Source organism: Tetrao urogallus (genome assembly GCF_951394365.1).
Source record: "Tetrao urogallus genome assembly, chromosome: 10".
Lineage (NCBI taxonomy): Eukaryota > Metazoa > Chordata > Aves > Galliformes > Phasianidae > Tetrao > Tetrao urogallus.
Genome location: NC_136823.1, coordinates 10,139,956 through 10,284,134, shown reverse-complemented (window position 1 = coordinate 10,284,134; position 144,179 = coordinate 10,139,956). Strand labels below are relative to the sequence as shown.

Genomic DNA, 144,179 nt, shown 5'->3' with positions numbered 1-144,179 from the left:
ATTGGCAATGCTAACAGGGAAGCAGATCCTCCTCTCACTTCCCAGAAGAGATCTCTTGACACTCAGTGTCTATTCAGTAGATCTGTGTTTAATTTAAACAGCCACTGGAGGCAACTGCCATCCCACACGTTATTACTGCAGCTGGAGGGTGGCTGATTGGTAGTTAAGAAAAAGACAAAAACCCAAAGCCATGCAGTCATGAGCAAGGCAGGCTAAAAGTGGCACTTTGTAAGAGATTTCAAGACAAAACTTCTCTGCTTTACTAATGCGGGGGTGAAAATGATCTCTGCATCCTCACTTTAGAAACTGGCTGGCAAAGAAAAGCAGTAGGACGAGGTTCTCCTCCATGTTTTTTCTGTGCCCTCTCTTGCTATAAGAGCAGTTTGGTGCATAGGCATCGACCATCAGGAGCACAAAATGATGGCATATTTGGCTCAGAGGAGCCCCACCAGGGTCATTTAGATGGAGTGAGATGCAACAGCTTGGCTTCTCCTTGCCCAACAGGCTTGCTGCTTATCACTCATATGCTGAGTACACGTAGCACTTAACAAGGAAGCTCTTTGAACTTTAAAAATAGAGTGCATCTAAAGATGCTGTCACACATAACTGCAAGCTTGTACCACTTTTGGAAAGTAGCTGGAGCTCACTGACAAAAAGAACAGTGGAACAGGTTAATGTCACCGTGCAGCTGGTCCCCAGTAGCTTTCAGAATAAAGAAGCAAGCAAGCACAGAAGCTCACTCATCCTTCCTATTTCTGCTGCCTCTGAAGAGGCAGTTCAGGAAACCAAGCCGCCTCAATTTACATGCAGCTGGCTTTCCTTCAGAAGGACTCAGAGATGCACGTTATAGGCTTACAGGTGGAAGTTTGTTCTCTGCAGAATGTGACATGATGCCCCACTGCTTGATGGCTCTATAGCTCAAGAGGAAAGCTTCTCCATGAACCTTGCATATAGCTGCATTTAGCCAGAAGAAGCAAAGGCCTGGTTCTGTGGGCACACAGGCAGGATTAAAAACCAATGGCCTCGTGAAGGATATTTACCCCAGAGGGAAAGCACATTTTCTTTGTTGATTAAGTTCCATGGCAGTAAGTGATAGCAAATAATGCATTACTTTCTCCTGTTCAGGAATGATCTTCCACCTGTTTGCTATTTTCCACAAGCTATCGTTATTTTAAATTACCCTCTCAGCATTTTCCAAAAATATCTTTTGGACAACAGATAGGATCTCTAAAATAAATTAATCTCGAGGACTCAAAACACTTCGGCTTCACATCATTGCTTCTTCTTTGGTTCTGAATGGGCTTCCATTGTAAATGTTGATGGTTTAGCATTTCAAAGCCATCACCTTCCTAGACTGTCATTCCAATACGTATTCTGGACAGGATGCTTGTGTAGCTCATCAAGGTTTTACCTTTATTTAGCCCAGACAAGATATTGAGAAAGAAACCATCACAGACTCATCTCTCCCTGTCACTGTTCCAAACATCATCAAATACAGCACAGAGAAATGAGTCACAGCTGTGCAGAAAAGAAAGCTCAAGAACACACTGAGGATCACAGGGATGTGAAATTGGTATCTCAGATGTTGGGTGCCCAAACCATGAAGACAAAAAGGGACCCAATGCAAATGAGACATTCAGTGCATATTCATCTAGTCTTGCCAAGTGCCATCTGCCAGACTTTTTCTACAGCCATTGCAGAGAGAAAAACATTCAAAGAGGGCTTCATCCCATCTAGGGCATCTAAAAGAGGGTGAAATTCATGCTTTCTGGAACAGAAGCAAAGGAACAAAGTTTATTTGATTAGTTTAAGCTAGACACCTGCTTGCAGGTAACAAGATTCAGGGGCTGTTGTATCTGCCTGTGGGAGAGGGCCCTACAACAGGCAGACCTGGATGCTAACCTTACTGTTTCTAGAGGTTGAACAACCAGCACCAGAGGCTTTTAACGAATTGGAAGCCTGGTTGGTTCTAGTTCAAGGCAGATGATCTCTGAAGATCCCTTAAAACTCCATACCTGCATTTCACCAGACACCTGTGAACCACATTCCGTTACGGACATTTTGAAATCATGCTGGAAAACGCTGTGCGTTCCATATTTTTGGCTGTCTTTTAGCACAACAAAGGAACATTCCATTGGAAACCAGAGAAGGCAATTTTTTTATGGGACATATTTAGGAAATGCTACAGTATGCTGCACAGAAGCAACCCGAAAAAGAAATGAAGCAATTAAGTTATCACATAGACAAACATCAGCAGAAGAGGCTTGCATGTGTCAGAGAAATCAGCTGCAATTACTTGTCTAGCTTGGACAAGGCGTTGGAACGAATGGCAAAACACCTGATGCTTCACCTGCAGCATCAGCACTGCCCACCACTGCTCACTGGCTCAGCAGGGAAACGCGCAGGCAACATATCACATCCCAGATGTCAAGGTGTGTCTGCATGACTTCCTAAAATGACATGTGTTCTTTAGCCTAGAGCTTGGCTCCAGGCTAAGAGCTAAATTCGATGTTCTCTGTGGCTAAAACTTCTTCAAAAACCATTCTGGGTTAATTAGAGAAGAGAAATTTTGGCTGCACAATCTGTAAAGGAAGATTGGCTTGGGAAATGGTATGAAAGTCGCGGTTTTTGCAAGAGCAAAGAGGAAGAACAGGCTCATTTCTAAAAGCGCTGCACCTAAGAACTTCAGAAAAGCACAGAACTTCACTGAAATATAATGAAAGGCACTGCCTGAAAGCAGAACATCTCCTTTGGCTCAGCACATCCTCTCCCAGAGGCACCACATCATTCCTGCTGCTCACAAAACAGCTTCTGTCTCCTTTTAATAGTTTTATTTTTAGACTTTTCTCATATTTAATTCTTTCCCTTTCCTTATGTAAGGTTCTTGGAAGGGCTGCGGTGTCAAACAATAATTGCATCAGAGAAAATTTAGAATCCACAGTGTTAAAACGAGTCTCTGCTCTTGACAAGTGAATGAATGTAGGAAGTGAGGGGATGAAGTTTTATCAAGGAGAGTACCCAGCTGGCACTGTAACAGCATCTCTCATGGGCTGGGGGCACCTGCCTTCAGATGGCAGCAATCTCAGCCTGGAGCACATCAGTACATGCCTGGGATTAGCACAGTCTGAGACCCAGATGCACAGTTACACGGTGCTATCTGCACATACATGTCCCTCCGCATGAACAACCTTGAAGAAGGCTTAAAATACAGTGTTGCCATCCTCTCACCACTCCTGGTTGAGCTGAAATGCCCATGCCTACAGCTGTAGCTGCACCTCAGCTGAGGATCAGACATTTCCCAGTGTCCAGCACTGAGCCTATCAGAGCAGAAGTGAAAGGAAAAAAAAAAGAGAGATCCACTTCCCTGTGTTTCTGAGGATATAAGTACCCCAAAAAACGGGGTTCTGAAACTTTTATAAATTATCCCCTTTCACCTGTATGTGCTGTATCTTTGCTGGCAATTAAATTGTGTTAAAGCTGCATCTCCGACCAACACAACGCTGAATCTTGGATTTGCTAATATTGCCACTGACCAAGGAAGCCCAAGGAAATAATCTCCAAGTACCTGGTTTGCCTTTTCCAACAAGAAAACAGAGAAGGGTGAATCTGATCCTCCACTCATAGCAAAAGTCAGCAATCACTGAAGCAGCTATGGGTGAAAAGACTTATGGAACAACCAGGGAAAAGTTTTCCTCTCCACGAGAGCACCAGCTACCTTGCAGAAAACTCCAAGTCAACTCCAAACAGAAATACTGACAGGTATCAGTGGGACTATCTGTCATGCAATGTCTAAAATCGGGCTATAGTGAAGAGTAGGTGTACAGAGTGAGCTCACACATAGTGTGTACAAGAGCTTTCTAGGGATAGTATGTTTATAGAATATATATATATATATATTTCTCCATATGGGTTACCAGCTGGACTTCTTTGATGTCTCAGAAGACCATCTTGCTAAAATCATCAATGACAAAACCCAGGATTCTCCCAATTAGATGTAACATGTGAAGGAAACTGTTGAAAGCTGAGCTCGCCTGCTCAGTGGGTTTACCACCACCTGACAGGAGGGCACATGGACCACGTGCATCTGTGCCTTCATTTATTTCCTTTATATCTCATGTTACCAAGTTAAAGGACAAAATCTCAAGAGAAGAAGAGTGAGGAGGAAGACAAACCTGTAGAGACTGTTCTAGTTGTTGACAGCTTCACTGTTCCAGCATAGGTCCTCTGCCCCACATTTGAGATGCTACAGTTTGCTCTTTCTCCTTCTCCCCATGTCCACCAGCTCAGCTTCTGTCCATGCAGTCCTTCAATCTCCTGTCCACAGTGGGTCCAGGCTGCATCAAGGTGGAGCTGGCTCCTACAAGACAGTACAGCACAAGCAAGTCTCTCATGCCGTGAGGTAGGTAGCTTCCTCGGAAAACAGAAAACAGACTCCCAAAGTAGAACTTTTTTCTTTCTTTCCTTCTTTCTTTCCTTCTTCCTTTCTTCCTTTTTTTTTTCAAAAAAATTTCTTCAATTTTCTTCTATTTCTCTGCAACTGATGTTAGTTGGTTGTTTTGTTTTGTTTGACATTCATTCTTCTACAGAGCCACAGTAAAATGGTGTGAAGCCCCTCTGAAGTCATGTGGTCTTCAAGCACTTACCTCCCATAGCTCCCTTCAAAACACCGGATGGTAAACAATAGAAGAATACCTCTAGCATATTCCACTCATTCATCTGCTTTCTTTAGTTATTTTTCCTTTTCGTGCCTTTTTTTTTTTTTTAATATAGCCTTTCTTCTCGAATTTAAAGCCTGACTTTTAATAATTAGGCAAAATAAGCCACGTGGGGGCTTTTTACAACCTGTTTTAAAAGTAGAGTTTTGAAAAGTAGACAATGAAATTATTATTATTTCATCGCGCAGCGATGCAAAGGCGCAGGGGAAAGAGAGAGGAGACGCCGGTATTTGCTTTTTGGCTTTAAATGACTGTGACAAACAAATAACAGCTCCACACTTGGTCCACAATTGAGCTAATTGGTAACACCTCAAACTGCATGTCCTAAAAGCTCCTAATTAGCAGCTAAGCGTAGGATAAATGAGGAAGCATTTGCTCCTTTGTGCTCCAGCAGACCTGTGAATGCATAATAGACAGCTAAATTTAAGACCCCAAAACATCCCATTTAGTGTGTAACCATGCAAGCAGCAATGTGTGCATGTGGGTGCATGGTTCTCGTTCTGTGCTTACAAAGCGCCTAGCACGATGGGTGTGTGGTTCTTAACGCATCCTTTAGGAAACTGGGATCTTACCTAAAAGCTGTAGATAACATTTTCAAGGAGACCTCTGCTGCCTCCAGCAAGCTCCAGCAAGGTCAGGGCCCGTGGGGAAATGCTCACTGCTGACTTCCCCATTTAATTTCAGAGAGCTCCCAAGGAACTTCCCTCTCTGTGCTCTTTCCTTTGCCACCAAATCCCTTCACACTGTGGGAAGGTGCTCAGAGCAGCATGGCAAGAAGCTAAAGGAATGGGAAAAAAGAAGGCAGAAGCCTTAGAAAACTTGTTTCTGCCAGTCTTTCATCACTGTGAGAGTGCTAAGAATTATATATCCAGGACAGCAATTCACACATTCAACATTCATGCTGGAAGATGTTGGCAATGGAGGCGTTGCAATGAGAATGGCTTACAATGTGATGAGGAAGTACAGCTGGAGTCCTCTAGCTTCTGTCTGTGATATGGGTCCAGAATCAGAGGTGAGCATCTCTTATCTCTGTTTGATGGCCCCCTGAAATGAGTTCATAGAATCATTAAGTTTGGAAAAGACCTCTAAGATCATCAAGTCCAGCCATCAACCCCATGACCACCATGCCTGTAGCACAAAGCAATGCAGGACAGGCATTTCTAGAGATCAGCATCTTTATCACAAAAGGAGAAGATGGATAACTCACGACGGCAGCAGCGGTGTTTCCCTCCCAAGTAGCACCCGGGATACCCAAGGCTGGTTGGTAAGAGCAGGAAGCACTGAGACTAATGCTTAAAAATTCAGGAAGGACTGCCAGGTGCAGAAGCAGAAGATGAGGCAGTGGCACCGCATTTTCCTGAAATGCAACATTAGTCCCCTTGTAGAGATGGATGAAGCTGAAGTTTTGCAGCAGCTGTCCCCACTGCACTCTTCTGTGATTAAATTCGGTCTCCTTTTCTGAAGCATTGACATGGGCAGAGACGCTTAGCTGCCTCCTCCTGTCTGTCTCTGGAGAGACGGAGGCACAGACCTTATGACAACACTGGTCCAGCTGCCATCAGTATCAAAATAGATGTGAGATGCAGGAAACTGGTGGCACACTACAGAGACTCTTGGTAATGGTGTAACTCCTCCCCAGGAATGGGAATGCATCAGTTCTGTACACAGACTGATGGAGAGGGACAGGACATGCCCCAAGTGAGCAAAAGCAATTGCCTTCCCTGCAGCTCCCTCCTGCAGCAGGTGAGCCACAGCTATTGCCATAAGGCCAACAAGTGTTTAACAAAAGCCTTCGGGCATGCTCTGCTCTGCTGTCTGCACGGCTGTGCAAGGCAGATTGCTGGCTCTTATTAGCTAAATAAACAAGCAGCAAAAGTTGAGCAGAGTGGAAGCACATACACAGCTTGTCTGCAAATAGAGACAAACGCCTCCATCGCATGGTTGCACCCAGCTGTCTGGCTGTTACCTGCTTAAATGGCTTTAATTTCACATTAAGGTCAGCGCAGGCAGAGCTTCTCCTCCAGGGTGGAAAACCTGCCTAATGAGACACTCAGGTTTGTACTGAGCCCACGCTGAGCGCTTCAGGGAGCTCGGTCTTTCCCTAGGACTAAAGGGGTCCCAGCTTGGGTGCTGGGCTCACCAGCCAGGCACTTCTCTGCCTTCTTGCTGAAATTATGGGCTATCTCCAAGTTCCAGGCAAGGCGTTCTCTATGCAGAGATCTGTCTCTGCCCCAGCCCCGCTGGGGATCTGCTCCTTAGGCAGGCTGCCCTGTGCTGGCTCCATTTCAGCAAAAGTTATTCATTCAGCTTGTGCATCCCTCCCTTGTACCATTTACACAGCCCTTGCTTTCCTCTGGGAGTAGAGTTGGGATGAGTAAACTATCTTTATATATAGTCTGAGGGGCTTGGCTTTAACTCTCATTTATTACTCTTCCATTTCCTTAACTTCTCCTTTCCAAAGATCAGAGTTCCTGGCCAAGTTCTGATGCAGTCTGTGAGGGTGACAGACAGGGTTTTACTATGATTGCTGGTGCGTGGGAAGCCATTCATCTCGAACCGCATTCTCCATGTTACTGAAGGCTAAATCGAAAAAGACCCCTGTCTTGCATGCCTTCGAAGGAACTATTCCGAGGATAGTTTAGAGTATTGAGACATTGATTCACTAAACATTGCTGCCCTCCTTATGTGTGGGCAGGCAAAGTCACCCATTATTGGTGATTTATTAGCTATAGGAGCCTCTTTGATCTTCTCCAACGTCGCACACTCAATATCCTCCTCCCAGGAGGCAGATGGGAGGAACAGCCCCATCAAAACACATGCATTATTATGACTTACTGTTTGTGTCCAAGGATTGTCTCCATGCAGGCACGGCACCGCGTCTCACTGGATTCAGGGGAAGCTTTCTGAGCCCTACAACATATGCAAAAATAGAAGTTCCTCTTGGAGTGAAAAATTACGATACCAGCACCTCTAAATTGCTTTTAACGGCTTTCTGTGCTGCCTCTGGCTCAGAAGTGCTTAGTTTGCTGACAAAAATCATAGACTCACACACACTTGAGATGGAAAAGCCCTGCTAGGTTCAGCTAGTCCATTTCTCCTAGCAGGAAAGAAACATTCCCAGCAATCTGTTTTCCCTACTACTTTATCTTGTCTATTTTTAAGTATTCCATGTAGCAAAAATACATTTAGATTGTCAGGATTTCAGAGCCAAGTTAGCTGTGGAAGTACCAGCTGTAGCCTAATCTGCTTTGTCTGGTGGCAGCAGCTGAATTGCTCTCTGCTGCCTTTGAAGTCAATGGAAAAAGTCTTATTGGCTTCTCTGGGAGCATTCTCGGGCCTTTGGTACGGATGATTAGAGCAAATAGCTACAGAGCACTGATAAGCCATTCTTACACTATCACTTTCTAGGCCATAACTGCATTTTAATAGGCAAGAAATTGTCTCAGAGGCAGTCAGGGTGCAATAATAGCAACACCATGTGGAGCACAGGGCAACCCGAGACTTCACAGAAGTGGCTTCTGCAACGACCATACAAAATGACATCCAAAAACCCAAACTGATTTGGTGGAGTACATGATCTGAGGGGTATGACCAGAGGCAGCCTCTTTTGTGCCTTGTCTCTCTACTAAACCTGCCAGAGCCAGTTCAGCTTGTAGGTAGGTTCAACACACTTTTCCTTCCCAACAGATTTTAACGTCTTGAATGAAGGGAGCCCATTGCATCAGAGTACCCCTCCACATACTTGGATACAATATGGCATAGGTGTGGCACTGCCTACTGTGTTGGCCAAACGAAGAAAAACAGGAGGGAATGGTTTCAAACTAAAGAGGATATAAGGAAAAAAGTTTTTTACAATATGGGCAGTAAGGCACTGGCACAGACTGCCCAGAGGTGGGTTGGATGCCCCATCCCTGCAGACAGCCAAGGTCAGGCTGGATGGGCTCTGAGCACCTGATGGAGATGCCCTGTGCATTGCAGGGGAGTTGGACCGGATGGCATTTAAAGATCCTTTCCAACTCAAGCCATTCTGTGATTCTAAATCTGGTTGTTCTATCACAGAGGTAGGAATGTACTGTGCAGCCCTCAGTTCACCCTCGGATGAAGCTGTCCTGTGAGATGGAGCAGTGACACAGCAGCCAGACCACAGCAAATCTTAGCCCTCTGCTTTCCCTTTCCACCTAAGTAACAATGGCAGGTAGTGGGAGCTGGGACTGGGTTTAATTTAGAAGTTGTGCTCAGCTGGGACAGCATTCTCTGCCTCCACATTTCCTGTCTGGAAGTTCTCCCAAAAGGATGAATTAACCAATATATGACCTGTATGGGAAATGCACTTTATTGAAGCTATTTTTCTAGGGTAGAGCTGAACAGCTGTTTGACAGTGCATAGCTGCACTACACGAGAGACAGTAAAAACACATGGAATGAACAGTATTCAGGTAAAACCGTGCTGTGAGGAGGCAGAAGGTAATTGCCTCACTGCAATTTTTGTCTGTACACAGAGGCTGATGCCTTTGTGTGTGCCATTGTGGGGTGCCACAGCATGATAGCAAGCAGTAGGATGGGGACCTCAGCTCTACCTTCTCCACAGCCCCTTCTCATGCCATAAATTCAGAGAGATTACCACCAGCCCTGCAAGGAGAGCCCATTTACATCAGGGCTGGAGAGATGAGGATCTGAACAGAAGCTCTAAAAGCCACTTTTTTTTTTTTTTTTAAAGCCTGACATAAAGCACTGGCTGGATTTACCACGGGTTTCCTACACACATCCATGAGTTACACACACAGTAAGTGTCCCGTCATCGTGAATTCTGCCAACGTGTTCTTTTTAATGGTGCTGATCATAGGGAATTCATTTGGTCTTCATATAGCTGTCACCTGTATTACCAGAGCGATTCCATTCTAATTTAGCATTACTTAATGGAGAAGATAAAGTTAAGTGTTAGCCATGTGGGTCCTTTCTTGGCTTCTCTCTCTCTCTCTGACACAGCAAGAGTGAGACTGCAGGGTGTTTTATGGCCAATAATTCAAAAGAGCAGGGAAAAGAAGGAGCAGCAAATATCAACTGCATGTCAATCATCCACAGTCTTTCAGCTCAAATGGTTATATCCAGACCTCTGATCTTTTCTTCCGCTGCCTCTGATCCCCCTGTTTGTTTGGAGTTCTTTAGGTACTGCAACCATCAGAAACGCATTTTTTTAAAGGCTCAGATCTAGGAAACCTGCTGCAGATCCCCATAATCACACAAAGATGTGGTATACAAAAACCTCTCCTAATGGCTGCAGTATAGCAGCCAAATTACAACCAGCCTGGCTGGATGGCAGTGATGGGGTACCCTACAAGCAGGCTGAATGCATGAGAGCAAGGTGGGGAAACGGATTATTTGTATAGCATCAGTTATACAGCAACAAGTGATTTGTTCTCACAAGCCCCTCTGCCCCCCCTCTTTTTACCCAGCTCAGAAAGGTAATCATTCTGCATATATCACCAGCTTGTTTAAAGTGGAGATGAAAAGCTACAAAAGTACAACTTAATTGAACCCTGTATTGTGTTATTACAAATGCTGCCGACCTCAGTTGCAGTCCATTATCAGAGGGTTCTGCTGAATGCTTTAATTAAAGACAATAAGGCTAATAAAAAGGCATCATTTTCCTGTCTCCAGCACTGCTGGAGAGTTGGGGCTGATGAGATTATTTTCCTCTAATGCTCTTCTGTTGTTGTTGTTTTTAAATCTTTTTCTCCCCATGGTTTGCAAATACTGTCTGAGCCTGAGTAGTACAAGATTCATTAAGAACCAAAAAATAAAAATAAAATCAGTTTTGGTTCTAAAATGCTCACTAATACTCGAGAAGCAGACCCCTCATCCAGATATCAGAATCACAGAGTCATTAAGGTTGGAAAAGACCTCTGAGATCACAAAGTCCAACCACCAACTCACCCCACCATGCCCACAACCACATCCCTCAGTGCCACATCTCCGCAGTTCTTGAACCCCTCCAGGGACGGTGACTCCATCACTCCCTGTGCAGCCTGTGCCAATGCATCACCCCTCTTTCTGAGAAGGAATTGTTCCTATTATCAACCTGAACCTCACCTAGCACAACTTAAAACCATTACCTCTTGTAACTATTTGGGTTGGAAGGGACCTCAAGGATTATTTAGTCCCAATTCTCCTGCCATGGCAGGAGATTGCCCTTGGCAGTCACTAGATCAGGTACCAGCTCAGGCTGCCCAGGGTCCCATCTAGCCTGGCCTCAAACACCTCCAGGGATGGGAGTTTCTTTGGGCAGATGATTCCTGGCAGCTTACGACAGTCTTCACCTCCCTTTGCTCTTAGGTTCAATCCCAGTAAAAGAGAAGGCTTCTCTGTGCAGGTTTGAGTGCACGCAGCTTTGTGTGTGGCCTCACCTCCCACCCTCCTGGTGCTACTTGCCAGAGGGCAGGATCACAGAGTGTGTAGTGCAGCACCTCCCCGTAGTTCACACGCTGCTTACTAGTAGATAGAAATGTCACATCTTTCATACTGTTATTAATAATACCTGCCAATTAAGGCAGCCTTATTGAGCAGCTTTATCTCTCCAGCTTCAGAATGAAGAGGCAAAAGAAGAAGGGACAATGCCTCACGCACACTTTGGTGTCTGAGCATCAGCATAAACGTGGAGAGAGGTGGTGCAAAACAGGGAGCAGGAAAGCAGCTGATGCTGACTGCACAGATATGTGCAGCCACTGGCCCAACAACTCATCACAGACCAGCCACAAAACAGTTAAAGTTTCATTAACAATCCAGGCCATATTTGAACAAGAGACATAATAGCAATCGGCTTTGCAGCCTTGCTGTGAATAAGCCAAACCATCCCATCCTACTGTGATTAAAAACTCCTTCTTGGGCAAAGGAACAGGCAGTCAGGCACTGAGCAGCTGAACTCTGCCCCTGCAAGGAGGAGAGCAAAGCACTAACCACTGAGCCAGCCCCGTTTGCCAGGAGTTTTATAGGGAAGGAACTTTTACAATTAAATACAGCAAAAGGTTTCTTCCACTGTGAGCCTCTGAACACAGGTTGAAAGAAGCAGAGTCGAACGTGGGAGCCAAGTTTAAAAGAAAAATCTTGATCTGAAGGTTGTAGGCTCAAAGTAGCTAGAAACCCCATCAAGTGACTGAATGGGAACAGCGAGAGGCGGGCAAAGACCACAGCTCCTCCCCGGGTAAAGGATGAAGCTGTAATGTGGAGCAGACTGACCTAGTTACATATTTCTTCTCTTCTCTTCCTCCCTGTCACTGCTGCAGTTTCCAGGCTGAGATGCTGCAAAGCGAACTGCAAATAAAGTTTCTGCCTTATGAGCAGAGCAAAGAGAAACGGGAAGCTCTGTAGGTATGGGCATCTCGAGCAGCACCATCTCAGCCCCAACTTGAGAAGCACAGATGTATCACATACTATGTGCTTCTGAGGTCCTAAATTCAGACAGAGCTGGGCACAGGGAAGGCAGGGGACAGTGTCATTCCCTCATGAAGAGCCCTCACCTTCTTTCCCAAGTATACTCATTGCAGAGAGGCAGCAAGAACAACATTCTAGCCACCACAGATCACTGCTCCTTTCTGCACTTACAGCCTCCTTGAAAACTCAGTCCCCAGCACACAACTGGATTTACCAGAGCTCATCTGAGTGTGGCATACAAGGCACAAGCTGGCCGAAAAAACACTGCGCTCCCACCACAGACATGGAAAATCCAGCAGGCTGCCAGGCAAGGTGGTTGTTGTGTGGTTTCTGGCCCCTTTTGTACCCTGGATTGCCAAGGATACACATGCATGCTGACCCAGAGAGTCTCTGGGGACCGGAAGGTTTGGGAAAACACCTGAAATTTGGATCTCTGCTCCAGCTCCTAACTCCAAAGCATCCACCATCACTGCATACATACAAAACTGACAACCTCAAACCATAACTCAACCAGCTGAGATGAGCAAAAGATGAGCAATTAGATAAAGGAGCAGCTGCCAGGAGAGGCAAGGGAAACTACCCAGGGAAACATTTCCAAAAGATGAGCAAACCGTTTGGGAAGCACCATATTTTGGAAGAACTGATGCTAAATGTAGGAGCTTTAATGACTTGTGGGGAGTCTCCAGTCTATAACTTCTAATTAGAAATGAAGGGAAAAGAACACTGAAACCTCCTGAACTTTCCACCACGAAAAACTGCTAATGCTTTTTTTGCTCAGGAGTATTTTTAAGATGTGCATCTCTCATCCTCGATGAAAAAATGTTTTGACAGGGGGAGAAATGGGGGGGATTGCAAGGAGATTCGCTGTCAGTCACAGCTGCCCCTCCGGCCAAAGTGAGTGATCTCCAGAAAAGGAGTGGTGCAGATGCAGAGGCAAATGCGAACCAAATAGAAAGCCAAGCAGAGTTTCTTTAGGAAGGAGTGGTTGTGACTCCGTTTTTCAGCATCACTCATGCACTTGGAGCCCTGCTCCTCCCTTGTCAGCATTTTCAGAAGAGGGTAAAAGAAGTGATTTACCAATATGTTGCGAGTTTATTTGTCTGGCCTAGCTGCGGTGATTCTGAGTACTGTAGGCATCATGATAGAGCATTTACTCTATTGCACCAGGAAAACATTCCTGTCTTGGATCTATTTTTCCCTATCTCAGCAGTTCTGAGGAGCCTGCACTTCCAAAGGACTTCCAAACCCAAAGTCCCAGCTCAACTCACTCTCCCTTCCCTTGCATTTCTCAGCTGTGTTTCACAACTCACAGAACTTATGCCAGTACTCACACTCTGCAGAAGAAGCAGGGCTTCAGAGTGACTCCAGGGGAAATGATGAACCTCAGCTTTGTACAAGCAAGGTGCGGGAGCTCCAGATTTCCTCATCCAGAAAAGCCTCTGTGTATCCAACTGTGTTTGCTCCTCCTAAACAAAAAGAGTGGTGATACATTGGAACAGGCTGCATGGGTGTGGGGGTAGAGTCACCACCCATGGAGGTGCTCAAGAACCTCAGAGATATGAGGCACATGGTTAGTGGGCATGGTGGGAATGGGTTGACAGTTGGATGGGATGACTTCAGTGGTCTTCTCCAGTCTTAATGATTCTATGAGTCTACAATCTGAAAAAGAAGCAAAACTGCCTATCAGTGACACATTCAGCACTAGGTTTTATAAGCCCTTGTTTGAGTGGCACGTTTCCTTCTGGGCATCCAAGAGCACGTACATGGTCAGTGCCCTGTGGAGCAGAAGGGGTTGCCAAAGGAGCGTGTGCTCCAGTGCCCATTTTGGATTGCAAGGGACATCAGGATACCAACAGCTGGCTGGGGCCAACACAATGGGCTGTCATGTTCGTCAAGCAAGAGTGTAATTAGAGAGCACTTCTTCAAACACAGCTGCTTGTACTATTCGGAAGCTGCCACGTGCTCACTCTGAATAGCAAACAACATGGCCCAACAACACAGAAGCTGTTGGTGAAAACCCCCCTTCTATCACCAATGCCCAAAATAAAAGCCATTTCAGAGCCATTTCAGAGAGGTTGGTGGTCTGTCATCGCTTTCCAGCCTTCCCAGTCTGCAGTTTGCTCCCCCAGCATCTTGAACAGAAAAAAGAGTGGGTCATTGTAGATATATGTCCTCAGGAAGAGAGAGACCCATCACCTATATTAATAACCTCAGCAGTCCTCACTGCATGAAACTAGGAGGTTATGAGAATGGGTTCTTTTGTAAGAGACACACAAACACAGTGCTGGGGGAATACAAGATGTGATAGGTGAACACAAGAGATATTGAGAGGCAAAACAGTATGACTCGTATGTTGAGATTCGAGGAGAATCTTGGTTTTGGGGAGAAACAAAATAAGATGACGTTTTAACTGGTACAGCTGCAAATAACTCATTCAACTATGGAAGAAATTTTGTTTGAACTGATTTAACACTTTTACCTTCTTCCAAAAATCAAGCCTTTTCTTACTCTAAGTGAGAAAAAATAGAAGATGAAGTTCCTACACACATACAAATACCATTCTTTTGCATCTAGTATGCCTGTGCAGTCTGATCAACTTCCTCAGTATCTTTTCAGATGTACAAACCCAATATATAATGCAAATGAGATGCCACTTAATTATTTCCCCAGCTCATAGCAGAAGGAGATGTTAGGACCAGGGGCAGTGCTCCCTCCTGATGACGGGTGCACACACTGCCTCTCCGCTGCCTCTCACAGACCCACCCTCCAGCTCTCCTGCAAAGACTCACTTCACAAAATTTAACTACTCTGCTAACATGTCCCATATGCTCCGTGGCAGGCAGGGAAGGCTTTAATTACATCTGCACTGGAAATGCCGTAGAGCCCTGAGTCCCCATCTCCCAGGGACCCAACTCAGCACCCAGGAGGATGCGGGCGCTCAGAACCATTGTGGTGCCGCAACATCTGGCATTCAGGACCAAAATATCCTCTTTGTCCTCCTCCCACAAACACACACACACAGCTAGTGGTGGGTCTGCAGCTGGGGAAGGGTTTTAGTTCTCAGAGAAGAACAAATCTTCCCTCTTAGACAATTCTGACCTGTATTACTAATGGACCGATTAACTGTCATTAATTATAGAATCATAGAATCCTTCAAGTTGGAAGAGAACTTTAAAGGTCACCTGATCCAACTCCCCTGCAATGAGTAGGGCTCCAGCAGGTACTCAGAGCCCATCCAGCCTGACCTTGAATCATAGAATCATTAAGGTTGGAAAAGACCACTAAAACCATCAAGTCCAACTGTCAACCCATCCTACCATACCCACTAACCCATGTTCCTCAGTCTCACATCCACTCTTTTCTTGAACACCTCCAGGGACAGTGATTCCACCACCTCCCTGAGCAGTTTGATTCAGTGCCTCACCACTCTTTTAATCAGAAAGCCCTTCCACACCACTGCCCTTCTATACAGCATTTGTGAGATGTTTCCCATCCAGAGAGGGGAGGACAGACCCAATTCCCATCTGCTCTTCCTCTTCCTTCACTCTCCCAGATTCAGCACTTGAACACTGGCTTTTCCCTTCCTTCTCCCACCCTATTTTAATTTTCATTTCACAGCTGCCTCTGCAATTGTTAATTTCATAGCCATCAGGTGGCAGGTAGTCAAAACTGTTTTGGGGCACAATACATCAGGCAGTAGACAAGGAGCAGGAGGGAATTTGTTTGACACGACATTGTTATGCAAAGATGCTCACAGTACCCAAGGTATTTCATGCAACAGGATTGCATTTCCTGGAGACAGAAATCCTTTTTTGGGGGAGAGAAGGGCTGGAGGCAAGGGAAATCCTTTCATTCAGGATCGTGTTGAAGTGTGAGAGCAGAATATCTATTGTAGTTCTTACACTTTTAATGTGGCTTGTGGCTTATGTGATCCAGCCTGTAATCTGTTCCACATCTCGTACTGCTTTGAATTTGATCAAGCCACATCTGATATTCTGTTCTGCTGATTGCCATGTGGCAAGCCACCTCCCACCAGCCATGGTTAATGAACTGGAAACAATATCAAAACCAGAACTGATGGCAGAGTTGATTGCAGAACAGATATCAACACTGGAGCCAGGGCCACTCACTATTGCTTGTAAGCTGTTGAGACGGCAGATTTCTGAGGATAATGCAGTTTGGAGGTACTCAATACAGGATGCATCTGAAAGGTGCTTTCCAAAGTGAAGTATGCATGCATACGTGCGCACAATTTGTTAGATGAACTGCTTGCTCTTCACCCATCAAGGATCCAGTTGTAGGGTCACAATTAGGAATTGCTTTCCCAAGGAGCATGAATTGTTCCACAGAGGAGCAATGTGAGCAGTGTGAGCAGGAGAAGACCCCACATCTTCCTCATGGCTGCATTCCTCATGGTACTGCATGAATTACTCTGCTTGAAGAAGAGCCACAATGTTACCCATGTCTCTGCAGAGCTTTTGTTCCTATGCTGACTCTTCAAGCACAGGGGGACTTGCTTTTCCCCTTACACTGCCCCACCAGCAGCCACTCGTGTCTGGAGATCCAGGTGCACATCTCATGGCTCACTGAGTGGCCTCTCTCTTCCTCCCCACCTTCCTCCACAATGAAGCTGCTACAGAGAAATGAAATGAGCACGTGCTTGATCTCCACACCACCAATTTCTCCTGTGAGGGGAAGATAATCCATAAAGCACTAGGCAGAATGAAGGCACAACACGTTCTCTGTCAATAGCTTCTAAGATCAATGCCCTTTTTTCTCCACTGTGGTCCTCCAGCAAGGTCCCCCACACACCCCAGTCCTCCAGGAGAGCCCTGCTCCAGACATCCCCTCCCTTCATAAGAGCATCTACACTGCATTACGTGCCCTGCTTACGTGCCAAGGAAAGGACGTGCAGCTGGGCCAGCTCTGCTCCAGGGTTTGTGTAGAAGCCAGTTCCCTTTTCAGGACCATCATTACATCTTTTTAGGCTAGAACCTAAAAATACCACCCAAGTTGTGGGAAAGCAGGGGGGGAGTAGGGAAATAAAAAGGAAATAAAGGAAGCAGACAGGGAGTCAAGTCAGTGTTTGGGACATTTTAGCTAGAAAAGGTCAGGCTGCACTTTTAAATGCCTCATCCCCCTACTTAGGTGTATGGTAATGGGAGATTCTGCCCTTCTCTTTTTTATGCATTTCAGTAGCAGCTCTGCCCTTTGGGTGAAACAAATTGATTTTGTCCAGTCCCCTAGTTCAATTTCTAGGGCTGCTCGGCCAGGACTCCCTAATCTGCGAGCAGGATTTCATTGTGGCTTGGTGCTTCTGATCCTTCAATTTACAGCTTGGCATTAAATTGGGCTCCAATGATGCAGGGCTGCTTAGATTATTGTGTCTGAAAGATCAGGCGAGCGCCACTCAAGCAGTGGGAAGATAGAGGTGTTCCTGGAGAAGCAGGGCCCCCTCCCTGAGCGAAGATAATCCCATGAAGCCTGCCAGTGAGATCCAAAGGCTGTGGTGCTGAGGGCAGGGCGAAATCTTGTTCAGGAGGAAAAAATGAATTATCATGGAAAGCTAGTTTGCAATTAAAAGAAGCGATTCTTCTGAAGCTTCCGTTCCTCACTCATGCAGGATGGAATTAAGTGAGCAACCAAAATTGTTTCAGCCCCCAAGTCTGTTTTTCCATTTTGGAGGGCAGGAACTTCTGCAACAATGTCCCTCCGTTGTGTTTTCCATTCCAGGGGAAGAGGCAGACAATACAACAGCACCCAATTGTAGGAGCGGTGCTGGGAAGTGCAGATCACAAACCCAACAACACGTCGTGATTTTAAACTGGGGATTATCACTGCCAAGCACAGCGATGCTGCAGCTAGAATGTAGACATCAGCCAAAAATATCCAATAAAGTTCTCAACCCAAAGTATCTGTGATGGTGTGAGCCCCTGCTGCCAGCCAGCCCTCGCCCTGGGAGCCTGACTCACCGCAGAGCAATGCCCAGGCAGCGTCCCATCCTTTGTGTCATTTCCTAGTCTCTGTAATGTTTAAAGGAAACACGTCTTTGGCAGACAATGCTTTCCGGCCCACCAGCTAGGATGGAAATAGCATTTTTTCCTATGAGTCTTTCTTGACTTCGTCACAGGATCAATCACTAGGGTGCGTTTCCTCATTCTTAACATGAAAAGGTGATGCATTCAGTGGTAATAGGAATGCCCAGTGAGGAAGGGACCTCAACAATCTGATACACAGCATAGGTAACACAGGCACAAGGGCACTGCAAGGTCCTCTAGCACTGTGCAGAGAGTGCAAAGAGCACAGGGCTTGCTTGCAATACCCAAAAAATCACAGATCCCCACTCTTACACCTCAATTCTCTGCTTGGGAAGCCATGGAGCACTGCAGGGCATAGGAATAAGCCATGGCACAGTGGGGACTGAGCCCCAGCATGAGCCAGCAGCTGTGCATTAGTTCATGTCCCATTCCTTCTCCCATTGACTGAGCAGCACTGCCCTGACTTCTAGGGTGAAACAACAAAAGACCAAGGCTGGCAACCCTGACCACAACAGCAGTGTTGGAGTTTGATGGCCTTTAGGGTCCCTTCCAACCTAAGCCATTTTATGATTCTATGATACCAATGTGGAGGCAAACAGGCACTGCTGTTAGATCTGACCTCCTGGTGATCTAATGGAGTCCCCAGCAAGGCCTTATTAAATTCCAAGCCAAACTGTGCCCATTATAGTAATTTCTGCATAGATAAGAAATAGCAATTGGCTATTTAGAGCACTCTAATGAACATCTCATGGACAATTTCATGTTCTTTAATTACTGTATAGTACCTGTCCCTTTGGTGGCACCTTCCAATCTGAATTTATGTGATAATTTGCATCTCTTCTTTTACATTGCAGCATATTCAAAAAGCAGAGAAATTAGAAATAAAATAAAAGCAGAATAGTTCTCATGCTGAGAATTAGGGCCTTCAGGTAGAGAAAACCTGAAGAAAAGCAGGTGCTATGCCAGCTTTTCCCATCTCTCCAAATGCTGCAGTGCCCAACCCAGCCCCAACCCCCCATGACTCCCACCTTAGGACTCAATCACTCAAAAAAAAAGCAACCCACAGAGCCAAGCAAACCATGCTGACCGCTGTGCATCGCCAGGAATTAGGGCAACACCTGCCTGGAGCTCATTTCCATGGACACGATGAGAGCTGCGGCCGAATCCAGCTCCGAGAGCCGTAACCCCAGCTGTGCTCTCCAGCTCACTGCCTGCCTTATTAGCTCTAAACAGCATCCTTATTTAACACACTTCAATTTAAAGTGGAATGGATATTTCTTCCTTCAGAAAGTCTCACCTGCCTCTCAAATGGCTCTTGGCATGCTGCCCATTCTCACTCTCATTTTGCCTTTAACAAGGCAAGCCTCGTTCCTCTCAAATGGGAAAGAGCTGACAGGGATTGATTGAAAGTTTGGAGTCCTTCCCCCTCCCTATCCACTTAGATACCACAAGAGCCCCCAGATCTGAATAGTCTCCTTGCTGCCAGGAATGCAAAGCTTTTGCCAGCACATCCCAGGACCCTCATCATGGAAACCTGAAGCTGAAACATCTAACAGAAGCACCAACAAAGATTGGTGCAAAAAAGAAAAGGGGGAAGATGTGCATTGTTCGCAGAGCTTGCCTGGCCCCCTGCTATTCCTGCCCCCATCTTTTCTTCTTCCAGTGCTGTCACCTCAGAACATCACAGCCCAACATAGAAATATCTGAAACACTGATTTTTTTCTCCTTCCCATCCCCAATGACACTCCTTCTACAGGTAGCTTGAAATGCAGACATCCAAGAGAAAAGAGCATCATTCACCACTCCCACTTTCCTAACAAGACCTCATTACAGTGCAGGGAAAACTTGACCCCATCAGAAGTGTCAAGCCAAGGACCCACATTTATTCCACACACGATCCTCTCCGCCTATAACTTAGCAGATGCTGCCAGGAGGTTATTCTTTCTCTCTTTGATTGCCATAGGGAATAAGCTTTTTTTTTTTTTTTTTTTTTTTTTTATTTTAACAAAGCTATTTTAAAACAGATGCTTAACTTTCTATGCTATTTTAAATGATGCACAGAAGGAAAAAAAGCCCACAGCAGTGCCAGGGTTTAGCACAAAGAGTGGGTGAGCTGAAGCCTGTGAGCTCCTGCAGAGAGGTCTTGGCCACAGGCATCCACAGGTGTCTAGTTAGAAGAAACAGCCCAATTGGACCAGAAGATGCCCATTTAGCTAGAAGTTTTCGCATTAAAAATATATTAAGAATTGCTTAGCAGATCAGCAAAAACCCACACTCACCTCCAACACTGCAAACTGTCTCAGTGAGGTGAGGTGAGGAGTGGAGTGGAGGAAGGCTCCCACCTTTTGGGTCCTGGTCAGGGCTGTGACCTTGGTGAGAGAACCTCCACAGCTATAGGAGGGAAGAATTAGAAATGCCCAGTAGTCACTGCGAACACAGTGCTCTATACCAGAGAACTGATTTCCACTTCCATCCTTGGTGGGAGCCCTGGACAGCCTGATCTAGTGAGTGGCAATCCTTCCTCTGGCAGGATGCTGGAGCTCAAAGATCTTAAAGGTCCCTTTCAACCTCAGCCTTTCTATGATTCTATGATCTCCAAAAGAGTGAGCTAGGAGCCACAAGACAGCAGCAGCTCCAGGGACTCCATTTGCATTTGCACAGTCATCTGGAGCGACTGCTGTATGCTTATTTATTATTTTGCTACGCAACAGATTATAAACCCAATCTCTGAAGTTACAAAGCCATATAGTCAGTGTTTATCTGGAGTGTTTGATTATTACAAAGTTGTTCATGCTCAGCAAATATGTTTTCTGATAATCAGCTGGCATTTGCTTTATAGGCATCTGTGTTATTAAACGCACGCGGAGAAGGGATTTAGGGATTGTGGTAGAAAATGGCCCTCACTCCATCTCTAAAGCATTTTTGTGGCTTCTCCATTGAGGTGTGCTACCATGGGGCAAACCTCCATCCAACCCAGAGAGGTGCTCTCAAACCTCAGGAAGACAAGACCACACTTCCAGGTAGGTGAAGGCATCCTCCTGCTCCACCTGCTGCATTGCTGCTGCTGTCTGGTTCTGCATTAACTTCCCCTCACTGTGAATGGAAATGATCCCCCGTTTAAATGGGATGAAGAGAAGTTTGCATCAAAGGCACCTTAACTCAGTCAAACACACCTTGGAGACTTCCCTGCCTGTGACTGTCAGGGGTAATAACCACAGCTCTGATCAAACAAAAGGCCCTTCAGACCCACTTAGTCCCTGCAATCCGCAGGTTCATGTCTCCTCTCCAGCTGTCAGGAAAGAAAGTATTTAAAGAGGTTGAGTCAGAGGGAGACAGGGATGCTGGGCTGTGCAAGGGGAAAGAATTTCCCATCAATGGGACGTTGATATGATGCACTTTATCAGTGCCCAAACACTCTGCTGTATGCTCTGGCAACACCCTCCATTTTTCTCCTGACCTGGCAGGAAAGGAGGGTCAGCAACAGCAGCACTGATGGTAGCTAATTCAGATGGAAGAGCAGGGCTGTCACAGCTGTCACTGGCACATCAAACGCTGGCTTTTCTATTCCATAACCCTCTCCCACCCGAGGCCCACAATCTCTGACCACCCCCACACCCAGCAGCAGTGCTGCTCTCCTCATGGCCGTGTCCTCCCACCCATAGGTGAATCCTTCCCCCTCAAGTTACCCTGTGAGCTTCTCCAGGTTAGGATCCCTCCCCTGGGGAATGCAGGGAGGGAGGCAGAGGGATGTGATGGCACCCTACCACAGCTCAGTTCCCCCTCCTCTGCTGCCCCCACCCTGAGTTGCAGCATTAAAAGGATTACTGAACAAAATGATGGAAGAGAAGGGATTACTGGGCATTATCAGCCTGATCCCCTCTTAATTAATTACTGGTCAGACATATGAAAGGATGGTTCTGGCACACTGCGCGACACAGAAATGAAATGGGCAACTGGAGGTAGCTAAGCAAGGCTTTGGTAAATGCCAACGCTTTTTTGCTGATGCAACTTTCTTCCCCAAAAGGGCTCTTTTAGAAAGCACTCCCTGGTGAGCCACTGGCACAGGCTGCCCAGGAGGTGGTGGAGTCACCGTCCCTGAAGTCACCTTCAAGAGAATGATAGATGTGGCACTGTGGGACAGGGTTTAGTGGACATGGGGGGTGGGTTGATGGTTGGACTTGATGATCTTGTGATAGGACAAGGGGAATAGTTTCATACTGAATGAGGGAGCTTTTGACTGGATATAAGGGAAATGCTTTTTGCAATAAGGGCATGAGGCACTGACTGCCCAGAGAGGTGGTGGTGCCCAATCCCTGGAGACAGCCAAGGTCAGGCTGGATGGGCTGTGAGCACCTGATGGAGCTGTGGGTGTCCCTGTTCATTGCAAGTAGTTGGACCACGCGACCTTTAAGAGTCCCTTCCAACTCAAATGATCCTATGATCTCATTTGCTGTGTTTCCTGGCCTGAAGGGAAGGGTTGTTCATATCCCTCCCAAACCATGTTTACTGGAACTGACCAACTGTTTTATTGTTGTTTTATTTTGTCAGTTCTCAGGGCTGCATCCCAATAAAACAGAACACAGCAAATGAACCTACAGCACCTTCAGATCAGTACAACAAAGGAAGGCAAAGCAAACTGCCACTAACCACTTCTTGTTTAAAAAAAGATCGGCTAAAATTATTTACAGGTCTTCAACAAAATTCTGCCTATTTAATCCCCTGGTCACTGTACTGTAAAACAACCAAGAAGGAGCAAGACACAGAACTGGAGGGACCAGCCAGCATCACAAGCCAACACTTGCACTCTGCTACAGCTGCATTTTGTACCACATGTTTGTGCAAGCAATGAAGTAGGGATGGTAACAGTCCTATGCTTGCTTCAGGAGTGATGAAACCCTAGTGGGGAACCCCAGGACCTTCTTTCTGCTTCCAACAGGGAGTTTTTCAATGGGCATCTCTGCAGCCCCTGGGACAGGCAGGCAGCTCCAGCATGTAAGCTCTACTTCTGCCTGACAGACAGATGTCCTTTACTGCTCTGCACAGAATAGGTTAAGGGAAAGGAAGAGCTGGTGAAATTTCTGAAAAATATCAGCATGCTGGTTTTGACAAATGCACACATTGGAGCCGATTTGGAATGCAGATGTATGTAAACACACATGAAATTATCCTGTCCCTCCTGCATAATGCCACCTCACAGCCACAAAGGCTCTGAGTGCTCTGGCAAAGCCAGGCTGGTTAGATCCATTCACATCAGGGAAAAGAGACTGGAAAGACAATGGGCAAAAGGGTGAGAGAAGGAGGGGAGATTTCAACATTAAGTCAAACAAAGCTCTCTCTGGCAACAGGGTTAAGGTTAAGGTTAGAGCTGGGGTTTGGCTCTGGGGCTGCAGCTGCTGGTTTGCAGCCCACAGGTTGAGTTTGTAAGGTACATGCACCCTTACCAAGGCAGGACACACCAATGTGCTACTCTGGGTGGCAAAGGAATAAAGAGGAGATGGAGGAGGCAGACCAGGAAGCAGCTGCACAACGAAGGGACATCACTAGCAGCATTTCTGGCCTTCACATGCACACACAGAGAGATGTCTCTCAAGTTCAGATGTACTACATAGGGCCTGAGGTGGTTTTATGGGAAAGGCAAAGGGAGTTTCAGCCCTCCTTCCTACCCATATGTCTAAGAATATCCTGAACTAAAACACACTCTGCATTCTCTGGGCCATGTAACAAGGGCTCCTCGGTCCATAACCTCTTCACAAAGGCACAGGACAATAAAGGTCAGGTTACAATCCTTTGCCCAGGGTCAGACTTTGACTCCTACTGGATAGAAACTCAAAGTCCCAACTCCTGTTGCCTTGTCTTAACCATTCCTTTGGTACCCTTCTTGGTTGCTGCCACGGCAATTAGTTTTGTGCCACTCTTTTCTCACCAGAAGCCATCTAGCAAAAGCAATGTGTAAGTTGTCATTGGGGGAAAGCCCCCAGGAAAGTCCCCTAGAGGCTCTACATAAAGGTAAACAAGCACCTACATACATAAATAAAGCATGGTAATAAATGTCTTAATAATTAGCAATGATACAGGTGCAGCTGAGCAAACAGCTCTGGATCCAAAATAACAAACAAGCTCTCTGCTTCCTGTCATAGCTCCAGTGATAATTGCTCATATGCCTTCATCACCCGATCCCAAAGCTCTTGGTAGATAGAGAGGGAATGCTATACAGAGTAGGGAAAGGTGGCAGAATGGCTCTCCTGTAAGGCCACCCCAGAGCCCAGCTTGGACCCAGCACAATCACAGCTGGTGCCCCAATACAGGTGTATGCCCATGCAGAACATCAGTGCAGAGCTGGACCACAGAGAAAGGTGGAAGTTCATAGAATCACAGAATCATTAAGCTTAGAAAAGATTTCTGAGATCACCATGTCCAACCACCAAACCATCACCACCATGCCCACTAACTGCATCCCCAGCTGCTACGTCTACCCTTTTATTGGGCACCTCCAGGGATGATGACTCCACTCACCACCTCTCTGGGCAGCCCATCCAATGCATTACCGCTCTTTCAGAGAAGAAATGTTTCCTAATATCCATCCTGACTCCCCCCCCAGTACAACTTAAAGCCATTGCCTCTCCACTCAGACCCCACCAACTTCTAGGCCCAAAACAGAGCATATTCCATCACATCAAATCAACTCCAGAGAGGAAGGGAAGGTTTTTCAAGATGAAAATAGAGAGGTACTCTTTGCAAAGCCAAAAATGAACTTTCCCAGCAACCTGCTGCTTGCTGGGAACTCTTCACTCGAAAAAGAAAAAAAAAAGAAAAAGAGAGGTGAGGAAATTTGGGTATATTTTACCCATCTGCTGTACAGCTCTGATCCCCAACATCCATGATAGTACAGTTGCTGGAGGGCTTCAAGGGACAGCCTCAAGCAGTGCTGGGCTGCGTCTGTCTGGGATGGTCAGCACTCACTCACGAACACCTCCACAAGACTCATTTTTTCCTCATCTGTACAAGAGAGAAATCACATTATGAGCACAATTGATAAGGAAAAGCAGAGCTGGGACAAAGAAGATGTCCAAGAACATGAGCACAAGCACTCTCTTCTGAGCTTCAACTGCAGTAAATAATAAATACATGGACAGATAAATAAACAAATAAAAAGCCTTTAAACTTCCCTTTGATTCCTGAGCTCTTCTAGCCTTTTTTTTTTTTCTTTTCTTTTTTTTCCTCCAGACTCATGGATGCATTTCTAACCTCAGAAATAAAATCCTCCTTTTGTAACAGGCAGTAATTGGCTTTTGAGGAGCAAGGCCACCAGACTTGTCCCTAATCCCATTCACTATTCCAGTCCCATGTTCAGAGCTGGGCTGCCTGGCACTTCTCTCCACAAAAGGCTTGTATGAGGGGAATCAGCTATTTCCTTCAGCCACTGCCTGTGTCTGGCTTGATATATTCTTAAATACGGAGGGGAAAAAAATGAAAAAGGCAGTTGACAGAACAGGTTTGTTGGGGAGACACTGATGTGAATTTGATTTCTCTAAGTGGTGCATTGCTCTATTATCAAGACACATAAAGCAATGTCAATCACCTTGTCCTAGCACAAAAGCTAAGAGCTTGGCAAAAGGTTGGCAGCAATAAGCACACCGGTGTGGGTGGCAGGGTGTTATGAGAGTGAGTTCCAGTTTGATCAGAGCTGCTTAGATTATGAGGGTGTTAGAGTGTGTTTGTCATGATTTTAAGTGTTAAACCTTGGAAGTGGTATAGAAAGGCTGACATGAAAGAGTCTGAACAACACATCCACAGATGCTTACATTGAAAGGTCTGGGGAGCCAAACACAGATCATAGCTGTGATTTCCCAGTTGTCCTTCGAAAGCCTTCAGCTCAAACACTTTCCAATGTAGGATCATTTATTGAGCAGGCACCAATTGCAATGTGGTTTTTCCCCAGGTCACCCTACCTTCAGAGAATGCTTGCACTGCACCTCACCAAGGACCAGTGGATGGAGGGCAGACTGAGAGGCAGTTATTCTCCTGCCCCAGCACTGGACACCAGAACTCCCTGCAGAGAGGAGAAATCAATTCCCCTAGGAGGCAATGCAGGTAGGAAGAACATTCAGGAGCCCTAAACCTGCCCCCACGCTTGTATCCAAACAGCATGTGCCAGTAAGTATCAGAATGAGATAGGAATTAAGCAGAACTACTACCTCCAACAAAATCAATCCAGACACATCTTAGTATCTTCTCCAGAAGGAAAAAAAGCACACACAGCATTTATTAAATTATTCTGACTTTTTCTTATTACTGTCTCTCCTGGTTCAGACTAAAGCATTAAAAAGCCATGATGCACATTGATCTTGTGCTATTTCCCATCTAATACTGAAGCACTTGAAGCTCATGGGAAAGGTCATTCTGATCACATCTCTACCTGAGCAGATTTGGAGTGCACAAATGAACATCCAGGCACACCTATCTCCTGCCCACTGTACACTGCTGTTTCCTTTGGGTCAAATACTGCCAGGCTACACTGAGCCTCCTGGTTGGCATTTGCTGAAAGATACAAAATGTCCTTTAAACGGAGACAAAGCCAACATAGAATGGAATCAAGAGGAACTCCAGCTGGACTGTTATCGTGGAAGCTGCCATAAACTGTAGAGGTGAACTCCAAATGAAAGATCACACAACAGGGATCTGGAGGTAAGCAGATGGCTTTTAAAACTGGGAGTCTCACACCAGCTACAAGCAAGTAATTACCAGCAAGTCACAGCTGTGCTGGACCACATGAGCAGGTGAAAATGTGACTATGCTATGGTGTGATCACACTGCCAGCATCCTCCAACACAACTCCTCTTCCCTAGCTAGCCTTAATGCTACCAGATGTAAGGGGTTATTTGATTCAGAGAGATCAGAGTAATTTCTCCTTAGGAGGCCTTTAAAAACAAGGGTGGGAAGGAAGTTAACAAGATGCTCTGAAGAGGTGGATGAGTGTAGCTATCATTGCAAGAGGTGAGGAGTGCATCCAGACAAATGCAGAGCTTTCCAAAGAGAATGCCAAGGACTGGGGCTGAGGGAAAGATTTCTTCACTGCTTGCTGACTAAGTCAGTCTTCTCTTGAATGCATCAAGACAGAAATGTCCAGAAATGTTGCATCTCCCCCATGATGAATCACTGGCTATAAGCCCCAACCAGAAGGGAGCAGCTAACACTGAGTGCCTCATCCAGACTGATGGGCTAGACTACAAAAGCCAACCTGACTTCAGCAGTCAGTCTGCTCCATGTGCTTGGCTTCTTTTCCAGCTGCTTTACCTAATATGTCTAAGGAGTGTAGATGAGCACCTGTCTGGGCTGGTGCATGTGGAGTGACAGTTCCCTGGGGTGCTGCTCCTGAAGGAATATGTAGCAGGAACAAAAGGCTGCATACAGATAACTCTTCCCTCTGCTTCCTTCCTCCATCCTTCCTTTCAACAATCCAAAGAGAAGAGGGTGAAGAAAATGGCATTCAGATTTAATAAACTAACAACCATCATACAGGGCTTTTAGCTACAAGTGAGCCAAGCGTCCTGTAACATTAAATAAATGCAAGATTAACCTTCAAGGCTCCCACACTAAATTATTTATCTTGAGAGGCAGGGAGGTCAGGATTGAAACAAAGGGTAAATATTTGACGAAGGCGCTGGTTGCACAGCTGCTTGCTGAGTGTGCCAAAACCACTGTGCTTCCCACCTGTGCTCTGCAGCCCATCAGCACCCCAGGATCCAGCTGTGAGATGAGGGGATGCCCTCACATTGCTGTCTGTGGTACCCCACTTGGCCACTGGGTCAGGGGACACAGCCCCTGCAGCAGAGCAGGGGATGATACCTGCCGTGATTTCACCAAGCATCAGATGCTCCACAATTAGCAGCCGCATCTGCCTTCAATAATGGAGCATTATTAACCACATGATTTACATACAACCATTTATGTAGACACTGTAGGCAGGGAATTACCTGATAACGAAATACCCTGCTGTTCAGGCTAAGTGACAGAGTCAGAAATATTAGTCTGCTTAATCAAAGCACTAACAACGTGGAATAGATGAAAATATTTTGCCATTCCCTCGCTGATCTCCCCCATTAAGATCCTCAAGCGTTCTTCTGTCAAAGATATGCCAATTATTTTCCTATCAGTAAAAAAATTAAAATTTAGCCACTGCTGGGAAAGCATACAACATCTGTTTAACAGTGAATAGCAACATCACAATGCATTTTAAGGTGAGAATGCAAAAGACAACTGCAGCCAGGACTGATGTAATTAGTCAGGACATACAATACCTTAAATTATCAGCTCTATACTTCCCAGACACACCAGGCTTTGGAAGGAGAAGCGGGCAGGATTTCAGTGTTAACTCACCTGAAAATAATTCCCTTCACACTCTTTTTTCTCTAGAAGGTGCATCACCAGGGCACTAATATACCTTTCCTCGTAGCACCCCTTTCTTCATTCACCTTCCTGTCTCAGTTTGAAAACATCCTAACCATTGTAGGTACAACGTATTGCAGAGACTATAGCATGCTGTAGAAGAAAAAAATATATATAAAGATGAGGGGGATAAAGGTCTAAGCTGAGAAATTAAAACCTTTCAGCTGGTTTTGAATGCAAAAAATTGTCAGCATCATATTGCAAGTGAATTGTGAAGGAGAGAGCAAAGTGAGGCACCCTCTGCCCTGGGCTGCTGCTTAGTGGGATATACTCCAGCAGCTGTGTGTCCTGTCCCATCCATGTACAAGGCATTAAACCACTCACCGGGTGTGAGGTCAGGAAGGGATTTTCTCTGAGGGAAGGGAATTGCTGGAAGGGGTTTTGCACGCCTTCACAGTAAGGTGTGTGTTTTGGGCTGTCGGATCATCTGCTTATTTCCACGTGGCAAATCCTTGCTGTTTCAGAGATCAAAGGTGCTGACGCTGCTCTTGATTTCATGGTGTCTCCAAAGAGCACTTTAAACTATGGGATTGCTATTGGACAGGGGGAGAACGGATGCTGCAACAAAAACTCCAGGTGGGACCCCGACCCATTTTCCCCTTGCACCAAATTCACCCAGCCTGAAGAACCACTTCCCCAAATGTCCCACCACCCCCGTGAGCCAACAAGGCAGAGCCAGGAGCCCCATAGATCACCCCTGAGAAACAATGTCAGGGGGCTGGAAATGCGATGGTGGGAGATAAGAGATGGAGGCTTTGTCTCTGCAGCCAGAGATCATGCATGTTAGCACAGGGTAAGTGGGGTGAGTAAGCTGTGAAACCCAAGTGCCATGGAGCTATGTTCTTTCAAATCATTACTAGCACAGCTATAGGGAAAGAAGGCATAGCAACAAAAACTTGACCTGCTCTGCTCCAGAGACATAGCTGGAGCCTATTCTAGCTTTAATGCAGTCTCTTAACGCCTACTGCTGTTAATGGTTCCTGCATAATAAGGGGGATTACGGATCTATTACCGATCTGTCACTTCTTAAAGAATATGCCATTAATCATGATCGTTTATTTGCAAATTGGTTTATAATTTTGAAAATCTTTTGCAAATTACTTTAAATGGAAGAGGGTGGGGGGCAAGGGACTTTCAAAGCAGACTTCCATGCTATTTATTTCCTTGGTTTAGTGCCCCTTTTTGAGTCAAATCGCCGCTTTTGCATGCTTGTGTATGTATATATTTCTATATATATATTTAAATACAGGAATACATTGGATGAGCACAAGCAGACATGCATAGCTTGCTCCTTGAATACCAACCTTCTCATCGAGACTCCTCACTGCTTTCCTCATTACTAACCTTTTGCATCCTCCCGAAATCAGAGAATCATTGAGACTGGAAAGACCACTTAGATCATCTACTGCAAGCATCAAACCATCACCATCATGCAAACTCATACAGTCATCAAGGTTGGAAAACACATCTAAGATCACCAAGTCCAACCATCAACCCATCACCACTATACCACCAAGCCACTCAATGCGATGCGCATCCTATTCTTGAACAACTCCAGGGATGGTGATTCCATCACCACCATGGGCAGCTTGTTCCAATGCCTCACAACTTTTTCTGAAAAGAAATTTTTCCTCGTATCCAACCAGAACCTCCCCTGGTACAACTTAAATCCATTACCTCTCATCTGATTTCTAATGTCATCCCTGTGCCCAGCTCCATACTCCTTGGCTGGAAGGTGTGCAGCTGCCCCACTCCCACCCTGCGGATTAAGGCAGCTTTGCCTGGATTATGGCTGTCAATCAAGTTCAAGTGTATTTTTAATAGTTAAATGCATGGCACAAGGTTTCAAATAAAATCATCAAGTGCAGTCGATTAAACTCATTAAGTCCTTATGGACTCGTCTGTGTACTGCACTGTTATCAGATCCAGAGACATGAGAATTAATTAGGCTGCTGTTATCCTTTGTCTGGATTAACATGCCAGGCCCAGCGGCCGGGTGTTTTCCTGTGGAAATACGAGGCTTGTAATCTCCTTACCAGCCCAACCAGGCAGATAGAAGCCTAAGAGATTTCTTCAACATTCCTCAGAGATCAAACAACAAGAAATGCACTGTTCTTTGAGCATTTTTCCTCCCCTGAATTTCTTGCTCTCTCTCCATTATTTTTTTTTTTTCCTCCTTTCCCCTCAGCTCATGAATGAAAGGCAGCTCAGAGGAAGGAGCGGTCAGGTAGGAACAGCTGCAGGAGCCAGCAGGCTCTGGCTCCAACACTGGAAATGCTCCTCACATGGGCCAGCCCATGAGGATGCACTGGGACTGTCCCAAAACCTCCCTCTGCTGGGAGAGAGTCCAGGGGTCCTTCCAGGGCTCCTTCCTTCTCCATGTGACTCCCTGCATCAAACTCTACAAAATTTGTGATATTCTGGTACCTACCCATTAAACAGAGTCCTGCTTCTGAAATTCTAGCCCTAAAAAAATGATCCTTTGCAACTTGCTCCACAGAAGGAAATAGATTATACATATTCATCATCATAAGATTTTTAACGTAGAACAGCTTACCCTCATATATCCAATACTCATGCTATGTAATATACAATGCAATACTAATAGATATAGCAGAACAAACAGACTTCTGCAATCCAGAGGAGACTTTTGAATTCCTTTGACTCCTTTCTAACGGCATGAGGAACTTTACTAACATCAGAGATCTGCAAATCTCTCCCCTCATATTAAGGCTGTTCCTCATTTATCAGAATCAACTACCACAGGTGTGGGAGATGCACAACAATGATGATCTACAGGTGTCTATGTGTGATGGATGAGCATTGCTGCCTCAGTCAGATCTTTGCCAGGGGGAGGTTCAGGTCGAATATTAGGAAAAATTTCTTCTCAGAAAGAGTAGTATTGGCACAGGCTGCCCAGGGTGGTGGTGGAGTCACCATCTCTGGAGATATTCAAGAAAAGATTTGATGTCACAGCAAGCGACATGGTCTAGAACAATCACAGACTTGGCTGATGGTTGGACTAGATGATCTCATTGGTCTTTCCAACTTTAATGATTCTACCATTCCTTGAAGTTGGTTGGTTCTTGACCAAGCTGCTCTTTTGCAGAGTAATGTAGCTGCAGAAGGGCCTTATACGGGCATATTGACAACATCAACTTTATCCAACAGGCTGTTTTAGCGGACACAAATCCTTTCCGATGGGCCAGTTGCTGGCAAACACGCTGCTGCAAATTTATGGGAACATAACCATGCTGTAAAGAGATGAACTTAAGGGACAAAGAAAAGTAATCCATATTAAGGCTGGCAAGGGCTTTGCGCCTGCTAACAGTACTGCTGAATTGCATTTGAGGGGAGCTGAACTACGGCAATTTCTAAAGTAAATCACTTGGGCCTGCCAGTACTTTCTCCAGTTTATTACAGAAATTTACTCACAAGGGTCAGCGACCCCTCAGTCAATGACTCCCCCAGGTGACTTCCCCAGCCACATTTAGCTACAAGCATTTGCTCTCTTTCCCTCTGATCTTTTCTTTCCCTCCTCCTCCTCTTCCACTTCCCCGTTTCATTTGCCACTCCGCTGAATCCCTCCTTTTTTCTCTCTATTGTCAAATCACGGGAGCAGGGTATGATGTGACAAGGCAGTGTTGGAGGAACAATAAGGGATGTAGACATGAAGGAGCAACAGAGAGGCGAAAGGGCTGAGAAGAGAAGCCGAGAAGCCTGAACGTGATGGAAGGGAAAGGGAGGTGTGAAGAGCTGCAGGGATGGCAGTAAGGCAGCCACTCTCTCAGGAAAGGTGGAGAATTTTCAGAGCTGCTTGCCTGTACAGATAATGTGAAGAGTCCCACTTTGTTCTCCAGCAAGTTCTTCAGGCCCAACATGAAACTAACCCTCATCATTTCCCCAACAGAAATTCAAGAAATTCTTCAGCAAACACTTAACACTACTGTCCTGGAATGGCAACTGCTAGAAGTTCAAAGATATCCCAGTCCTCAGCAGGATCCAACCCCATCCCTGCCAGCTCCGTCTGCTTCTCCCCAGACATCTCTCTGAAGCAGCTTTCAACATTACTTGTGGTCAGCACAGTTTTCCACAAATTATTAATCACAGGAGAAAACATACAGAGCAAGCAGACAGCCTTCCTCCTTTCCCTTCTCAGTGTCTTCTTCTCACCTTATTCCTTTCTTGTCTCCCCACCATAGGGAATTGAAGAATGTCTCTTTAAGTTCCCTATGCTTGCTGCCTCGCAGCATACCCTTGTAAATCAGATAAATATCTCAAGGATCCTCATCCTGGGAAAATTGAGATAATTGCACCAAATTGAAGTGCCTCTTTCCCCCCTCACCTTTTTTTTCCCATCTTCTCTTTTCAGCTGGAGTCTCTTGTAGTAACAGGTGTGCTGACTGCTAATTCCTGCACAGGAGTTGCTCCCTTTCTCAGAAGGGATGGCCCTCAATAGCTGGTCTCAGGCAAGCTCCATCCATGAGAAGCTCCATCTGTCAAGAAGGTCCTGAGTGATTTGAGCTAAGCTAGACTAGTGCAAGTGGGTACTTAGTCTCTTCTAACCCTCATACAATTATAGAACTTCTCGAGTTGGAAGGGACCCACAAGGATCATCAAGTCTGGGCAACACCACATACCATACAAGAGGAGAAATGGACCCTAGAACCAGCCTGACTTTCTTGTCATTACCACGTGCATGCATCTCCCTAATCTAGAAATGTGAAAATGCCTCCCCCCAGCTGTTAATACATCTAGTTATTTACCCAGCCTCTCACCATGATGGCCAAAGGCACCAGAAAAGAGAGGGATAGGGCAGCAGGCTGGGAGAAAAGCAGAGGACAGGAGGAACAGGTGAGGAGATCAAGGGGTAAGCAGTGACCCTGCTGCTTTTCCACCAAGGCATAAAGAAAATCTTACAAAACAGAAGTCAACAGTGTTTTGCTTTTGGCATTCAATGGCCAAAAACACAAGAAAATTGGGACTGTCAGAGAAATGGAAGATGAATGATGGTGCAATCCAAAGGGGATGATTACTTCTCTAAGAGATTTCCAAGCAACACCTGGGGTCTCAGGGGGAGCCAGTAAAAAGGGCTTTTAGGTGACTTTGCTTAAGGCAAAGAGCATAAGTATAGAAGGTGCTCAGAGAGCAGCAATGGCTATGCTCATAAAACCAGAGAGGTAGCAAGCAGTGCAGAGTGACATGACAGCACTGAGCATGGCCTTCATAATTACAAGTATCCAAGTGCAGATTAGATCTTCCAACTAAACCAGCTACTCTAAATTACACATTGGCTGGGACAGAGTGGAGCAGGCTGGCTCCAGGCCCTGGGAGATGATCGCTGAGCTTGGGCGAGCAGTCTCAAGGCTGCAGGTGGGCTAAAAGAGGGGACAACAGCTGTTTCTGCTTCACCCAGATCAGATCTTCCATGCCAGACCACCCTACCCTTGTTCCCAGCAGAGCTACAGCTCTCTCTAGAATCATCAGAGACCATTCTTCTGAAAATGCTCTCACCAAAAATAACCTGAGAGCCTGGGTGGGGCTGAAGGAAGATGAATGCATCAGCTGAACAAAGCAGTTCAGACCTGCTGCTCCATCCAGAGCTTGGCTAACATTTCTCTATCCATTCCAGCTTTGGGGAGGGAGGAAGCAGAGCAGGCAAATAGCTTCCCAGGAAGTCCAGTAATAAAGAATGGATGGAAGGAAGTTTCATGAATCAACTCTCTCTGAGTGCAGCCACAATGTTTTCACCTTCCCCAGCCAAATCACCATGTGGTGCCATGTCTTGTACTCAGGGCACATGCAACAGAAACTCACTCTTCTACTTGCCCTGTGCTGTCCATATAAAATCATAGAATCAATAAGGCTGGAAAAGACCACTAAGATCACCAAGTCCAACCATCAACCCACCCCCACCATGCCCACTGCCCACGTCCCTCAGTGCCACATCTCCGCATTTCTTGAACACCTCCAGGGCAGTGACTCCACCACCTTCCTGGACAGCCTGTTCTCTTTCTGAGAAAAAAAATGTTTCCTAATATCCAACCTGAACTGCCTCTGGTGCAATTTGAGGCCATTGCTTCTTGTCTGCATAGACGAAGCTCGAGCTTGGGTCCGCATAGAACCAATTTGAGCTTATAAGCACTACCACAAACACAGACAAGGGAAGGGGGGGGGTTGTTCTCTTTGGCTCTTCTCAACCTTTGTAGCGGCATTCAAAGAGGATGAGGACAAGTTCCAGCACCTGCAAGACAAGATGATCCTGTCCAGTGTGCATACAACATAAGCCACCCCTGGCATCAGCAGTCTCCACGTGATATTTCTATTCCTTTCAGGAGGAAAAGGCTTGACGATGTTTTGACTCCCTTTTCAGAGACTCCCACACAGCATTTTATAATCCAACTTTGCTCTCAAATACACATCCTGGGCTGCATCCCAGAGATGTATGTCAGGCATGAAGTGCTGTCAGTCAGCCCCAGTCACAACACTTCAGGGCTTAGGAGAAGTCTGATGGATCGGAGTGAAGGGGGAGGAGAAGAAAAAGCTGAGCAGCGAAAAATGAAAGAAGAAAGACAAATCAAATGAGGAAATGGCAGGGACTATGCCATACAGCAAGGATGCTTTTCATCTGTGATACAGCAGTGGTGTCAGGCACTGAAAAGGACAAAGATGTTCAGACAGAGTCAGGCAGGGAGGAAGCTGGTCTGACACCCGGTGACTCTCATCCACCTTGTTCTCCAAGTAGCTGCGGGCAGCAGGGACTGAGACTCACTGCCACATCAGCAGTGCAGCAATTAATGTCAAGTGGGCTGCAGGGACAAAGCTACCAGAGAAAATGTGTGCCTGGCTAAATGCCACTTCTTGATTTGGCTTGGATATCTGCAGCCCTCAGCCAAGAGTAGCCAAATGGCCACAACACTGGCATTTCCCACACCACATTCATGGGGTGCAGGAAAGGGTCACTGCAGGAATGACCTGGGGCAGTTCTGCTCTCATGACCCATATGTTTTCCTGTATAAGAAGACATCTGCAATAGTGAGTATCAAGAAAGGCAAAACTGAACAAAATAGGAACTACCATGGGAGCAATCAAAACCGCACTCATGTGAAGACAAAGGGGAATAAATTTAAGCAGGTGTTTAGAAGTGACTAAAAAAGAGCAGTGGGTGAAGGAAGAGGTTCCTCCCAGTTCTGGATAATGAAGGAATGGAGAAAAGACCTCAAACACTGCACAGAAGATTGAGATTAGTCAAGTATGATCATGTCATGAATTTCAGTCTCTTCTACCATGCATGAAATAAGTAAATATTCATTGGGATGAAGAGACGGGCAGGGGAAGAGATGACTCTGTAACTTAATTGAGATAGGTATTCACTGAAGCTTGAACAGGAACCCACATCTCCTGTACTCCCAGGTGAGTACCTGAGTGCCTGTGATGGAAGCCTGGCTATTTAGTCCCACTCTGCAATCCAGGGGTTTGATATTTTTTACTTATTCCTCACAAAATGAAAAAGCTCAAATGGCAGAGACTGAGCAGAATCAGATTACAGGGCCACAGAGCCATGGTGAGCAACCACCAGTCTTGCGGATCACTTCTATGACCTAACCATTAGAAAGAAGAAATGTCCAAAGAAAGGAGAGAGCCTTCTCCTTCACTGGGCCATCTTCATCATAAATGACTTCTACAAAGTGCTGCAAAACAGCTCTACAAACACAAGAAGAGATCAAGGACAGAGAAAGATCCCAGGCACCCCACCACTCCCCACCCTGACCTCGACCTGCAAAGATATCAGCCTGACAGCACATGCTTACAAGCCCCAGCCCAGCTCAGGCTGGGTGAATGTGACAATCCATTTCTGACAGCGTGTCAATACAAAGCAATTTAGGAGTGCATGAAAAATCGACCTGAGGTAACAGGCAATTTCTCTGCTCGGCTGGTTAGACGGAAGCAGGGACCAATGAGGCCAGCAGCCCTGAGCGTGCTCACCTCGGCAGCAGCCGCTCTGCCGGCCGCGTGCTGTCACGTTAGCAGCTCTCAGCAGGACCAGGGGCTGAAAAAGGCAGGAGCACAGCATCGTCTGCAGAGCGTGGTCTCAGGATGGGAACAAAGGAGAGCTGAGGCCAGCTTCCCATTCCTTTCACCCATTGAGAGTTTGTTAATTGGGAGGCATTTCAATATGTAAAATAAGAAGTTTGTTGAAATAGAGTAGGCAGACTTAAACGTATGAGTTATCACAAAGCAAGCATCCTGACCTCAAGCCCATGCAGCCTGCCCCATGGGCAGGGAGCTCAAACACAAAGATTGGCATAGAAAAGCAGGGGGTGAGCCTGATCCAAGCAATTTTGTCTGCAAATGTGGGAAGCAGCAGTAGCATGCTGGCAATGCTCATCCAACACCACGGGCTCACGGACACTCCCATCATGCTAAAAGCATCACGATCTGTCATTATTAAAAGCAGAAAGCACAACAGATGGAGCTTACACCGCTGAACCCACCCCTTTTCTCCCTCCCAGCCCCAGGATGTTTCAGCCTGAAGAGCTGATGCAGATCCCTCATTCATCTAGAGAGAAGTGCCGCCTCCACTGAGAGAGGCAGTAGAAATGATACTTGCTTCCTGTTTTTCAGATCAAACAACTTTGAATTGGATAATAATATCCAACTCACGTTAGATATTAGAAAAAGTTTATTCTCCTCAAGGGTGGTGATGCACTGACACAGGCTGCGCAGGGAGGTGGTGGAGGCACTGTCCCTGGAGGTGTTCAAGAAATATGGAGATATTTGGATATATGGAGAGATGCCCACTAAGAGATGTGGACAGTGGGCATGCTGGGGGTGGGTTGATGGTTGGACTTGGTGATCTTAGTGGTCTCTTCCAACCTAAATGATTCTATGATTTTGGCTGAACTTCCTGCCCGTGCTGCACTGCCCACATACAGCTCCAGAGGGTGCTAAGCAAGGAAATGCTCAAATCAAAGAATGGGAAGAATGGGCGGAGAGAGGAAATAAAGTTGCAGTGAATCTGCCAGAATGACATGCTGGGTTCAACCTACCATGGTCACATGCTTTACCCAGGAAATCGTGGGCTAGAGCTGGAGAGGCAGGGTTTTGGGTTGGGTCCTTTTTGTGTGGTTGCATTAAGAGTAAGATACCCATTTTATTTGGATTTAATAAGCTAGTTAATGCATGTTTACAAAATTAAAAGTCTTTATTAAAGGCAGATGTACTGGTGTATGAATAGCTAAGCATCAGCATTGCCTTCGGATCATCCGCAGCTTCAGTGTCTGCTTCTAATAACCAGCTGTCACTTCCAGAGATGTGGTAACTCTCTTATTAAATCCTAAATGGGCATATGGAGGTTACACTCAAAGTACTGCTTCCCCCCTACGTTTCTATCTTTTCCCACACATGACTGAGCCAACTCACGATTCCCTGCAACATTTTTCCCCTTCATTAATGAGATGCACGTTGAGATCAGAAAGGCCAGATGATGACCACTCTTTCTGTTTTTACATCACTTTGGAAAAACTCATCAGGCTCCCTGTATGTCAAAGGAGTCCTAACACATCCCAGATGCCTCAGTGCTAATTGTGCTTTTTCTACTTGAAACCACTAAGCTCTCCCAAGAAGTACTGCAACCACAAGCCTCATTTGTCCGGCACTGCCATGCTCCTGGACTGCTTTGCAGTAATAGCCTGGCAAGTTCAACCCTTAGATGAGCCACCACCAACACCACAGCACAAACACCTCCTTATTTACACACTGTGTATTCAGAGGATGCTGGAATCCAGGACTTGCAGAAAGCAAAACTCATTTCTCTTATGGGAGTTGGGATGGAAGGTTAAACAAGAAAATTGATCTTGTCTGCAAGTTTCCAGGAGAAACACCATCAAAAACAAACGGTACTTACAATCAGGATAACACTTTCACCTTCTATTGTTTTTCTTATATTTTGTTTTTTTTTACCTGAGGCAGATGCAACCAGCAAGACACAGAAGGACATGTTTTAGTGGGCATGGTGGTGATGGATTGGCAGTTGGATTTGATGATCACAGTGGTCCCCCAATGAGTCCATGAAGGCAGGGAGCAGCATCTGTACCTTGCAGCACTGTGCCCTCCAGCTGGCAGCAGAGAGGATATGCTTCCCCTGCCTGGTCATGCCAGCAGGCTGAAGCCACATTGGCTGTATAGGAGCAGCAAGAAGGGACAGCTCTGCTCTGTCCTGCACAGGTTCCATCATTAGGACTTGTCTCACACAAACTGCTTCCTGGTTCCCCATCCTTCCCTGACATGGATCTATATGCTCTTAATAGCATTTGAGTAGTTAGCGCAGTTGGCTGGGGAGAGGAGGAGGCATGCAGGCAACTGAAGAACACTGGTGCTGCAGCATATTAACAGTGTGTCAGCCTTGCAGACCTGGGGCAATGATGATCGTGTGTTTAGGAGGGCCTGATCCCGTCTCCCTCAGCTTCCAGCTCCCTGCAGTAGTTTCAATTGGGAATCTGAAAACCACAAAACAAAGGGAACAGGGCACCATGTTCCAGAACCACGCTCACAGAGCTGTGGCCTCATCACCTGCCGCAGCACAGTGGGGTTGCATCCCACTCCTGAGAGCAGCTGTGTGTGTGCGAGGTACCTCAAGTGCCCACGGTGCTCCTCCAACTGCAGGTCCATACTCTTCCTAGGAACACCCTCTCATTTTTTATCATTATCAAGGAGAGATGGGAGTTGTTTCATGCCAGTTGAGTGCACATGCACATGCGTTGCTGTAAAGCCTGAAAGAAGCAGAAACAGATCCTTCCTTGCACCCCATGGAGCTGAGCAGCCAACTGCCTGCACCAGGCCATGGGCACTGCAGCTCTGGGAAGCGGAGGGGAGCAGCAGGGGATGTGCTCTCCTCCTGTTCCCTCTCTTAGGCACTACTGTCAACTGCAAGCACATGATATTTGTGGTCTGTGCTTGCCCATCTTCATGTCTGAAGGTCCTGTACACAGTGCTATCAATCATCTGCAGAAATATTAAGCTGCTAGAGAGCTGACACTGTCATGTGCTGTATTCATTCACTTGAGGATCAAGTGTCCAAATGAAAGCGGTAATGGAGTCCAAACACAGAGCCTTCTCTGTCCCTGATCTCATTATGGCCCTGATGTGTGCCCCAACCCCTTTCCCTCCAGGTCTCCCTTCCCACAGCACTGACCACAGCTCATAAATTAATAAGTGCATGTACTTTTAAAACCAGGTTTGTGGTGAGGGAGAAAGCGAAGATGAAGTGGAAAGGAGGGGAGAGAAAACAGACACAATACATGCAAACCCACACAAACAGCTGAAACATTGCAAAAAGGTTTAACGACAGGTAAGCCCACCAAACCACAAACCCCTTGGTCTCTAGTGGGCACGGAGGGGGTGGGTTGATGGTTGGACAGAGGGATCTGAATGGTCTTTTCCAACCTGAATGATTCTATGATTCTGACCACCAGCCAGACACCTTAATAGGTTTCCTAACAATAGCAGCGTAGTGCACGAGGACCCAGAATCCTTCGTATCCTTTGTTCTTACTCCAATTACGTGCCAAGTTAAACACAGGGGAAAAAAAAATACCTAATTCACTGTCACTCTTTAATCTTGTGCAGCTTATTAAAACCAAGAGGACAAAATAACCCACCCAGGATGGCAACTTGGGGTTGCTCATTCCCTCTCCAGAAAAAATCAGTTTGTGTTTCTCCTGAGGGTCCCAGGAGGCTCAGAGACCAGAAGACACTGACAATATGCTACAGGAAAGAAGGAGGGAAAAAAAGGTAATTATGGAAAAGGTTCAGAGGAAAGCTTGTTTACGCACAGCTGCCGAGGGCAAGTGGGAGCAGAACGCGCAGCAGGAGCTGCTGGCTCCAGGCTTGTGGGCAATCAGAGGATTGCACCCAAGAAGCCAAGCCAGCTGAGGCAGGCAAATCCTGGGCCACAAAAAGGCTGGAGAAGGGAGGAGGAGGAGGACTTTGTGCTGCAAGCTACAGAGAGAGGAACTACAAAGGAGAACTTGGGTTGGATATGTTGCATGGGGAAAGACCTGACCTATGCCCTGTGTTGCCCAGTTTGACTAGTGCTAGATAAGTTTGAATGGACATGGAGAAACTATCAGAAAAAATACTTACATTGGGAGACTAGTTGCAAATGAAGACCAAAAAACCCTGAACTCCTGCAATAGTAAGGTACAGACATCCTAGCTGCAACTGTCATAAAATGGAGTGGCAGCAGAAGATGCAGCACCAAGAAATGATATTGGTTTAGACTCAACATTGGTAAGTGATAAGAGCACTGTGGGAGAGCTGTAACTGGAAAATAATGATGGACAGGGTGGCTTACTTAAAACTTAGGCCATATTTGACTTATTTTAAACAGAACAGACAGATAAACAGTAGTAGAGTGCTGCCTAAAGGTCCCTGGTTTCAAAAGGGCAAACACATGTCTTGGATATAAAATAGAAGTTCAGATGTCTTCAAACCAAATGCAAAACTCCCCAGAGAATGCATATGAAGTATGGAAAAAAATACTCAAGGAGCAGCTCCTGCCTTGCTGAAATGAATATTGTAATAGGGACAGAAACAATAAGGAGAGAGAGAGCATAAAAAGGGAAATGATTAAGCAGCAGAGAAAGCAGGTTTTTTAGGGGCTGTGAAGTAGAGAGATGGAGTGAGAAATGCCAGAAGTCAAACTGAATTAGACCTCAGGAAGGATATTAAAACAAATAGTAAAAGGTTCTCCAGCCATACAAACAGAAAGATAATAAAGACAGAACAGGCAATGCTGTGAGCAGGACAGGGGAAGAGAGTTCACAAAAATCTAGGTGAGGCCCCATGACTAAACGAATTCTTCTCTGCAGCTGTGAACGGAGACAATAACTGTAAGCATATGAACTAAGCTGGGTAAACAGAAGGGAAAGTCGTAAAAAGGCTTTGTTGGATGGGACATTGCAGATCTTCTATAGTTCCAACCCCCGTGCTGTGGGCTGGTTACCATCCCCCAGACCAGGCTGCCCAGGGCCCCATGCAACCCGGCCTTGAACACCTCCAGGAATGGGGCATCCACAGCTTCTCTGGGCAGTTGTGCCTCAGCACCCTCTGAGTAAAGAATTTTTTCCCAATATCTAAAGAAAATGTACTTACCACAGCTGAGAGGGAAGTGAAGATCCAAGATCTTCCTGCTGTCAAGTGATTGGCCCCTAAGTAGCCCAAAGTCCTGCAGGAACCAGCCCATGCCATGACAGGACTAGAGTGAGGGCTTTGATAGATTGATCAATGAGGAGATGGAGAATGCAGTGTACAGCCTGTAAGTAAGAAGAATGAAAAAGCAATATGAGCATCCAACAACCCAGCACAAAAGGGAAAAAGGGAGGACAAGAGAAGGGCTCTGGAATTCCAGACTGTCCTGTTTGGGGACTTTTCATTTTTGTCTTATTTTTCTATTAATAACCAATCTCATAGATAAAGGAAAATCTGTATTTTAGAGAATCATGTAATGCAGTGGCATGATCACAAAATCACAGAATCATTTGAGTTGGAAGTGACCTATAAAGACCATCGGGTCTAATTCTCCTGCAGTTTACAGGGACACCTCCAGCTTCATCGGGTGCTCAGAGCCTGATCCAGCCTGAAAATGGGAATGATGGGAAGTGATTTGTTATGGTAAAGTGAAAGAGGTTTAGCCCAGGCAATGTAGAGCCACAGGATCTGGTGGAGCAGAAGAAGGAAGCCAGGAAGGAAGGGACAGCAGCAACACGTCACCCACTCTAAGGATTGAAGGAGTGAGGACACAGACTTTTTGTTTACGTGATCAGAGGAGACGTGATTACTTTCTGCATCCTGACTATAAACAAGGGAAAAAGCAATGGAAGTGGAAGAATGACACTGGTGCTAAAAATATATAGACATATATTGCTAGAAACATGTCTAAGCTCAAAGCAATGCCTCACTAGAGCAGCGAGGCAGCTGGGCAAATGACAGGGAAAACATAAAGAAACAAATAAAAAAGAGGAGGAAAGATTTTTAAGAGGAAGCTTGCTAGGAGTATGAAAGGGATTTTATGAAGTGGTTCCCAGCTGGGAATTTGGCCATGGTACCAGGGTTAACACACCCACTACTCTGAAAAATACCAAGGGATTTTCAGCAGCCAGGAATTGCCAAGACTTGGGTTTTAAATCTCCGCTGCTGAAACGCAACTATTTATTCAGAGCAGTTCCACTTGAGCAACTATGTGAAATGCTGCTCTGAGACTCTCAAAAGTCTCCCGGGGAGCAGGCAAAAAAATACATATATTCTGTCTGGAGCTGATTCTCTTTCCCCATTTCTCTCCATCTCATCCCTCTTCACCGCTAACAGGATTTGCATCAGAGCAGCCCAGTCCTCAGTGCAGCTCCCAGCCCCTATCCCTCTGCTCGTCAACCCATAAATATATCACCTCTGGATATGAGGAACAGTGTCCTGGGCAGCTGGGGGAGATACAAACAGCTCAATGCCCCTCAAGCAGCAAAAGACTTGAGGCATCTCTGCTGTATAGAACAGTTTAACTGTGTCGAAGAAGTACCAGCTAGAAGCAGATGCTGTCAGAGCCTCTCAAGGCTTTCTTAATATCAGCCCACCTTGAATGTAAGAAAACTGAATCATCTCCATCCTCAGCAAAATGAGAAGATACCAGCATGCTTAAGGGTTCACAGGGAGCAGAAAGCTTTGTAGAATCACAGAATAGCTTAGGTTGGAGAAGACCTTAAAGACCATCTAGTTCCAGACCCCTGGCACGGGAAGGGCTGCCAACCAGCAGATTAGGTTACTCAGGGCCCTATGCAACCTGGCCTTGAATGCTTCCAGGAGCAGGGCATCCATCTTCCCTACTGTCGTCTCCTTAAAAACGTGCTATGGGGAAAAGCCACTGCCTGACAAACCCAGGCAACCCAACACCAGGTGCCTTTTTGTCAAGACTGCTGGGTCCTACTGGGTCCCCATAGGTCCTTCATCTCCCTCTTGCCCACTCCACTCGCGCCCCCTCCCCTTCTCCTGCCCTTCTCCGCTCCTTGCACCAAAGGCGCGTTTGACCTCAATCTGTCGGCTTGGATTACAGTCTGGAGCCATTCCCCTCTGCCGAGCACGGAACCCATCAGGGCTGCGAGGCTGTGTCTGCCACGGCGGGTTACAGGAGATGGGGTCAGCGAGGGCTGCGAAGGGACTGCAAATCAACAGAGCTGGGCATACCTGTGGAAGGAGGCTGAGCAGAAAGTGTTAAGGGGTGCAGGAGTATTGGTACTCAGGAGTCATCTACAAACAAAAGTCAATGAAAATCTTTCATGTGTAAACTGCAATAGAGCCCATTCTTTGGCCCAAAGAATCTGGCTAAACATGGATGCACTCTGCTATCCTCAAATCGGTGCATCTTCACTCAAGCTGCCCTTGACCTGCCCCAAGAGTGCCTGAGCAGGAGAAGAACTCCTGCAGAAAGCCTCCTTGACCTTCCCCACACTTCATCCCACTCCATCAACGGCACAGTGCGGACAAAAGCAAGGAAAAATGAGAGGAAAGGGAGAAGGTGCCCTCTGTACCCAGGTGGACAAAGAGGGCAGAAGTACTCACACAATGAGGTAAAGTCTGGGAATAAGCAGGAGTTCCCATGCAGCCCTCACATGCACGCAGTCCAGCAGAGAGGTCAGGAGGGGAAGGCAGCAGCCCCCAAGGCCTCCACTGTGTTGGCTGAGGATGACAGGCTGAGCTTGACAGCTCTGCGTGCTGTCACCTCCTATTGCATTACATTCCCTGAAGGACAGCAGGGTGAGCATGGTACCCAGAGTCCTGACGAGTGGGCTAGAAGGCACACTGGCACTGCCAGGAACCAATGCCAGCCTCTACAATTAAAGCTTCTCCTAGAAACACCAGCAGAGACATTTCCCCTCTGCTCTGCTAAGTCCCAACTAATCTACCCATGCTCAGAGCCTCCAAGATTTTGTTCCATTCCACAACAGGCAAAAAATCCGGCGTAGCCACACATGACCCACTGTCACCCCAAGCCTGTACAACCCAATGCTGCCCTGTCTGTCTCTGTGATCACCGAAGCTGATCCAGCAGCTGGGGCACACAGTGACACTGCAGCAACGTGACAGAGGCCCAGCTGCAGCTCATGAGCTGGAGAACAGCTTGGCCACAATGTCCTGGGGCATCAGCAGCAACAAGAATGGCATGTCCCTCAAGCTGCCCTGATGGCTGGCACGGCTGTGCTTTCCTTGCTGTGCCCAACCCTTGACCCCACGACCCAAAAGCCTCCCCTTACTCCAGTCCAATGACACAGAAAAACAGCCGTCAGGATGGGGGGGAAGGGGTCAGATGCCAGCGTGGAGAAACCCTCTGAGTCAGACATACAAACAAACCTAAATCACTGCTTCTCACGGATGTCACAAGAAGTAGCACAAACTGTAGCTGCAGGAAAAAAAATCCAATAGGCACCAATTAAATGCATGACTTGATGCCTCCACCACAGTAGCCAGTGGTGGCTTGCTGGTGGCAGCCGAGTGTTACCGGTCATTGCTGACAGTGCTGAGCCTCTGCCTCTCCTGGGGGATGCTGGGGATGGTCAGAGTGTTGCCAGTGCAGCCAGAGCTGCATGCACATGCCTGCATTTTAGATAGCTTGATGTGAAGCACACTGCAAAGACACTGATGTGCTACCTTGAAACTGGGGGACTGCCATTTGGGAATGAGCCCAAACATCACTGGGTGGACCCAATGGAAAAGTCTCGTGTAGGCTACCCAAAATCTGAGCTAGCTAAGGCAACAGCATTCCTGCTATCACTGAGCTGGGTGCTACCGCTACCATCAGTCCAGGGTCCTTCCCTGTCCCTTTAACAGGACAGACAAGGGGTCAATGAATGGCAGAGAGACCTGGAGTGTCAATGTGGGAAAACCAAGTGAGGCCAAGAGAAAGACAAGAGCAGCCTGAGCCCCGCATTTCACTCATGGTGAATCAGCCATCTGCATTTGACACCTTAAAAGGTGACTCAGATGTGGTCACAGAAGCATGACCGGCCATCCTGTCCCAGCAGCAAGCGCTACTGAAAGAGTTCCTCCCAGTGCAGGAATCGTGCACTACAGCTCGCCCGGGTGTTTGCATCACTCTGCAGCAACGGCAGCTTCTGGGGGGCAACGAGCCTCATTTATTTCCCACAGCACTGCTGTCTGCTCCCCTGTCTGCTCACCGCAAGCACATCTGCAAGGCAAACGCTTCCCTTCTCTGATGTTAGCTGCAGCCACTAGAGGGTAATCCAGCCCACTGAGTCAGCCCAGAGCCTTGCTTTGATATAGCGGGCAGCAGGTAAGTGCCATTATTCCCAGCTGCTAATTACAGGGTACCCTGCCTAAATCAGCCTCCAGACCCCCCCAGCCAAGCAGAGAGCCCTGCTGGCCACCCCAGAGCCCAGCAGCCTGGAAAAGGCGATGCCATCTCACCGGGATGCTGCTGACTGTTCCTTCCAGTTGGACCAAGCTGCATCTCCAAGCTTGTTAAGAATTGCACAAAATAATAATAATAATGAAATAACAGTTTTAAAACCCACCATAACCCTGAAATCTTCATTAATTATGAATTTTGCATGGCAACTGTTACTAAGAGAGTCTCCTCTGAAACTGACGTTCAAAGAACTTTACATCAAATCTTCAAACAGCTGAGAAGGTTCAAGCTACAAAGTCGAAACATCTGTTGCTTTCCATGCATTTTTCAATGGGGAGATCAGAGAGGAGAAAAAAGTGTACAAAATAATCCTGGTTCTGCTTTATTATTTAAATACAATGACAGCCTATGATACACACTCTGTGCAGAGAGGGAGAGAAAAAGCAAAAATGAGTGCAGAGTGTTATACAGTTCTACCTACTGGAGCCAAAAATATAATATGCTTCCATTTGCTTTAAATTTAGCCCTTCTGGGAAATGCTGTATTAATAGCCCTGGGGGATGATGTCTACAACAGGAAAAGAAGGGCATCTCCTCCAGCAGGAACAATGAGCTGACAGTCTTACCCCTCCTCTAGCTGCTGTGGAACACTATGGTGGGAGCAGCAAAACAATTCCCAACATTCCCAAGGTTTTCCAAGGCTTTGATTTCACATAGGATCAATATCTCTTTCAGTGGAACACTGAATTTTGTTTTTGTCGAGCAGCAAGGGGAAACTTCTAACAGCATTTGGATTAAAGAATCCAATCCAATGTACCTCTAGCCAAGGTGCCCCGAGAGATGAGATCTAGACTGCAAAGTCTCAGCATTTGTGTTTCACCTACTTTCATGGTAGCCCCGAGCATTGCTGTGTTGTAAGGATTGTACCTTACAAGAGGTTCACCAGCAGATGAGCTCTTCTTCAAATAGAGGAGCTGACTTCAGCTTTCACACCATATGCTTCTGGGGGATGCCAGCCCTCTGAGAGCCAGGCTGAAAGACATCTGATCTGCTGAGGTAGATTCATCTAATGCCAGGAATTCGATCAATTAGCAAACTTCAGATGAAGAGCTGGACATCAAGTACACCTGTAACAAGAGTCTGGGAACAGCTTCTTGCGTCCCTGTACCAAGTTCCTGCTGCAACAGGCGCCGTATTATATAACAGAATCACAGAATCATAGGATTGATTGAGTCAGAAGGGACCCTTAAAGGCCATCTGATCCAAACCCCTTTGCAATGAAAAGGGACTCCTACAGCTCCATCAGGTGCTCAGAGCCCATCCAGCCTGACCTTGGCTGTCTCCAGGGATGGAGCACCCAGCACCTCTCTGTGGTTATTATCTCTTAATAAATATAAAGCTCAAACCCCAGCAGGTTTCACTGCCTCCTGCACATCCCACCGGACAGAAATGGTTGGAAGCAGTGGCTGAAGCTGCTACAGAAATTCCCTCCTCCCCAGGCTGTGCAGTTCAATTACCACATCCAAGTGGATTTATCAAACTATAAAGCAAATTGAATAATCTCGTGCTTCAGGCCTATAAAACATAAGTATTATACCTGGAAGTACTTTGACAAAGTAATAAAGATGGAGAGTAGAGGAGAGGAGAGGGAAGAGCAGCCAGCTCTTTTTTAATGTGGGTCACGTTTTAATTTTTAACGTGAAACCAAAGTGAATCAACTCTCAGCTCCAAGTTCCATCTGCACTGTGGGAGCATCCAGCTGGGGACTGAACAGATCACACTGGGAGCAACTCCTATAGCATAAGGCTGTTTGGTCAGGATCTGTAATGGGATCATAGAATCATTTGAGTTGGAAGTGACTCTTAAATGCCATCTGGTCCAACCCTCCTGCAATGAACAGGGACATCCACAGCTCCATCAGGTGCTCACAGCCCATCCAGTCTGACCTTGGCTGTCTGCAGGGATGGGGCACCACCACTTCTCTGGGCAACCAGTGCCTCACTACTCTTATAGTAAAAAACTTCTTTCTTACCTTACGTCCAGTCTAAATCTCCTCTCTTTTAGCTCCCCTTGTTACAACAGACCCTGCTGAAGAGCTTATCCCCTACTTTCTTACAGCCCTCCCTTAGACACTGAAATACTGAAAGGGATCCATAACTTGAAGTGAGCAGCAAGCTGCACAAAGGGCTTCGCTCTTCAGCCCTGCCTCCATTCCCATCTCTGCAGCCTTCCTGCGACCTACGGGCATTATTCCACAAAGCCACGAATCCTTCTTCCCAAACACAAGCACGTGGAACCTCCACATCCCAGCACCCCTGGTTTCCCCCCCTCGCTCAGAGCTGGGAGACGTGACAGAATTGGGTGCTAAAATCACCCAGCCCCCCAGAAAAGACGAAATGATTTCCCTGTGATTTCCCACCGAAGCAAATACCCCTCTGGCCATATGCTCAAGCTGTGGCAGACGCCGGCCCCACTCCCACGCTCGTTATTTACTTGCCGCTTGCTGCCTTCCTTCTGCCCCACTGACCCCAATGCTCACCCGCCCTCGCTCTGCCGTTAACCCCATTTCGGTTTAGGGGATGATTCACTCTCAGTGTCCAAGGTTTTCACCATCAAAAACCTCTCTTAACCATGGAAATCCCACGGGCAATGGGATGGAGGAGCCCCCCGGGACGACACGATCCCAACTCCCACCACCAATGGCTGCAGATGAGTGCAGAAATCCTGCTGCTCTCTTTAAGTCCCTGTCTGCATTAGCACCAGCTCTCACACTATTTGCCTTGTCTTTTCCTTTTTTTTTTTTTTTTTTGGCCATGTGTCACTAATTTTACTCATTTTCTGAGTTTGTCTAGAATAGTAAAAGATTTGATTAGCACGTTCCTGGTTTTAATTGTAATTAGGACAGTCATTGTACAAGCTATAAAAGGAAATTGGGCTACTGCTGAGTGGAAGAACCCCTGAGAGAATAGGGGCTGTGAAGGGAGAATTTCGTTCATAAAGAAGGAAGAAAAAAAAATGGAAATAAATAAATAAATAAATCTGGCTGGGAAAGAAGCAAAACTCCAGCTTGGGATGCTGTGAGCCGAAGTGGGCCAGGCACTTGGGGCCATAACAAAAGTCTGGTTCCAAGCAATGTCAGCATGGGTAGTCTCTTCCCTGATGCAACCTGCTGCACAACCGTGGCCAAAGCAAGGTCTGATCTTTCAGTTTCCCTCACCAGGATGGTTTGGGGGACTGTAAATTAACTGCAAAACATCCCTTTTGCAATGCATGTTGTGATCCCTGTGATACAGGAGCAGCAAGCAATTACCCCCAGCCTCCATCACATACCGGGAATCATCTTGCTGGTGGACAGCATGGACACCTCCTGTATTCGAGGGACAGCGAGATGGGCCAGGTCCCAGGAAAGGACATCGGCCAGTTCTGCTTCTTTCCAGCAGAGGGAGGGGAAGGCCAGTCCAAGCCCATCGCAACAACGTTAATGCTAGGAAAGACACCTAGAAATCGGATGTGTGAAGTCACACTGTCACACGGCCATCACCTTCAAAGCCCAGAGGAGTGGGGCTCCCCTGACTCTTTGGGGTGGCCGTGTTGGCAACCCTGCCCCCACTGGGGCCAGAGGAAAAGGGGGGTATCAGCAGCCAGGGGGATATCAGCAATCACATTTCTCATCTGACTTAATCTCATAGATAAATTGCTCTTAACAGTCATGGCTGAGATCTCCGGTCGCATCTCCAGCCCCTCTAAAGGGACAGCCCCCAAACGCAGGCAGCCTCCAAAAAGTGGCAGCCAACAGCACCCAGGAGCGTGTCACCCTGTTGGCCCCCCTGGCTCTCTTGCACCTCTGAAGCTGTCAGTCTGGCACAAGAAAACTCAAGAAAAATCAATTCTCCCCCTCCTTCTGCTCTGTTTCCACCATGGGAGGCAGTCATTTTTCTGAAGCAACAATTTGCCTTAGTTAAACAAACAAATAAATAAATAAAACCAGCAAAGCTCAGGCTGCTCGTGGCACATTAACGTCTATCAGCCATCGCCTGCCACCTGCTAATGATCTCACCTCCAATCTCAACCCCAGACTGTGGGCTTTTTACCACTACATTTAAAGCAAAGGACAAACATAAACCAATCACTTCCCAGCATGGCTGCGATTTTCATTAGTCCAGGCAGCGAGGAGGGGCGCATTGCTCTGCTCGGCCCTTACTGCCTTCAGAATTGATGGATTTTATTCTTTTTCCCCTAGGAGCTCAGAAAAAAAAAACTTAATCATCACCTCCGAGCGGGAAGAAACTCCCCGTTTGCATCTTTCTCCTTGCAGGGGCACGTGCTGCTGCTCTCATTTTTCCCCTGTAAGGTCTGAGCCCTTCACATGGCCTACCACCCACACCCTATGCTAACGCACTGTATGCATAGTTATAGATTTTATATATATAGTCTGTATGTATATGCATATATCTCTAATGTGCATATATATATGTGAGCACATTAAGGGAAACAACAGGAGCGTTGGGCTTGTGGTAGGTCGTAGGTAAAAGAGGCATTAATCCCCTAGTCAAACCTGCTTGCCTTCCAGGAGCTCACCCAGGGCAGGAGGAGTTCTGTCTGGGGCTGACACTTGCTCCTACTCACATGATTACAGAATCAGAGGTCAGTTTGGGTTGGAAGGCACTTTAAAGATCATCTAGCCCCAAACCGCCTGCCATGGGCAGGGAACCTTCCACTACATTGGGATGATCAAAGCCTCACCAAATCCCATGATGGCCAAGTCCCCGTGCTGCAGGCTATGGGTCACGTACTCATCCTGTTCCAAAGTGATGCATGCTGCTTTCTGCAGGAGCAGCACTTCCCTTTGCACATCCTGGCATTCACCACCCTTGTTAGATAAATGAGAGAACACACCCAAAGGCAGGAGAGATTTCCCATAGAGACCAAAGAAGTCCAACAGGAAAGTGGCAAGACCGTGGCAATGGACTGGTGCAGAAAGTTCCAGCCAAGACCTTCAGATCACATGTGGGGTTTCAAGGTTCCAACCACCAGATGCTGAGGGTGTGCCACTTACCTGGAGCATCAGGTGGCATCGTAGGACTCAGGGTCCCCACAGAGGCAGCCACAAATTTGGGGTTCTCAAATGCAGTGGATGAAGGTAGGCGGCCGCCACAGCTTCACAGATTACTGCTGTCTCCAGCGGCAGGGCTGCACGTTACTGCTGGGAGGTTCCCATTTTATCATTTAATCAAATAAAGTGCATTTGTGGATTACACAATCATTTGTAGACCCTGCTGATCTTTTTCTGCTTAGCTCGGCACTAGAACTCGGGCAGCAAACAAAGGCATTCGGAGCTGTCGTCAGGCTCGGACACGCTGGCTTCAAGCCAGAAACTCTTGACAAAACGAGGCAATTGGTACTGAAGAAGGCTATTGTGAAATATTAGATACTCATTTATTTTGCCAACCAATAGTTTTCTTATTTTTTTTTCCCCAACTGAAACAATAGAAGAAATACTGAGAAGAAAAGCATAAAGAAAATCCTGCCTGCAAAAGGATTAGAGCGAAGCACCAAACCCCACAGAAATTGCTCACTGAGCTGCCAAATTTGACCTCAGATTGTTCATGCTCCAAGTTGGAGGGAAAACGTTCAGGAAATGATACTTAAGCCTGGTTCCTGTACACAGCACTGTGTCCAACTGCCCAGTGCTCAGCTTCCACGAGCTCCCAGGGTCCCACCGACTGTGGCACCGACACAAAATCTGGGGAGACAGAGGTTCAGGTTGGATATTAAGAAGAATTTCTTCTCAGAGTGCTCAGGTACTGGCAGCCAAGGGAGGTGGTGGGGTCAGTGCTCCCAGAGGTGTTAATAAAATGGTAGATATTGCAGTGAGGAACATGGTCTAGAGCAGTCACAGGCAGGGCTTGCTGGGTGGACTAGATGATTTTAGTGGTCTTCTCAGCCTTCACAATTCTATGATTCGAAGATGAGGGGATAAAAATCATACCATTGTGGAAGTCCAGCTCTTGCTGCTGATGGTCTCAGTGCTGGAGAGCAGGAAACCCACAAAGAAACATAATTATAAATAAACATCCGGTTTGTATACATGGTAAATGCAGACAAAAGATGCATCTGTGATCTGTAACGAACCAAATTACTCCAGAGGTTGGTCCCAGGAGGGAAGACACAAAGTCAACAGGAAAAATGCAGTTTCGATTGTGGGATTTTGGTTCTCATGCTGGGCAGAGCCACGGCTTGGACCCCACACACCAACCTGCTCCTGCCTGCCAACATCCCCGTGCCCACCATGGCCACCCAGTGTCACCACACACAATCAGCATGGGGACTTTGCATTAGGATCCTGCCCCAGCCTACACCACCATTTGGAAGTAACCAGGATCTCCAGGTTTGACGAGCAAAACAAAAGGGTTAAAACCAATGGATTCACCACAAGGTGCCCATTCAGCAGAGAAGTCTCCACATCACAGCTCACCAGGCTGCACATCCCAGTGCCATTTTGGGCCGCTTTCCTCCCTCCCAAACTGCCCACAAACACAGACCAGACACCAGCATTAGCAAAAATGTTTAATCTCTCCTTGATGCGTGTGTTTATTTACAAGTACTAAATCTGAAGAACATTAAAATAGGAAATAGCAGGATATTTACACGATCAAAGGGTGTGCGGCCAGCCATGCCAGCCTGTTGCTTCAAGTCTGAAATCATCATCACAGAAAGTTAATCAAGGACTCCGGATTCTCATTTATTTATTTCCTCCCCATTTAATTTTTTAAAACTATTAAAACTCTCTGCTTTTCACCAGCTTTGCATTAGTCCCCACCCCTGCTTTCTTAAAGGACAGCTCATGGTGCGCTTTGGGGGCAGGATGAGCCTGGGGGTCACCCCCTGCTCCCCACCCTGAGGCACAGGATGGGGATAAGGGGCCTGGGGGCACTTCCAGGCCAGGCTGTGTTTTTGGGAGCCTCCCACTGAAAAGGCAGCAGGGGTAGGCAGGGGCCTGCTGGCAGCTGGTGGAGTTTGGCCTCCTCCATGCTCCATCCCCAAAACGCAAGATGGGGGCACGTGTAGTGTCACTGATATGGGACATCTTGTGATGCCTCCCAGCCTCTCCCCCAGGCAGGGGTAACAGGCTGCCTGCAGGATTAAGGACACTGGGCATCAGGTGAAAGGCAAAGGTAGCACCAAGGAGCAGCAGGCTGCACTGCAACACTTCCCCCATATGCAACCATCTGCCATGGAGGCACTCGGGACCAGCAGCAAGGGGACCCCAGAGGGATCCTTGAGTTGGAGCAAAGCCCCAAAGCCCCCTCAGGAGGAAGACATCAGCCCGTCCCCAGGACCGCACTGTGGACTCTCCTCATTGCATGGGATGGGGAACACAGGACAGGTTGAGCCTGGCAGTGGAGGCAGAAGAAGCCAAGAGGAGTCCTGAGAGCCCAGCAACGCTGTGACACTACTACCCTGCCTAGCACAGCCCTCTGGAGACTTCCCTGCTGACCACCCCCCCCAGGACCACCAGGGCCATGAGAGCCATCCAACATGGCTACCAACATAGCCAAGGATGTGCTGCAGCACTGCAGCAGCCTGGTGAGCCTCTGCTTTTGCCAGCACTTCCCGAAAATTTCAGAAGGCTCAAACAAAAACCTCCATCCTCTCTAACCAGCAACAGCGAGGGTACCACCATCTCCAAACCACCACCAAAATCCCACGTGCTCAGCTCCACCAAAAGCCACCAAAGATTCCTCAGACGCTCTTACCGCCGCAGTGGGACCACAGGATCGGAGGGGCTGCCGCAGGGATGCCAGAACCTCAGGCTGACCTCACACCACACCTGCACCAAACCCAACTGCAGCACTGCTGCAGCTCCCACCATGCTGGCCCCATGAGCCGTGCCATTTGGGGACCCCACGAGGGCTCTGTCCCACCGAGGCTCCTGGCACACAGCTGCCCTTTAAGGCTCTCCGAGTACCACAACGTCAATTACTGAAGTCTTTTTTCTTTTTTTTTTTTTCTTTCTTCTGGACAAGAAAGTGACAAATTAATTTCAAATAAAAATAAAATCAAATAGATAAAAGGTCTAAACAAACCTCTAGGATTCAACACTTGCAGTCTTTTTATGCTTTTGTGTTTTTTTTTTTTTTTCTGTTTCTTAAAAAGATCAACTCAGACTAAAATCTAGCACAGTCATGCAACAGCCCACAGCTCTCAGATACCAGCTTGGGGTTCCCAGGTTTGGGAAATGATTACTACTTCTTTTTAGAACACTTCTGTTGTGGCAGTTGGGTTTTTTTTTTGTTCTCATTTTCTTTTTTTCAATCAGCATCTTCTCTTTCCCCTCTTTATTAAAACAAAACCAAACCAAACAAAATCACAACATAATGAGAGATGTGCAGGCTTGAAACGATTGTTCTGCATGGTGAGAAATGCTTGGAAATTTCTTCCAGACCATTTGGTATCCTTTTTTTTTTTGTTGTTGTTTAAACTGGCTGTGTAAATTTATTTCATATTTATATCGGTTTGATTCTCCTTCAGTTAACTATACAGCACCCCACTGGGGCACGAGAATTAGATTGTAACCACATATATATATATACACACTTTTATTTTTTTTTTTTTTTAATTAAAAACTTCATTATTTCTCCCTCTCCCCCCCCCCCTAACTTGCAGTTTATGGGAATGGGCAGAAACCAGAGGGCTCCTGTCCACTTGGACTTCCGCTGTCACCACTTCTGGCAGAGCACGATCCCCTCTGCTCAGCCCAGGGAGCAGCAGGAGCTCTTGGGACAGAAAAGGAAATGTATTTGCTCAGTTTTTTTGAAAGTTTTGGTCACCTGCTGCAACTCCGGGCAGCATTCGGCACCTTTTGTTGTTGTTGTTGTTCAGGAAAGTAGAAAACCGTGCAGATCTGACGTTTGGAAGGGGGTCTCCCCGTGAAATGCCAGCAGGCACAACTGTGGGAAGGGCGGATGGAGTGGAGGGGAGATGGGGTGACAGCAAGGAGAGAAAGGGGGAGAAAGAAGGAAAAGAGAGAGAGGAAAGTAGATGTGGAGTGGGAATCCCTGCACAAGCCTGGGCTGCCCGGGGCAGGGGAGCAGAGGACAGTCCCAGTTCGGTCCCTCCGTGGGCTGGTGCCCAGCTCCAGCCACAAGCATAGCACGAAGCAAGGGGGAAAAGGTAACGATCCAACCGTGGGATCCCTACGTCAGCACAATAAGATGGCAGGAATCCTGCCCCTCCCCACCCCCCCGTAAAAAAAATAAAACAGCAAAAAGAAAAGTTTTCAATCATGCAGTCATAATGTCAATCCTGTCCCTGCCTTCTCCCTCCAAGGAGCCGAACCTGAAACCAACTGACTGGTGCTGTGGGTGGCCAGCAGGAAGGCAGTGGGTAAAAGCCAAAGTACCAGGCTGGCTCTCCAGGTCCCCCTGTCATTGCCATCCTCCCCTCTGCAAGGATGAACCCTAAACGCATCCCCCAGCCATCCCCCAGGGAAAGGAATACCGACCCTCCTCTCTGACTTCCCTCAGCCAACTCACAGCCTCCAGAACCACTCAAGCAGCATTTAAATAAGAGCATCTACTCAGCTAACAAAACTCCCACTTTTTTTGTTGTTTTGATCTTTTTTTCTTTTTTTTTTTCCTTTTTTTTTTTTTTTTTTTTTTTTTTTGCACTAAACAACATTCAAATAAAACATGGCACAGGACGTATTTTCAGAAATATCAAAGCTCAGGGATTTCTCCCCTTCCTGCCCACCCCTGCTGCCCCCACCACCAAATCTCCCCAGCATCAGTCCTTTAGCTTATTTTTTAAAACCGTTTTTCATGAGTTAGTTGCAAAATTTAGAATCCTCTTTTGTTTTTTTCCCCTCCCATTCTTTGTTATACTTTTTATTATTTTTTTCTTTAAATTAAAAATTTTGTCTCGTGTAAATTGTGCAAATATAGCAGTTAACACTAGTGGCAGAAGGCCAGAGAGAGAGAAGGGGGGAAAGAGACAGAAAAAGAAACAGAGGGAGGAGGAGAGGGGGCAGACAGCCGGGGGGGCAAGGAGGGGAGAGCAAGTCAAGTACAGTACAAACAGGAGCCCACCCCCCCCCTCCCTCCACCAAAGTAACAACATCCAAATGCCGTCCTAAAAAGCCCCACGGTCCCAACCCTCCTTTCCAGTGGGCTCAGGGGCTCTGCCTGGCCCGGGGGGTCCCAGCGGGTCCATGGGGCACGCGGCTCTCCCTCCTCCACCGCCCCGCTTGGCCCCTTTGCAAGGTCTCTGCTGTGTCCCGGTTGCATCGGGGTGTGCGTAGAGGGGTTTATCCGTGTTGCTGCTGTCGTCGGGATTTTGTTTTCCGCTCGCACGCGAGGTTTTCCTTGTTCATTTGTGGGAAGTGTGCGGAGGCACCCGCGGGCACGTCCAGCCCCGGCCCCGAAGTGTCCTGCCTGCCTCCTCCCGCCGCGTCGCTGCTTGGGAAGCTGGCACCGTGCCGCCTCTTCAGCTGCTTAAGGCCATTGTGTCAATTGCCTGCTCCAGCTTACTCCTCAGCCGCTGCCTCCTGGCCTGCTCGTCCTTCTCTAACGCGGCTAAAATCTGCGGGAGAGAGGTGAGAAGAGAGGCTGAGAATCGGCCCTTGCAGCACATCCCGACCCCACGCAGCCATGGGGTCCCAGGAGAGGCATCCTGTGTTGGTTCCCTTTGTCTAATGGAGGAGGGGAGAGGTGCAGGACGCTGCCCCCAGCTGTCACCCAGCAGATAGAGCACCCCACAGGCTGTGGTAACACCAGGGATGCGCAGCTGCAGCTAGCAAGAAGCCAACCCAATGAGTAGAACTGAAGAAAATGGACATCTAGCGTCAAATGCAGGGCAAATCCAAAAGGCAGTAACTGCTTCAAGCTACATCCATGACCCCACAGAATCTACCAAGTCCAAGAGAAGCACTGGCTGCTCTTCAGAGACCACAATCAAGCCATGAAGCCAAAAAAATGTGCCAAACCCACAAGGCTGTGGTTGCCACTAGGAACAAAATCCCGCTCAGCTCTCCCTAAGGTTGACAACCATCCTAGGATATGGGATGGACACTGAGTCCTTAGAATCACAGAACAGAATCATAGAATCGCCAAGGTTGGAAAAGACCCACAGATTCACCCAGTCCACCCAGTCATCCAACGATCACCAACAGCTTGCCCCATGCCTTGCAGGAGCCATGCTTGACGTACCAGGACCACAAGAATCATTACAGTTGGAAAAGACCACTAAGGTAAGTCCAGCTATCAACCCATCACCAACATTTTAAGAGTCCAACGATCAACCTATTGTCATCATTCTAGCCCAGCTGTCAACCCCACACCCACCGTGCCCACTGACCACATCCCTCAGTGCCACATCTCCACAGTTCTTGAACACCTCCAGGGATGGTGACTCCACCACTCCCTGTGCAGCCCATGACACTACATCACCACTCTTTCTGAGAAGAAATTTTCCCTAGCATCCAACCTGAACCTCCCCTGGGGCAACTTACAGCCATCACTTCTCATCCTATCAAGAAGACAGCTTTCCTTCATCAAAACCCCCTTCCTCTAACCAACCTCCCGTGGGAATGAGAGATCACAGGGTGATGTTTGACAGTCCCCTTATCCCATAAGAACACTTCCATGCCTGCAGGTCTGGGGAGCGCTTGTGGAAAGGGCTCAGAGCAGACAGAAGGGAGTAATGAAGCATAATGCTGAGGGGCACCTGCCCCCTCCACAGGCACAGCTCTCATCTCACTAACACTGTGCCAGTAGAGCAGAAAAGCAGACATTTTTTTTTAAAAAAAAACAAACCTGAATAGAAATCTCATCTCCTCGGGTGAGCTAGTTGAGAGAGCAAATTTTTTTGCAATTAAATATCAAGGCATCCGTCAAAGGGGACTTGATTAACCATTTCATTGGCTGCATAATTGGAAACAAACTGTTGTATAATTAATAGACTTACTAGGAAGCAGGCAAAGTCCATCAGGAGCCCTACAGGTAACTTCTTAATAGGGAATCAGCTTCCTTTGATTAAGCACTGCTGCAGTGCCTGCGGGCTGGCAGAGTTGTGAGGAGATGCAGCAGCTCTTGGCATGGGCAGGCTGCGCTCCCTGCGAGATGTTCTGGAACAGGACTGGGGCTGGAAAGGATGACCAGTGCCTGGGGAAGTAGAGGCACTGCTGCAAGGTGCAGAGCAGCTGGGTGCTGCTAAATACTGTGGGCAAAACAAAATACCTACAGCCATGCTCCCACTGAACCCAAAGCCCCATGTGTCTCAGCAGTGGCTGAGCTGGAATAAGGGGAGGTTGGTCTGAGAAGCTGAGTAAGAGTCTATTCCCTCTACTTCTGCCTCTCCCACTGAGCCAGCTGTGTACTGTGCAATGCTGAGGTGTTAGAAAATGCACAACCTGCCCCTGCGCTTACCCAGTCCTCTTTTATCCCACCCTTATATAAACTATTACAATAAAAGAGAATTGGACTAGATGATCTTTACAGGTAACTTTCAACTCAAATGATTCTATGATTCTATGAAAAGGAAACCAGTGCTGAGTTTATCACCTGCTGTAAGGAGCCAGGACCACTGATTACCAAGATGCAAGTATCCACATGAAAATTAATTATGATCTTCATTCACAGCCAATGACAGCTTATTATTGCACTGAACAACAGGAAAAATTTTTCTCTCCCATTTTGCATCAAAGAGGGTGCAGTCGAGCTGCATATAATTGTGCTTAATGAATGAAAACAAACAAAGGGAACAGCTGCGATTTATTAATTCCATTACAAATAATAAAAGAAGTTCCTGAGAGCTGTGAACACGCTTGCAATGCTTGGAGAGCAAGACACTCAACAGATGTCAGGCTGCAACTATCTGACGACATGAGAACCTGTGCCCACCAGGAGCAGCTCATCAGTGCCACACGGCCCCTTCCTTGCTCTTAGCCAAGTTTTTTTAAGGGCTGGGGACTTTTACCCAGTAGGAAGCAAGCACCTGATGGTCACTGAGGGGTGCTGACTGATCTGGATCCTCTGAACTGCTCGTTTGTCACCCTCATGGTAACCACAGAGCTGCTGTACAAGCTGCAAAACATCCTAATGGCCAGCCCATCACACAGAAGTACAGACCCCCCAGACATGTCAGCCCACTGCAGCTGGGGAATGGCACTCGGATCCCACCAGCGCTGTTACACTGACCATCACGTGGCCCCTTCCCAAGCACCAGGCTTTCCTCTGACTCCTGCAGGCAAGAGAGGCAACCAAGGGGAATGGAAATCTTCCTCAGCCTCCTCCTTCTTCCTCCCTACAAAGCACTCAGCTACTCAAGGGCTTAGGCCACCACTGTCCCATTGCTGTCGTTAGACCCAGAAGGCCAGCCCTGCTACTACAGCGATGGGGCCCAACCTCCCTGTGCAAAAAGTGCCAGTGCTTTGTCATCTAAATAAGCCACTGTTCACACAGTCATCGCTCTGCTTTATTGGGAGAATAAAAGCGATATTATCGTGCCATATGTATAGATCTGTGTTTTACTGTAGTTACATACTTTATTGCTTTAATAAAAAGATGCGGGGTGAGGATTTGAGCAGTGCTTCGTGAAGTTAATTTGTATAAATTACAGCAGAGGGGTTTTTGACCATTCTTACTGATACTCCCAAAGAAAGTGCTGAGGAGGCCACCACATCCTCTCATATCCCCACGCAGCAGAGCTGGATGACACCAGTGTAAGTGTGGTGCCAGTACCACTGCGGCACTGGGCTGGGCATGGCACACAGATTAGGCACACTGCAATAGTGTTGCCATTTCTAAAGCTCTGCTATGCTCACATGCCAAGTGTATGTACAGTAAGAGAAAAAGAGGCGTTTTCCACATTGTTCCCAGCAGAAAACACAAGAATGAAGCCCTGCTTATCAGCATAGCGAGGGCCACAGAGCAGGGATAGGACTGTCCATCAGCTCCTGGCTCCACATATGGCCTCACCTTTGATCTCGGCCCTGTGCACCACCCACCCCCATCTCATAAAATAGGGATAATGCAAAACCGAGGGCTATGACACACAGCCTGCAGCCCAGGTGTGAGGTCCCATCGCTGCATCTTACCTCGTCCTTATACTTGGTGATGTAGGAGTAGATCTCGTGCAGCGCACTCATGCTGTTGAACTGGCTGAGGTGTAACCGTGACTGCTCTGCCAGGTAGGCGCTCATGTCCTGGTCACTAATTGCTGGCATTTTAGCAATATCTGCATAATATCTGCAAAGGAGAGGCAGAGAAATGGAAGAGCCAGTCAGAAATATTGAGGGAGTGAAGGGGATGAGCCCACCCCGCGATGCTTACCGAGAACCTCAGGAGAAGCAGTATGAGGAGCATCTTTCCTCAGTGGTGACGCACCACCATCACTCACTGTAATGCTGCTGCTCATCCAGAGGTCTCCCAGAACTTTGCAGAAGGTGAGCACCATTAGCAACATGCTGCTAGAGGAGCAGCATCGAGACACAGAGCACTGGCTGAACCCACCCCCGCCCATCATGCCAGGGAGCCAGGATCAGGGACTTTCCGATCTCATAAATAACACACTTCTTCTCCTTCCTGTCCCATTTTGCACTGAAACCCACCTGGCAGAACCCATGATGCAACACACAAGAGTTTGTTACCGTTCTAAGTTCAGAATGTTTCTATAGCCAAAGATGGCACTCAAGGTAACTTCACATCACTGGAACTAGATAAGTCCCTTCCAACCTAAGTCATGCCATGATCAAGCTCTTGCAGTTACACTTCTGCTTTTCTCTGCACAGCTGCATTCTCTTATGGTTGCTACCAGTAAGACACACCTTTCTTCTCCTTGGACACCTTAAATTTCAATGCCCCACCACACATTTATACCACTGACATGCTCAGGAGATAACAGGAAAGCCAGACACAGCTTGTACCATCCAGAATTGTGGTGCAAAAACAGAATATTTTGCTTCAACAAAACCAGAAGGCATTTTGTGACCCAGACTTAGCTGCACAGGTGCAAATTCAAGCAACAGACTGAGGTCTTTTAGGAAACCACACTGGATAGGTCCATCAGCCTCCATCCAGAAAAAAACCCAATCCACATCAAATGAGCCCTGCCTGCTCCCAGCACTTGGAAACACAGAGCACAACTCCCTCTCAGGTTTGCTTTACTCCTCATGACTCCTCAAACAGCTCAGTAAAGTTTCTGCTACAGTGATTAGCATCATTAGCATCATCAGCTGAATGCTGAGGTAGGACACAGCTAGAGCATTTGGATAGGAGCAGATGGCAGTAAGACCACTCGAGGAGATGAAGCTGAGGATCCACTCCATCCCACAGCGCTCAGCTCAGCCACTGATAAAATACTTGGGCAACTCTTACGTGTCCAGGAAAATTGAAGCAGTTCTGGGTTTTATCATGACACAAAGGATGGCAGGAAACAGTATTTGTCAGTACAAGCATGCATGGACCAAAACTCTAGCCATGACCCTGGCAGCAGTCTCTTCCCAGAGCCTCCCATCCCCTAAGCCCTTTAACATGCTATTTCTGCCTCAGACTGGCAGGAAACTCTTTGTGTTTTGTTTTTTTTAGCATGCCTGAACTCAGGTGGCAGACAGAGCTGCTAGGGGGAACGCGTCCCACTCAGCCACCCCTGCGCTACCTCCAATCCTGCCTCTGCAAAGCTTGACAGTGATAACTGTGCCAAAAGCCAGAAATGCCAGATTTTGCAGCAAAACCCGACAGCAGACACACCTCACTCACTGCCTCTGGGGCTGCACCCCGTGCTCCCAAGCAGCACAGCCCAGCACCCTCCTGCTCTGCAGTAAGCGGTGGTAGGAACATCTGTCATTGGTTACATCTCCCAACTTCTCCCTGGGGATGAAGCACATCTAGACCAATGTTTCTCTCTGGAATGGTTTGATACCTTTTCTCTGCAGGCTGAGTATAATACAATGCCGAGTATTTTTGTCACAGAGATGGCAAGGTCAGAGAAATTCACCTTACGCTTAAAGGCAGCAAAATTTGTGATGTTCCTAAGGGACCCCTCTCCAAAGTCCCCTCTAGCCCTCTGCAAAGAACTCTCTCCTATTACAACACAGCTCATCTCTCATCTTAGCCAGCATATTTCAGGGACATCTTTTCTTCTGATCCAAGCTGTCTCTTCCTCGAGGGAAGAACCTTGTCTTTGCACCTGCCTGCAAAGCACCAGGCATGCCAACGGTGTGACATAAATACGTAACTGAGTACTAGCAAACAACCAAGGACAACATACGCTACAAAGTCTCATGCTTACAAACTAGAAAATACAATGCTTATTATTGCCTGGACGTCTTACGTCTGGCTCATTCAGTACCCAATCCAGACACCAAAAATGGAAAGGGTCCTCAGCAAAGTACAGGGTACGATCTTTAGCACAGCTTATCAGCAGAAGGGGAAGGTTGCTTCAGAAACCTGAAATGTGGTATTTTTTAAGCTTTTTAAAATCCCATTGTGCAACCCAGCAATATTCTAACAGTAACTCTGTTGGGAGGGCTTTGTAGGACATCTCCCAGGTTTCTCTCCCCAAAAGATACAACTAAACAAAGCTTTATGCCCGACAGCATCAATTTGCAATCAGTAACATTCAAACTCTGAATACTTAACACAGCATTATTCAGAGGGACAGAAGGTTAACATCAGCTAACATGACAGAAGGGTGTCAGAAGGAGCAAGGGACCTGCTCCTTGCCCAAGCACTGCCTTGGAGCATGAGCTCTCATCACGATCCCAGGCAAGATGTGCAGAGGGATGAGAGACAGGAAACTGCAATTTTCATCCATTTCAGCAAAACCTGCATGTATTGTCATGTTACAAAAAAGGCACTTCTCTAGTCCATGGCTTACTTCTTACTGCTCTTCAAAAGCAATCAAAGGAGATGTTAGCAATTTCTTAGCACTGACCAAGTTTTTACAACAGAAAACATCAGACAAGCCAAAAGTGGAGGTTGCTTTTAGCATCCTTTAAGCAAGACAAAAACAGCTCTGTCAAACAGTCATTGCAAACTCACTCCTGGAGATGATCACAAGAAAGCAGCACCTCCCAGATGAGGATTACCTCCCACCAGCGTTAGCACAGTGTCTCTTCAGAGTGTCCTCAAAAACCAAACCCTCAGTGTGAAACCTCCACGCCTATGTAAGTACACTATAAGTCCTCCAAGGGAAGCAAGAAGATGCTGCCGAGTCTACTCACCTTTCTACCCAGCTCTTGTAGTTGGGGATGTCCTTGGCATACAGTAGTTTGTTGGAGGGAGAGTCTTTTCCTAATTTGTGCTCAGAAGTTGAGCAGGAGTCCATGAATGTCTGAGCCACCACGGATAGGCAGGCATCAGTAATACTGTTCTTGTGAATGTCGAACACAAACTGGGGGTTCTTAATCACATTCACCCAAAAACGCAGAGGTAGACTGAAGGAAGAAAGAAACAGGAGTCAGCACGTGAAACGAGCCTTGAGCAAACAGCCATTTGCCTTTGCCTCAGTGCAATACCATGTCTTCTGCCCACCCCAGCATGGCCACAGCTGTCCATGGAGAAATGCCTCAGCACTGTCAATGTCTCCAAAGACAAAGCAGGGCAGCAAAGAGCTGCTGTTTCTTCACGGGTCTACTCACACGGAATAGCCCTCGCTGAACCCATGGGTCACCAGGCACGATTCCCTCCTCCCGTATCAATAATCCTAAGACACTTGGTGGCATTTCACACGTCTCTCGTGCTGCAGGAGGGGGATGCTGGATTCCTCCAGAGGCTCATTAGCACAATTAAGATGAGAGAACGATTTAGGCAGTCTCAGATGCCAGAGACGCATTTCTCAGCGGTGGAGGCACTGGGACTGGATGTTTGCTGCATACTTACACACATGCCACTCTCCATCGCTCCATTTCCCACTCTCTTGCCCCTCTCCTCTCCCAGGAGCCTTTCAGGGTCTCCCTCCATTAGAATGCCTCTCCGGTCTGTCACTCCTCAGCACCAACACCCAGTGAATGCTTTTATCTTAGACAAAACACACTTCATTCCCCAGGACTTTCTTAATGAGGGTACTGGGTGCATGTACATATTTCATTTGTGAAGGGAATGGCCTCAAGAAATTAGCTCCACACATTGAATTAGCGCCCAGAGATAAGCACAGGCATTAGTATGCAGAAGCCTGCATGCCCAGCCCCTGCAGAGCGGGCCTTTTTTTCCTCCCTTGCATTTCACTCCTTCTTTTAATATAGAAAGCAGAGTTATAAATCAGTTCCAAGCACTTCCGCACTCTCACATCTCCATTTAAAAATGTTTCTTTTCCTGCCCTGCTAATTGCCAACAGTTACTGAACTATACAAAAGCAATTTGGCTGCCATTTAACAAATGCCAGGCACGGGAACGTACGTACCCGTCTCCAGCAACGGCAAGATCAGAGAGATGAAATCAGTGAGGCAGCAGAAACGCAGAATGTAGATGGGGAGCTGCAGAAAAGGAGCAGACGTGTGCTGGAGCCCTGGCCCCAGCACAGCGCTCACTGAGGTCTCATAAGCAGCTCCTCCCCACTTTTCAGAGAGCGATTAGCAGAGCTGATGGGTTGGCTCTGCAGGCGAGGTTACGGAGGATGAGGACGCGTACATGGCTTTACACTAACTCTGTTAGGGCACACTCAGCTGAGTGACTGGAGGGAGTGTGGCAAACACCTCCAGGACAGCTAAGACGAGAATGCAGGCTGGCACCTCTGGAGGAGCCCAGAGGACAGAGAAGGCTGTGCTGTGCTCACTCAAGGTGAGATGGGAACAGGATCGTGTTTGTCCTCAGCCAGCTCCAGCCATAAGTGGAAACGTGGTACTGTGGCAGCAGTGAGCACTGCATTCCTGGGATTTTTTCTACTGCAGGAAGGCATGTGAAAGATTTACCCACACCCAAAACACAGAGATACGGGCCTCTCTTATGCTGGAACATTTTCAGGAACAACTTGAGGCATATTTCTGCTCCCTGTGGGAAGGGTAGGAGGTATCATTAGCTGTGACATCGCTAGCCCCTGCTTCACTGCCCCTCTCCATTACCAGTTACTCTTCCAGGTGTGCCTGACATCATAGTCATTGATCTGGTGCTTATCAGCTTGCTCATCCAGGAAATCAAACATGTATTTGATGGCGAGGGGCAGTGCGCTCCCACGATGTGCTGTGCTGAAGATAGTCTCAAACAGATCATCCACAAATTTCTGCAGAGTGCCCTGAGGAGGAAAAGGAGAGAAGAGCCATTCAGCAGCACCCAGCAGCAGCACAAAGACGGGCCTTTAAACTAATTTCACTCCTATTCCTACAACTTGGAATAAAAGCACAGTACCGTCTGTGTAAACATACTGGTTTTTGGTGGTTTAAATCAACATGACAGCAAGCACATTTTTCCTTCACTGCATTGTTTGGCATGTCAAAAGCATAAAAACACCATATAGAGCAAAAACCGGGGGAGGGAATGCATGTTGTATCGTGGTCTTTATTTGGGTTCCATTAAGGTACCCAAGACTTGACCACAAATATCACTGAACAAACCTTAATTACTACATTGCACGGAGCCACATCACAAGAGAGATGGCTGACCCCAATCTCTGCTGTTTTGAGCCATTATCTTCAGTAGAGCCCCTGGCCCTCCCTAGAGAGATCTCAGACAAATAGTACTCACCTTGTTTTATGCAGGCTGGGGGAAGGGGATCCCTGCTGTGACGTGTGTGCTGTATGCCACACACCCTAGGTAATTATCCACCCTGATTTTGCAGCTTTACCCCAAAAGCCAAACCAATGGGATGATGTGCCTCCTCCAGTGCACCTCTGCTTTGCAGTCCAGCAGTTGCTCAGTGGTATGGGGAACAGTAAAAGTGCCAGAGGGTGCAAAAAACAAATAGGAAAGTTCACTCAAGGGACACTCACTGAGGGCTGTGGCACTCAAAAACATCACCTCCAGCTCAGATCCAAAGATCAGGAAAATAGTTCCAGTACTGAAGCAGCAGTCTAATAAAAAACAGTAGCACCTCTGGACAACCCAAATCCTTATCCCTCCCCATCCAGATCACAAAAGCCATGTGGCAGCTGTGTGTCCCTGCGCCATACCTTGGTGGCTAGCAAGCGGGTCAGGTAGATCTCAGAGACCATCTTGCTGCCCCGGTCGCCCTCCCGCTGGTCCATGTGGTCGTGGTTTTTTACCAGGTGCCAAAGCTTGGTGCCACTCTCCAGGTCTGGGGTGATCATGGGGGTGCGTGAGCGCAGGCTGTCGGGGCTGCTGGCTGTCCGCAGCATGCTCTCTGCAAGCACCAAACAGAGGGAAACTCATACCTTACTGACCTCCACCTCTCTACAGCTCTCCATCCCCATCCTCTGCATGTGTCATGCACAGTTGCCAGCATGTTTGATGGAGCCCTAAGCTAGGCTTATTTAAGTGCTTAGTGCCTCTGTGACTACCTTAATTAGATTTCAGGGGAATAAAAGGGAGGAGACCCTTTAGTTGCAGCCATCTGACTTGTCTTTCTTCCATTCTCTCCTCTCCAATACGTTGCAAAGAAACGGTTCTGTGTGACACCAGTATAGCTCTCTCTCAGACACCAGTACAGCACAGTACAGGAGAATCAAGCATTTAGAGGACCTTGATCCAGCAGGTCCTGTGCCTCAGTCTGCAAATCCAGCCACTTTCCCTGCCAACAAAGCAGAGAGCAAGGTGTGGATCCCCCTGTGCACTCACCATATCTGCTGAGGGACTTGGTGAAGGTTGAGGAGTTGGAGATGTTGTACGCTGAGTTCTGCTTGGGCACCAGGGCTACTGAGGAGCCATCCGTCACCTGCAGGCAGATGGCACATATCAAGCTGTGACATCAGGATATGCAGACGAAGAACAATCCCACAGCGTGAAGAAGCCAGCCCCAGAGGGATGAAGCTACACTGCACCCTGCTCCAGGGACAGGGGACTGCATCTACCTCTACAACAGTTCAGGGCCACAGAGCACAATGGAAATGCTTCAAAAGCTTGGAGCTGAAGACAACAAAGCAGTGTCAGAGCACAGAGTGCTCTCTAAGAGTCCTGAAGATGTTCCATTTAGTTCCTTCCTTGAACAGAAGGATCAATAACACAGAGACTGTAGAGAGGTGACCAAAGACCCCTTGTCACATCCCCACATGAGCAGCAAGGTATGGAGAGCCAAACCCAGGCCCTGACCAAGATAAGGAGGGAGAAGAGATATTCAAGCTCTCAGCAGCTAGTGACTGCTCAGCGCTCTCCACCAACGGACAGCATTACCTGGTAGTGGGCCAGGGTGTTTAGCCTCTTCCAGTCATTGTCAATCTTTGTGGTGACATCTTCATCCTGCAGTATGATCCGGGCCATCCTGCCCTGCCGCCACTCTGTCCCAGTGAGGGAGAAGGGCTCATGGTTAGCAGGCAGCTTGGAGGACAAAGCCAAGCAGAGCAGAGGAGCAAGGTCTGGGATAAACGAAAGAGCCCTGCCATCACCTTCAAACCTACAGACTGATGACTGTCAACATGGTGTTGGGCAAAAGCTGTTTCTAAGTATTCAACAAAAAGCAGCATCAGTTTGGCCCCGGCAACCATTTACTACACTCCTCTCCTCTCCATTCTCCTGCTCCTCCTCTAACAACGTCACTATTAACACCGTTCCCAACAATTTCTGCCCTTCTTGTCCCCCAGCCTTGTGTTTGCAATCCGAACCAAACCCAAACCAAACCAGAGCATGAAGAGCTCTCCTCTCCATTGGCAGGATTCACATTCTCAACCCAGAGGCTCCCATGCACAGGCACTGCCACCAGCACAGCAATCTTAGTCAAAGTGAACTGTACAAGCAAAAACACTCCTGTCCTGACAGGTCTTCTGTCCTAAAGGAGATTCACATTTGCTTGCCTTGAATGTTTTTTTGGCCTTTCAGCCTTTGGCTGTTTCAAGGGGAGTGCTTGGCCCCTCTCTTACCAAGGTCCATGTCTCCAGCTTTGGGACGCTGGGAATAGGGCACTCCTTTGTAGACAGCATCCAGCAGCTTCTCTTTCACCTGTGTGATGGTGTCACAGTTCAGCACCTTGACAGGAATCTCTGGCGCATTCTCGTTCTCAGGGTTCACACAGTTGAGGGTCTGCAGAGGGGGAGAAAGAATTGAGTGTGAGGATGGCAGATCCAAAGGCATGGGGCTGCAGCTGTCTACAGTTACCCCTGCTCAATCCCAAGCCTGAAGGTACAGTCTCATGGCATATTCCTGCTTCCTTTTTTTTCCCACCTCTCCCCTTCCAATCCAAAACTCCAGCAATTTCCAGATAGGCAATGTAATATCTGTGAAGCAATCCTGGGCCAGCAAACCATGCCCAATTCAAAAAAGACTGCAAAGTTTCAGCACTGTCCAAGCACATTTTATTCTCATCTCCACACAGGTGGAGAGAAGGTGGTGAAGAACCAGCTACAGCTTCAGCCAGAGGAAGGACCACTTAACACACAGCTGGACAAAACAGACAGCCCATATGGGAGAAGCAGTACTTCTCCATCTTTCATGGTAATCCCCAGGCTCTAACTTTGATTCCCACAGACACTGGAAAGAGTAGTAAGAGAAAAAACACTCTCTGCAAAGCCTATGGGTGTCTCCAAAACCTTGTTAAATAGCTGGCCTAGAGATCGTGGCAAGAACTAGTACGAGCGAGGCTCCCACTTGCACTAACCAGCATTTTGTAGTCAATCTGCTGCCGGATAAGCTTGTCTTCACTGAGGGAGTAGCGAGCCTCTCCTGTGATGGCATCAATGGGTCCCTTCTCCATCTGCTGCTTGATGGCACAGTACAGCATGAAGAGTGGCTCCCCAGCACATTCCTGTGGAACAGGGGACGGAGGGGAGGAAGAGAGAGGAGAGAGAAGGTGTCAGGCACCAACCTTGCCTTTCAGAACTACAATGACAGAAGCCTATTGTGCCCTTGCAGCATCAAGCCCCACATGTGACTTTATAAACCACCTCCAACCCTTCCCCAAGACTGCAAGGAGCACATGGAAGCAATTTGTTCCCCTGCAGCAATTCATTCTCCTTTAAAACTTGCTGGAGGTCTCCAACTTGATGAAATGGACTGGGAGAGCATTTCCTGCAGCTAAGCCATTTGCCACCTATATGTCCCTACTGTCAAACCCCTACAGTCAGAGCCAGCACTAGCTACTAGCCACATCAGTGTCTATCTGCCAGGTGGGAGGAAGGGAGAGGAACCAGATGCTTCATCCAAAGAAGCTGGACGTTAAAACTGCAGCAATTCAGGACCTGTTAAGGCCAGAGCCATGGCACAGCAATGGACCAATCAGCCTGAAGCCATGAGCTGGAGAAGGGCAGCTGAAAGTGGACACCTCTTTACCACACAAGGCTCAAACTGCTCCACTGCACTGCATCCCAGCATATCCTTCCAGATACAGACATTACTCCTGAATGGGAAAATAGGGCAGGATGGCAGCAGGGAGGACTGGGAGAAATCTCAACAGATTTTACCCCACCAGCCCTCACCCTTCCCTCCCAGCCGCCTCACAAATAAATTGTACTTTGGTGCAAAGTGCGGCTGCTCTCCCTGTCACCATATGCTGTTAGCATCTCGTTAGCATCTGCGGTAATTAAAGAGACAGCTGCTAACGAGCAGGAACAGGCATACATCATCCCCAGACCTTCCGACAACACGCCTGTCTTTGAAATTATGTTTCATTTGCTAACTTGGCTTCATTAAGTCAGCTCGGAGAAGTGAGAGACCCAAGGTGGGTGCTATGCCACATCCTAACAGCCACCTTGCTGGGCTGCCCCAAAGCCACAAGCCCCCAGCACTCACAACAAGCTCACCAGCCAAGGAAGAAAAACAAGAAATTGCTTCTTTTCATTGCTTATAAAAACTACCTGGGAGTCTTCCAGTCTGAGGAATGCAGCGTGGATGGAAAATAAATGGCTGAGTCCAGGGATCACCTCCTCCGCTGCTCACACACCAGCCTGGCTGATGAGGAATAAACCTCTTTGGGGATCCATAGGTTAGATCTTGGTCGTATGGATTCCCCAGAGGGATGGAGGGGATCCTGGTGATGGGCAAGTTACTTTTGCAGCACCATGCAGGCTTTCTGAGCCAGGAGGGGACCCATGGGATGGGGACGTGCCAGCCCGCATGATGACGGGCGACCACTACCTCCCAGCTGTGTCTGGAGGATAGAACAAGGAGGAGCTGGGGGATAACCTCTGCAGGCCAAGCAAGCTCCTGTGAATGGTACATCCAGAGTGCTGGGTGCAGGCTGAGGCGAGCCAGCTAACGCTCAAACTACCGTATCAACTAGATGTAGCTCATCAGGCACCTAATATCGAGCATTTTTCACTGTTTGTCTCAAATTATGGCTCTCCGTTTTACTGGGGTGTCTCATTAGGCATCTGATAAATGCTACCCAGCAAGTGTTCCAAACACTGCCTCTACCCTCAGCCTTGGGCAGCAGGAGGCTGTCCTGCTGATCCTACCCGCATCCCCTGTCCCAGCCAGTGCCATGCCAAATGCCCAGCCTGCTCCAGGCAGGTTTGCTGAGCGCAGCTCTGGCAGCTGGGCACACATCCGCCTGCCTCATTTACATGCACAATTACTGCAGTTTGGTGCAAGGCATATGTTTTCCTGCTGGCAAACTGTCTGCTGTGATACCTCTCCATCTACTCCACGGGTTCTCCCTGTTTTTGATGCCACCTGTGATCTTTACCGCCGGAAGACAGGCAGAAAAGTGCCCATGGGTCTCCTTCAGTAGAGGTAGCATAGTAGGGGCACCCTTAAGCCTATTCCAATCCATTCTGACCGACCCAAGCACTGAAAATTCCACCACTTCCCCAAGGAGATGATTTGGGTAAACCGGTGGGTTTACCTGAGCCCTGTGTGCATATTCCTCCTGTAATAGTGCACCTAGAGCAGACTTCTTTCTCCTGCTGCAACCACAAAGAGACCAGAGGTGATTTCTTCTGCCAGTGCAATGGCTTAGCCAAAGCCTTCAGAAAAAGGCACTGTCCTGACCCCATCTCTGCGTCCAGCGGTGGCAAAAGAACCCATCCAAAGTAGCTTCTGAAGGAGGTGACCACATCCCTGCGACACATCCACAGGGCTCCAGCCAGCCAAGAACAGGACAAGGGCATCAGATCATGCTCGTGAAACTAGCAGCATCCCCAAATCCAACACCTTGGGTGTTGGAAGGATGCATGCTCTGCTTTGGAGTGCAGAATAACCACATTCACTTCAAGCTCATTCATAGCAATCCCCTTTGACCATCAAAAATGGGGGGGATCTGACCCTCTCCTTTGCCTCCCCTCTTTAGGAGGAGGCTGCAAGGTCCTCCTTCCTAACATGCCATTGCAAGAGGCAAGGGAAGCACCACGGAGCAAAGCAGCAGTGTGAGGTTAGGGAAGTCTGCAATATCCCTGTGAATGGCACTGCTTTTCTCCTCTCCCACCCCTGAAAAGCAATCTCTGCCACACGCTACAGCTAGATTTTTATAGATACAGGCTATCCCTCGACAGAGGCAAAAAGCCAAGTGCACGTAAGTGATATTATAAATCACCTCTCGTTGACGATCACTTGAGTTCTGCACAGACTCCTGCTCACTCTCATCTCTTGGCTGGAAATGGTTCAAACTCCCTTTTTCTTAATGAGGGATGAAATCCCACAAAAACGATTGCATGCCACCCAGCCTCACTGAGCCAGGCAGGATCCCAAGAAACAACCTCGGTGATTGACAAACCAACAGCAGGATCACTAGCCTCAGTCCAAAGCACCACCAGGACACAGTACTTGCCAATGTGGGCAAGGTGCTCAGCAGCATCTGTCCCTGTATACACGTGAGATGGCCATGGGGAAGTTGGTGACCTAGGGGCAACTTTTAGAGGGGAAGCAACAGCAGAAGTGCAGATGCCTGGGAGAAACAAGCCCCCCGTGAGAAGCCTCGGTTTCAAAAGACAGATGAAGGAAAATGAGAGCAAATTGGCAGAAATATCCTCTGAGCACAAGCGTGTCTAAGTGGGACCAGCTCCTGGGGCTTCATCCTCCTGAGTTGTGACAGGAGGGAGGAGCAGGGATCACTGGGAAGGGATTCAAGACTCATCTGGGCTCCTACAGATTTATCCTTTCTCCGGGGCACTGTTTTTATGAAGATCTCAAAACCAGAATGCATTAAGCAATCTCTGCCTGCATTTCATTTCTCAATCTCAGCTATTTCCCCAAAAGGAAAGCCAGAATCAGTAATCACATCTCAAAAATGTGGGAAGGAAACCAAGGCCTGGGAAGCGATCAGGACTCCAGGAGGGAACTGCAGACTAAAGAAACACATCAGCCCAGGCCCCAGGTGACACACTGCCCAGCCCAGTGAGGTAGGAACCCACCTCTGTCCCGACAGAGGGTCAGCAATCCCTCCCAAACTCACCTTCAGAAACTTGTACAGCAGAAACGTGAACCAATTTGTCAGCATCTTCTCTGCGACTGACTCTGTTCTGTAGGGAAGGCAGAGAGCAAAGCGATCAGGAGAGGACACTGAAAGTCTCTGATCCTACCCACTGCCACCTGGACTGTGGCTATCTTATTTTCGGCTTTAAAAGGTCACATCTGGAAAGGCACAAGACAGCAGGGCAGACAGCAAAAGCCCTAGTGACATGCCTGCCCACCTGCAAGAGGGAGAAGCAAATAGGTCTCCAGCATACTTGGAGAAGTGGAGAGAGACGCAGATGACCTCACACACCGTGAGGAGTCTCACCCAGGGGATGACCAGCATTCTACTTCTCCCTGTTACCTTCTACTTAAATGAAATATGTTTCTTTTGTCATGTCCTATTGGAACCTGGCAGCTCCCTCTGCAGAGAGTGGACTGTATGAGACCCCTAAGCTAGGTCAAGTACCACCAAAACCTCCCTCAAGCTCTCCAGTTATTGCGTGACCCAAAGGAAAGCACTGAACCAGATGGTCTTTAAGGTCTCTTTCAACCCATCCCTATGGCCCATCACCACCACACAGCTCACAGTAAACGTGCCTGTCACTGCACCACAGGCTGGTCTAGCTGCCACAAGCTTAAAATTCACATTAACACGTCCATTACTTTTAAAGTCACTTTCACTCCCTTTCGGGTAAAAATGCCAGCCAGACTCCTGAAACCCTTTGGTTATACTTCTCAGCTTATCCACCCATTAATCATCAGATCAGCCACTTGTAAACGCAGATGCTCTCGAAAGCGCAAACAATACTAATAACCTCCCAGACAGATCTGCATTCCTGTTATACCAAGGAAACGGATACAGGTTGGTTCAGGAAACACAAACCAGAAGGAACCTGAATCTCCAGAGTGCTCAGAAGTGATCCTGCTGCCCAAAGGCAGTGCCACGCAGGGCAGATGGGACAGAAGCCATTCTCCATGTCCAGATGGCTGGGGTAGGAAATCCACTTTCCTGGAGTTTATTCACACTGACTTGGGGTTGTACTGTCCCCTCCAAGCCTTTCTCTGGTGTTAATGGGGTTTATCCCTTTTTGCTCTCAGTGGCACAGAAGAGCCCTCCTTAAGGCATTAGGGGATGGTAATACCTCAGACTGCAGGAGGAAAGCTTTCCTGAGCCCATCAGCAAAGATTAATCCATTAAGAGGAGAAAAAAGAGACAAGTAAAAGGGATGTAGGGAGAAAGCTACGGAAAGGATGGGCTGATGTTACCAGTAGATATCCTCCTCAGCCCCAGCCCAGCTTCTCCACCGACTGCCCCGAACATCCATCTCCAGTGCCACAGCCTGAACTCCAAGCAGATGCTTGTCTTTATCTACAACAGGGCCAGATGCCACAGCAATGGGAGATTATCCAATAACAAAATAAATAAATAACAGCTCTCCCCAGTAAGATCAATGGTAATCCGGTTGCTCTGGGCGGTAAGTACATTCTCTCACCCAACAGCACAGCTAATCAAAAGGATGGAGGAAGGAAGCACAGCCTCAAATGCCATGGCTGCAGGAAGAGCAAAGTCTGGTTAAATTTTACCTGGGAACATGCAGGGGACTAATAGGGAACCTCATCCCTGTCCTAAGCCTCCCACAGCTCCAGCTGCCGTGGTGAAGCCTGTTGCTGTGGAGGGACAGCAAGAGGGGAAGAGCCTAGGGATGCGCTCAGATCAGGGACACATGGGTTGCCTCCCCCATGGTCCTATCCTTGCCAGCTGCACATCTGCACTGCACCCTCTGGCACATTATTCCTTTTGAGGTGCTGTGAGAAACCATGGGCTCCTTTGGGATGCAGGTGACAAATGAGGCAGAGACCAGCCAAGGGAACACAGCCAGGGACCAGCTTGCAGCTGTACGTGCTCCAGGCATCTCCCCATAGCCAGGCACACAAAGCCCAGTGCGCTCTGTCCAGTCTGGCCATGCCAAAAACATCAGATGATGTCTGAAAGATGCTCTGGCATCCTCATGCCTTTCTGGTGACATGCCAACACTGCAGTCATCCCCACTGGAGGGATGCTGCTTCATCCCTGCTGTGGGCTGGTACAGGCACAGCATGTGAAGGGATGGCACGGAGGGCCTCGGGCTGGGCTGGTGGAGCTTATTAATTGTTTTTGTTCAGCACTTGGTGCATCTTTCAATATTCATCAGCCTGTGATGAAGGAGAGCTCAGAGCTATCATTAAATATTGATGGCCCAGGCAGACTCACGGCGGGGCTTGGCATGCTGCCTTCTGCTCACGCTCTACCCCAGCCCTGGGTGAGACTCCTGGCTTGAAGAGATCTGCTTGGAAAACCCTGCCAAGCCTGGCAAGGTGGACAAAGCCCCCGAAGAGGAGGTGAGGAAAAAAGGGCTCTTGTTGGCTGCTAGCACACTGGGGCACCACCGAACAACTCCAGCCCTTCAAACGGCCACTCACCTCCGCAGGAGCAGCTTGGGATGGTTCTTACTCTCCAGATTCTTCTCGATGAGGTCGGAGAGAAGCTGCTTCAGAACACCCGTGGCATACTCCATCTCACCCTGCAGTGCTGTCATGATGAGTGAGGCCACATTGCCACGGTCTCGCATGGAAAAGCTCCGCTGAGCCTCCAGCGTGCGGATGAAGGTCAGCAGGAAGTGCTTCTTGTTCAGGAGCTGCCCAAAGAGGGTCAGGGACTTCTCCACGTTTGCCTGGACCTGCAGGGATAGAGCACAGCTGGAAGATGGGAGCAAGAAGGAGGGCAATGAGAAATCAGGGGGGCTGCGCATCAAGCCAGCACAGTCTTGGGGCATCGTTGCATACATCATCTTCAAACACGTATGCACAGACATACATGCAGATCCCTCACCTACATTCTCTTTGTTCCCAAGTATCAGAATTTCAATATCAAGAAGCTCAATTCCCACCCAAAGCATGGTGTGAGTATCACACTGAAGGAGTGCCTGCCCCTTCCCAATATCCAGAAAGCAAATAAAGCCTCGATACCAAGCTCTGCAGTCAATAAAGCTGCTAGGTTTTGGAGAATAGATTTCAGACAGGAGTAAATAGTGGAAACCCGGGTCTACCCCTCTCCAGACACAATCTGAAATATTCTCTTTTGCTTTTGAAGCTGTATCTCAGACATGTCTAGCTGGGAGTGGGCTGGGTTCCTTTCATCTCCCTATCGCCTTCGTTAGCACTGCTCTGCTCAGCACTGACCATGTTTCTTACCAGAAATGAGCATTTTTACACACAACATCCTCCTATTATAAACGATGGTTTCCTCTGAATAAAAGCCTCTCTCTGGTACAACATCAATTTTAATGATTTTTTTTTCCCCTTGTCTTCCTGATTGGGAGAATAAGTGAGAAATTTCATTTTGTGTCGATATTTGGAGACAAAACAAGACTCTTCATTTCGAAACATCAACTCAAAATGAAGGAGAGCGTTTTGACACATCAAATCATTTCACTTCAATCAAAACTTTGGAGCGTCGCTTTTGGGTTCAGTGAAGCTCCTCGTGCTTGTGCCTTCCCCCTCCAAAACTGCTGATGCTTCCCACAGGAAAAGAATAATCCCATTTCCTTGTCATGTGTGTCACATGGGCTCTGCATGTCTCCTCGCCATGCAGGAGAGAGGGAACACCTGCCCCAGAACATCCCAGCATGGAGTTGGGGAAGCGACAAACCTCTGTCCCTGCTCTCAGGAATCATCCCTCATAGAATCATTAAGGTTGGAAAAGACCTCCAAGATCACCTAAGTCCAACCATCAACCTATCACCATCATGTCAACTTACAGCATCCTTAAGGCAAAAGAAGACCACTAATATCACTGAGTTCAACCATCAATCCAACCCTACCATGCCCACGGACTACATCCCTCAGTGCCACATCTCCATGGCTCTGGAACACCTTCAGGGATGGCATTCAACTGGCATTCAGCCAGCTGGGGGATGGGTCCTGCCCAACAGCACACACCACGTAAGGTTTGGGAAGGGCACCAGAGGATGGCAGTGTCCACTGCGCACAGCCCTACACACACCGCCCTGCTGCCTGCCTGCTCCGCTGTGTGTAACTCACTGATCATTAGCAGAAATAAATGAACAATACCGAATTAAATATTTAATCAGGCTTAAACTCACACAAAGCAACAAACCTCCCTCCAACAAACGTAAAGAGAAAGGGAGCTGGTAATGACAGTGTAATGCTTGGCTGTGGATTAGCGGGTGCGCAAGCGAGCGCCGCTTCCCTCCCATCATCCGCAGTAACTAATGTTACACTCTGAGCAAAGAGACAAATAAAAGCAAACCTGATTCAATTATATGAAGCTTGCACAACTGTAGTTGCTTTATTTAATCTCTTTTGGGGTTTTTTGGTGATTTTTTTTTTTTTTTTTTTTTTTTGCTTCCTTGCAATATTAACCCTTTCTGCCCCAGGCAAGGCTGAGTCTGCATGCTTTTTCTGGTGGGATGTTTTCAATTAGGAGCTAGGAGTGGATGAACTCCTGCCCAGTCCCCCTGGATAATTTACAATTACTCCTCTGCAATTTCCTCTCCAGAGCTCCAGTTTGATATTGTCTCCACCCCTCTCCCCTTTGGAGAGGAATGCAGCATCTGCAGATGCTGCCACTGAAGCTTTCTGCTCTCATCCACTTCAAGGTGCCTCATCCACACACCTGTTCCAGCAGCTATGCATCACTGCCTCCAGGAAGAATCTTAAGGAATACACTTAGGAGCAGGAGCAGAGAAGAGCTGAGCCAGGCTTCTGCAGGGACAGGAAGGGCTGTGCCCAGGGGAGGGCTGCTCCCCGGCCCCATAGCCAGCAACAGCTCTGAGCATCTGGGAAACCTGAGCTGCATGGGGAAATCCACGGAAACAGGGACCCCCCTGCCTCCGGAGCTGGGATTATGGAGCAGGCACAGGGCCAGCTCCCCCCGTTGAGGCTATGCTGCCTGACAACACCAGCACGTGTGCTTGCAATTGGTAAGGGCTCAGGTTGTAACTAGCAACCATGCATCCTGCACCAGAGCTGAGTGCTTCTCCCATACCAACGCTAATTACCACACCAGATCAGAAGCAAGGGGAAGCCGAGGTTCACGCACCTCATTTCTCCAACCAACAGCAGCCCCAGCAGCCCTGCATTGCATGCCCCAGATGAGGCAAGTGTGGGGAAGCTGAGAAAGAAAAGGGTGCTGTTCTGGGGAACAGGATGCCCAGGTTGGGCTCTGTACTGGGAAACAGAGCCACAGACACAGGACATGTTAGACAAGTCTGCTAGCAAAGAGCAGCCTTGCAGGCATCAAACAAACCCAAATGAATAAAGCAAGTGCTGTAGAAAATGACAGCAGCAATGATACTAATATAAATATTGATATTAATGTCAGAGAGAGCAGCAACCACTCAGCCCAAGCTCACATCCCTGAAGTTTCCACCATCCCTCCTGTAGTGCAACCACCAACCTTGCAAGCACAGAAGCAGCAGCAATCCTTTATTATTCCTATCCCACACAGCCCCAAAACACTTCACCCTCTCCACTATTTGCTGTTTATCCGTTCTATTGCAGAAGGGTTGGAATCACTCCTGACTTCTGGCACAGCTCAGCTATGAAAACAGCATAGTTCTGCCCAGCCTCACCAGCCTGCATCCCTCCCCGTTTGCCTGAGGATCATAGAATGGCCTGGGCTTAAAAGGACCACAATGATCATCTAGTTTCAACCCTGCTAACCACTAGACCAGGCTGCCCAGAGCCACATCCAGACTGGCCTTGAATGCCTCCAGAATACCTCAGTAGCCCCATGCTCAGGGCAGCCTGTTCTAGAACCGCCAAACTCCCTACTCACAGCTCAGAAGCTGCAAGGAGGCAGATGAGCATGGCCACATCACATTCCTTCCCCTTTCCAGCCCAGAGGTGCATCCCCAGCATAAAACTCTGCAGAGACAGACAGACACCCAGTACCACACCTCCATCTCCTTCAGCACCGGGTGGTCTTCTATCCCGGGGAACAGAACCCGCATGGCATAAGTGCGGTAATCCAGGAAAGGGATGCCGGCCCCATCCAGGTCGTTAGTCAGTTCGTTAATGTCCGTCTGCAGCTCAGCAAAGGCTGGATGGAAAAAAGCAGAATTCAGTAACACAGCCCCCAGCATGCTGCACTGCCACCCAAAACATTCCGTGACATCTGACGGGTGGGTCTCAGGGCAATGCTCAGAGTTGGATCCACATCCTGCACACTGGGTTGCATATTATCGCTGCCCCCATCTTACACATAGAGAAACAGAAACAGAGCTGCAGGCAGAGAGGATGATTCCCCTTGGAATAAATCAAGTGGTAGAGCTGAGAACGGGACCAGCGGGTCCCAGAGGCTGCAATTCCCCTCACTCAGCACTCACAGGCTCAATGGGATCCCGGGGGCAGCTGGGAAAAGCAAGGTTTGCACAAAGCCAGAGCTTCTGGGGGAAACGTTAGCAGAAACCACAAGAATGTCCTCATTTTGTTTTGACCTAAATACTACTGAAGAGCTGAACACACCCACCCCAGCACCTCTCGATTCCCAAGGGAAAGCAATGCAGGGAGGTCCTGAACCTTTAATTGCACCTAGAGGGAAAAGCTGACGGGAGAGCAGTCCTAGAGAAGGGAAAGGGGTTGGGGGAGTGAGGGGGAGAAAACCCTCAGAAAAATCAAATTAACGGCACTTTAAAGGGAGCTGAAAGCATAGCAGAGGGCTGCAGGCTCGTCAGCCTGATGAGAAAAAACAAACCGTCAGCTTGAAAGGCGTGCTATCTTATCTGTAACTAGTGGGACTAGAAAAGAGAAAAGGCAGGGAAGAGATTGTGCCTTTTAATTAAAAGCGGATCCTTTTATCTGCCAGCTGTGGAAGACAAGACACCAGCTCCCTCCCCTCTCCCTGTCACCACTGCCATCCACACGCCTGTTTAGGGATGGGGATTTGGGGAAGCAAAGGGTTTTTCTTGCATTCCCCTTTTTATTATCTCGTTGTAGGTGCCTGCTCCATCCGCAGGTTTGAGGCTGGTTGTGGTGGTGCTTGGCAGGGTCGGGGCCTTGGGAGCCAGCTCAGGGGGATAATGGGCAATTAGGTTTTATCAGCAGGATCATACAAGGAATTCTGTCCAATTTCACAGCATCCGTCTATCACATAATGAGAGACCAATTGCCTGCTCACAGGCAGCCCTCGCTACCCTCTTTGCTCCCTTTGCTCACATTCGGAGAAACAGAGGGGAATTCTTCAACTGGAAAAATCCCCAAATCCCACCCAAAATAGTTTTCCTTTCTCTGACAAAGCAGCTTTGTTCAGTTCTATTCCCTCTCTGATAGGCAATGAGGAAAGGGTGGGAGCACCCAGAGCATGGGGGTGGCACAGAGACATCACTTTCCCACAGGGAAAGCAAGAGTCCAGGTGAGAGTCTATGGGGAGAAAGAAGAGGATGGAGGTGGGAGAGGTGGGAGGCAGAGGGCTGAATCCTGACCCCACGCACTTAGTAAAGGTTAGTAAAGGACAGAAGTGTCTCATGGTGCCTGATATGAAACCCAGACCCAACACAAAGCTGGGGGCCAGGACTGCTCACCCTCTTTGCACTCCAGGGCCACCCGGGACTCCAGGTTGTCCATCTGCAGCTGGAGGCGTTTCAGGGTGCGGTCAGCATCGCGGGACTTGCGCTTGTAGGCGATGAGGACGATGATGATGATGAGCAGCAGCAAGCCGCCGCCGCCGCCAATCCCAATAATGGCAGGCAGGGTGAGCAGGCTGTCCGAGTAGATCTGCAGCGTGCCCGGGGAGAACTCAAACCCTCCAGCCTTAATCTGCATCGCAGGGAAAGAAAAAGCAAAGGGTCAGGACACTAAGGGGGCATCGTGCCTTCCCACCACACTGGGAACAAAGGGATGTGGGGAAACAGAGCATCCCCCAGTGCCCCAGGAGCTCGTCCGGAGCAGCACAGCGCATGGTAATGGGATGCAGGACACGCTGCCAACATGCACATGGAACAGGCAGGGAGTTTGATGTCTCATTCAGACAGCATTACAATAACAGATGGGATGTGAAGCGAGCTCCCTGATAGATGGGGAGCCCAGGGGGAGTGGGTCAGGTCCCTTTCAAGCAAGCAAGGCCGTGCAGACCAGGAGCATGAGCACTGCTGTGCAACAAGCTGATGCACATGGAGTGTGGCTTACAGTGCGAGTGGGTACCATGGATGAGGTGGAAACCCCCCTGTGCTTGGCTCCAGCTGTGCCCTGGCACCCAGCAACTCTTAGCAGGGTGAAGGAACAGCCGTCTCAATGTGCCAGGAAAAGGACAAAACATTTGGTCCTCCAGCAAGCACACAATTAGGGAGAGCAATGCGTGGGGCAAAGGGAAAAGTCTCCCAAGGACTGTTCCTGCAAGTGTGCTATCCATCCTTGTCTGAGGATGAGCACACGTAGTGGGCTCAGTGCTGGCATGAAGATTATATCTCTGTGACAGCCAGCCAGGGACCACGAGACACAAAGGCTCCAAGTCCCCCTAACACCAGCTACTTTCCTTCCTGCATCTCTGATACAAAGCCCCACGTTAGCCCCGTGTTTCCTCCTCCCAACCTCCTGCACAGGGGGCTCGATGCTTACCGTGACTTTGTGCTGGCCAGTGAGGTTAGGAGACTCACAGAGCAGTTGGGTCTCAGACACGGTCAGAGTGCAGGGAGTGTCCCCAATCAGCACTGTGTAGTTCAGGCGGGAGTTCCCTGCAGCTGGAGGGAGCAGGTTCCTGCCCTTTGAGGGATCAAAGAACGAAGCAGTCAGCTCCAGGACAACAGGGAATGCTCCGAAGCCTCATCACGGAGCAAATTTGCCTCAGGAGAACCATGCCCTGGGTGCACACAGCCTTACCTTGAGGATGAGGGGAGAGCTGGGCTTCAACTCCAGCATCCCCGTGGGGCTGAGCGGCTCAAAGACGGGGTCTGGGTAGTATACAAAGTTGGTGGTGTTGATGATCAGCAAGGCCTGGACGTTATCCATGATGAACCCAATCTCGTCCGGCCGGTCACCGACCTCAGGAGGGCTCCGCTCAGGGTTGTCAATGGAGGGTGCATAGCACACCATGGTGGTGTCATTGTACACAGTGCAGTTCTGTGGGGGGCACGGGTTAGGGTCAGACCTGGCTCCCAGCAGTGAGGGCAGAGTCTGACCCTATAGGATCTCCTGCAAGCTCTGGACACAGGACTTAGACTTAGAGTCTGTGTCATAATATCAATGGATGCTATGTAACACCCTGATAGCTGCATTTTATAGATGTGTGATGGTAGTAGTTGGGACAGCTTGTTGGGGATGGGGTTTTTCTGCCCTGCAGACATCCGACAGACCTCCCATCATTTTTGCATGCTCAGATCTCACCCTAGCAGTGCTGGGCAGGGATATCACTGTCCCAGTGCCCCTCTTCTAGGTACAGGCCCTGGACACCCCCACCCCCATGGTATCACATTTGGATCCCAGGGAGGGATGCGCTTTCTGCTCTAAGTTGCAGAGAGATTACATCCCTCTTCCCTGTGCTCTAGCCCTGATCTCAGCCCTCCCCATCAGCCAGCATCACTTACATTCTCCCTTTCAGAGCTGCAGTACTTGGCTCGGATCTTGGGCTCTTTGATGGTGGCCAGGTTGGTGCCAGTCACAGTCAACAGTGTCCCACCACTAGAGACAGATAGATGACAGGTAGGGAGAAAAAGCTGTGACCTCAGGTCCCCACTTCTGGGCAAACAGCAGGCCCCATCCTCACCAGACAGAGGCCCACCTGCCCCAGCCAGGGTGCCCCAGGGACCCATTCTCCAGCCACGTCACCATGGGCAGCAGAACCAGCAGCAAATCATCTCAGATGCCTAACAGCCCTAAAATCCCATCCTGTGTATTCATGGAGTGCAGGGCTTGGAGTCTGAATGCAATTCCAAATAAAGGAACAAGTGATGGGAAAGCCAACGGGAGGTCCTCTCTGCCACCCCCTCCCTCCATGGCAGAGGGAGGTGACAAGCAGCAGGTGCCAAGCCAGGCTGGTCCCTGTGGGGTTTTCTCTGCCACTTAGTGTTAAAAGCCCCAGAGAGGTCAGCTATGCCCCTGGGGAGCTCACTCCTCATTGGCACCCTGGGGAAGGTTTCCCTTAGCACAAGCACTTAATGGATTCCTTCGCCTCCTCTCCAGCCAATTCAAACCTTTTAGAAAAAATATGCAAACATTTCCAAAATCCCCCAATGGGAAATATTTTAATTTTATTCGCTGCTGCCAAATGTCAAGCTGAAATTAAGCAGATCCAAAGCTCTCTCCGCTCCTGCCCCCTGCCAGGCTGAGCACTGCAGGCCAGGAGTTAGCAGGGACCCAGTGCCAAGCCATTCCTCATGCTCCTCTCTGGAGCACGGCATATAATTGCAGCAGTGCTGAGGAACGCAGATTGGGATGGGGATCTGTGCCCAGCAGAGCGCTGCTGCATCCCTGTGAGCAGTCCTTCACCTACCTGTTGATGCTCCATTCAGGATCAATCTTTTGGATAGTAGGGTCCTCTGTGTAGTTGTACTTCACCTCCGGGTTGCTCAGCTCTGCCCGGTTGATGTTGATGAGGATGGGGGACCCACCAGGAGCATGGCCAGGGGGGGTCCTGCAGCGGATCTCACGGGCACTTCTCCTGGGGCAGAAACAGGACAGTCAGAGAGGAGGGAGGTAACGGCACCCCTACCCCTCGTGAAACTGCTGAGTGGGAAAGGGAGAGAAAAAGAGACTCAAGAAATGAAACAAAAGGCAGCCAGGAAAGGCTGAGCTGCTCCTGAGCGTTCCCATTGCGTGGCTGCTGCAAACAGCAGCGATTAGAGCTGATAACCAGTAATTACCGCAGGAAAATATTTAAAGAGCCGCTCCATTATCATCCCTAATCTAAAAATTATCCACTTCATGCCTCAGGGCTCTATGCTTTTAGAGAAAAATCCCCGCGCTTTGGGCTCTTCCTGGAGCCTCTGACACAAAGAGGTTTCGGGGGGACACTCCTCCAGGCGCCTGCAGGATTTGGCTCAATGGGGTCTGCTCTACTTGGGGGTTCCACTGCCTCCAGAGGTGCCCCCACCTCCATTCCCCCACCCACGTGCCCCATGCCCCTCACCCTGAAAAGGCACAGGGCCGTCCCCCGATGGTGACGGTGACGTTGCTACCAGCATTCAGGTGGCTTCCTTCAATGGCAATCCAGGTGCCACCGGAGAGAGGGCCGCGGGCAGGGGTCACTCGGGAGAAAGTGGGCGTCTGCCAAAGGAGAAAAGCCTCAGCATGTGTTAAGTCAGGATGGGACCCGGGTCCCAAGCATCCATGAGTGGATGATGACAGAGGGGAGGGTGGGAGAGAGACAGGGTATGGCACAGGGGGCTGCCTATAGCACCAAGACACCCACAGCCACCTTCCTCCCATGGTCCCCAGCCACATGTGACACCAGCCCTGTTCCCAGTGCATGGGGTGACACCAGGGCTTACCACGAAGGTGAAGCTCTTGGGCGAGGTGGCCCGGTAGTTGGGGGAGCAGTCCCGGATGCACACTTCAACCCGCGCATCGTGGACTTTGCTTGGGCTGGCGTCTCCAATTTCACAAACGATCCTAAAAGACACAGGGAAGAAGACCATTGCCAGCCTGGGCTTTGCTCCCACACGTCCTTCTGCAAGCAGAGGCAGTGTTTGAGCCCTGACCCCCGTTGCCGCCATGCACCAAGATGATCCCCCCTCTCCCACACTCACTGCTCAGCGCTGATGTACTCGCTCTCGATGGGGATGCACATCACTTTGCCCACTCGAACACCCCAGCGCACGTCTTCAAACTTGAGGCCCAGGTTCTCCCCCGTGATGGTCAGACGTGTCCCTCCTTGCCTAGGGCCGGTCTCAGGTGACAGCTAAGGAACAGCACAGCACATCAGCCAAGGGACTGGAGCCATCAGGCTGCAAGGGATGCCTCGCTCCACTGGCTGCAGCCTGCATAGCACTAGGATGGGCACTGCTCCCTGCCGAGGAGCAAATCAGCTGTGACAAATGCCAGAGCATGTGCACAGAGCACAAAGCAAGACAGACTTTCCAAACGCCTGCAGTGTCCACATGGCCCCTGAGGAATGAGTCTGGAGGTGCCAGATGTGTGCGAGCAACGGGCTGCTTCATGGACACCCTGCTGCAGATGGAGACAGGTGATACATAGGAGATGGGGACACAGAAAGGAGGGAGACAAGGCAGACCCAGCCAACCACAGAAATACATGAGTTTGCCTTTGGGAAGGTCTCACATACTGAGGGATGAGGTCCCCACACCCAAACTGTTCTCACATGAGGAACTATTCCCACCAAGTTCTCACCGCCAACACAGCAGGCAAGGGGAACATGGGGAATATGGGTCCTGCTCATCTTTCTGCCATCCAAACCCTTGCCAAGCTGGCCGGCTGCTGGAGAGCATCCGCCTCGTGCCGTGCCTCATTTACCAGCATGATTCCCAATAAAGCGGACAGGTGTGGCCTGACAGAAGGTGTTGGGATGACAAATGAACAAAGAGGTACGGGCCCACCACGTGCCTCCAACGAGGTGATTAGGGGCAATCTGACAGCAGTGCACACCTGCAGCACTAAGTAGAACAAATGGCAGGGCTGCATGCCTGCACTGGGACAGGGGATGCGTTCCCAGGGCAGTGGTGGGGCTCCAGCAGCACCCCAAAGCTCACAGCAAGCCCAAGGCAGCCACAGCTCCTTCTTTACACAGTGAAAAAACCCTTCCGGGCTCTGGGCACTGCTATTTGCCTGAAGTCAGCACAATTCCAGGATCAGGGCTCACTACAGAGCTGCAACAAGTGATTGTGACTGCTCTTCTTCATGCACCAAGCTCTGCTGGGGGGCTGGCAATAAGCAGCTGTTTGTTTGGTATTTTCAGATGAGCACTAAAAGCATGTTAGATTCCTCTTCCTCCCTGCAAACCTGACAAGGGCCATGTGCTCAGGGAGAAACGAGCCCAGGAAAGAGGTGACTCTGCTCACGGCGCAGCACAGAAAGGTCACAGCTAAACAAGCCGCATGGGAGCAGGAGCTGGTAAGGAGGGCAGAGCAACGCCCACAACCTCACACCCCAAAGTCCCAGCCCCAGCAAACACTACTCTTCCGCTAATTGGTTTCACAGGGTCCTTTTAACCCAACAGGTAAATGGCTTCAGGGGGCATAAGCAACTGCAGCACGGGGAGGGGACAATCAGGGGAACGGACCCAACTTGAGAGTCATGGCCAGCACCCGGCAGGACCCATGCAAGTTTGCAGAGCTGCCTGTCCCCCACCACTGAGCAATGGTGAAGAATTGGGGTAACCTCCCAGCCCAGCTTCACCACCCACGAATACACCTAATCTCCAGCTGCTGGGCTGGGAAAAGGCTCCACATCCTTCTCAAACCTCTGCAAGGGGCTCCTCTTTTCCTCCCAACCCATGCCTTACGCTCACAAGCCTGGATGCAGGAAGGGGGGGCTGTGGGAAGCAGCAGCAGCTGCTGGAGGAGCACCACATCCACAATCTGCAGCGACCGCCTGCTCACGTTGGCCCCAGGGCACAGAGCAGCACCAAGGTCAAGCCCACCTGCTAACAGATCTGCTTATTCTGCATCTGCAATTACTGCCAAACTGCATAATGATGGAGAGCCTGCTGCGAGCCAGACACCTTGCACTGTAGTGTGTACATGGATGCTAGCGAATCGTGGCCCGGTTGCCTTCATGGGTGCTCAGTGCCATCCCGAGGCAGGAGCTGTCACAGGGACCCCACTACCACCTTTGCCATCAGCAGCAACAAGGAGCCCCCAGTCTGATTGCTGTAAGTCAGCACCAGGCTGGCCCAGACTCAATGCAGGCTCTGGGGCTCAAACCTGCCCCTGCAGGGAAGGCATGCACACGGGACATGGGCACAGGGGCAGTGGGAAAGGCAGGGCTATGGTTTCCAGCTTTCATCAGATATCACATAGAAACCCAAACAGATCAAATACAACGCTAAGACTCCAGTAATTAACACCAGCAATGCCTGCTTGCCCTGCGAGCCGTGGGTAAACAGAACAGATCGCATGGAATTACGCATCAATCCCTCCTAAAGCACCTCTAGCCCGGCCGACAGACATGTTAACATTAATGTGGGCAATCTTGTGAAAGGAAGGTCATAAAAGCTGTCAGAGATGGGAATGATGAACTACCGGCCCATGCAATCAGGGGAAGAGCAGCCTAGATCTGCAGCTTTTCTGGGATGCTCAGATGAACAGCAGGAATCTCAGGCATGAGACAGAAAGCCAAAAGCACCAGGGCTGCAAAGGGAAGATTTTAGCCTTGGAGAGCAAAACAGTGACAAGAAACGCTCAGCTCGAAGCACGGACTATATTTGGTGCCCCCCTCCCATCCCAGACTCGCACACCCCCTACCTTGGTGATCTTGGGGTCGGTGCAGCGGCTGTTACCACTGCTGGCGTGCATCCAGCTGCTCTCGTAGGCCAGGCAGTGCTGCCGCAGAGTGCAGCGCTTCTCCGACACGCACCAGCCACATTCGAAGCGTGGGTCGGCCTTCAGGCACAGCCCACAGCTCTCCCGCAGGGCTGAGCACTTGTACAGGTGGGCTGCAACAGCAAGTAGAGAGCGGGGTCAATGCTACCCACAGCCCTGAGATGTCACTGGGCTCCCTGCTCAGAGGAGATGGGGAGGCTGGGGGTCCACAGGGCTGCTTTCCCACCCCAGCCCAAACCCTCACTTACCCTGGATGTTCTGGGGGTTGTCGATGACAAAGTTTCCATTCCAAACCACAGATAAGTTGACCGGCAGATCGCTGATGTCGTTCCCTTCGTAGAAGTACTGCAGGAGGGGATAGGAGGAGGCCGTTAGAGATACACGTGGAGAGGTGTAGGGCACTGCTATGGGGCTGCACCCTATCAGCCAAAAAGAGAGGGATGGAGACTGCAAGAAACTGGTCTGGCCACAAAGGGACAGATCTGACAGTTTGGGCAAAAAAGCAGACATGGCACAGGCAAACCAGTAGGCAAGACTGGTATAAAAATAAACAGCATAAAGGGTTTCTAAAAAGACCAAAAGCCCATTAACCCAAAGATCTGAAACTGCTGCTGAAGAGACTGAAATAGATAACATCTGAAACAAACACACTCCTCTCTCCACACCAGGAACAGGGGGGTTGAACCCTTCCCCACCCTTCCCAGCCCTTCCAGCCTAGCAGAGGGATGAAGCTGGATCCCTGCTGCTGCACAGAGCTCAGCTCCCAGCTCGCTGCCTCCTCCCACCCAACCTCGCTCTCCCTTGCTTCGAAACCTGAGTTGCAGCCCCGGCAGCCCCATCAATATTCCCCGCACAGCCCCGGCACGCAGGCAGAGAGCTTTAATCGATACGGAGACAGGAAGGCAGTCAGAACCGTCCCTGACAGCTAATGACCTCCTTCGGCAAGAGATTCCCCGCTCCTCTCCGGAGAAAATGACAGGCGTGTCAGGAGAGATTAAATGAATGATTCATGGCTTGCTGGAGTTTGTTAGGAGCTGTGGATGCTTGGGCAGCAGCTTGCCCAAGCTGCAGGCTGGACACGGCCACACCACCTCCAGCACAGCCTCACCCACCTCCGTTCTCTGTAATTCTGGCTTTCCCCGTGTTGGCAAGCAGCCTCCTGGGCCTCAGGAGCATCCCTAGGACTGGAGCCGTGACCAGCCATGGGGACACGGTGCCCACGGATGTGGCTACAGTAACACACCCAACCCCTCAGCCCCTCTGACCCCACAAGGTACAACCAAGAAGCCATCTCCTGTTTCAGGTTACACATCCTTGCAGGTGTTCAGGGAACATGGAGATGTGGTACTTAGGAACATAGTGAGCAATATTGGTAGATGGATGGCTAGACTAGTTGATCTTAGAGGTCTTTTCCAAACTTAATAATTCTATGATCCACTGCTTTTGGCTAATGGTCCTTCACTCAGGGGCCAGGCTGGAAGAGCCCAAAAATGCACTCCTGCGTAGCACAGCTGCCACTGATCAGATGTACACAGTGGTTTTAAGGCATGAAACACCCAACTGCAATCTCATCCCTTTCCTAAGTCCATAACCACCTCTCTGCAGGGCAGCCCCATCAGCTCCCAAATAAGCTACAGAACCACAAATATCTCAGCAACACTCCATCTCCAAGCTTAGGAAAATGGAGCCAGAACAGGGCCATGAGCCCACATCCCTCCACCTTCCTTCATCCTTCACCCACACTCTCAACCAGCCATACGTCCCAGGCAGGACTGAGGCCAGGAGCCAGACCCACAGCAGCAATGGGACCATCCCCTGCAGCACGACACAGCACGTGCCAGGGAGTGCCACAGCAGCACTGGAGCAGAGTTTTGCTGTGACGAGCCACGTGGCAGTGTAAGTGAAATTGGCATTTTCAATTTGTACTCTGACATGTCTCATTTGGGGCCCTGGCATCTCGGGAAGGCATCCAGCCTGCAGCTGTCCAAAACACTTATTTGCATCTCTCTGCCCTGGCTGCTTTTGGAAATTAGTTCTTCTGGGAAGTGGGTAGGAGGGTGGAGGAAGAAGAATAGGAGGAGAGGGAGGGAGAGAGTTAACTCTTTGTGCACCAGCCCTGAGACAGAGACAGGTTTGCAAAGAACGAACACGCACAAGAGATGCCATCCATCTCAGTAAAGACACCACCATGCTGAGCATGCCGCATTTGGAATCTGGAATCTGCCCCAACTCCCCAGCACTCACTCCCTGCAGACCCACATAGGGGTTATTTCAAAAGGACCCGTGAAGCTTGAGAAAGTCACACAGGGCACAAAGCTGCCTCCCTGGACCTGGGCTAGGGAGTAAAAGGATGGTGAGCAGCCAGGGCTAGGGTCACATGCTGATGGCACAACCAAAACTGCTCTCCTGCTCTCACTCCCTGGGCCTCTTCACAGCCATAAGCATGTTATCCCTCTTACGCACTGGAATGTTTGCATTCACACTTGGCAAGAGATCATTCCAGAGCTCCAGCACCCTCCTGGCATCCTGGGTACCCTTTGCTGTACAAAATAAGTTCTGTGCACTGTCCCATTGGCTCTTCCTTGCCTCCAGCTAACACATTTCCAAATATCCATTAAGCACTTAACAGTTATTAACTTCCTGGGTAAGCAATCAGCAATGAGCTGTGTGCAGGAGGACAGGGCTGGTGGCACCTGGCAGCCTCACAGCCACACTGTGTTCTGCTCCACAGACATGCTGCCAGCCCCAAGTTGAGTTACTTTGCTTTGCAAGCAATAAACAGGCACTGCCCAGAGAGCAAACAGTGGATGCTGAAAGGGAGAAGCATGATCACGTGCTACAGTGCCTGAAGAAGGGACAGGAGAATACATGTCATGGAGTGAGTCAGTGATGGGATAGAGCTCCTTGGCTCCTCAGCTTGCCCAGATCAATGCTCTGGTGCCTCTCTGCAGGAGCCCAAAAGATGAGCCTGGATGCAGCTCTTCCCAGCGAGGTCTCCTGCTGCAGGGATGTGACTCAGGCCAGAGGACTCTTCACCAAGCCTTTCTGCGTAGTATCCCAGGCAACCTCCCAAGAAACAGCCAACAACCCTATGCAGCTCTGCCTCCCAGGCCCACTCCAGGCAGGGGCTGCCCACTTCTCTACCCCTGCAGCTCCCACGTTCGCTCCTGGGTAGCCCCCTGCCCACCCCTGAGCCAGCAGGGATCCCCAAGAAAGGCACTGCAGGGGTCACTCCCCTGCCCACCCTGAGCAAACCCCCACATCCCAACCTCCCTCTGCCCAACAGGACCCTCCCCTCCCTTTCTCCAGCACCATCCCCCTGGGCTGTGTTTCTGGAGGAGCCGCTCAGCTGCAGCTGTGTCCTATTTTTCTGTAGTTGATGACCTCAACTTCTTCCCCTCACTACGGGGACGGCAGTAATGTACATCGTGTCTCGCCAGGGCTCAACTGCAATTCATCATTATTTTATCTGCTGGAATTTAATTGGATCCTATCAAACTCTCCTGATACTCCCTTTTCACTTTAAACACTGCTGCAGGAAAGATAAATGCAGGCAGCGCTAGGACAGAGCGCACGGCTTTGTTGGCGAACGGTTCTGGGGTTGTGGGCTCTGGTCCCGTTTCCCTCTCCACGGCTGCTTAATTAGAGATACACACACTGGAGGTGCACAGTGCTTGAGCAGAGCATGTGTGCATGATTTATGTTCCTCTATAAATACACCCTAGGCTTGGTAAAACACTGTCAGCCACACAACAGCACAACTTGATGGCAACGCTTGCCCTCTGATTCTGGATCTCCTTTTGTTCTTTTCACATCCATTTTCCATTTCCCTCCCTCCCCCCACTGCACACCTGGATTCGCCCTGCCTAGAATTCAGCAGGAAGAACCAGAGATGTTGGGAATAAAACAACATCTAACAACACCTAGAAAGCATCAATCTGCCAGGTCTCGCCTGCCTTGCTCACATCCACCCCATGGCATCCACAGGGCTGTGCAGTGCCGGGTACCATGAACTCCCATGTTCCTCCCATTGGTGATGGGGGGCAAGATGCTTCGTAGGGCTATGGCACTTCATCACAGGGACAGGATAAATCTGCAGCCCACGCAGTGCTGAGGCAAAGGTCCCGACCCCCATCTGCACACAGGGGTGACAGCAAGGTGACAGAGGGGGCCGCAGCTGACACGTGGGCAACACATGCTGGGGGGATTGCAAGGAAGGAGCCGAAAGGGAGACCCGGAGTTGACACAGCTGCTCACGGCCACGTGGGGCTTTTGTTAAAGGCTAAGGGAAATAATTGAGGCGTGAGGCTTAATTTGAAGTGCTGAGACAACAAACTCATTTGCTTGTGGAAAGGAGATGAGGGTTCTTCCTATTTTTATATTTAAAGGGAACAAGCAGCTCTTGGGCTATTTTCTCGGGAAAGAATGGGCAGAGGTAGAGGCTGGAATGTGAAATTCAGCAGCACAAAGCGAGGGACACAGGTGACCATCTACTCATCCTTCACTGCAAGGAAGTAAACTCAGAGTCTGCCTCCAGAATCATAGAATCATTACAGTTGGAAAAGACCTCTAAGACCATTCAGTCCAACTGTCCGCCTACGACATCAGTCGCCCACTAAGCCACGTCCATATACCACCCAATTAACAAAAAACTACTGCACTGGGAAAGAATTTATTGTCTTAAGTCACATTTTTCTTTTTTTCTCTTTACAATGCCTGCAGAAAACCCTCAGGGTTGCCTTCCTTTTGAAGAGGAGAAGGAACTGCAGTGAGGAGGCACTCAAGGGGTTTCTCTGCTCACTTTTTGACCTGGGATGTATGGGGAACACCGAGCCTGCTCTCCCTAGAGCCTGCTGCAGATCTATTGGGTGTCTCCCATGATGTTTATAGTCAGCACTCAAACCTTAATGAATGGGCTGTTGAATATTTAACAAAGATGTCCTTTCTTCCAAGTGCCAAAAAGTCATTGGAGTTTGACAAGCACTAAAACTAAACAAAAGACAAAGACTTTTAAGTGGACTTGACTTATTATCCTTCCCATTCATCTGCAATTCAGGAAAACATCCCTAATTCAGCAAAGTAATTAACCTCTTGTTTAGATCCCATTGAACTCGAGGAAACAAAGTCCTCTGAAAGCCTTCCTGAATGGAGGGCATCAATTCCTCCCCTCCGCGCTGGGAGGATTTTCACGCTCCTCCAGTTCTCCAATCCCCAGTGCCCTCTGCACCAGGAAAGACCCAAATCCAACCCAAGGAATGGATCCAAGGGACATGAGCCCGCAGAGCCCCCCAGTCTGGTGGCAACAGAGCCCCGGGTCAGCGCTGGGTGACTGCATGCAAAGTGACGTGCCATCAGCGAGCCAGATGGACTGCAAAAAAGACAGGGAGGAAGACGAGCTTCAGAGAAGTGTGAATTGGAATCACGCACACCATAAAGCAGCCTGGCTAAATGCCCTCACACGTTAAAGCAGGCAAGCAGACCCTGAAAGGAAGAAAGACAGCTTCTTTCAAGCCAGAACTTTTTCCCTCCTTCTGTGAAGCTGCCCTGTGCCTGCAAACAAAGCCTCCTGCCTCACACTCCAGTGCTGCAGAGCCCCATCTCAAGCCCATGCTGCCTGCAATACTGCTGGCTTGTTTTCCAGCCATTTCCTTCTAATTTGGGGCAATTTTGGGTTCAAACATCCAGCCCAGGGAGAAGGCCACCTGAGCCTCGCAGTCACCAGCACTGAGCTGTACCCAGTCTCTGACGACAGTTGAAATGGTGTCTGGGAAAAGCTCTGCGTGGCAAAGGATCATCATCAACCCAGACCCACTAGTATCATTTTCACCTGCGGCTCAGGACAGTGAGCGTTTCTGCTCCTATCAAACTGTGTGAGGCACAACAGGAGCTCCGGTAGCACAGCAGCCCCAGCATTACTGCACAGGGTATGCAGCAGTGGGCTCAGGATGCTCCTCGTGCCCTAACACTGCATCCCATGGAGGCTCCTCCAACGGCTTCTAAATGTCACTACGCCACCGAAGGATGAGGGAGCAGGGACTGGTGCTGGTGTTAGGTTGCAAATGAGCTTTCACAGCACGAGCAATGGAAAACAAATTTTGAAAGGATTAAATCAGAGGGATAAGGGAGGGGTTGGCTCCATGCAGATGAAGTAAGGTTCGTGCAGAGCCCAGTGAGGCAGTTATGCAGCTGAGCAGTGCCATCTCCCCAAAGGGGACAGCTATTTAATACCCTAGCTCTGTCTGCTCAAGGGCTTGATGCTCCACACGTGGGATGGCCACACAGCAGGGGCATGCTCTCACGGCTGCAAAACCTCATCTCGCTTAGGGACAGAACAAGTGGGAGGAATAAACATAGAGCGGGACATGAAGAAGGTGTTGGCTGGATTCTGAGGTCAGGGAGGCTTAGGGGAGGGGAGCATGGCTCTGACACAACCAGGCCAGCTGGCCCTGGCCCAGGCAACTTTCCTCAGCTTTCAAAAGTGAGTTTCCTTGGAAGTGCTCCCAAATCCTGGTGAGTCTCCTGGGGCAGCAGAAGTATTGATCCCATCCGGAACAACCCCACACAGCATCCTCCCTTTGCACCTGGATGCAGGGCAGCAGAGAGCACAGGCTGGGAACTCCCCCACATCATAAAGTCTCCATCACCTGCCCCAGGGAAAGCACACCTGGCCATGCACCAGACAAGAACAAACAGCCTGCAAATGAAGCACGCACTGGGCAGAGAAATGTTGCATGATCTCACACCATGGAGCACTCACCGAGGTGTTCTGACACTGGATGCTGGTGCTGTTGAAGCGCAGAGCTGTGACACGGGTGGTGCTGCCAGGGATGTGAAAGATGCACTCATAGTTACGCTGGCCGGACTGTGGCTGCGGCAGATTCTTGGCTGTCAGGGTGATGGGCTTCACCACTCCCACTGGGATGTAGATCTGGGTGGAGGGCAGGATCTGTGGGCAGTCCTGCAAGGAGAACAAGGGCAGCAATGAAGCAGGGCAGAGCGCTGCAAGGAAACCAGGCCAGGCCACCCTGAGCACACCACATCATCACCTCATGGATGCAAAGCCCTGAAAACCAGAAGTGAACACTGGGGCAGGGGACACTGGAACAGGCTGCCCAGAGAGGTTGTGGAGTCTCCTTCTTTGGAGATATTCAAGACCCGCCTGGACACCTACTTGTGCAACCTGGTGTAGGGAATCTGCTTTGGCAGAGGGGTTGGACTCGATGATTTCTGGAGGTCCCTTCCAACCTCTGTGATTCTGTCATTCTGTGAACCAAGTGTTTTCCATGTTACAGGTTAATCCTGGCTGTGGGAGGTGGGGAGGGGATCAGCTATAGCACCTGGGACTGAGACAGCAACATATCAGCTTTCTGTTTGGGCACATAACTCCAACAGGATGGGCTCTTCTGCTGTCAATGAGGTCAGTAGGCTTCAGAGTTAATGCTCTCTGGGCTGCGCCCTGTCAGGTTGCACTCTCCAGCTTCACATGGCCTCCAATCCCCTTTGTCCATGAACAGACAGAAAAGACTTTTACCCCTTTTGTCCCTCTGCAACATGACTCTGTGGTGCCGAACTGAATTCTGCTATTTCTGTGGCCAACTCAAAGCAGCTTAATCAGGGCAGCCTGATGGCCGGTGCCTAAAACCAGCGGCTCCAGAGGGGCACCAGTGAGTCCAAGCTGTGAGGAAGGCTCCCCCTGACAGCCCCCCACTCCCTGGGGATCTCCATGCAGCTTTTAATAGCCGCTGGCGCCCAGCTGCTCCGGGGGAGCTGTGTGCACAGAGCACAGGGGAGCAGGAGGGAGCAAAAATAAATGAGCTCAGGCAACAAAACAGCTCGGCATCCCCAACGGATGCCACTTGGGCAATAGCAGCCTGATGCAATCCCACGCCGGCTTTGCAGAGCCTGCCGGGGGTCTCGACTCCTGGAAGCACTGGCCCAAAATAACAGTGAGGGGGAATTCCGTGTGTTGAAAGGACTCGTTTAAAACCAGAAACTGCTGCTGCAGGGCAGCTCCAGCCCCAGCCGCTGGCACCATACTGGGCCAGACCCCATACAGCTCCAGGCTTTATCCCACAGGCTGCGATCAGCCTGACTTCGAAATGCTGTGGAGATATTTTAAAAATCATTTCATTTAGCAAATATTAACAGAAAACTCCAACTTATCTCGCTTTTCCAATTTCCCACTCTTTTCAAGCCTGTACTCCCCAAAAGCACAGTTTTTAAGGGAAGAACCTATCTGCTCCCAGAACATGCAGAAACAGAGGAAAGCAGGGCCAGGCTGGGGATCCTCAGCACAGTGACGGTTGCTCTCAGTGCTGCCACTTTCTCATTTTACCATCATCACTGATGGCTCTCGGTCCAGCCTGGGCAGCAAACAGTTTATCCACCCAACTGGGCTCACCATGGATGCTTACAAGACCCTAGGCTCCCTGCAAACCCAAGGTAGCAGGCACAGACATCCCTCTCCCCATGTACGCATAAACATGGGGCCGATTTGCTGACTCGTGGTTTGAGTCGGAGCCGAGTCCCCCCACGACATCACATGCTCTGCATCTGCTGCCAGAACTGTCTCATCCAGCAAAAATTTCAGCTGGCTCCCAAACAGGAAGCACCTGGTGCTGGTGGGTGCTGGGGCAGCGCTGCCTGGCTCCCGGGGTGGCAGGAGGGGTGGGGGCATTTGGACAACTCACTTCCCCTACAAGTCATCCAAACAGCTGACGGAACTCTGCCTATCACTTAAGGCCCTTGGAAGAGCTTTGTCCAGTCCCCATGGCTTGCTTTCCTGGAGAAAACAGACTCTCTTCTCAAAGGATGTACAAACTTATGGGATGAAGAGCAAAGCAAGATGCCCTCTCCCACCCTTCCCAAACACTACACAACTCAGTTTCTCCCATTAAAGCTGTTTTACTAGCAGGATGAGAACATCACAAAGATGCCTACATTTGCTTAGAGAGCTGAGAGGTAGAGTCATGCTACAAACACTGCAGTTTGGGCTTCTCTGGCAACTCCCAGCTCCAGCTGCACAGCTGTATCACCAGACACAGGGATGAAGGCAGGATGGGGCTGGCTTCAACCTGCCCAAGTCCCTAGTGACAACAGCTGGGGCAGCTATAGGGCAGGACATGCTCTACCTATCTTGGGTGCCACCTTCCTTAGTCACCTAAGAGCCGAATGAGTTATTCACCAACACTGCTTCTGCTCCAGCTGCCACAGTACCCAGAGGGTCAGACTTCTTCCCAACCAAGTCAAAGCATCATTTCCTTGGAGGCTTTCAGGGTCGCTCAAGAAGTCCTCCAGGTCTCAGCCATTTCCACCAGTCAAGGGAATGAGGAACAAGCACAAGTAGGACGTGCTCAGACTCAATAAACACACTTGGTCCCCACATGCTGCAAGGCTTTCACCCTACACGGTAGCTGTGCATTGGCAGACACCAGGGAATGTCTCCCTTCCCAAAACACTGTTCTCTGAGAATTCCTTTTCCATTTCTGCTCACACCCCCAGCCACCACTGCACTCTGCAAGTGAGGACAAGTGGAGAGCAGCCAGTGCTGCATTATTCTCCCTCCCTTCCCACTGCTTCACCCCCGGAGAAAGCCACAGAGAATGAGGATCTCCAGGAATGCAAAGTAATCAAAGGCTCCAGAGCTGAGGACTCAAAGCCACAGAAGCCAGGGACATCCCTCCTGCTGCTACCATTTCCAGGCACATGGACATGCAGAGTGGCTCCTACCTGCACCCAGCTCCTCCCTGCCACATCCCACAACAGAGCCCAGGCACCCCACGCTTTCAGTGTAACATCCCAAGGCAATGCACTGGTTTGCCTTTTCCTGCACAACACCCAGAAAGAAATGAATGACACCACTGTAGTCCAGGCGCCAGTGGGAAGCGGCAGATGCTCAGTTAAGCCCTGGTGTGGGCAGACTTCTGCGCCTCTTCTGACCAGTACCTACCACACTCCTGCCAAATGAACTGCAGACAGACAAGATCTTACCTAAAATAACCGAGAGTCACACATCCTCCCACAGAGAGCATTGGGCTGAACAGCTGCCCTTAATTTGTCCAGCATTGCCACGGTCTGGCACCAGGTCACCTCTACCCAGGGAAAAGGGCAGATTTCTGATCCCAGCACCAACACACAGCCCACAGCTGTGGCCAATCTGAGGGTGCTCTGCCAGGAACTGCTGAGGCCACACCAAAGTGCAAACAAGCAGAGCCAGGCTTTCCAAACCTCAAGGCAGGCTCTGCTCCAGACCCCGGGGTGACCAAGAGGTCTGCGGGGGCACAGCCTGCCTACGTCCGGAAGTGGCACAACTGCTGTCCCCTGGGAAAGGAGCATGCGTCCCAAAGACAACATGAGGGGGATATTACTGGTTTGCCTGGAAGGGGATGGGGGAAGAGTCCCAGAAGCTGCCCACCACCACACACACCAGAGCTGCTGGGAACAGCCAGCACTGAGCATCCTGTTCGCAGAAGCACAGAGCTGGCTGGGAAGGCGACCTCAAGGACAGGCTGAACCCTCGCCAGATTTCTTCAGGGCACAAGCTGGGAGATAACAGCTTTTTCTAATCTTCTCATATTACATAATTCCCCTTTGTGTGGGTCGCTGAGCTGGGCTGGTTATGGCCTATGCATGATGCATTTTGTGTGGCACACGCTTGAGCATCAACAAGCAAGATGCAGCCTCCTTGTGCTCGAACCATAGCGGTAGAGAAGGTGCCGAAACGTGGAATTTGGTCATTTGTGATGGAAGGGCCAGCAGAAAGCCATCGCTGTTCTCTCATCTAGGGAATTCCAAGGGGACAAGCATGCAAAGTACTGTTGGTGGGGCCACAGCACATCCCATGCAACGACACCCTGGTTGGGTGACGAGCAGCATCTCATTTCCTGTTGCTGTGCTGAAATAGCAAGCGCCAACCCCACCTACCCACACGCGAGAGCGATGCTTGGGCTTTTCCAGCTCTCCAGATGCACTTGGCTGCGAGCAGGCTTTGCTCAGCTCCATGCTCACAGTAATGATGCTGATGAGATCCAGCACAGCCCCATACAGATGTGCCTCCAAACTCTGGTTGGCCATCCACACCCTTCAGTCCCGAACACCACAGAGGTGCACAACTTGGAGACCCCAAGTAGAGATCCAAGCACATCTGCTTGCAGGCTACAAACCCTAAATGTCCCCTGAAGATCCAGCAGCTCCTCATGGAGAAGCAGTAAAACCAGGAGCCCTGGCTTTCCACAGTGAACAGGGAAGAATCATACTACAAAAGAATGGCTTAGATTGGAAGGGAGCTTTAAGATCATCTCATTCCAACCCCTCTGCTGTGAGCTGGCTGCCCGGGGCCCCATCTAACCTGGCCTTGAACATCTTCAGGAGTGGAGCACCCACAGCTGTGGGCAGTGCCTCACCTCCCTGAGTACAGAATTTCTTCCTAACCTCTGACGTAAAACTCCTCTCATTTAGTTTATAGCCATTCCTCCTTGTAATATCACTATCAGACCGTGGAACAATTTGGTTCCCCTCCTGCCTATTCCTTCAACTGCTGGAAGGAAGACGTGTAAAGGTGCTGCTTCATCCATCCTGTCCCCAGTACAAGAGCCATCACGCTGCTGGTGGAGGGGCTCTGGCTAAGTAATGGCCCAACCCCCACTGGAAGGCTCGAGCTTCTCAAGTGATGGAAGAGGGAGGCAGGAAGAAGGGAAAAAATTGATTGCTCCGTGCTGGGAGTTTGACCCGCACCAGTGAGGAGCTTGGAGCAGCCAGGAAAGCAGGAGGGAGACAGACAAAGCAGGAGGGAAGTGAGTAATAAGGCTAAGGGCACCACAGCTACAGACAGCTCCATCTAACTCTATGCATGCCCCAAGCCCAGTACTGAGGCACAGGGACAGAGAGAGGATGACAAACTGAACCAAAGGGGACCCAACAGCTTGAGTATGGAGGGAGACCACACAAGGTACAAATTACAAGAGACAGATCACCACAGCTACCTTCCAGGCACAGGATTCTCCCTTCACAACTCAAACTGCGATGTGGGCAGGGTGCAGAAGCATGGCTCTCCTGCAGATGCCCTGTGAGTGATGGATTTCCCTAGCTGGTGGCATGGATCCCACAGGATAAGGCCCCACAAAACATGCTTCTTAGTAAAGTATTACAGATGAAGAACGTGTGAGGTGCAGCGAAATGGTTTGTTTTATGGCTTTAAGCCTTCCTCTCTCTGAAAACAAGTTGTTCTGCAGTGACAGTTCAAGCTTGCTCCCTTCAAAAACATCAAAGGAAATGCTTAAGCGTCTCTGCCTTTGTTTCTGTCTTGGTTCAGCCTACAGTGCTTCCTGACTTAGCCTGGATTCCCAAGCAGCCCCTGCACCGGCACTGCTCAGCTCACACAGCCCTTCCCCCACACTCCCTCCTTGCTTCCCAGACAAGCCCAGCACTCCAGACACAGCTTGCACACGGTTTCAAAGGCTTTTCATCTGGTAAACCCTTCCCTGCAAGCCAGGGAGAGCAGAGCAGAGCTGGCTCACACTGCCTTACCTCAGAGAGCTTGACCCGTCCCTCCAGGAAGGAGCAGTCGGCGGCGTTGTGGGTGCAGATGTGGCGGTACTTGCACCAGTGGCAGGGGAAGGAGCCGTTCACACAGGACAGGCAGCTGCAGAGAGAGCAGAGAAAGCAGCATTAGGTAAATACAACAAAGGGCATCTGCATCTGCCTGGGGGCTAAGCAGCAGCAATAAGCTTCTCTCCCCCTCCCCACCTTATAGAATCATAGAACGGCTTTGGTTGGAAGTGACTTCAAAGACCGTGTAGTTCCACCCCCCTGCCATGGGCAGGGCTGCTGACCATTAGATCAGACACCAGCTCAGGTTACCTCCAACCTGGTCTCAAAACATCCCCAGGGATGGGGTACCCACAACCATTCTGGGCAGCTGTGTCAGTGCCTGAATGCACACTCTGCACACCATGTAGGGCCACGGCTCCTTGCCCGGGGGTTTCACACCCCATTGCATGTACAGCGATACCTTCCTAAATCCACACGCACACACTAAGGAAATATTTAATTAAGCTGCTTGCAAAGGGGGCTGGAAGTCATTTCCATGTTTCGCTCACATTTTCACTTCCAAATGAACAGCCCTTTTAGCTTTACCCACAAATATGCTAATTGAGATGCTCCTTATGCAAATATATGCGATTTTTATTTCAGCTGCAGAGATTCGACTTAAAAGCACAGCCGTGGCCTCCCAGCTCTGGCTGCTTTGATGGATGGGGGTGCACAGGGTGGGAGCACAAATAAAGCACAGGGATTGCTCCTACCCTCACCCCCCATGGCTGGTGGGCAGGGAAATGCAGGAGTGGAGGCAGTGAGGGAGGGAACACAGGGGTTAACCCTGGTGGAAGCACAGCAGGCACTGAGAGGCCATTCAGAAGAGGAGGAGGTACAGGCAGCAGGGGGGTTTCTAGCCATAGGGTCTGTTCTGTGTGAGGCACCCCACAGATCCTGGGTAAAAAGCCTGGCCCAGCCCTGTTCTGCCAGGGCAAGGGCACATCACATGCCACCCAGAGCTCTCCTTTGCCATTTGACCTTAGTGCACACCACCTGCTGCCCTGCCCCCCTCACTTGTTAAGCTTGCATGTTAAGCTTGCATTGTTAAGCTTGGACATGGATGCTCCTACAGCCATGGCATCCTGTGAAGACACACCACGCAGAACCTCCTCTTCCAAGCTCACTCCTGATACCCAGCTCTGCCTTTAAAGCCCACATCCTTGCAGACAATTCTCACACCCTACCTCATCTTTCCATTTACCATAAGGACATCAAGAGCCACTGTCAGCAAGTTCACCTCATACACCTCACCACACAGCATCTTTGCTGTATGCACAGCCTGCACAGAGCACAACCCATCAGCCAAAGCTTCTGCAAAGCACTTGGTACCAGGAACATGGCTAAGCCCCAACTCCAGCCCACCCTGGTCCAGTGGGAGATGTCCATGCCCACTGCTTGGGGCTGGAACTGGATGATGTTCAAGGTCCCTTCCACCCCAAACCATTCATTCTTTGATCCTGTTCTACTCTGTCACCCTGGGCACCTCGCTATGATTCCCAACTCTCTGCTAACCCTAACCCAGCAGTCCTACAAGGAGCTGAGCAGCAACTGAAGCCCAAGACCTCTTCTAAACAAGGTGAGCAACTTGCTGGTATGAGGCTGGGTGTGCTGCTGTGGGACAGGCACGGCTCCATGCCCATGGCTGCCCAAGGTCGCGCTGCACGGAGGGGCCCGGGTTGCATCCCCAGCACGTCCATTTGTCACTGCTGTCTGTTTCCCACACAGGAGCAGGTTGCTTGGCAGCACGATGCCATCTGTGCTGTCTCTCTCCTTCCCACGGTCAGGCACTTTTCCCTCATCACTTTTTGCCTAAGAGGCTTTCATCACTCCTGATAATTAGAGGGAGTCTCTCCTGCATGTGAAGCCCCCCTTCCTCGAAGCAAGACAGAGCGCTGATGCTGAGGATGCAGCACAGACACTGAGCCTCAGCTCACTCCCCAGTGCTCCTCCGAGCCCACGCAGGGGCCAGGCAGAACTGAAGGCAGAGAGGAGGGCAGGAAAGCAGGTCATGGCCTCGGCTGTGCTGACGCTCTCGAGCAGCCTCTCCAGGAATTCCAGATCACTCTGCAGATTCTCCATCCCAGGACAAGCCTGGGCTTGCTGCCTGCTTGCAAAAATCCTTCCCCACAAAGAGCAGCAGAGGGACAGCACATCTTTGGACATCACGTTTCTGCCCTTCCCTTTGTGCCAGCCAAAGGACACAGGCGCAAACGTGACCCAACAAATGTGATCCGAAGCAGAGGACAGTGCCATCCTACACCCAGATCAGTGACTGCCTCGCAGTTCAGAAGTGGTAAAGCACAAAAATACACTTCCTCAACTGCTCGCAGCCATCTGGCCGTGCCTTTGAGAAGCATCTGTAAGCATCTGGAAATGCGGCTCTGGGTTGCAGAGCAGAAGCTGTGTAGCAGGCAGCTCCCAGCCGGCCCACAGGAGGAGCTGGGGCTGCTCAGCACAGTCAGACCATTGCTGGAGCTCTTATGCACCCTCACAATGTTCAGCAACTCAGGGGTCACAGCTGCAGCAGTGCATGGCCACGAGGTCAGTGCCATCAGCATCAGCACATAGAATGCAAGCACCGCACAGGCACCAGTTCCCAGTCTGCCCGGCTCCCTTCTTGGTATCACAGCCCCTGGTTTCCAGAAAGGAAATCCAGACAGCAAACATGGATGCAGAAGGAACACATACCTGTTGGTTGTCCCTGGAAACAGCTGGTTTCTGCAGGCAGAGGGCTGGGCAAGGAGTGTCCCTCTGGCCCCCACTCCACATCCTAAGGAATTCCCCTCTCTGTGAGCATCGCAGAGGGATTTCCCCCTCACCATAGAGCCCGACATCACATCTTTATCTTTAAAGGGAACTCATTTCCCAGGGAATGCTTTGAAGTGGAAGAGTAATGCTTAGAAAGATGACCTCAGCATCTGCACACAGCTCTCTGGACACGGCAGATTCATCAGACTATCAAAGCACCCAAAGGTCTTCAAACGTGTTTGCCTGATCAGTGCCCCATAGGAGGCTCCCAAGGGAACACACCCATAAGGTGAGTCTATGAGAGCAACCCATGGCATATGGGCCCAGCTCTGCTTCACGCCCTTAGCAAACAGACCCTTGCTAACAAAGTCAGGAGCTCCCAACCTTGCCCAGCCAATACCCCTGAACCACACATACAGGATCACAAAATCATGAGTTGGAAGGGACCTTTAAAGGTCATACAGTGAAACTCCCTTCCCAGCATCCTTGCCTTTCTACAGGCTGCAGCATGAGCCACGCACAAGGCTCATCCTCTCCACTCTCACGGGGAAGTGATTTGTTTTCACCACAAACAAACCCTGATCATTTTTCAATCACAGCAAGCTCTGCCTACCTACTCACCCTTCTAATCCTGCAAAGCTGGAAGCAAGGCTCTGCTGCAAGGTGTCTTTGAAAAGCGGTGCGAATTTACTGGAGCAGCTCTGGTGCAGCTGTGCCTTCCAGCCCAGGGCTGCTTCACAGCACATGAATCCCCTACACACCCTTTTCCATGTTCCTACCCTATTTACAGTCACAGCAGACCCTGCTAAAGAGCCTGTCCCCTTCTTTCTTACAGCCCCCATCTAGATACTGAAAGGCCGTCCTCAGGTCTCCCCAGAGCCTTCTCTCTTCCAGGCTGCACAGCCCCAGTTCTCTCAGCCTGTCCTCGTAGGCAGGTGTTCCATCCCATGGAGCATTTTTGTGGCTCTCCCCTGGATGCACACCAGCAGGCCCATGTCTCTCCTGTACTGAGGATTCCACATCTGGATGCAGCTCTCCAGGTGAGGTCTCACAGCACAGAGCAGAGGGGCAGGATCACTTCCCTGACCTTCTGGCCACCCTGCTTTGGAACGCAGCCCAGAATACAGTTGGCTTTCTGGGCTGTGAGGGCACAGTGCTGGCTCACGACCAGCTGTCACCCACCAGTACCCCTAGGTCCTTTTTGGCAGGGCTGTGTTCCTTCCTTACATCCTGCAGTTTGTTCTGACAGCAGCAGTAGCCGCAAACCAGGTGCAACACCTTGCACTTGGTTCTGTTGAACCTCACGAGGTTCCCCTGCTCCCATTGCTCAGCCTAAGTCTCTCTGAACGGCATCCCACCCCTTGGGCACATCAACCACGACACATAGCAAACTTGCTGAGGGTGCACTCAATCCTTTGGTATCACTGACACTCGTCCCAGTACTGACCCCTGAGGGATACCACTTGTCACAGATCTGCATGCAGACACTGACCACCACTCTCTGGGTATGAGCATACCACCAGTTCCTCATCCACTGAGCAGTCCACCCATCAAATCTAATTTGGAGAGAAGAATGTTATAGGCGGACCGTGTCACAAAAGCCTTACTGAAGTTTGGATAGATGACATCGGCGGCTCTTCCCTTGTCCACTGGTACAGTTACACCATCACAGAAGGCCACCAGATTGGTCAGGCAGGATCTGCCCTTGGAGAAGCCATGCTGGTTTTCCCATAACACCTCCTTCTCTTCCATGTGCCTCAGCATAGCTTCCAGGAGGATCTGCTGTTGGATCTTCCCCAGCACAGAGGTGAGGCTGGCAGGCTGGTAGTTCCCTGGGTTGTTTCTACCCTTCCGACAAATGGGTACAACACTGCTTTTTTTCCAGGCACCAGGGGCTTCACCTTACTGCTGTGACTGCCACACTTGATGATATTTGAGAAATCACACCTCCTTGCTATAGAAGCTGGTGACAAAATTTTCAAGGGATGCCAGCATCCACTTTAAAGCATCCTGTAATCCGGCACAGAACCTGCATGCCCTCTAAAAACCACACGTAGAAGTTATATCAATCAGTCATGCCAATCAGCTATCCTGAGAATCTTAGTCTGCATCTAGCACTTTAGACAAGGCAAATCAGAGCAAGAAGGGGCAACCAACGAAAGCCTGCAGGACTGAAACATTACGGCAAGGAGCTTGGAACAAACACTCAGGACTTTTCTGCTCGGTTCCTTCTTCCAAAGTGAAACAAAAAGTAAACCAAGCTTGCAAAAGGGCAAGGTGCACTGAGTGCAGCCCATGTCTACTGCTGTCGTTGGCTGGTCTGAGGAATGGGACCGGCGTGGGTGATGCTGCAGGGTGCTGGGGACAGTCCCCTCATAGCAAGTGACACAAAGGGCTGTCCCTGGAAGGCAGCCCAGGGCCTCTACCAGTCCAAACACTTTATCTGTAGCTGAGAAATGATTCAACACTCAGGCCTCTGGCTCCCAACCCAACCAAAGCCGACCAAATAAAAAGAAAGAAAATAAAAAAAGGAAAACATAATGTATGGCAATCAGAGAACTCCACAGAAAAAAAAACATTAGCCTCATGGAAAAGCATATTGTTCCCAATGCAGAATATATCAAGCTGACTTATAGATTTTCCTCCACAAAATATGAAACCTGGATCCGAAAGGCTATTAACTCCAGAGAGATCCATTAAAGACGCCTGTCTGCAAATGGTATTTAAAAGTATTGCATCACCCTGGATATTGTCATGTTCTTTGGTTATGATCTGACTGCGGGTCACACAGTTAAAATTGCCTCCAAACCCTAAATTCTTGATGTAAAGAAAATAATAATAATGTTCACCAGCCTAGAACACGGACTATTCTATCAGCTCCAACCGAAGCCCATAAATATTAATGCATCCATAATTAGCCTTTTTAAATAATGCACCCAAAATTAAACATCAACGCAGTAATAAATCAGTCAGGGCTCTTTGTTGTAGGTTTGTTGGGGAAGGGGGGGTTCTTTTGCTGCTATATAAGGCACATAAAAAGAAATGCCAATTCCCTCGCCAGCTTTTCCCACTGGACCAAAATGTTGTGGCCCCAATTGGACCAATCTGATCCTCTTCCTACTGAAAAGTCTTGTTGCTTTCATTTAGAAAAATAAAAGTCACATCTGCTTTTTGATTTGCAAAATAATGACATGCAGCCATCCTGAGCCAAAGCTGAGCTAATGTTATTGAAACCACAAGACGTGAAGGGAGACAAAGCTCATCTCGTGAGTCAAGGTGAGGGAGAAAGTCAAGTCTGCAGGCTGCCCGCTCACTGCCGCAGCACTCCCCAAGCACAGCCCCTCTCCCAGCACCCAGGGCTGTGATGCAGGAGGTTTGAATGGCCGGCTGCTCGTTGGCCCTTTCTCTGTTTTGCTCTCTGCCTCCACACCCTGAGCTTTTCAGCAGCATGCTGCTCCTCAGCAGGAGCACAAGCTGAGGTCCTCTGACTCATTCCCTTTGGAGCAGCCGGCACAACGGAGTGCCTGCAGCTCACCTGCTTCTCCCTGATCAAAAAGCAAAATGCAGCCTGCTCGCTGAGCACGCTTGGAAAGAGCCATCAGCAGTGGAACCCCCTAAGCCAGACTAGATCTTTCACAAAAAAGGCTGCCCCAAAGAGATCACTCCTCATTTGCTTATCTGTAATTACTGATCAGTCTGAGCACCACCATCCGTGGGAGGCTTCTGGCAGCAGAATGAAATCGCTCGCATTCTCCAGCTCCAAATTCTCTGCCCAAACACACCCCAGCATCTTCCCCGACGCTCTGCCTGCAGTTCGAGCACAGTGTCCTCAGCACCTCATCAGCAGCTGCCTGGTAGACATGTACACTGTGCTTAGACAGCACATCAATAATCCCCACCTCCTCTATTTTATCACATGCATATCTCAAATTGCCTAAAGACCCACGCTTAGAGTAGATTTCAAGGCAGCCTGACAAGAAAGCAAATTCACAATTACTTCCACTGAGGAAATTCTTGGGTAACTGCCCCACGACATGCAGCATGTTCCATTCAGTGTTGCTGTAACTTTCCAGCCCTCCCTCCAGCAAGCCTGGGAAGCAGGTACTGTCACAGGAAAACACAGGCTCTCCTTTTGCCTAGCCAACTCACTCCTATTAACTGTTTCCAGGAATAACAAGATGCTTGGCATTTTCAGTCACATGGACTGCTCCAGTCTGCAATGCAGTAAATTTGCTTTTTCTTCCAAAGCTTTTTCCAACCGAAAGCCCTGTTCTTAAGTGAGGTTCTGCCCTGGTTCTGCATGTTCCCACACATCCAAACCAACTGTGAGCTCTGGTCACTGCCCCGGTTTTCAAAAAGAGGGTTCTCGCTGCCAATACCGCTGTGCTCAACCTTCCTTTCTGCTTGCAACATCAGCACCCACAAATGGATATCTCTCTGATCAAGTCTCACACTGCCCAGCCCATCTGCTCCCAGAGCACACTGACGAAGCCCAGACCACTTACGATTGATGGACGCTGCAGTTATAGAAAACAAAATCCACAGAGGCGAACTTTTTCCCAGTCTCCTTAGATTTCAGGTAGAGTTTCACCACCCGCTTATCTCCTGAGAGAGAACAAGGCAGAGAAAGGCATCAGAAATGACACAGTGAAATGAACACCAGGGCATGTGGTCAGCCCACGGCTTGTGATGGATTGGAAGAATCTGGGCAACAATATCCACTCTTGTTAATTAACAAAATCCCAAATCTAGAAATAAAAGGAAAGTGCCCATCCATATCCACCCAGCCACTAAGTGGGCCAGCAGGGCCCAGGAGCAGCATCAAGCCCCTTTAGCTAACTACAGCACAGGGACAGATGCCGGCCCTGGGATACGAGAGTGGCTCTGGAGGAGAGTTTAACAGTTCCATGGCCAGCAGTGTCCATAGACATCTACAGAAATTGTCCACAGGTTTGGAATGAGGCTGGCATGCACAGGCTTTGCAGGACTGCTGCACTGAACATTACTGTGTCAGCATGTAGCTGCACCCACGGCTTGGAAAAGAGCAAGGACATCAAAGCATCACTCCTGGAGAAGCAGCAATGTCCTTTTACTCCAGCACCCCAAGAACCCATTTCCACCCTGCTTGGGGCTGGGGATCACTGCCACAGGACTGTTCTCCTCAGCGTCTGCCTATGGGGCAAAGCCAAGACAAAGGACACAAGCTCACCACGGCCCCTGGTGATGGGAATGACGTCCCTGGCAGATGGAGAGCTGCAGTAGATCTTCCCATCTTCAATGCGGCTCTCAGACTCAGTGAAGTCTTCAAAGGAGCAGTTGACTCCCGCCGAGAGGTCGGGGACGTTCCAAGCCTGCAGGACCAGCTGGGGGAGAGAACATGGAGCACGGCCTTAGGAAGCTAACAAAATGACTCCTTTGTGTCTGCTGTGTGCAAACAGCCAACAGGAAAACCAGGGGTGCAACACCCCTCCCCGGTCCACACACATGGTCCCCATGCAGGACCCCAGTGCTCAAGCCAGGAGCGCAGATGCAAATGGCTTAGAATCCTGAATGCATTACATCCTTTGCCCTCTGCTGCACCACAAACCATTATGTCTCACCTCTCTGCAGAGACCAAGCCCAGTGTTTGGCTAAAGAATGCTTTACAGAAAAGCATCTACTTCTGCAGACATCAAGAGGGAAGGAATTCACCCTTTTCTCTGCAAATTCATTGCAGGGGTCAGCAGTTCTCACTTTACAAAACGCTTGCCTTATTTCTAATTTGAATTTTTCTCAGCTTCCAGCCATTAGTTCTTGTTATGCCTTTCCTTGATAGATTAAAAAGCCCTTTAGTCCCTGATATTTGCTCCTCGTAAAGGCACTTATACTCTGTAATCAAGTCACCTCTTAATCTCCTTTTTGATAAGCTAAGCAGATTGAGCTCGGGAAGTCTCTCACTGGAAGGCATTTTCTTCAGCCCCAACTCATTTACATGCTGTTTACTGAAGGTGCTCAGCCTCCTTTAAGCAGCTGTCTCCTGCCCGAGTGCTGCATCCCAGCACTAATCACAGCAGACCCCGCGGTATAGGCAGCTAGCAGGCACAGAAATAGCCCCAGAGAGAGCAACAAATGCCTCCCAGCAATGCCCAGGGAGCACCAGCAGCCCTTCCTGGGATCAGCGCACTGGGATCTTTTCCAGTATCACCACTTCCCAGGACATCTCTCAAAAGCCAGCCTTACTCCTCAAAGTCCAGACCTGGCAGTATCAAATCCACTTTCCCCACTGAGCTAGCACAAACCCCGTGGGGATCTCCCCAGCACCCCATAACACGCCACTCCGTTGGTCTCAGCATCCTCTGCAGATCTCATCAGCTGCAATCCCGCATTTGTTTCCACATTACCGATGAAAAGCCAAAGCTGCACTCCAATCCCTGCAGAAGCACTTTCAAAATGTTTCCATTCAGTGACAATTCCCCTCTGACAATGACTTTTTGAGATCTGTCACGGAGCCAGTTCTTAATCCACTTAACACATGCTTTATCAATATTGTATAATGCTAATTTTTAATCAGAATGTTGTGTTGTACCGAGTCAAATGCCTTGTAGAAGTCTAGAGACATCACATCCCTGCAGTCCCTCTTCTAATTCAAGTCATAATTTCATCAAAGAACAAAATGTGGTTTGTTTGACACAAAACTACATTGACTAGCATTAATTATATTCCCATCCTTGATTCTCCATCAGTTGTATCCTGCCTCATTTTTTTCCACTAGCTTTTCTCAGATTGATGTCAAACCAAGCAATCTTGAGCCACTTGGGTCATCCCACGTGCCCTTCCAACAAGAGTCTTTTCTGCTTGCTGGACTTTTCTCAACATCCACTTCTTTATTACAAAGCTCCATCTGCAAGCCAAGGAACTCTTAGGCCAACTCCTTCAGGACTCCTGAGTGCCAGACATCCAGACCTGGCAGCTTGCAAAAGTTTATTGCTAGTATACGCTGTTTTGCATTCTCTTTACAGTGCTAATGGCCTGGAAAATACTTCATGGAAGTACATCATCCTTTCTGTCTGCACAGACAGAGCAGTGAGCTGTGCATCTAAGTCACATCCCAAAATATCTACTACTGGCCGCTGTCAGACAGGATATTGAGCTAGATGGATCTCTGGCCTACAAATGGCAAATCTGATGTTGTTATTTATACTGTGGAGAAATTATTGCTTGGTTACATCTTTTCTGAATAGTAATCAACAGTTTTATTATCTGCATCCAGCAACAGGCCGGCCCTCATCAATCCCCTACATTTTATTTGTATCAGATCTCTCTTCTCGTTTCTCCCTATCAGTCGCTCGTTATTTAACTTAATCGCTGCCTTCCCAGCCCTGAGGACTTACCGGGACCTCCGACATGGTGACTGAGATGTTCCTGGGCTGCACGGTGAGCTGCACGCACTGCCGCAGCTCGGAGGCAAAACGCTGGGGCTCATCTGCGCGCTCGCAGCGGTCCTTGCGTGAGCATCTGGGGGGATGAAATCACCACGGTGAGGAGGAGAAGCTGAGAAATACCCAACGGGGGGATGAGGTGCCCAGCAATGGGCCTCCGGTGCCTGAGGTCAGAACAGAAGCTCCGCTTTCCCTTTGTGCCAGCACCTCTGTTACAGCACAGCCATGCTCACATCCCTCTCCTCTTCTGTTGCAGCATCCCTGTCAAACACACGCGTCTCCCCAACCCCTACAGAGCAGCCTGCAATGCTCCATCACCTCCTTTACGGAGCAGATGACTCCCTCCCCGCTGCTCTCCACGCTTTCTGCAACAACATTATTTCATTATGGGAAGTGTTTTAATTAAATGCTAGGCAAAATGGAGAGAGAAAGTGAACAACGCACACGTCTTACAGTCCTGTCATAAAATCACAGAAACATTAAGGTTGGAAAAGACCTTTAAGACCATCTAGTACAACTATCAATCCATTTCCACCATTCCCACTGACCATGTTCCTCTAGTGTCACACCTCCACAGTTCTTGCACACCTTCAGATGGTGACCCCACCACCTCCCTAGGCAGCCTGTGCCAGTACCTCACCTCTCCTGAGAAGAAACGCTTTCTAATATCCAACCTGAACCTCACTGGGCACAACTTATCCTATCATCTTATTGCTGTTACTTGGGAGAAGAGGCCAACCCTCACCTCACCACAGCCTCCTTTCAGGCACTTGTAGAGAGCAATGAGGTCTCCCCTGAGCCTCCTCTGCTCCAGACTGAGCAATCCCAGCTCCCTCAGCTGCTCCTCATAAAACCCTTCACAGCTTTGTTGCCCTTCTCTGAACACTCTTCAGCACCTCAATGTCTTGCAGCGAAGGTCCTACAGCTGAACACAGTGTTCAAGGCACAGCCTCGCCAGAACTGAAACAGCAGAGGCTCCGTTCCCCATAGCTGGGTGTGAAGGGCAGGACAGCAGTGGGAAGGATGCAGTCAGCAAAGCTCCACGGCCGCAGCGCCAGCCCTGGTACTTACACATTGTGGAGGACACACCAGCCACAGTGGGGGTCCCGGGAGCCCAGGCACAGCTCACAGCTCTCGTATTGCTCACAGCTCTCTACCGGCACCCGCGTCACCTGTGGGAAAAGGCAGTGAAGGGGTGCCCAAGGGGACAGCTGGGAAAGCAAGGACTCAAAAGGAATGGATCCATCACCCCATGGTTCCCCATTGGGAAATGCCCTAGACATCACAGTTCTGAGTTTGGGAACTCTACAAGAACAACCACCACCATCTCCTGGCCAGCCCAGCAAGGTCAGAATGAGGAAACCTTCATCTTTGCAGAGTTTGGGGAATAGCTCAGCCCTGACACCAGCTTCCAACACCTCCCACACACCCCTGCAGCTGGTAGTCCTGCTCCGAAAGGGTTACCACTCCTTTATTAATTGCTCCTCCAGATTTGATTAAAATCCCCTCGTTCTCCGAGCCCTTCGAGCTCTGTTACAACTGTTCATTTAATTACTTTCCACCAGCGCTCTGATAACACCAAGCTGCAGTAGGGAAGAGAGAAGCTTTTATTAAGGAGTGGGAAGGAGAAGTGGGGGGGACAGGATGGGGGCTTGGGAAGCTCCTCCCCTCCTCTGCTTCCCCAGTCTCCCCTCCTCTCCAGAACCCAGAAACACAGCCTCAATCCCAGCAGCTCCTGTCAAAGGGAGGGAAAGCTGTGATGCTCCATGGTGAGGAAGACAGAGGGTGGAGAGAGCAATGGGCACAGCACTGGGAGACTTCCACTGCGAGCTGTGGTGTGGCACTGCCCTTGTTTTGAATTTAGCAGCCCACAATTTCTGCCTCACCTGGAAAGCCTCAGGTTTCCTGCAGCAGACCAGAAACCAGAGACAGGAACTGGGAGGAGGGGGGAAAAGATTCTGCCATCCCCGTGGGGCTGTCTAGACAAATGCAAGGCCCTGCTCCAGCATCCTTTCCCCTTCCAAAGCCCCGGGCCAGTGGCCAGGAGTTCTGCAGCACTCCCACCCATGCACACCTCTTCCCATCAGGCAGCGCCCAGCACAACTCCAAACTCCTGAGACATTCCTGAGATAACCCTGGCTGAGAACGCTCTGCCCGCAGAAAAGCTTCCCAAAGAGAAGTTGAGGAGGAGCTGGCGCTGAGATACCAGCACAGAATTGGTTTTCAGGGAAAAAAACAGCCCCTTGATCTCCTTCTCACCGGGGAGGAGCACAGAGTTGCCACCCCTGGGCTGGGCTCTCTCCTCCTCTGCCACCCAGGCTGGATATGGGGAGGAGACAAGGCCAGGCTACGAGGCTGTGACCACACAGGAGCCCGACAGCTCCAAAAAGTGCCACTGCTGCTCGGCACAAAGCCCCGACGCAGCGGGGACCTCACCCGTGCTGGCAGCCCTTTGATGGATTAACTTGTAGCAGCAGGCTCTCCAGCAAGCCCAGGAGCATGCAAACTCTCACACAGCCAACTAAAACTTCTTATCGTGAGCACCAACCACGCTTTCAGGATGACAGCTGCATGCCCATGCCCGAGTTAGATTTGTCGCTTTGGATAGCTCTGAACTGGGGATGGCAGCAGTAAGCACAGAGGTGCACACATGGAAGTTTGGGGACACATCAGCTGTACCAGCTCCAGCCAATGGCTCCCTTTGCCCCAGGGTGCAAAAGCAGCTATTCCAGAGAGAACAGGCTGCTCAGAGCAAGGAGCTTCTGCCCACCTGCAGAGCCTGAGGGCAGGATGGAGGTTCACAGCCCCACAAGCAGGGATGCCAGCTCTCACAGCAGTCCTTGCTCCTCAGGGCACAGGGATTTCAAGCAGCTGCTACTAACAATGCCCGGGGCAGGGACCACAGGGAGGAGAGGAACAGAAGGGCCATGTCTGGGAGATGTGCCCTGAGGTGGTGTTTTTGTACAAGGGGGAGTAGGGAGGAGCTGAGTGTTCCCAGGTGGTATGATTGAGGGGGGACAGAGGTAGCTGGGCAGCTCTGGTGGCAGCTGGGGACAGAGCCTGGAGAGCATGTCATCTGCCCTTCCCAGCCATTAGGGTGAGTAGGCAAGTGACTGTCAGGCAGGGGGTTGTCCCCAGTGAGACATCAAAGGATGAAGAAGGAAAGTGCAGCCTGGACATCAGGGCAAAGGCAACAAAGACAACAGTGCATCTGAGGGATGCCACCAGCACGGCTCGGCAGGGAACAGAGAGGGGGGAAGACAAGTGACACAGCATGTGGCAGCGGCGTGGCTTTGGGGGCTGCAGCCCCCACCTCTTACCTGCTTCTCAGTCATGGCGTAGAGGTGCTGGCGGTCAGGGCTCAGCACCAGGTCCCGCAGGATGGAGCTGCCTTCGTGGGCCACCACGTTCTCATACTGCAGCGTTTGGTGCTTCCTGTCAGCCGGCAAGTCCACCAGGATCTGCAGGAGAGAGCAAGGAGTAAGCACAGACCCACGCACCCTTCACCTCTGCCTGGGTGGGGAAAGTGCCCCATTATTGGGATGCTGCCCCCCATCCCTTACTGGAGGGGACAAGCTGTGGCCGCTGCGGCATGGCAAAGCAGCCCAGACCCTATCATCACCTCAGCACTCCCCCAGCAGCAGCAGGACCACACACAAGCCACAGGTGAGATGCACACATCCTGCTAACACCAACCCAAGCGGATGGGCTGGGGAGAACCCTCTCCCCCCCCCCCAAAAAAAAATACCACATCTCGTCCCAAGCACTGCCTTGTCTTCCCAATCCCCCTCCCCATTTGCAACGTTCCCAATCAGGAGCTGGGAAAGCCAGATCCTGTTGTGCAGCTGATTAGCATGGAAATGTATGCGGCTCACAAACAAACCGGGGCCCGTTTAATTAGAGCGACGCCTTTGATTCACCGCCAGCCTCCTGCATGCACCAGTCCCGGATTATTTTTAGGCCATTTTACAAAACAAATGTATTTAATTAAAAAAAGAGACCCCTGAGCAGCTGGGGAGCAGCAGTGCATGGAGGGACCTCAGGACTGGCCTTACTGAGGCAGATACAGCTTGCTGGAGCCCACAGCACAGCCAAAAACACCCTTTCTCTGCTTCCCTCCCCTGCTGCACACCTCTACGCCCATTTTCCCGTTACTGAGGGACACTCCCTCCACGATAACCCAGAACAGGTCATCTGTCCTTCAGCATGGTTTGCCAGACCCACCCACACCACACTCCCCATCGTCACTATGCCACATACCACCACATGCTGAGAACCCAAGAGATGCCCAAAGCCCACCCCAAAGCTTCCGCCCGCCCTTCTGGGGGTGTATCTTCATGCCCACAGCTTCAAGACCACTTTCACCTCACTCCAACATCAGAGCTCAAACCCGCAGCACCTGTACAGGGAACATCCCACACAAAGCACCCAGCATCACCCAAGGTCCCCCCAGAGGAGGGTTTTTACTGATCCCAGCAGCAGCATCCATCCCTCGCTATGGCAACGTGACAAATGCACCTTTCCAGCCCTTTTATGGGCCGTAGCTGCGGCGCAGAGGAATCGATACAGTTTTACCCTGGTTCTAAAATAGATCTATGGGTGGATGTCGCACTGGCAGTAATTTTTAACTAGCGGGGTAATTTCCCCATTACATTATTGCACTGCGCAGTGCTGGGAAAGAGAAAGAGATGTATCAAAAAAAAAAAAAAAAAAAAAAAAAAAAGCAAAAAAACCAACAGACGTGAAGCACTTCCAGTTAATTTGAGGCTCCAGGAAGGACCTAAAATAATCGCTGTAAGCAAAGAGGCGATGGCACACGGAGCGCTCCGGTGGGGTCTGCGATGCACACAGCTCCCACTGCTGAGGATGTTCTAATTGCAGGTCTGGGGGACAGCCAAAATGAGGTTTGAAGACCTGGGTGGGCTGCTTGGGCCATAGGACGGCGGTTTCCCAAAACTAGAGGATGAGATGAGCAGCATCAGTTACTGGCATGGGGCTGCTCCCAGCCCATGCCCACCTGCGGGGCCGGCGGTGGCTGGGGCAGGGGGAGAGGATGTGCTTTAATCAGAGCAGCCCCCTCGGAAGCACGTGCCTTCCTGCCCACCCTGCTTCCCTTCCACCCAGGGGAAAAGACATTTACCAAAAAAAAAAAAAATCTATTAACCTTTCTCCTCATCCTGACGCTGATATAATTACCCAATACTAATAATTACTTGCACTAATTTCTCGCTCTGGATTCCTGCCCTTGCTCTACCTGTCTCCGCGCAGCAGAGCTGGCTGCTTCAGGCTTGAGCTTTGCTTCCTATGGGGCTGGAAGGAATCACAGGGCTGCAATGAAATGGAGGATGCTACTGCCTCTCTCCAGCCCCACTGAGGCATTGGGGTGCCTCTACTAGCTGGCACCATCCCAACCACTGCCATAGCCCTGAGCTCTGGATGAGTCATGCCCTCCTCGTGTGGGCTTCAGACAGGGAGGCTGACGATGGATGAATGGAGCAAAGCACCCTCGGGTGGAAGACACCACAGAAATTAAGTTGGTGGTTTGTGCACACAGCTGGAAATTCAGTTGTGGATAACAAAAAACACTCATCAGAGCAAAACTTATTTTGCTTAAATAAACCCTTTGCTTTCTCACCTGCTCCCAGGCACTCTTCTTCACAGAATATCCCCAGTTGAAAGGGTCCAATAAGGATTACTGAGTCAACTCCTGGCTCCACACAGGACCACCCAAAAACTAGACCATCTTCCTCCCAGCCTGTGTATTTCATCCCTTGACCTATACGACTTCAAGGAACCTACAATGGCAACGTGCACAGCTCGGGGTTGAGAAGCTACCCAGCTTGGCAAGGCAGGTGGTGAGACCATAGAATCATTAAGATTGGAAAGACCTCTAAGATCACCAATGCCAACCCCCACCATGCCCATAACCACATCCCTTAGTGTCACATCTCCAAGGTTCTGGAACACCTCCAGGGACTAATGACTCCACTTCTCCTTGGACAGCACATCACCGCTCTTTCTGAGAAGTATTTTTCCCGATAGACAACCCAAACCTCTACTGGGTCAACCAGAGGCCGTTACCCCTCGAAGGCAGAGATGAGAGGACCCAACAGCAGCCATGGGCAGCCCGGCGCTGTACAGCTCAGCCCCAGCACAGGCACAGCGGGTGGGGAGCGAGAGCAGACGGTGAGGAAAGCGGCTGCCAACATACCAGGGCTGCCTTTGGATTTAACAAGCAGCAGCAGCAGCAGCCAGGGCAGACTGCACGGCACAGCTGCACGGCACCGCGGCACAGAGACAGTGACCAAGAGAGGAGCTGGAGTCACCCACATCCCTGCAGGGGGACACCTGGCTCTCCCACCCCCTGCCCGCTGCCGGCAGCCCCCTCCTCTTGGCACGAGAAGTGCTCGGCGACGCTTTGTGCTCTGCTCTTATCTGCGCGCGGCTGTGATTAATGCTCAGCGGCTGGCAGGAGAGACGAGAGGAGGGCGCTTTCGCCCGCCTGCCACACTTCAAAGGCATGGACTTATCTGCCTCAAACACACTCCGCAGCCTTTTCACGGGGACCCTTTCCAGTTCCACGGGGCTCGCACAGCGCTGACAGGCAAGGAGAAAGGAGGGCTTATTTACAGGAGCGCGTTTCAAAGCCTTCCCCGCTCTCTCCCCAGTACTCACCAGGGATGTAGCGAGTGGTAAACCCGCAGGGACAGCCCTGTGCCACAGCTCTGCAGAGCCCAGGACTGCAAGTGGAGGGTGACAACACACGGGGGGCCCCAGGGGTCCCCATGCTGCAGAAACCTCAGTATCATGCAAAATACCTCCCCAAGGCCAGACAGGACCTGCTCAGCCCCAGCCAACCTGGGGCGGAGGTGACAGCTGCTGGGGAGCGTCACCCAATACCACACAGCCCAGCCCAGGGCAGGAAGCAGAGGATCCTATGTCCAGCCCTGTGCATGTGGCCTGGGCTCACCCCGAGGCAGCCGGGCCCCCAGCACCCCCACATGCCTTCCCCACACCCTCAGCCCCAGGGAGCAGCAGCACGGCAGCTGCCACCCGCATGCCCTTCTCTAGTTTCCAAAATGAGGTTCCTGCATCAGCTGCTCTAGGAGGAACACTCCTGTCCCCCTCTATCCCTGCTCAGCCACCTCGAAAATGCAGGACTAGAAGCAGCTGTGAGGCTGCAGCATCAGCTGTCCTCGGGGAGGCACAGTCGATGCAGACAGTGCTTTTGGGTAGGGGGTGCTGGCTGGGGACAACAGCAGGGACAAGTGTTTGGGGACGAGGTGAGGATGTGGTGCTGAACACTGTGTTTCAGGTCACCAAAACCCTGCATCCAGCGAGGTGAGGATGAGCACCAAGCGGATCACTGCTGGGATGGCTCAGCACTGCCAGGAAGCATAGACAAAGAGGACTGAAGTGCAAGGACATGGGCAGCAGGAAGGGGGATTTGGAGATGCATTCCTGCCACATCCCAGCAGAAAAATGCCAGCAATGCAGCCTGGGCAGGCAGCAGCTGCCTCACACTGGAATGTGCCCATGACTCGCCCGTGGCCACTGCACTGCAGCTGAGTATTTCTGGGGGTCTGACACAGCATTCTGGGGGCACGCAGAGCTCGGGGAGATGTCAGCAGGCAGCACAGGGCCAAGATGCTGCTTCCGCACTCATAACACACTGAGGGCAAAGGGTGAGCTGAGCTGCCATTCAGTACAACCCACTTATAAAGATTAATACAAGCAAGACTCATGTCCTAGGCCCTGCATTGCCGTGAGCCAGAGAATATTGGAACTTTAATTATATCAGTATAATAAAGCAAAAAACAAGAAGATACTTAATCTAAATCAACGCCCATAACAGCGACAAATCCCAGCAGCTGACCTGCACTGTTAGCTGTGACACTGCATTTGCAGCGCATGTCACCACAGCTGTCACGTCCCCGTGGTGGCACCAAGAGCTCAGCCACATGGACTGAGGGCAGACGATGGGTTACGACCAGAGGTTTTGCCATGGGATATAGCTGGAGGGGCTGCAGGCTGCCTGCAAAGCTTCCCAAAGCCACGTGGTCCCTCACCCAAAACCACAGTCCTACCAGCTCCATGCCAAGAGCAGGAAAAGCATGAATGCAAAGCAAAGAGTGTCTAAGGGAAAGAGGGATTACAGCAGAAGTTACCCATTCAGCTTCTAGAGCGAGCAGGTGGCTGCCTGGAGCAGGGTGCTCTGGGGAAGCACAGGTTTGGGAACAGCTGCATCAAGTCAGAATTGCCCCAACAGCAGAAGGGATGGAGAACCACAGCCCACCTCACAGCTCAACCAGCTCTGATGGAACCAAAAAGCTCTCACTAAGACCTTTTGCATCATTTTGTAGGAAAACTGAACCACTGGAGAGAAGGACCCGGTGCCGGAGCTGCAGCCTCCAGTAAGGAATTGAGATAGAGTCAAATGTCAGTAAAAGAGGGATGCGGGGAGACCAGAGTGGGGTGAGAGCCCCAAGGCCCCCCTGGAGCCCCACACTTGCTCTGAGACCCACCCAGGCACAGGCACCACTCCTCCCCAACCCACCAGCTGCTCCAGCAGTCGCAAGCCATTGATTTCTCAGCTTTGCCCTTCAAAACTCTCCTGGCTCAGTGCCCAGTTTATATCGTCTCATTCCTTGGGAGCAAAATATCTCTCTTATTATTGCAATTATTTCCCAATCAGAATCGCTCAAGGCTGACCCAGTGAGGGGATGGGCCCAGCACCCAGCAATGCACAGCCACTACCCTGGGAGGAAGGTGGGTATCCCCACTGCCATGGCCATCCCTGCTGGCTCTCCAGTGTGCGCTCAGCACCTTTATTTTCACCTTCTCAGCAGCAAGGAGACCACCAGCAGCAGCCTGGCTTCCTGTCCCATGGGTGTCAGTCCAAGTATCTCTCCTGCAACACTCCTGCACACCCAAAACACTATTTATTTTCCTACTTGCTCTAATGCCCAGATCAAAAAGGCAACACAACTCTTCTCCCCATGCAACCTGAGCGAGGCAACACAATGCCAATGACTAAGAATGTATCCTCCACATCCCAGCACCAGGACACTGCGCGAGGGGGACACAGGAGATGCTCCCTTCCCAGCTAGCTGTTGGGAAGCCCAAAACTCAGGGAAGAGGCAGCTTTGCCTGAAACTGCATGGGGAGAAAGTACACAGGAGGCTCCCAGAGCTGCAGCACACCAGAGAACAGCTGATCCTCCTGCTCCTTCCCCTTGCATCGTCCCCAGGAAAATAGCTGCTTCCTTCCTGCTCCCTGCAACAACAACACAGCAGAGAGGAGCTGCTTCCTTGTCCTCAAGGAAGGGCCACCAGAAGGCAGGAAAAGCCCCACGTGGAGTTGGGAACAGCCCCCACCTCAGGTCCAATAGCCATCGCTTCCACACCCCGTGCTGCAGTAACACATTGCTGCAAATGCGTATCAACACAAACAAAACCCACCCTCTCCCGGCAGGGAGGAGGGCAGTCCTGGGTGCACCCTGTGTCACCTGTTTGACACCGGCATCGCTCCTCTCGTTACCGCTGCCCTGCTGTTTGATCCCAATGGGCAGATCACACCTGATGGGTCAGGGGAAGCTGATAAGTAATAAAAAAAGAAATCAATGCCTGAAAAAACGCATGGCATACTGACAGCATTAAATATTAATGTCTCACGCAGGCAGCAGAACTGGACATGCAGAATGCCTCGTGAATTCAGTGACAAATTATATACTGTTTAATGTGCTTCATGGGAAAGCAATCCATCGTACCAGGCAGTGGGAAAGTTACAGACACACTTCCTATTTTTTTCATTTTTAAATCAACATGTCAGCTATCAGTGGGCTGAGATGGAAACTGCAGGTAGCTCCCCCTGACCCCTCCAGCTCCCGGACACAGGCACACCTCCAAGGCTGGAGGAAAGCTCCTGCTGTCCCACTGCTCACACCCAGCTGAACCCAGCTGTGTGCCAAGCACAGAGCAGAGCGCATACAAATATTTTGCTTCCAACCGCACCTTGCCCTCCCCACCCCAGCTCTCAGCGTGTTTGTAGAGCTCTCCATGCTGACATTCCTTCTGCATTTCACAGCTTTGTAACACAGAATTACAGAATCGTTAAAGCTGGAAAAGACCACTAATATGACCAAGTCCAATCATCAACCCATCACCACCATGTCCACTAACCCTGCCCACAGTCATCTCTGGCCCTCAACCCAGCCAGCCCAGCGTGTGCCACGTCCCCACTGATTGTGCCCCTCTGCACAGCTCCTGGCCATGTGGTGGACACCCAACCAGTGGTCAGATTGGACAGGCTCTGAGCACCTGATGGAGCTGCAGGTGCCCCTGTTCATTGCAGAGGGGCTGGACCAGATGGCCTTTAAGGGTCCCTTTCAGTTCAAATTGTTCTGCGATTCTGCAAAGAGATGCAGAGCCACAGCAAGCCCAGCAGCAACCCAAGCGCTGCAGTGCACTCTCCATTCACAAACAGGATGGAAATGAAGCTCTTCAGCCCATGGATAGCAGCAATTTCGAAGGAGAGATTGAGAAGATTTAAATACAGAGATTGCCTTCCCTAAGGACATTGCTGCAGACATTTAAGAGCTCAGGCTTTGCACTGCGCAGGCACTCTCTCTGCAGCACTCACGTGGCTGCAAAGCTCCCCTCTCTGCTCACCCTCCCCCGGGCTCACCGGGAAGCAGGACACCAGCAAGCAGCACCAACACCCATAGCACAGCCTGTGCACCTCTCTGAGCCCCCGGCACACAGCTAGGGCTGCTCTTTGCGAGCGCGCCTCCCTGCCCACAAGTCTGGAGGAACACGTGCTGCATTCAGAGTGAAATTCTCAGAACAGCTTTCAGGAACACCTGCCACCATCCCACCTCCCTGGAGCCACGACGGCTGCCAGGGGATCTCAAGTAGAGGCTGCCACTCGCATGACGGCGGTGGGGCCACTCGCAGCGGCCATGCAGCCCAGCACCCAAAGGCACGGCACTGAGCAACTGAAGCTCGCGCTGGCCCCAGCTCCTGTGGAGGAGGGGTGGCCCAGCAAGGGCTCATCTGGGGTTTGGAGACAGCAGGGATGGAGAACAGACGAGTGGTCCCCAAATTCACAGTGTGCTTTCTCCTGAGATCAGCAGCCCAAGGGTGCACTCGCCTGAGGATCTGCACTGTAGAGAGAGGCCAAGGGGTGGGAAATGATGTTAATTAAAGTTTTAATTACTGTAACCAAACGAGTGGTATAATTACTTTATTCTCGCAGAGACTTCAAACTGATTAAGAATCACGTGCACAAGCTTTGATTTGATTTTTAATTAAAAGTGCTCTCAGAGGCGGTGTGAGACGGGCAGGGGCCGGCTCAGCCTTAAGACCACACGGGAACCCCAAGATCAAGTGGGGACCCCTGGATGCACCCCCAGCCAGGAGGTGTGGAGCTGCAGGGGCTGCAAGTGGAACCATTCTGCAGGGATGTGGCACAAGGACTGGTGTCACTGGTGTCACCAGTCGCTGTCCTCACCAAACCCCATCTCTGGGCACCTCCACTGGCTCCTCACCAGCCCCTGGTTCCCACACCCCAACCTGCCTCTCCCAAGAGCTCCTTGCAGTCCCCTCAAATATTAGCAAGCTCGCGCTGCCACTGGAGGAATTATTAAAAAACAATTTTGCAAAGGTATCTTTTTCAAATAATAATAATACTAAAAGACAAAGCAGTAGAAATTAAATTCCCAGTCCCCTACCTCAAATAAATAGTATCAGAATTTGAAATGAGACATAATTACCCCGGCAAGGTTAAAGCCGCTAATGCAGACAGAATACAGAATCACCATTCATCATAATCATATCTCATATCACAGCCATTATTTATAATTAGGAGGCACAGTTTAAAAAACACATAAAGACGCCCATGCAATGCAGTAATTCTTCTGCTATTGCTCCTGGAGGGCCAACCCGGGCCCTTTCAGAAGCTCTGATTTGTGGAGTCCAGATCAGGAATGAAAGGAACCCAAAAAGTCATTCCCAAAGAGTGCCAGCAGGTTCAAACCACTGTGCCCAGCTGGGCGAGTGCTGTAGGGCAGAATTGGCACATGGCACGTGCCCCAGCCCTGACCACCAGCCCCATAGGTTCACCCAGCTTTCTCTGCCACTGGGTGGTTTTACATCATTTTAAACCATAGGACAAGTCATAGCAAGAGCTAGTGAAACCAAGAGCTAAAGGCAAAGGTGCCAGGAGCTGCCCTGGTTTGAAGCGAAGGCTGTGAAGGCTCTGCTCCGCAGCCCAGTGAAATATTAACAAGTGAGGTTGGAGGAAATTACCCTAAATGTCTTCCGCGGAAATGAGTGCGAGGCGGCGATGACACAGCACAGTGACATGGCACAGTGACACGTGGTAGAGCCCAGCACCAGGGATGCACAGCTCCAAGTCACTCCAAAAAACACAAGCGCGCAGTGCCATGGGATGCTGAGCTGCTCCATCCCACACAGACACTCCAACACCCATGGTGGGGGCAAATCTGAGGGCAAAACAACCCCTTGTATGGTGGTTCTGCACCCTTTGGTGGCAAACAATAAAGCAAGAGAGGATGCCCTGGGTGAGCTGGGGCCATGGCAAAAGCCCAGGGAGGAGGCAGCAGGATGATGGAACACACACATCCACGTGCACAACAGCTGCGGTGTTTCAGAGATGGAAAACAAAAGCAGAGCAGGACCAGGCACTGCAGCAAAGTCCCCACTCCAAGACATGCCACCAGTGAGCAGGGGACACGCCAGCAAGGCAATGCTCCCTGCAGAGCCTTTAACATTGGTGGCACTGAGTTTACCCAAAGAGCTTAGCCCAAATGAGCAGAGAGAGAGGAGGAGGCACTTTGCAGTGCTGCACGAAGGATCGCTGTTTGCCCTTCCAAGCGCTGAAAACTAATCCCCCCTTCTCCCCTTTTTATCCCATTGAAAACTTGACAGAACCTCCTAGCGCTTTGCAGTTGAAATTGGCAGGTCTTAAATTAATTGACTACAATTTTACACAACAACATGTTTAGCTGAGAGTTGGCCCGCGGCCCGCTTGGCTCGCCACCGCTCCCCAGACACTTTTCAAGCAACCTCAAAAACTTCATAACACATCTAAGGCAAAGGAAGCAGGTTGCCAATGTGACCCACTCCCTGCCAAAAATCAAGTCCTGCTTCCCCACACCCCCTCCTCGACCCTTCTCCGACTCCTCCAGCACTTCCCTCACTCTCATTAATGGCTTGTTAAATTATTCTAATAATCTCTCAGGACTTTGCTCCTCCAAACGCAAAGGAGCAGGGCACAGGTTTCCTTCTTGCTGGGGCATGGGCCTGCTGCTTTGCCACAGGAATGACAGCGATGGGACCAACGCGTGCAACAGACAACAGGAAAGTCAGGTTCTTATTCCCCTCCATCCTGACATACTCCTGCTCTCCTTCCACTTAAACCCCAAAAAATGAGGCACAAAGCAAAAGCCGAAAACACAGTGCCAGGGCTGGTGGCACATCCTCATTCCTTCCAACTGGGAAACAGGTGTCCTGGGGTGGCACAGAGGTGACCCTGTGCCCAGGCACATGCCATCCCACTAATGAACCCACAGCTCCAGCTCACCTCCAGCCCTCACCAGGAGCCAGCTCAGCCAAAAACAACTGCGTTGTTGTTAGCAGAGCCGGAAGGGCTGCTCAACCCAGTGCCAGGTCCCCAAAAACTCAAGGTTGGTCCCCCCGGTCCCTGAGACTCTCTGCTCCGAGATGCCACCGTGGCCCAATGCCAATCCCACTGCCCAGTGTCAACCCTACGGCCCAAAGCCGGTCCTGGTGCCAGGCACGTGTCCAGGGCACAGCGCTGAGCTCCGGTCAGGCTGCTGGAGGCTGGCGAGGATTTCTCCAGCTCAGCCTTGGGTCAAGCAGCTGATGCTTAACGAAAGCCAAATTGGGGGTGGGTTGTTTGTGTGATTTTATTTCTTGAATAAACAGAAACATCCTGTGTGTGATTAAGAGCCTTTATGAAAAACACACCAGCACCAAACTCTGCAGCTGGGGCTGGAGGTACCGCAGTGCCTGGGAGGCAGAAAACAAGAGGGTTTGGCTTCCTCGGGGTGATCACGGATTGACACAACAAAACATCCCAGGCAAGTTTCAGGCCATGCACACAGACAGAAATCCTGCCCGGGAGACCTAAGACCACTCTCTTCTCCCAGAATTGTCACATTTCCATGCCAACCCCTCTCTTGCTCCTGCCCCTGCTGCAAGCCCAGAGCACAGCAGGGCTCCAACAGCCTGCGCACCCTGAGCCGCAGCCACGGTGCACCAGCATCGCTTTTAAGCATTAATTCTTTTCTTTATCACCTTCTGCCTGAGGATATCAAAGCACTCGGCATGCATTTATGCCGCGCTCCTCCTTTTGGCTGCGGGCATCACCATCTGTAGACGGCAAGGAGGAAAAAGCTGTGGTGCAGACAGAGCGGCAAGCCGACCCCAGCCCTGCCACAAGACATTGAGCCAAACACAGGGACCTGCAGCATTCCTGCAGCCATCCCACTGCATCCACCCCACTGCATTCATCCTCGTGCAGCCTCTGCACTGCACTCCTGCCCCCAGGGAGCCACACCAGGAGAACACATGCTTTTGTTTAAGGAGCATGGGCTGAGAGGGGAAAAAGGCACTTAAACAGCTCACACACACAAAAAGCGACATTTTCAAGTTGTTTCTCTTTGGCAAGGTTCAAAATAGGCCAAGGTTTTTGTTTTCGTTGGGAGGCTTTAAAAAATGTATTTCATCCAAACCATCCTTGAAACATTCCTGACATTTATCGCCGTCAACTTTTCCTCCAATTAATTGCCTCTGCACAACTATCAATGTCCTGATGAAAAACAGCTCCAGAAATACGCAATCCATTAAAAAAAAATCACACTTTCTCTTGCTCTGCTTCTCTCTGCTCAAAAGCACGAACAGAATTAAGGAGGCGAAGGGAGCAGAAACAACACAGCCTTCATAGCTTTGTCCACTGAGCAGGGATTTGGGAGGCGATGGTGGCAGCTCACTGCCCATGTGCAGCCCCCAAACCACCTCTGCTCACAGCTCTGCAGCATGTGGGACAAGTACAAGGCAAAGCCAAGCACTGCTGCTCCCCAGCAGACAGCCCCCAAAAGGCACCTGGGTGGATACGGTGTCAGGGAGGGCTGGTGCTGGTTGCAGGCTTCTTAATCGCTTCCATTTACAAAGTGAAGCGGAGCTCTTGTTTCAACAGCTTGCATGAGCAGCTGTCAGGCAGAGAGGTTCAAAAGGACAAGGCTGGAGGGAGAAAGGGAGCTGAGGCTCTGAGCAGAAGGGTTTGGCTATGCACGGGGGTGGAAGGAGGGCACCGAGGAGGTCTCCACACTGCGCCCTCCAGTCCCCCAAGTTCTCCTGTGCAGGTTTAAGAGAAGAAAACCCTGAGCTAAGGACGTGGAGCGTTCACCTTACCTGCTAGAAGAGAAAAGCATCTTTAATTTTAAATACTGAGAGTAAAAACAGATCCCCCGAGGCTCATAAACATACCAGAAAGAGAGGGAGAGTAACACAGAGAAGCCCTGGGGAAATAAACATAGAATTCGATTTGGGAAGTTCCCCTCCCCAGAGTTGAGTGGAAATCACCCCCACAGCACCATAGCAGGCACTGGCCATGTATGAGGTGCAGCTTTGCTGGATGGTTGGTTTTTGCGGTGTTTTTTTTTCTTTGAAGTAGTTTGCTTAATGCTCCTCATTGCTGGGATGCAGAGAGTGGAGCAGGAAGGGATGTTCTGACATGAGGGACAGAGGTCACCATGCCACGCTGGGGCTGTGCAGCCTTTCCAAAGGGCTCTGTGTATGTGCAAGTCATGCTAACACAGGCGCTTTGCACAGCTAATCACAGACAACAATCCTGGCTAGGACACAGGCCTATTTTGGGAGCATTTATAGAAAAACATATGCATATATATATGTTTATATATAGAGACACACATATACACACACACAAACTGCACTATCCTTTCTCTATAATATTTTCCAGTTGCACTTCACTCATGGCTACCAGCTCACCATGAACTGAGCCAAGGAGAAGCCAGGCGCTGACCCAGCAGAAGACTTGCTGGAATCACAGCCCCCGAGATGCAAGATGGGGTTGTCCCCAAAAACACAAGCAGAAGTAAACCCAAGCGAGCCAGTAGCTCTGCAAGCATTCACTCTACTGATGCCGGAATGTAATTAAGATCCACAGGGTTGTGTCAATCACCATGGGAAGGAAACAGCAGGGAAACCTCTCTCAAAACGCAGTAGAAGTGCGAGCAATGCTAGTGTCAGAGTGCCTAGAGAATGTGGATGTGGCAAAAATCCCTGCTTGAGGCTGCAGTCCGGCACCCCAACGTTGAGGAATGCTGCACTCCAGGAGCAAGTTCAGTCCCAGGCAAACCTCCCCCTTGCATCAAGGGACCCACTCTTCCCCTGGCTCACAGCCCAAAGAGGGCCCACCCAGAGAGATACAATGCCAACCCCAATGCCCCACGTGGAGCTCACCCCTAAGGGCATACGGAGCTGCCAGGGGATGGGCGAGCTGGAGAAGGCGCGCACAGCCACGGCCCTGCACAGCGCCGGCGCCCAGGATAGCACACAAATTGCTTCATTAAATTTCATCACATTAAGCCAGTTTCATGAATTTAACATTGTCCCCGGACTATTGTTTGTCTGAAAATTAAATTACGGCAACATTTGTTGTTTCAATGAGTCTGTCAATTATAAACGAGGCTGGAGAAGGGGGATGCATGCATGGGCAGGTGATGGTGGCAAACAGGCGGCTCCAGCAGAGGTGGGAAATGCAGCCCCTCCTCTTATGGGAAGGGAGAAGGGAAGAATCCAGATAACGCTTTGTTTCAGTCAAAGCCAACTGCGCCAGACAAGGCACACTGGGCACAGGAAGCCTGGCCACGCTGGATCCAATCATGGCTCCAACGGCAGAGCACTGGGCAGCAGCAGCCCCAGTTACGCTGGTCCGTGGCTGTTTGGTCTCACCAGTTTGCAAAGCTTTGCCATGAAGGAGAACACTTGGAAAAAAATCTCATTTATGCTTCCTTTTCCCCTGAGCAGCTCCTCTCCGCAGTATCAGAAACAAGGGTGACAACCTTTCGCTTTGTAAAGAAAACCATCGAGCCAAATGCACTATAAATAGCACCCAAAACTGACCCGTATCCCCAGACGAGGGGAATGAAATGAAGACAAGTGAACCACCACCTTCAAGGTCAGAGAGACTTTTTTCTCCCTTTGTTCAAGGTCTGGTAATTTTATCAACGTAGGAGAGCAATCCAACATATATCATTACAGTTGCAGCTAATAAAGAGCACACAGCTCTGTCAGCCTGCCGTTGTTGCTGCTGCTGTTACAGGGACAGCCATGGGGCACGATGCTCCCCCAGTGGACGCTGCCCTCTGGAGCAACGAGCACAACAAAATGAAAGCGCTCTCAGCTCATCCAGCTTTGCTCAGTAGGGTTCTCCCCACGGTCTATTCTCCACCTACAGAGAGGCAGCGTGTCACATGGTGCTGGCTCTCTTCTTTATATCCAGCTGCTAAATTGCATTAAAAGAACTAAGTGTCCATTAAATAAAACTTTCCTGCTATTGCTTCCCATGCAGACAATTGCTCTCGCTGCCACGGGGATGCTCCCTGACAGCAGCAGTTCTGAGTGCACACGAAGACCAAGGGTGTGCGGTGTTTTCGTGCTAGTAGGAAGGAGGTGGGAAGAAGAGGTGGTATCTGCAGTCCACGCACGGACTGTGGGGCTTTTCCACCCTAGGCTGCCCAGCAGCCACTTCCAATCAAGGGATTAAAGCAAGCAGACACATTCCGCACAAAGCACCTTCAGGTCCAATGCTAAATGCTGCCCTAAGCCAGGATTAGCACCTCCCAGGTGTGGGAGACACATCCTGATGCAGGTGGCACATCCAAACCCTGGCACCACTCTGCTCTTTTGACTAGTGGAGCTCAGTGGAGCTTGGGGTTATTCACCACCCCACCACGTGTTTTTCCATTTCACCTCAAGCACTGATCTCACAGGGCACCTTCCTGCCTCCCTACCTCCCCCATCATCACCCCCATTAGAATTCTCTCCCTGCTATTTCAGAGCAGCACACCCCATAATTACCAGTAGGCAAGGCACAGCAGAGGCTGAGCAGTGGCTCACCCTGAGCTGCCCACAGCCGAGTATCGTGCTCAGCGACACTGAACGACCCCACAGATATCAAAACACGGGGATGGATGACGGGCTCCAGAGGTCACCAAGGGGCGGACGAGGTCCAGGTCCCTTGTCCTCACATCTCTACCCCTGACAGGTTTCCTACACAAATTCTGCAGGCACCATTAGCTGGGGCTGAAGGCTGGATACCAGCACACAAATTGCTGCCTTCGGGGCTCCCCGTGCCCTCCCTTTTCTCTGCTGCCTTTGGTGGGAGGCCGGGACCATTATTCCGTGCGAAAAGCTAAAATTAGTCAGTGTTCAAGCCCGTGAATAGGCACAATGGTTACAACAGGAGGGCCTTGACAGCACAGTGGCCTCCCAGCTCATTTCCATCTCAATGGGATGGCTTTTCACCCTGCCACCTCCCCAAGGGGCCATCACTGAGGTCCCCAGTAGACGACCACAGCCCTGCTGGGGCACCCGAGATGGGCAGGGAGATACAAGGAGACAGTTGGCATCATCTAAACCAAGTCCACAGGAAAGTAAGGCAAACACCAAGCCTGGAGCACGCCTGGATCCTCCAGGCCTGGTCCCAGTGGAGGGAAATGCAGAAAGGACCAGAAATTCTGGACGCAATCACACCCCAGAGCCTCCTCCGGCTCCTGCCTTCCAAAGTCACCTTGCACGAGGGTGCCCATGCCCAGCACGATGCTCCGTGCCCGGCTGACGGATGGGGCTGCACGGAGCCACACAGAGTCAGCGCTTTCTGCAGGGAAGGTCTGAGCCAGGCTGTGGCCCCGCCTGGCAGTGCGCCTGGCTCCACTCTCCATCTCTTCACCTGCCGGCTTCGTGCTGACTGCAGAGCAGAAGGGGGGGGGAAAACAAAGAGTTATGGCTTGAGTCACAGAGCCCGGAGCATCAAGGTCTGGGGAAGGAACCCCCCAGATCCTCTGTGCAAGGGGCAGGCACCCCAGAGCGTCCCGCAAAAGGCAGGAGGGCAGCGGGGGCTCAGCCCCATCCTTCCCTAAAGTCACCCGAGGACGGAGCCAACAGCTGCTGCCCCGGCAGGTCCCAGAGGCCGGCAGTTCACGATGAATTTCTAATTGTTTCCTCCAACAATGAGACATCCTGTGCGGAGCTCAACAAAGCCCTTTGCAGACCAGCGGGGCCCCTTCCTCCTGAGCTCCGTGCCCCCTCCCTGCACCCCATCCATACCCAGGCAGTGCTGCCGCCTCCACCTTGATTAAAACAGGCGGCACTCAGCTCTGGTGAGAGCTCTTGAAGGGCCGGGAGCGGCCGAGAGGTATTTGATGGATGCACTTTGGCAACCATTGGCTACCTTGTCATGCCAATAAAATTATCGCTGTTAACTGGGGAAGAAGGCAGGCGCACGCTCCCCGGTGCCCATCTTCCCGATAGGGTTGGGGCTGCTGTAGAAGCCCTAAGGAGCTGCAGGCATGGTGGGGAAGGGGGTCCCCAGGGGATGGGATGGGGACAGAGCGGGAGAGGGCAGAGGCGGCAGGAACAAAAGGCCCTTGTGCGGGGCGGCCAGCTGCTCTCCCGGCTCTGCGGTGCTCACTGAAGCAGCAGGAATACACAGAGGAACTCAGCCTTGATGCACCCCAAATGCACTGCAGAGGTATAGGGCAAGCGGTAGGCTGCTGCAGAGGTACCCCACGGAGCATCAAGCGTGGCACCTCCAAAGGGAGCTGCACAACACAGTGGACACTAAGGGATGTCCCTACAGAAGGCGGACAGCATGGCAGCAGGGCAAGGGGCCAGCTTCATGCAGGATGGGGACATGGGGGTCACGAGGGGAGCTGAGCCCTCTCCGGGAGCTGGATTTCACACGCGCAGACACAATGGGCCCCTTTAAAGCCACGAGCTGCTTAAGCTGCCTTAGTGCTAAGCAGAGGCAATGTGAAAGGAGCCGCGTGGCCGGAGGGGATGGGGACAAACACCGGGCAGGGAGCCTCGTGCTTTCTCCTCACAGTCTCACAAGGAACCTGACCTTCACAGGGTGATTTGTGGATTGGAGAACCAGATGAAGTTTTGTTTCTGTATCTGTGACACAGAGCCCAGGGCATCGCCAGGAGGAGGATACAAGCCCCATGCAAAGCCTCCCCAAAGGCAGGAGCAAAGTCTCCAGCCACACAGAAGGGCTCTGAGAAGCCAGGAGCAGCCCTCCCCTGCTTTGGCTGCCCTGAGAGCAAGAAGCAAGAGCAAGAAGCATTTGGAAACCAGCAGCCCAGCTTCAACTCACAAGGTGCCCCAATGACCTGACTCAGCCATCAGCCTAGATTTGTCCACACCAGGGTGCAGCTTTTGGGAGACCTTGCCCTTAACTTGTCACCCAACGGAGATCTACACAAGTCCAAAAGACATAAGATCACCAAATGCTCCCCAAAGCAGGCAGCCAGCCTCAGCTGACAAGGACAGGGTGAGCAGTTGGGTACTGCCCAAAGCAGGAGACATTCCTGCTCCCTCCAGACCCACATCTCCCCTCCTCAGCAGCCCCCACGGCACGAATTCTGCAGCCAGCAAAGCAGCCATCCGCCAAAATACCCAGCACATGACTAGCAGATGCCCTATGCTCCCTGCCAACCCAGAGGGGATAATTATTGACTTGCGGCACAGCTGGAGGAAGGGGGGAGAGGAAGAAAGCAGAGGGGCTTTCACAATGAAAAGAGATTTGCTTTTAAAACACTTAGAGGGGAAAAAAAAAAATAAATCATTCTTTAGAAGCAAAATCAGAAGGGGAGAAAGCACCAGTGCTGCCCCAGGCAGTGCAGGAACAAAAACATGATTTCCCAGCCCAGAGTCAGCAAATGATGGGGAAATTCCTGCAAAGCCTAAGCCTGTAGATTCCTCCTGCTGCTCCTCACGCCCTGCCCTGCAGCTGCTCAGCCCTGGCCTCGCTGTGCTCACCAAACAGCCCAGCTGAACATGGGCTGCCAGCATTCCTCCCCAAGCAGGAGCTGCAAGGTCCCCAGGTCCTTCCAAGGAGAAGTGAGCACCGCATGTTTGTGCACCCATAGGGATGACCCACTTAGCACAAAGAGTTTATTTGTTTGGGGTTGGTTTTTTTGTTGTTGTTGTTATTATTGTTAAAGCAGAGAAGCCAAAGAAACCAGACACGAGGCCAGTTCAGCTGTGCTGTTTGTGGGAGAGGATAAACATGGTGCAGAGAGCACGAGCTGCAGGGGGGGAGCAAATTCCCAGCAGGGATGTGCCCTGATGCGTTAGCACCCAAGGCCATCTGCTTTCAGGACAGGGAAGGAGCTAAAGAGATTACAGCGGCAACCAGGGCAGCTACAGACAAAGAGATCCTCCGAAAATGAATGCTCAGCTGGCAGCAAAGGGCACTCAGCCTAATGCAGTGCTCGCATGGCTGTGCTCACCTTCAGACCTGCAGAAGCACAACCAGAGCAGCCCAAGCAAAGCTGAAGTAGTGGCAAAGACTGGTGATTTCCAGGCACAAGGCAGATGCCGGGAAAGCAATCTTTGCTGCTCTTGCTGAGATTTCCTCTAGAAGTCCCCACGCAATGTGCTCCAGGTTCATGTCCCTGTGTCACTTCCCCATCCGGCACACCACAGGGCACAAGGACGGGTCCGTGACGCGCCCACACAACGAGCTCCAGCGTGGAGAGGAAGTGGCTCACATCCAACACCAGCAGCATGGCCAGAGTCATCCCCACGTTACTCATCCTGGCAGCGGCAGAAATTCCCCAAACAACACAACCCCATGACTGCTGGCGGAGGGCAGCGAGCACGAGGACTGAGGGCTTTCCAAGCCTGGTCTCTCCGCATAACTCAGCACCATCCAAAGATAACCACCGGCCTGCTCGCCTGGTGGTACGTGAGCACAGAGCGGGCAGCTGCAGGGCTGCAATTCACTCAGCACCATGGCAGTCCCGTGCCTCATCCTCCTCGATGCCCCTCTGCCCCGGCCCAACCCCATCCTGTTGCCACCCTACAGCAATTCACTCCCAGTTCTGCAAACATTCTTTGATTCTGACGGTGCTCACATCACTTTTTCCCCCAAATCCCAGTCTCCAGATTGCTCCAACTGCAGTCCAGACCCCAACACCACAATCCCATGCATAGTGCTGCCCTGGAAAGCCAGTTCCCATTTAACAAGATGGTTTCAGCCAGCCCAGGGATAGAAGGACGTGGAACAGAGGTGTCTGGAGGCAAAGGGCAGGGCAGGCTCCAGCTGTGATGGTGGCAGGTGCTGCCCTGCAGCCTCACAGCCGTCGCAGGGAAGCCAGGCTTGCGTGGCTTTTTCAGGGGACAAAGGAAGGCTCTGTCTGCATGCAACAGCCTGGACAAATGCTGGCCATGGAAGCTGCCATCCAAGGAAAATCCAGACACAGCAGTGACTCTGCCCTGACCTTACCCCAGCCCAGATGGCACCATCAGTGTCCCCTTGTCTGACTGGCATGCACTGCAGCATTCTTGGGGATGGGGAGCACAAAGTGCCCGTCTGCACCATCTTGCAGCTCTCAGTACAATGCTGCGTTTTTGTAGGATCTAAAACAAATCCTATGGATGTAAAGGGACACAGCAGACACTTCCCTGTAAAGGCATCAGGGCCGGCAGGAGACAGGAAAAGAAATGCTCAAGGTACACAAAGCCAAAACACAGTACTTCCTATGGGAACAGAGGAAAAGAGCAAGGGGCTGCAAGCAGAGGGATGCCCACCACTGCCAGGAGATGGGCAGGAGGCTGAAGGATCTCATCCCGTCCTGGGACCGCAGCACTGGCCCTGAACTGCCACGCCGTATGCTGCCATCCCAGCACCCAAAAACAACAATTTGTGCACCCTGCTGAGCGCCCCATCCCCTGGCTGAGGACACATCAGTACCATTCAGGGAGGCGCTTACAGCCACCCCTCACTGCAGCTCCGCAGACAGCCAGGCAGCGGGATCAGGTAGCTGCTGAGGCAGCGCTTTGCAAGCCTGCCCGGCAAAAAGGCTGGGCCATGGAGCCCAAGGTCACAGCCGAGGACAGCTCAGGTCCCCCAGGGCTCAGCACGATGGTCAGTGCCCATAGAGAGTTTCTAGGCTGTAGGGTAGAGGTCAGACAGGGAACTGTCAACCCTCACACCGGTGTCAGCATCTGTCAGGGATAAAAACCTGCCTGGAGTCCTTCCGTTGGGACAGGACAGACATCCACCTCTTCATGCCCCATTGAGCTTCTGCTCCATTACTTCAGGCCCCGCAGACCCATCCAGCTCTCTGGGACCAGTGAACAATAGCACACAACGGTGATGGGCAGAAACCAGCAAAAACAGAGAAGCTCTGCAGAAGAGAAAGCCGCTCAAACTACACCTGGGCTCCGAGTCCTGGTCTCAGCCTTGACCTTGCACCCAAAGCAAATACACAGCCAGCACCTGGCCTGGCACCCACCTTTGACAGTCACACGAAAGTGGCTCTGACAGCACAAGGGTCAGGGAAAAACTGAAAAGTAGAAAAAAAATGGAGGGAAGGAAGAAACAAATCTTCCACGTAAAAAGCAACTGCCATCCTCTCTAGATAAATAAGGGACAGAAGGTGCCACACTGTCCCCGTGGCTTTGTGAACCCTCCTCCCACACTCTCCTTCCTTCCATCCCCATCCCTTACGCTGGCACAGGCTATTTAAAACCTCCCGCTGGGAGCTCGGCAGCAGGAGAAGCCGCCAGCAACGCGACGCCGGTCCCTGCAGGCCCCATATCGATCAGGAAGGGAGGACAAGCTGCCTCCGTCAGCTCCCTGCAGCCTGGCGCCGACACCACAGGAAGGGAGGAGAAGTAGCCCAGCAGGGCACACAGAGAGCACCACCAAACCCCAAACCCAACTCATCTTTTGTTCCAAATCCCAGCCTACTGAGAACAGGTCCACGAGGCCAAGCGCTGGCTCCTGACCTGTGTTCTCCTCTCCAGTGGTCTCAGGAGATGTATGGGAAGGTTTTGTTTTAAACAGCATGGATAAGGAAAAGTAGATCAAATGCAGGGACAGCCCCAGGAAGGGAGCTAGGGCTCCTCAGCCAAGTCCTGCTCCTCCTGGCTCTCGCCAGGACCATGCCAGAACCTTCGCTATGCCTCTGCCTGGCTGAGGATGCTGTTAACGCAAGCGATGTTTATACAGGGCATGAATGGCTGTAATTATAGGAACGATGTTATGATAACAGGAAATCCGTGCCCTGTGGAGATACAGACAGAGAAATACACACTCACAGCTATTTGCTAATTGCCACCAACAAGGAGCCTTTGTGCAGTGGTGGGGCACAGGAGGTCTCCCCCATGCTGGGAGATAGCATGGTGCCGCCAGGCTGGATCACTGCAGCGCCCAAGGGCTCTCTCCTGACAAGGGAACATCTCGGACCAGTTTGGCTCCCACATACACCACAGCATAAAACCTAAAGCACACTACTGCCAGTACAGACAGAGTACAGAGCCAGCCTTCCCACCCCACCATCTCCCGAAAAATGCACCCATCCCTGTAAGGCAGGGCACCTCACGCTGACTCAGACAAAGGAGGTGTGAGAATATCAAATCAGGCTAGAGAAATCCCCACTGCAGCAGTAAGAGCATAGCTCATCACCCCCTTTGTGAAGGACACCTCCAGAGCTGGGGCAGAAACCTCAACTCAGACCCTACTTCCTTTACTTCAACCCGATTCAAGATGCGAGAACAACAGTTACCGCAACTCTGAGCCCACGAAGAACCAAGAGAAACTCCGTCCTGCCCACTTCAGACAAAACAGTGCTGCCAACCCAGCTAGATGTTTCTCTCAGCAGCAACAGAGATGCCAACAACCACCTCTGCTGGCCCATCCCAGGTCAGGGGCAAAGCAATATGGACCTAGTCCCACAACAGCTACAGTGCAAATCAACAGCTCTGAGAAACAACAGGACAGGCTGACTCAGTACCAGGACACAATCTCTCAGAGTTACAGCCCTCCCATAAGACAGAGGTTCAGTACATCTGATTGGCAGAGAGGAGCAATGGGGATGCACGTTACCCAAACACACCAAGGCTGATGCTATGACAGAGGCACACTCCACCCTGCACCAAAGGGCCATCAAACCAAGCAGACATCTCCCCATCAGCATGGAAGCATCCCTCATAATGCTGCTGCAGCTCTCCTACCTTTTTGATCTTCCCACTCCGAGTGCCCGCAAACACAACAGTTTGTCCTCTGTAGTCATAGGCAGCCACCGAGGTCATCCCATCCTCTTTATCCACAAAAAGTGGGGTCCCCTCGATCGTGACGGTTCCACCAAGTGGCTGGTTAAAATCCTGGCCACAGAAGTTGTCATCGATCTGCAGCGGCTGTAGGAAGAGAATAGAAGAGAGATGAGTTTTCTGGAGTGTCAGAGAGCAACAAGGGCTCACGCTGACCTCCATCCCCACGGGAGGATGGAGCAGGGGCTGTGGAGGCAGCTCCCAGCCCAGCCATCCCAGACATTCTGGCAGGCTGCAGTAAGCCACTGATCTGCGTGGAGCTGCTGCAGTCCCATCTCTGCAACCCCAGGAACAACATGGGCTAGGACACAGCTCAGCTGCCCCCATCTCAGTCTAGCATGGGGATGCTCCTCACCCACACTCAGCTGGTTGTTTTGCTGCATCACTCTACCTGTACACCCACAGGAGATCTCTGCCATTGCTCCTCACCTCTGTGTTCCCCTTTCCCCCCTCTGTGCCCCAGAAGGTTATGATGCACAGAGGGGGCACAGCTCTGACACTGCAATGCGCTCATCCTTCTCCTGGCAGATGTGGCTTCGATCCTGCACTGGTTGGCATTAGGGTGAATGACAAAATCACAGCTAATGGCAAACAGACCTCAGAATGAAATGCATTCCCTTGTTTCCATGACCAAAGCAGGATACGAAGGAGGAAGAATGGGCTCTGGCCAAATTCTGGGCAGCCACAGCGAGCCTCGGTGCACAGGGCTGGAAGGGAGGCATCCGGAGGCACAGCGCCTGGAGAGGCAGGCAGCCTGCTCGGGCCACAGCATTTTCCACTTCAAGAGGCTCTTTACGTAACTTTGAATTTAAAGGGGAGAGGTTTTTGGCAAGCAACTGCCTCCAAATGCATGCCAGTCCCCAAGGGGCTTTAAATCCATACAGCATGTGCATGTAACATATGGGAAAATGCCGTGCTCCCAAGCTCCATGTGCATACACGCATTAAGCAGCTCTGGCTGCTGAAAGCAACAGCCCCACCTCTTCCACCCAGCACTGAGATCTGAGCAGGGAGAACTACAGCCCCAAAACTGGAGGCCCTGACGATCCCACACCCTAAAAAAAACTCTCAGAAAAGCTGGACCTTCCCTGGGCTGTCAAACACAGACATGGTCAGCCCACCCAAGCTCACTGTACAGCCCCGAGGCCAGCAGTCCCACTCCTGGCTACAGTCAGCATTGTGCCATCCTTTTAGCAGCAGAGAAATGGGAATGACTCCAGATGGGCACACTCAGCCTCCTAAAGCAGCCTGGAGATGCAGTCTTGCTTGCTCACTTCTTCTATGTTCTGGTGCCTGGTTTAAGATGTAGGCACAGATTGACTCCTTTCCATGCCTGACCCCTTTTTTCATCCTTCTGTAAACTGGAGGAGCCTGGGGACATCCAAGCATGCAAGAAGCACCAATCCCCTAAAACAGGAACGAGGAGGTGAAGGATGTCTGCTGGTGTGAAGAAGTAGGGAGGGGAATTAGCTCTCCAGCCTGCACTCTGCATTCCAGGGCTGCAAGCATCCCTTCAGCCCATCAGCCAGCCCAGAGCTGCTCAGACAGCCCCGAGCAAATCTGCAGCATGCACTTATGGCAGGTACAGCACCCACCTCTGCCTGGCACCACCTCAAGCAGGGCAGCAGCATAGGGGTTAACACAGCCTGAGCCCTGAGCAGCCCTGAGCACAAACCATGAAGGTATTTAAGCCCTGGCAGCCCCTGGAAGCCAATGCAATTTCTGTTCTCTCTGCACTTCAATTTGCAGCTTCCCCAACCTCATCAGCTGCTGAATATGCAAGAGGATAAATGTTTATGGTGTTTACTCCTCTCTGCTTTGTCTCAACAAACTCTCTGGGAAACGACAAATACAGCTGCACTCCAGGGCCGTGAGGAGCACCCGCCCGCCACCGAGATGCCGACACCACCTCAGTAAATAATTACACCGACAATTAGCTCATTAACAGCACAGTGCCTCGTTAGGGAAGTGCAGACAGGCACCTCACCACCGTCGGGCTGAGTGGGCAGCACGAGGCTGGTGGCACTTACCAGCATCACATCCCGACTGCCCCACAGCCCTGCTACATGGCACAGCCTGCTCAACCCCACCAGTATAGAAATTGGGGCAGAAAACCCTGATTTCCTTTGTGAAAGCAGCCCTAAGGAGAGGGGACACACCGAGCTAACAGGCAGTCTCCTTGACGCGCCTTGTCTCATTGCCTCCCTTCAAGCCCACTTACAAAAGCAACGAGGGAGCAGACGGCAGAGGCGAGGCTCGTGCCACTTAGCGCTATTAATTGGCCAGTAATTTGCCAGTTAATACCATTATACACACACCCCGTCCTCCCACGCCTGCCTTCCTGTGCCTGCTGAGGCTGCTACCCAGCAAGGCCCATGCCCAGCACACAGGGAGGCACGGCGACACCAGGAGCCAGGCAGGGCACTTTGGGAGCTGGGTACCAACAATGGGAAGCAACAGTGCGCATCCCATCTGGAGCAGCAAAACCCCTGGAAGCGCTTTCAGTTCCCAAGCTCGCTGCCAAGCCTGGCAGTGTCTTCTGGCTCCAGCAAATCTGCACTGTCCCACAGTGCCCAGGGATTAGCATCCTAAGGCTCACAGCTGAGGAGAATGCTGCACTAGGGTCTGGAGTAAGAAGGAAGCCAGCACCCAGGTCAGGAAGCCTCCTTGCGCAGCTCGGTGCTCAGAGCCATGCCCCATGTGGTGTCGGCACGGCTCTCCCCAGCCTTCCTCCTCCCACCCAGCACAGTGCAGGTGGACCAGTCCTCAGGGATGTATGTGGATCAGTCCTCAGGGATGTGGCTTTCTGGCACTGAGAAGTCCCTCTGATGTGCTAAGAAATGAGATTTGGACTTTCCACTTTCCAGAGGAGACTTTAAACCATAAATCCTGAGCAAGAGCAAGGGAGCTCCTGGGACATTTTCCATACAGATCAGGCGTAAATCCCGAGCAACTACTGACTTTAGCAATTACATTCTGCCTCCTTAAAAAAATCAACATGCCCTTTATTTTCTGGCTGGCATCCATCACTGCGAGATCCGTCAGCTGCCACAACCCACCCTAGAGGTGGCTGCATTTTACGAGGGGCACACAGATCCCTGCCAGGAAGAGGTTACATGCTCTGCAAGCCCCAATTTGGCTCACTCCCAGTACAGCCAGAGGCTGAGGCTCGACACCTTGTGCTGCTCTTTGCCATGCTTGGCAGGTGGAGCAAGACAGGGACAGAAAATGGCACCTGACTCCCAAGGCCGTCTTTGTGCCACCACAACCCAGCTCACGTGAAAGCAATGACACCACAGGTCCTCCCGGTGCCACCACCCCACACCTGCTGTCCCTGCTAGGGTTCCTCTGGAGCTGGGCAGGTCTGAGCACTGCAGTGCTGCTGCTGCTGCCTCTGCATCACCAAGGGAGCAGGTTAGCAGCGCACAGCAGTATCACTCCTTCAGATGGAAAAGGAAGAATAAACACAGCATCAGGTCTATGGCTAAGAAACCACGCTATGAAACAGTAGGGAAAAAAATAATAAATCACAGCATGTGCAACTGCACAGGACTTTACCTCCTGCACTGCACTGCAACCAGGGGACACCTCCCTGTTCCCATTCTCATCCAGGTGTCAAACCAGCCATCATTTCTCTCCCTCTCCCACCACATTTTCCTGCAACGGCAGCTTTCCTGAGATGCATGAAGAAGCCCCTGTGCACCCACCGGTGCCTGTAAACTGCCTGCAGCAGAGACATCACGGCCCTGCAGGGATACAGCCCCCCCACCTTTATATGGGGCACTCATCAGGCAAAGCCCTCTCCCCACAAAGGGGCAGAGGGTCTGGGAGCACATCGGGATGAAGCAGCAGGCATCTCCTCTGCCTGAGCCAGCAGCTGTGCAACCCAACAAGCAGCAGTGTAACGATTTCATCATTTTCCACCAAAATTGAATTAGTTCAAAGCCAAAATCTGATTTGAGAGCCCAGCGCTCTTGACAGCAAACCCTTTACTTTGTCAGGCAGCTGTTAGCCGTCTCCTTCGGAGCTGCAGGGAGAACAAGGGAAGGAGGCCGGGCTGCTCCATGGGGACATGCAGGCACCCGGGGCAGGAGGCAGCTGCTGATCCTCAAGACCTGGGACAGAACGGCGGAAGGAGCACGATGATGTCCTCCCTTCCTGCCTCCTCCAGTATGGAAAACAAAAAACAACTGCAATTGCTCCCTGTTCCTCATACCCCTTCTCCTCCTACCCAGCACACCATAGAGAGGATGTGGTCCCACCAAGCTGAGCATCCGACCAACCTATATTGGGACTGACAACCTCTCTGCCTCCTTCCCTACTTGGATCCCTCTCAGCTACCCTCATTATCCTGCCCCAGCAGCTTCTGCTCAGCCACAGCTCCACTAAGCCCCACAAGACCAAATCCTCCCAAATTCACACATGCCATCTTCAAGGGTCTCCCTGGCAGAGATGCAGCAGACACCATTTGTCCTTCTGAGGGCTGAGCATCTTTGCCCTCAGAACCAGCTCACCCACACCCCTTTACTCTACAGGGAACAAGAGACCTGTGCCAGCAGTCAGCCTCCCGCTCAGGGCCAGCAGCTATCAGCAGACACTGATTCAACCCAAACCCAGACAGCCTTCCCACACCAAAGCCACAGTCTCCACAAGGAATGCTACCAAGCAAGCTGAGCGCTCAGCCCTAACTGTGCCAGTCCCCAGAGCAAGAGAGGCCTCCCATCAGGAAAACAACAAGTTAGGTCAGGTAACTGGGAAGGGTCTAAGAGTCCAGCCAGGAGCCAAAATCCACCTGGCATGCATACAGATAGGCATGAACTTACCGAGTTGATGCAGCCCAGCTCCTTATTCAAGAGCCAGGGCAACGAGAGTTTCCCTTCCCCTCTGTAGCATGACTGAATACGTTCCTTGATCTTATCCTTGATCTTCTTCAACGTGAAGAGGCAGAGCACAGACTCCTTGGGAGGCTTAACTCTGTTTTTCTGGCCCTGGGAGAAGATGGTGAAGAGGATATCCTCCTGCTCTGAGATGCCCAGGTACTTGGCCAAAGCCTTGCCGGGCTTGGTCAGGTAAGCGTCCTGGATCAGGCGGTATTCAATGCCATCCTGCACACAGCCGATGGGGAACTCCACGTAGGAGTAGAACTTGGGGTCATCCACGCAGAGGCGGACGATCTTGGAGGTGAAAAACTGCTCACCAGTGGAATCGGGTGAGGTGAGCTGGGTGTCCAGCTGCAAGGTCAGGTAGTACACAAACTGCTCACTGCTGAAGCTGTAAATGTAGTAGATGTCAAAGGTGGGGAACTTGGAGAGCGTGTCTGAGGGGATCTTAAGCTGGGACGAGACAAACTCGTCCTGGTAGACAAAGCCAAACATCTCCGCATTCTCCTCATTGGCCATCAGCTTGCGGCTGGAGAGCGTGGGGAAGTACTCCGACTTGCCATCGATGGGCGTCCCAATGAAGAGCTTGTTCTGCCCATTTAGCACCTCAATGATGACCCCAGACATGGTCCCCGACTCATTGACACTGGAGAGGTAGTGCTCTTTGCGGTGGTGGGGCTCACCCAACTTGAAGAGGTCATCCAGCCGCAGGAACTGGCAGATACCCTGCGAGGCACTGCCGCAGGCGATCAGCCGGTTCCCCGAATAGTCCACCAGCAGCAGCTTGTTCACGTTGTTGGTGGTGACCAGACCGTGCGGGCAGGACTGAACGCTGGGCGGAGGGTAACACTTCTCATTGTCCTCCACTGGCCCCGTCACGTGCGTCCGCAGGAGCGTGAGGTTATTGGAGAGCTTGTAGATCCGATTGACGGCCCCCACGTAGACCTCCCCGGTTTTGTTATGGACCACCAGGTGCGTCAAGCTCCAGTCTGTAACCGAGAAAGTCCTAAAGGGAGATTTGGGGCTGCCTTCCGCCAGCGGTAGCCAGGTGCTTCCCAAGAGCAGCAGGGTCCAAATGTTGACAGACAAGTGGTGCTTGAGCCAAAGGAGCCGCATCGCGGCAGTGTCACATCCGGCCAAGGCCATGCCCAAACCCAGCCACAAAATAAATAGAAACAAATCCAAACTAAAGGGGTGAGGAGGAAGGATGAGGAGCTAACGGGACACAGTCTCTTCTGCTTCTGCTGTGCTCAGCATTCAGGGCATCATGGGCACTGCCGGTCTGGTCAACCCTAGAGGGAGAAAGAAAAACAGCAGGGTTAGGAGGCTTTCCTGCAGCTCCTGGCACAGCAGTAAGCTTGTTCCACACCACCCCACAGAGGCTTTGCTGCTTTATGCTTATAAGGCAGCATAACAAAATGCCCCCACTGCCTCCCACTCCAGAAGAAAATCTGCACAGGGACAGAGAGAACCCACAGGATGCTAATGGCCACTCCTCCCTGTAGTACACACATGCTGCTAGACACCATGAATTCTATACCATGAGCAGCCAAGGTGGTGACACAAAGGGGCTCAAATTCAAGCCCTGCTACCCAGAGCAGCCCCCTGCAAGGCCCTGCTCTCCTCCATGGAGTCCCTCAGCAGGAGCAAGCAGCAGCACAACCACAGCTGTGGCTGGGCCAGGCCAGCACATCCCCAGCAGGCAGCGGCTTCGCGATGCGCTCCAGCACACCAACCACATACAAATGTCCCAGCAGGGCATCACTGGCCCTGACCTGCTTTGAAGACCACCGACAGCACCAAAGCATCAGCTGCTAGCAAAAAGACAGCCCACAGCCTCTGCACCACTCCATCACAGAATGGGGAGCTGGTACAAAAACCCAGTTTGCTCCCAGCTCATAAGCACAAAAGGATCCCAATCCCACTGCCGTGCTGTGGGCATCCCTCTGAGCTCAGCCAAGAGAGGCACTTCCAGCCTCATAGCATAACCCAGTTACCCTTAGCTTAATTGGAGATCTGCACGCTGGTCATTAAGAGGATGCTGCTTTTACAAAGAGGCAAAGGAAGTAGGGGGGGGGGGGGGGGAAAGAGATGGGAGGAAAAAAAAAAAAAAGCACAGCTTTTGTGAATGAAGGAAGATGCAAACCGCACCAATTTACTACTCAAACAGCGCATGACGGAGCCTGCAGGAGCTGGGGCTTGAGCCCGGGTTTGGTGTGCGAGGCACAGCTCAAGCAAAGGATCTCAAAGTCTCCTTTTAAAGGAGCTGGGGGAGCCCTGGCACACTGCCTGACAGCCCTGGCACCTGACAAAGCCCAGGAGGCTGCAGGCAGGAGACACTTCAAAATGCAGAAGGCCAGTGGCTGGGAAGCGAACTCAGCCCTTTGTTTCCCATCCCAGTTTTGCAGATAAGATGTTACGAAAGCAAACGGGGAAGAGCCTCCCTCTCCTTATCACCGATCTCTGACTCAGCCCATGAGGGGATCACCCGCTCCCAGCCCAGCACAACAAGCAGGATCCCAGCAGGGAGTGGCACCTGTAAGAAATATGGCCTGTGGTGACTGCTGGGCTGTGCCAGCAGCTGTGCCATCAGAGGGCAGCTGGTGCCATGCCAGCAGCACAGGGCTGCACTCCTTGGCGGTGCACACGGACACTTGGGGCACCTCCTGCACACCTCTTCCAAACACGGACCTTTATGGTGTGCCCGGCTCCAAAAGCTCTGTCCCAGCAGCTCCCAGTCCCTACCGCCTCCCCACCAGACCCCAGGGCAGTATCCTCGAAAGAGGCTTCTGCAGTAAGGCTTGAGCAACACAGGCTAAGACAAGCGCTGACGGTGTAGGGCTATCAGCCCTGGAAATGGACCAGGTGGTCCCAATCCCACATCCCTGCCATACTGCAAAATACAAGCACCTCAGACCAGGCTCTGCCAGTCCCTGTCGGCACAGCCTGTGGGTTCAACCAGGAGACCGTGTGGTTTCCTCTTGGGCTGCGGGTTGCCAGATGAAGGTTCCTGCCATCAGAAATGGGGAGGCAACCCTTACAAAGCAGACAATGCCAGCTTCACCAGGCACCCACATCTTTACCTTCTCCTCCAAGCAAAGGAACTCGCTGAGCACGGCGACACACTGACCACGCATCCACTCCCACTGCTGCAATGCCCAGCAGCCCTCTCCTTCCAGCCTCCACGCGCCGCAGTTACACAGCTCCTCTTGCACAAAGGCAGCGATGCAGCGGCAGCAGAGGGACGGGGAGCTGGGAGCAATAGGAGGCACATGTGACCCAAACCAAACACAAACCCCAGCACGAGCACGGCTCTATCTACACAGCATGGGGAGAGGAACAATACCACAGCTGTGTCGCAAGGAGATTACCATCGAAACGCAACCTGGCTTACGCACCAGCAGCACGTGGAGGGGAAGGAGAGAAAGCGGGAGTGTGGCTGCAGCATGGGGACACCAAACCCCAGCAAGGCACTGCTGGGACAGGGCAGTCGTTTGCTCAGCGCATTTCTAATTATTCATCGCTTCTATTCTAGGGAGCGGGGATGAGAGCCAGAGGTCAGGCTGCTGTGCCAAAGCAGGGCTAGAAAGCCCAAAAGGAGATTCCCAAATTAATTTAGGGAACTGTTACTCAGAATTGGAACGAGAGCAAAGCCAGGCAGCGCTGGGGCACAGACAGATGACAGTATGCAGAGCTCCTCAGAGACTTCTGCTCCCAAATACACGTCAGCAGCAACACCTCGTCCCAGTGCCCTGACACCAGCGGGGGCTTGGTACAGTAAGGCCTGCTTTAAGACATCAGCAGTGATTATAATTAACAGAAAAAGAGCAGGAAAGGTTAGTGAGTCTGTTTTCTTCAGTATGAAATGGTTCGGGTTCCCAATAGCACCTTGCACCAGGGATCCCAATGGGAGCAAGATGTGCACTCCAAGCACAGCCCCAAAGTATGGGCACCCCCAGACTGGGAGAGCACGCTCTGGGGAAGCAATCATCACTCTTGATAACACAAAGCAGGAGTGCCGAGCTGGAAAAACAAACCTTAAAAGGCAAAGACTGGACAGAGCATCCCCTGCTGCCCCCAGCACTCATGCTGCACGCCCGGGTGTCCCAGGCAGGGCTGCAGCACCACATTGAAAAAAGAATCTGTTTTCTTGCTCTGGGACTGCCCCAACAGCTCT

General features: G+C 50.3%; 1 protein-coding gene across 1 annotated transcript; it reads right to left on the bottom strand.

Annotated features, from left to right (window-relative positions):
* Positions 1-56,521: 56,521 nt before the first annotated feature.
* Positions 56,522-141,148, bottom strand: PLXNA1 (plexin A1; the record flags this gene model as incomplete). The annotated part of the gene is made up of 31 exons (XM_079540441.1): positions 56,522-56,617; positions 60,132-60,282; positions 63,258-63,470; positions 65,094-65,263; positions 66,138-66,328; positions 66,763-66,859; positions 67,315-67,418; positions 67,998-68,157; positions 68,732-68,878; positions 72,461-72,527; positions 74,923-75,179; positions 78,423-78,565; positions 80,046-80,280; positions 81,079-81,222; positions 81,340-81,579; positions 82,044-82,137; positions 82,949-83,116; positions 83,585-83,721; positions 83,946-84,066; positions 84,204-84,355; positions 86,877-87,067; positions 87,203-87,299; positions 93,712-93,912; positions 99,480-99,594; positions 106,799-106,898; positions 107,503-107,656; positions 109,664-109,787; positions 110,783-110,883; positions 113,032-113,172; positions 135,028-135,210; positions 139,946-141,148. The coding sequence occupies 31 exons, from the start codon at positions 141,146-141,148 to the stop codon at positions 56,522-56,524; spliced, it is 5,697 nt and encodes a 1,898-aa protein (XP_079396567.1).
* Between the last annotated feature and the right edge of the window lie 3,031 nt (positions 141,149-144,179).